The sequence below is a fragment of the Hemitrygon akajei genome, chromosome 9 (genome assembly GCF_048418815.1).
Source record: "Hemitrygon akajei chromosome 9, sHemAka1.3, whole genome shotgun sequence".
Taxonomy (NCBI): domain Eukaryota; kingdom Metazoa; phylum Chordata; class Chondrichthyes; order Myliobatiformes; family Dasyatidae; genus Hemitrygon; species Hemitrygon akajei.
This window is the reverse complement of record NC_133132.1, coordinates 45,110,063-45,254,241: the sequence shown is the minus strand read 5'-3', so window position 1 is coordinate 45,254,241 and position 144,179 is coordinate 45,110,063. Positions and strand designations below refer to the sequence as shown.

Below are 144,179 nucleotides of genomic sequence, written 5' to 3'. Positions count from 1 at the left end.
TTTCACATCATATAAGACAGAGGTAATAAACCTGATTCTGATATTCAAGGTGGAGTTGTTTCAGCCATTGGTGAGGTAAAATTCCCATGTGGGAGAAGAGTATGGAAATTAAAGCCAGAGCTCACTGGATGACAGAAAATAGAGTAAAATATCACAGAAAGCAAAAGCACATGATAGATCCAGATTGTTAACACGTGTGAGAACCAGGTTGATCAAAGCAAGTTAAAACAAATATAAAAACAAAGAAAAAGCACAAGAAAAGACTACCAGCAAATGTGAACAGTCAAAAAAGAATCCATGGTTATGCCAAAAGGAAAAGGCTTTAAAGAAGAAGATGGATAATCAGAGGCCAAAAGGTAAACTTACTCATGGGGCAGACTCATGACTGAGGTGTTAAATGAGTACTTTACATTCGTCTTCACCAATGAAGAAGATGTTATTGGAGTCTCAGCACAGGAAGATATAGTTGATCTTCTGGATAGGCTAAAAATTGATTAATACCAGAAAAATCTGCTGCATATCAAATGGATCACCCGGTCCAGATGGAATATGTTCTGGGTTGATGAATCTAGTAAGGGAGGAAATTGCAGTGGCCTGTCATAATCTTTCAAATATCTATAGACTTGTGTATGGTGTTTGAGATCTAGAAAATTGCAAATGTTTATACCTTTGTTTGAAAAAAAGGTGCAGTGATAAATCCAGTGACTACAAACAAGTCGGTTTAACCCGGAGAATAAGGAATGGATTAAAAGTCATTTGGAAAAGAGATGTAGAACATCTAGTCAAGAGGAAGAAGGAAGCATGCTTGAGGTTTAGAAAGCAAGGATCAGACAGGCCTCTGAGAGTTACAATGTAGCCAGGAAGGAGCTGAAGAATGGACTTAGAAGAGCTGGAAGGGAACATGAGATGGCCTTGATAAGTAGGATTAAAGAAAACCCCAAGGCATTCTACAAGTAAAATTACTACAAAAAAGTTAACAAGTAGTAAGTTTGATATACATTAAAAAGTAAACAGTATGCCGGTGGTGCTTCATACATGATGAGACCTGGGTGGTGGTGGGGAGCTCTGTAGTCTCACAGCCTGGGGGAAGAAGCTGTTTCCCATCACAATAGTTCTTGGCCTTCCTGCCTGATGGTAGGGAGTCAAAGAGATTGTTGGACAGATGGAAAGGATCACTGACAATGCTAAAAACACTCTGTACTCCTGATAAATATCTCTAGTGGCTAGAAGAGAGACCCTGATGATCCTCCCAGCTGTCCTCACAATCCTTTGTAAGGACTTGTGGAATTGCCTTGCAATTCCCATACCAGACAGTGATGCAGCTGGTCAGGACACTCTCAATGGTGTTCCTGTAAAAACTGGTCAACATGGCATTTGGGGGGAGGGAGCCTCACGCACCTCAATCTCCAGCAGAAGTGGAGACGCTGTTGTGCTTTCTTGAGCAAAGAGGTGATATCGAAGGACCAGGTGAGATCATCCATTATGTGCACTCCCAGAAACTTGGTGTGTCATGGTCCGGATTGGTTCCCCTTTAAATTTAGTTAGGTTGTGATCTGGACCATTGACGCCGTGTTTCCTTCTAATTCCGTTTCACACGTCCCTTGAGCTTGGCAATCTAGGTAATCTACCCTCGACCTGAACCGGCAGCTTATAAGCCCCTGGCTTTAGCCGTTCGGGGCGAGAGTGTTAAAGAAGCCTTCACAAGTCGCTGCCGCTACGACAAGCCAGAGTGACCCAGCCCGCATCGGAGTCCCAGCAATTCACCTTCCGTCACCAGAGTGATCCAGCCCACATCGGAGTCCCAGCAATTCACCTTCCGTCACCAGAGTGACCCAGCCCGCATCGGAGTACCAGCAATTCACCTTCCGTCACCAGAGTGATCCAGCCCGCATCGGAGTACCAGCAATTCACCTTCCGTCACCAGAGTGATCCAGCCCGCATCGGAGTACCAGCAATTCACCTTCCATCACCAGAGTGACCCAGCCCACATCGGAGTACCAGCAATTCAGCTTCCGTCACCGGAGTGACCCAGCCCGCATCGGAGTACCAACAATTCACCTTCCTTCGCCAGAGTGACCCAGCCCGCATCGGAGTCCCAGCAATTCACCTTCCGTCTCCAGAGTGACCCAGCCCGCATCGGAGTACCAGCAATTCACCTTCCGTCGCCAGAGTGATCCAGCCCGCATCGGAGTACCAGCATTTCACCTTCCGTCGCCAGAGTGATCCAGCCCGCATCGGAGTACCAGCAATTCACCTTCCGTCGCCAGAGTGATCCAGCCCGCATCGGAGTACCAGCAATTCACCTTCCGTCGCCAGAGTGATCCAGCCCGCGTCGGAGTCCCAGCAATTCACCTTCCGTCACCAGAGTGACCCAGCCCGCATCGGAGTCCCAGCAATTCACCTTCCGTCACCAGAGTGACCCAGCCCGCATCGGAGTCCCAGCAATTCACCTTCCGTCACCAGAGTGATCCAGCCCGCATCGGAGTACCAGCAATTCACCTTCCGTCGCCAGAGTGACCCAGCCCGCATCGGAGTACCAGCAATTCACCTTCCGTCACCAGAGTGATCCAGCCCGCATCGGAGTCCCAGCAATTCACCTTCCGTCACCAGAGTGATCCAGCCCGCATCGGAGTCCCAGCAATTCACCTTCCGTCACCAGAGTGATCCAGCCCGCATCGGAGTACCAGCAATTCACCTTCCGTCACCAGAGTGATCCAGCCCGCATCGGAGTCCCAGCAATTCACCTTCCGTCACCAGAGTGATCCAGCCCGCATCGGAGTCCCAGCAATTCACCTTCCGTCACCAGAGTGATCCAGCCCGCATCGGAGTCCCAGCAATTCACCTTCCGTCGCCAGAGTGATCCAGCCCGCATCGGAGTCCCAGCAATTCACCTTCCGTCGCCAGAGTGATCCAGCCCGCATCGGAGTACCAGCAATTCGCCTTCCATCGCCAGAGTGGGTCCGGGCAAGGTCAATCTACCAGGGGTGAGTGGAAGGCGGAGTCCTGACTCGACGTTTATACCCCTTGTCCATGTCTACCCCTCGAAGAGTCCCGGCTCGGTGCCCGAGTGGAAGGTGGAGTCCTGACTCAATGTTCATAACCATTGTCGGTGTCTACCCCCTGAAGAAGAGTCCCGGCTCGATGTCTGATCTGAAGGAGGAGTCCTGACTCGATGTTTATGCCCCTTGTTCGTGTCTACCCCTGGAAGAGTCCCGGCTCGATGTCTGATCTGAAGGCGGAGTCCTGGTTCCAGATTCCTTGTCCTGTGTTTTGGTGTCCACATTTCTGGCTGCAGCGATCCATGGTATCCAAGTGTCTGGCGGCGGTGAATCAAGGTCCCAGGGTCCAAGTCCAAGGTCCGCAGCTGTCCATGCTCCCCCTGTCCAAGTCCAAGGTTCGCGGCTGTCCATGATCTCCCTGTCCAAGTCCAAGGTTCACGGCTGTCCATGCTCCCCCTGTCCAAGTCCAAGGTTCACGGCTGTCCCAGTTCCCTGTTTCCAAGTCCCAGGTCCGTGGCGATCCAAGTCCCTAGTCGCCTAGTCCGAGGTTCGTGTTCCTCTTTGTCCTCGATTTCCCGATCTTCTGTGTAGCAAGTAATAAATGCTATTTTATTGTACCTAAGAAAGGCGTGTTTGTGTCCTGCGTGTGGGTCCTCTCCCAGCACCCTTGTCCCCACCTTGTGACATGGTGTTGCTAACTATCTCCACGGAGGAGCTGCGTATGTGCAGTGAGGAGTAGTCCTAAAGTCCACGTTGAGACTCAAGTTGTTGTGCTTGCACCACTCTACCAGCCACTCCACCTCTTCTCTGTACGCTGCCTCGTCATCATTGTTGGCAAGGCCAACCACTGTTGTGTCATCAGCGAACTTGATGAATACTTTGCTTTAGTATTCACCAATAAGAGGGACCTCAACGAATGTGAAGTCAGCATAGAACAGTCTGAAATGTCAAGGTTAAAATGAAGATGTGCTGGAACTTTTGAAAAACGTTTAGACAGTTAAGTCCCCAGGACTGGGATATACCCCAACTTACCACAGGAAGTGAGGGAAGAGACTGCTGTGCCTTTGGCAATGATCTTTGCGTCCTCACTAGCCACAGGAGTAATACCAAAAGATGGTGATAGCTGAGTTTACAATAGTAGCAGATAGTGGAGTGGTTGAGGGGGAAACATAATGTTAATGCTACATACAAAGACAGGAACCTAAAGGTTAGCATGGTGAGAAGAATGTTCTGAGTTGTGTCTATTTCAATTCAAGGCATATTGTAGGGTAAGGTGGATGAGCTTAAAGCATGGACCAACATGATATATAGCTATTAGCAAGACCTGGTTGCAGAAGTGATAGGACTAGTAGCTCAGTGCTCTGAGGTTCTGTTGTTTCAGACATTATAGAGAGGGAGGTATAAAATGGGGGAGGAATAGCATTACTAATTAGGGAAAATGACACAGTAGTGCTCAGACAGGACAGACTGGAAGGCTTATCTACTAAGGCTATATAGGTGGAACTGAAGAATAAGAAAAGGATGACCATGTTAAAGGAGTAATATTATAGACCACCCAATAGTCAGTGGGATCTAGTGGAGCAAATCTGTAGAGAGACAGCAGAGGGTTGCAAGAAAATTAAGGTTGTAGTAGATTTTAATTTTCCACATATTGACTAGGACTCCCATACTATAAGAGGACTGAATGGGATAGAGTTTGTCAAATATGTTCAGGAAAGTTTTCTTAATCAATATATAGAGGTCCAACTAGAGAGAGTGTGGTACCAGATATCCTATTAGGGAATGAGACAGGGCAGGTAACAGAAGTGTGTGTAGGAGAACATTCTGGATCTATCGATCATAATTCAATAGTTTCAAGATAGCTTGTATCTATGTATATAAGCTATCTTATATATTTATACGTATTGAGTTTTTTATTTGTTTTCTTCATTGTGATTTTTTTGGCTGCATCATATGCGGAATGAGAATCATTTTCATTCTCATTTACACTTGTGTATCTGGAAATGACATTAAACACTTATAAACAACCTTAAATTTAACAATATTAATAATGGTCGTTGGACTGAGATTATAAATTTGTGAAAGGCCAATCTTGATGGCGTTAGAACAGATCTGGCAAGTGTTGGGTCATTTGTTGTATGTCATCTATATCAACGATCCGGCTAATAGTGTGGTAAACTGGATCAGTAAGTTTGTGGATGACACCTAGATTGGCAGTGTATTGGAGAGGGATCTGGACTAGATGGGAAAATGAGCTGAAAAATGGCAGATAGAATTTAATGCATATAGGTGGCGTGAGGTGTGAGGTGCCGCACTTTGAGTGATCAAACCAGGGAAGGACTTACATGGTGAATGCTAGGACACCAAGGAGTACTGTAGTTCAGAGGGATATGGGAGTACAGATCCATAATTTCTTGGAAGTGATGTCACAGTTAGATGGGATCATAAAGAGAGCTTTTGGCACATTGGCCTTCATAAATCAAAGTACAAGAGTTGGGAAGTTATGTTGAAGTTGTATAAGACGTTGGTGAAAGCAAATTTGGAGTTCTGGTCACCAACCTCAGGAAAGATATCAACAAGATTGAAAGAATCCAAAGGAAATTCACAAAGATGTTTTTGGAACTTGAGGACCTAAGTTATCGGGAAAGGTTGAATAATTGACTTTATTCCCTGGAACGTAGGAGAATGAAGGGAGTTTTGACAGAAGCATACAAAATTATGAGGGGTATAGATAGGGTAAATACAAACAGGCTTTTCCCACTGAGATTGGCTGAAATAGAACTAGAGGTCATAGGTTAAGGAGGAAAGGTGAAATATTTAAGGGGAACTCGAGGGGGATCTTCTCCACTCAGAGGATGGGGTGAGAGTGTGGAAAGAGCTGCCAGACACACAGCGATGGCTGCAGGCTCGATTTCAAGCCTTAAGAAAAGTTTGAATAAGCACGTGGATGGGATGCGTATTGAGGGACTATGGTCCAGTTGTGGATCATTGGGCCTAGGCAGAATAACAGTTCAGCATGGTCTAGATAGACCAAATGGCCTGTTTCTGTGGGGTAATGCTCTGTAATTCCATGACTCTATTGGAGGGTGACAAATGTGATTACTCTGTTCAAGAAAGGTAACAGGGATAACCCTGGGCATTATAGAACAATGAGTCTTATGTCAGTGGTGGGCAAACTATTGGAGAGGGTTCTTAGATACAGGATTTACAAACATCTGGAGAAACATAGTCTGATTACGGACAGTCAACATGTCTTTGTGAAGGACTGCTCATGAGCCTGAATTCTCTGAGGAAGTGGCGAAACTTATTGATGAAGGCAGAGTAGTGGGTATGGTGCATATAGATTTTAGTAAGGCATTTGACAAGGTTCCCATGGTAGCCTTATTCAGAAAGACAGGAGGCATGTGACCCAGGGAACCTTGTCTGTGTGGATGAGAATTGCCTTGCCCGCAGAAGGCAGAGTATGGTAGCTGATGGAACGTACTCTGCCTGGAGGTTGGTGGCCAGTGGTGTTCCACAGCGAGCTATTCTGGAACCCTTGCTCATTCTGGTTTATATAAATGACTTGGATGAGGAAGTGGAAGGGTAGGTTAGTAAGTCTGCAGATGACATGGAGGCTGCGGATAGCGTTGAAATTTGCTGTGGGATGTAGAGCTGACCGGAAAGTGACAGATTGAGTTCAATCCGGAAAAGTGTGAAGCGATTTACTATGAAAGGTCAAAAGAAGACAGAATACAGGGTTAATGGTAGAATTCTTGAAAATGCGGAGGAACAGAGGAATCTTGGAGACTATGTCAAAGTTGCAGCATTAGTTGATAGGCTGGTTAAGAAGGTGCTTTGTTGGCCTTTATTGGTTGGGGGATTGAGAAAGGTAACGTTGGAGCTCTATGAAGCTGGTTATACCACACTTGGAATATTGTGTTCAGTTCTGGTTGCTTCATTATGAGAGGGATGTGGAAGCTTTAGGGAGGGTGCAGGAGAGATTTACCAGATGCTGCCTGGATTAGAGAGCAAGACTCATGAGGATAGGCTGAGCAAAGTAGGGGTTTTCTCTTTGGAGAGAAGGAGGATGAAAGGTGACTTGATAGAGGTGTATAAGATGATCAGAGGCATAGTTAGAGAGAGTGGACAGTGCCTTTTCCCAAAATGGCAATAACTAATATTGGAGGACATTGGAGGACAATATTGGGGGGATGTTAAAGATATGTTTTTTTTTGCACAAAGAATGGTAGGTGCATGCAACAAGCTACAAGAGATAGTAGAGGCAGTTACATTAGGGACATTTAAGAGACTTAGATAGGCACACGGATGAAAGAAAAATGGAGGGTTATGTGGGAGGGAAGGGTTAGATTGACATTAGAGTAAATTAAATGGCACAATATCATGGCCTAAAGTGTTGGTACATTCTACAGTATGTTCTATGTTCTGTGTGTGTGTTCATTATAGAAAGCCAGCATGAATTTGTTGAAAGAGCTCATATCTAACCTTGATACAATTTTCTGATGAAGGTAACAAATAGGATTGATAAGGAATATGCATTTGATTGATTTTTTGTTAGCCATTTTTGGAATAGAGGCATCACTGGCAAGGCATGCATTTGTACCGACCTCCAAATGCCCCTGAGTAATGGTGAACTGTCATGTTGAACATTCTACAGTTTATCTGGTGAAGATACTCCCACAGTGCAGTTGGAAGGGAGTTCCAGGATTTATACTCAGCAATAATGAAGGACCATTGAAATATTTGAAATTCATAATAGAGTGCAACTTGGGTAGGAAAGTTGCAGGTATTAATGTTATGAGGCCTTTGGTACTTTGTCGGGCTGGTACTTTGTGTGAATGGGATGAGTACCTGCAAGATACTTTGTGCACGGTACTCACTGCAGCCACTGCAATGGTGGAAGGAATGAATGTTTAGAACAGGGGTTCCCCACCTGGGGTCCACAGACTGCTCGGATAATGGTAGGGGTCCATGGCATAAAAAAAAGGTTGAGAGCTCCTGATTTAGAATCTAAATAGGATTCCAATCAAGCAGGCTATTTTGTCCTAGGTGGTGTCAAGCTTTTTGAGAGTGGGTGTAATTGCAATGGTCAAGACAAGTAGAAATAATTCCATCAGGCTTAAATGTCTTGCAGATGATAAAAAGCCTTCGAGCTATCAGTATGTTAGTCACTGGCCACAAGATACTCAGCCTCTGATCTGCTCTCCCAGCACAGATTTTAAATGGCTTTCTGTTAATGGAAACAACTTAAAACACTGATGTAAGGTGAGATAGGGCCAATGAATACCTTGGTGTGGGCGGTTAGACTCTCTTGATGCGGGTCATTATCTGGCTTCTTTTGCATTGTGAATGTTCTTTGCCACTCATTAGCATATGTCTGAATACTCTCTAGATCTTGCTGCATGAAGGCTTGAAGTACTTAATTTGCTGTGAAACTGGAAATGACATTGATCAGTGATGATTGCACAAGCATTATCAATGACTTTCAAGATGCCAGTGCATAGGACATTGCCCAGGTGTCCTGGAGCTGGGACAATTGACCTCTCATGACCACAAACAACTTCGTTGATGCACTCAAAGTGCAATGGAATGAAGAATTATTATTTTTTTTGTAATTTATTTTTTTATTGAAGTTCATCATCAAACAAACATTTCCATGAGATGTGTTTCAGACATTGTACACATATATCATATAATCATATATATCACAAATCTCCACAAAGTATTTATCTGAGGTATACACTTATAGAAAAGAGTGAAAAGAAAAAACAAGCAAAAGGAAAGAACTATGTACAAGTAGGGAGTGATCTTTTGTTTTTACAACAGATTTGTTGATTTGTGAGAATAAAATCAGGCTTATGAGGCATTATTTAGTTAAACCATTTTTCCCAGTATGAATCAAATTGTTCCAAATTGGATAAAATTCTCTTACATTTGATTGGATTTAATAGCCCATTGACATTAAAAGAAATGAATTTTACCTTGTCCTTAAGCCATCTGTATTTATCTGTCAATGTACCATTGAAATTAGAATAAAACTTAATCGACCTACTCCCTGAACAAATACGAACCAGGAAACGTAGATAATAACAAAAATGGCAACGAACGTGTGATTCCCAGGCTGAGGTCTCTAGTAGATGACCCTGCGTTGAGCTAGAGGAAATGTCTAGCTGTGGGGGATAGCCCCTCCTACTTGTGAGTTGAGGGCCCTCAATGCAGTATTCATAAAAGTCAGTGAACAAATCCATTACACAGAAAAGATTTCCCTGTGTACTCCTATATATACACACACACATAAACATACACACACATTACATACGTATATATATATATATATTCTCATTTTGGTGGGGAAAAAGGAGTAAGTGAGCAAATAAAGAATAACAACTAATTAACATAAAATCCACGTTATAATAAGTATTTCTCGAGATAGGTATATCACCGTGTACTTTTGCTTTCATTTAGCTTCTCAACATTTTTAAAGTTACCTACACTTTATGGCTCTTCTGAAGGTGGTGAGGACTGTTTTTGGGAAACTCCCGGTCTCTTCCTGATATATTTCTCTCGGCCTCCTCCCGCCTCCTGCCTTCTCGATTCTCACACTATTTCCCAAGCGGAGCAGGACACTTCCTCAGTCAGGCTTTTCCTCGTTTTGGTGACACTGACGGGCAAACCTCTGGCCTTCATGTCTGTAGTCACCTCTTCCACCGTCTGGTACAACCGTGTCCCATTGTCATAAAACACTCAAAGTTTAGCAGTGTACGGAGTTTGAAATCTAATCGTATTTTGCTTTAGTACTCTCTTTACTTCAGAGTATTCTTTGCGTTTCTGCAGGACGCGGTGGGGGGTAATCTTGGTCGAAATATATTAATTTATCATCGAAAAACACTCTCTTCTTACCCCAGGCCCTTTGTAGAATCTACGTCTTGGTGCTGTACCAAAGGAATTTAATTATTATAGAGCGTGGCTTTCTGTCCTGGGTAGGTTTCGGAACCAGCGCGCGGTGCGTCCTCTCGATTTCCAGCTTCATAGCCAAGGGAATATCCAACGCGTCCCACAGTAACTTTTCGACAAACTCCGTCATAGACGAGTCCTCCGCTCCTTCGGAAACGTTGTAGATTCTGATATTTTTCCACCGTGATCTTCCCTCCAGATCAAGCAGTTTACCTTTTTGGTGATGTATTATTTTTATTGTCTTGCTCAGTATCTGTTCCACGTTTTGAACGCGATCTTCCACCTTCTTGATTCGAGTCTCTGCCACCGCTATTTTTTTATTAACGCTGGCGAGCTCTGCTTTAATATCCCAGAGCTGCTGCTTTATTTCTTTCTGGACCTCCATTATCTCTTTCAGGATTTCGAACATATTCGCCGCTTCGACTGAGAGAGGCCCAGCAGCCGCCTCGCTCGCACGCGGTCGGGTTAGAGAGCCGCTTGCTGCACTCCTCTCGGACCCAGGCTCTGCAGTGTCACTTTTTAAATTTCTGTTCCTTTTCCCCATTCTTGCCCCTCTTTTCAGTTCAAATATTTTTCGAAAAATATTATATTTGATGGAATAACGGGGCTTAATATGCGCTTTTCCGGAGGAGCTAGTGACTTAAGCTGCCATTCTTGACGATTATGACACCGGAACTGGAATGAAGAATTTAATGTGAGAGGGAACTGGAAGAGAACAAAGGGAAGGTCTGTGATAGGGTGGAGGCTAAGATCATCCACTAATCTTGTTTGTGGTGTCTAAGAGACTGATGAATGCTTTATTAATTTTGACTGATTTATCTGCAAAAAGAGGGAAATAAGTTGGGGCTAGAGTAGAAAGAAAACAATGCTGGAACTGAGAGATGCAGAACACCACAGTTGCAGAAGATCTGAAATGAAAGAGTATGCTGAAAACAGTCAACAGATCAGTAGTCTCAACTGGAGAGAAATGAGTTAATGTTACAGATTCATAACCTTGCATGAGAATAGCCAGTTCTCACAAAAAGAGAAAAGCTGCTTCTCTGAAACTGTTAGATTCAATATTGAAACCTGAGAGCTGCCACTCGATTCGACAGCAGATGAGGTGCTAATTCTCATACTTACATTGAGCTTCATTGGAGGAGTGTTGGATACTAAAAATAGAGAAGTCATAGAGGGAGTTAGAGAAGAATTAAAATGACAGGCAATTGGAATTTCAGGATCAGCATTGTGTATTGAATAAGGACATGCTGCAGAGCTGTTAACTCACCTGCATTAGGTTTCTCCGCAGGAGGGGAGACCACTAGTGAGCACCCAAGGTGGAAGAACAGTGAGTGAATTATCACTAAACCGAGGTGGTCTATTTGGGTCTGTTGTTTGTGGGAAGAGATGAGATAAAAAGATAGGTATTGCGTCTGCTGCAATTGTTCATTTAGCAGCAAACCAATCTATTTTACTAACCACACCTTGATTCCACATGTTGCACTTGTTGTCGGTAGTCCATTATAAGGGTTCCTTTTCAATTATTTTCAGAAATGTTAATATTTTACCTGCACTTTATTACTCTCTACAAAGAATTCATTGCTTGCTAGGTATGATTTCCTGTTAGAAATCCATACTGACTGAATTTTAATGTATTGTTAGTAAACACTCTTCTATAAAGATACCTTTCTTGCAACAGATTTTGCTAGTTTGTCTAGAGTTCACTAAAAATGTTCTGCCTTCTTCTTTAAAGACTTCGATAACCCGTTTGGAAGTCCTCAGAAAAAGATAAGTTTCTCATGAATGAAAAATACTGCCTCTGCTGTTCCTTTACTCATTTTACTTCAAGGGTCCCCCAACCTTTTTCATGTCATGGACCCTCTACCATTAACTGAAGGGACAACGGACCCAAGGTTGGGAATGATTTGGGATGCAAGCTTCTCCCTAAATTTGATTAAAAAATTATTAATTAAATTTCCCCTCCACTTTTTATCTTAAATGTCTTCATATATTTTGAAACTTTTCCCTAATGTATTAATTCCATTAATTACTTATGCAAAAACATTATTACATTTCTACCAAACTCAGTGATGTCTTGCACATCTCTTGATAGTCATATCACAAAACTAATTTTCTCTGTTACTTATTTTTCAGTGAGGCACGCCTTAATATTATGTCATTAAAACCCCATTAGGAGAGTGATATCAGATCCATTTTGAAACAATATATACCTACATTTAGGACCATGGATGCTGATGGTGCCAAAAACACTGCTTCCAATTAAAATATAACATTATACTGAAAGTAGTTCTGTTTTATATATATATATATAAAAATTCAGACAAAACCTCAGGGAGCGATATCTGTTTGTTGTGACGTAACTGTAAGATGAAAAATGCAGTACTTAGCTTTGTAACTCATCTTCTTCAAATTATAAGCTAACAGCAATTTTGAATCGGAAATTACCAAGGTATTATTTCTGCTCCTAGTATGCTGACCTTCATGGTGGATGACGAGCAATGCACTTAAGATTAAAAAAATATGTATACATGGATTCTCTAGCATAGAACAATTATCAGGGAGCCCAAGTAAAGAACTGTGCAAAATTCTCAGGCACATACATATATATGTATAACTAGGGTGATATGACTTTTGCACTGTACTGCTGCCAAAAAACACCCCACAAATTTCATGATATAAGGGAGTGATAATAAACCTGATTCTGATAGAGGTCTTTATTGTGGATTGAGAATCTGAAGGGGGCAGGGAGAGGGGAATCATGGTTGGAGAAACAGAAAGGGAGAAGAGAGAGCGTGGGGAGCACCAGAGAGACATTCTGTAATGATCAATAGTGCAATTGTTTGGAATCAAATGTGAATCAAATGTGTCAATTGGTGTCTCAGGGCTGGGTGTGTTTGCACCAGCATCACCAGTGCCACTGGCACTCCTTCTCTGCCACCTGTCCCATACCCCTCCCCACCGCGGCGCTCCACCCTTGCCATTCCCACGTTTCTTTGCTCACACCAGATTTACAAACTTGCTCTCGACTCCATGTTGGCAAATACAATACTGTGCAAAAGCCTTGGACACCCTAGGTGCCTCAGAGTTTTTCATAGTACCGTCAGCATTATACTTGAGAAATATATCCAAATAAAATTTACAGAATAGCTTGGCACCTGATGAAACCCAGCATTTTGAATGACTTTCCCATTTTGTGTTGCTTCTTGTGCTGAAATTGCGAATGTGGTGGAGTGATAAACCAAATTGTTGCTGTTAGCTCTGTGACAGTTATTACTGATGTAGAAGACCCCTACGTGTAGTGCTTAGCAAATTCTGCAAAGAAAATGCATAATGCGATCATATTCCAAAATCTGTGAACCCATTCAGTACCCAGACATCTTACATGATTATTGTTCAATTATCACAAATGAAAATTTATTCCGACCATACCGTGGATTCAAATCATATGTTTCTAACCACCAAAGTCAATACAATAAATAGTGGAAGTTGATTTCTCATTTGCACATTGTGCACATTGATATTTTATTCAGTATTATAAAAAAACAAGAACACAAAATCCTCAAAGCATCTTTAAATAAATATTACCTTATTGATTATTACTCAGCTGTTAGCATGGGGCTAATGTTGCTAACACTTACAAGAGTGGTGTGAATGACGATTTCTCATCATCTGTGAACTGATTCAAACTGTTCACAACTCCAGAGCCACTTCATGACAGATTGAGCAAGATGCACGTAACATCATGCTAGTTAGAATACGGACGAGGAAGTCATGGAGAGAATGATCCCTGCAGAAAGCCGAAGGGGTGAGGGGAAAATGTGCCTCGTGGTGGGATCCTTTTGGAGCTGACAGAAGCTGATATTTTGAACACATGGGCTCATCGGAAAACTAGGGATCACTATCCCTGTTATTTTGGGGGTGGGGTTGAGGCAAGGGAAGACGTATAGGAAATTTAAGAGGTACAGGTGAGGGATGCATCCACAGCAGAAAGGGGTAGACCTGTTTTCTGAAAAAGGAGTAAGTGGCTTGTGTTGTCATTTCCTTGTTTTGTTTTGCTGTTGTTGCTGTTTGTGTTGTTCTGCCGAACACGGTGAGCACGCTATGTTGGTGCCAGAATATGTGGCGACATTAGCGGGCTGCTCCCAGCTCATCATTGGGTGCGTTGGTTGTTAACACAAATGACACATTTCATTGTATGTTTCAATGCACACGTGATAAATAAATCTGATTCTGAACCTTGGATGGCTTGGGAAGGAAAGCCTCTTAACAAGAACAGATGTGGTGGAGACAGAGGAAGTGAGAAAAGGAAATTGCATCCTTGCAAGTGATCGGATGGGAAAAGGTGCAGCGGAGGTAATTGTGGGAATCAGTGGGTTCTTAGAATACATCAGTGGATAATCTATCCCCTGAGATTGAGACAGTGATTTCAAGAATGGGAAGAGAGCTGGCCGACATGGACCAAGTGAATTTGAGGGCAGGGTAGAAGTTGATGGTGAAATTGACAAGCTCTGCATGGGTGCAACACCTACGCAGTCATCAATGTAGTAGGAGCGTTTCTGGTCTAGGCTTGGAAAATGGATAGCCAATGAAATGATAGGCATAACTGAAGCCCATATGAGTGCCCATTACTACACCATTGCCCGGGAGAAAACGGGAGGAGCTGAAAGAGAAGTTCAGTTTTGAGGTTCAGTACCAGTTCTGCCAGTTGGAGAAGGGTGGTGGTGAAGGGGAGCTGGTTGGGTTTATTACCCAGAAAGAAACGGAGAGCCCGAGGCCATCCTGATGGGGGTCAAAAGTATACAGGGACATACATGGATAAAATGAAGAGGTTTGGGCCAGGGAACTATAAGGCATTAAACTGGTGGACAGCATGCGAGACATCATGGATATAGGTGGAATGGGCCAAGTTGGAGCTGCAAAACAAGGATACGAGTTTGATTAGATTGTTACAATATGCACCTTTGAAACTCACCAATCATCTTATTCATTTTCATGTAAGTTCTTCGAATGATCACCCTGGATTTCCAGGTTAAAATAGATTAAAAAAATTTTAATTTGCAGAGTGGAGATTTAATTAGCCATGACTGCCATCCTATTTTAAGAGAATGAGTAACTTAGCTGGGTCTAGAGCAAGGATTTCCAACCTTTTTTATGCCATGGATCAATACCATTAAGCAAGTGGCCATGGACCCCAGATTGGTAAACCATGGTCTAGAGAAACAAAGTTGCTTATGGGCCCACAGGACTACCCTGGAGCATTACCAACATCTACCTGTGCTTGCCCCACTCAAGTTTAGCTCCAACCTGTTCCCTCATCAGGTCCATCCAACATGGGGTTGATTTTGGCCTTCTAAGGAGATGGAAATAATTGTAACCCATAGTTTTGTCAGGTAGTGTCAATTGAGATGTGAGTGACAATGAATCAGGTCTTTTGTTAGTGACTTTTGTTGAGTACTGGATCAAATTTTAAGAAGTAACACTCTGTTTCTTTGTTCCCTCTGTTTATTCTTTGTCTTTCTTGTTTGACAATTGTGGTATGGTTTGAATGCTATTGCACCTCTTATAAAATAGAACCAAGGGACATAGGTGACAACAGGGCTTTGCTTTCAGATGAGCTCAATGCCTTCTAAGCTCACTTTGACCATTAAAGCATGGAGGAATCATAATGAACCCCTGATGATCCTGTGATTCTAGTCTTGAGAATAACACGTGAGCATCCTTCAAGAGAATGAACCCACAAAAAACATCCAGCCCAGATGGGGTAGCTGGCCAAGTACAAAAGACCTGTCTGGACAACTGGCTGAAGTGTGAGATTTTTAAACTCTCACTTCAGCAATCTGAGAAACCCACCTGCTTCAAGGAGACTTCACTTATACCAATGCCTAGGAAGAATGTGGTAACCTGCCTCAATGACAATCGTTCAGTAGCACTTATATCCATAGTGATGAAACGTTTTGAGAGATTGGTGATGAAACATGTCAACTCCTGCCCGAAAGAATCGCCTTGGATCTGCTCCTATTTGCCTACTAGAGCAACAAATCCACAGGAGATGCCACCTCAATGGCTCTTCATACAACCTGGTAATATCTGGACACCAAAGATGCATATATCAGGAAGTTCTTTATCGATTACAGCTCAGCATTCAATATCATCCTCCCCTAAAACTAATTAATAAGCTTCAAGACCTTGGCCTCAATTCCTCTTTGTGCAATTGGATCCTCTATTTCCTCACTTGCAGACCCCAGTCAGTTCGGATTGGCAACATTTCTTCCACGATCTCCAGCAGCACAGTTGCACCACAGGGCTGAGTGCTTAGTCCCCTGCTCTGCTCACTTTGTACTTAATGACTGTGTGGCTAAGCACAACTCCAATGCCATATTCAAGTTTACTGATGACACCACTGTTGTTGGATAAATCAAGGGTGATGTCAAATCAGCACATTGAAGGGAGATCGAAAATCTGGCTGAGTGGTGTCATAACAACAACCTCAATGTCAACAAGACCATGGAACTGATTATTGACTTCAGGAGAAGGAAAACAGAGGTCCATGAGCCAGTACTCTTTGAAGGATCAGAGGTGGAGAGGGTCAGCAATTTTAAATTGCTCGCTGTTATCATTTAGGAGGACATGTGCTGGACCCAATGTTTAAGTACAATTATGAAAAAAGCACTACAGTGCCTTAACTTCCTTAGGAGTTTGCGAAGATTTGGCATGAAATCTAGAACATTGACAAGTTGCTATAGATGTGTAGTGGAGAGTATATTGACTGGCTGCATCACAAACTGATATGGAAACACCAATGCCCTACAAATATACTACACAAAGTAGTAAATAATGGGTAAACCCCTCTCACCCACTGAGAACATCTGCATTAAACGCTGTCACAGAAAAGCAACATCTATCATCAGGGACCCCCTCCATCTAGGTCTTGTTCTCTTCTCACTGCTGCCATCAGAAAGAAGGTACAGGAGCCTTAGGACTCACACCAGCAGGTTCAGGAACAGTTATTACCTCTCAATCATCAGGCTCTTGAACCAAAGGGGATAACTTCACTCAGCTTCACCTGTCCCATCATTGAAATGTTCCACCACCCTATGGACTCATTTTCAAGGACTCTACATCTCATGTTCTCAATATTTACTGCTAATTATTTATCATTCTTTCTTTCTTTTTTTATTTGCTCTGTTTGTTGTCCTTTGCACTCTGGTTGAATGTCCAAGTTGGTGCAGTCTTTCATTGATTCCATTGTGGTCATTATTCTATTATGGATTTATTGTGTTTGCCTGCAAGAAAATGAATCTCAGGGTTGTATATGGTGACATATATGTACTTTGACAATAAATTTACTTTGAATTCTGAGGCTTGAATAGGCTCATAGTTTTTTTTATTTGAGCTAATTCCAATCTAACTGGGATAGTTATCTTTGATCTATGATGTTAATTGTATAAATGTAAGTATCTACACTTTGTTTCCTCTAAACACTTGAGTTCATACCTTATTTTCACTACTGAGTTACCCATCTAAGCAGCTCAAGATTAATGGAAGAGCATGCAGTATACACTCAGTGGCCACTTTATTAGGTACCTCCTGTACCTAATAAAATGGCTACTGAGTTTATGTTTGTTGTATTTGGCTGCTGTGGGCCATCCACTTCAAGGTTTGATGCATTCAGAGATGCTCTTTTGAACACCACTGTTGTAATGTGTGGTTATTTACGTTACCGTCACCTTCCTGTTCGCTTGAAACAGTCTGCCCATTCTCCTCTGGCCTCTCGTTAACAAGGTGTTTTCGCCCACAGAACTGCTGCATACCAGATTTTTTAGTTTCTCGCACCATTCTCTGTTAACTCTAGAAACTTGTGTGTGAAAATCCCAAGAAATCAGCAGTTTCTGAGATACTCAACCACCCTGTCCAGCACGAACAATCATTCCACAGTCAGAGTCACTTAGATCACATTTCTTCCCCATTCAAATGTTTGGTTTGAACAACAAATGAACCCCTTGACCATGTCTGAATGTTTTTATGCATTAAGCTGCTGTCACATGATTGGCTAATTAGATATTTGCATTAACAATCAGGTGTAGTGGCCTGAGTGTAAATTTATTTTAACTCTCAGGTGTCAAAATGAATGAATTCAAAATATGTGCTAAAGAGAAGTCTGAGACGAAATTACAACTGGAAACTATGGGGTCTAAGCGTCCGGCACGGACTAGAAGGGCCGAGATGGCCTGTTTCCATGCTGTAATTGTTATATGGTTATACGGTTATATGGTCTGAAGGGCCCATTTTCCTATTCAAATTCACTTGTGTTTGACTCTCTGATCTACGGGCTGTTCCCTGGGACACACACGGAGACCAACATCCAGAGCTGCTGGCAGATCATCAACTCGGTGAAAGACGCTCTTTGGTCGGCCCGAAACTTGATGGTCTACCAGCACATGGAGATGTCCGTGGGGGAATGCTGCCGACTGGCACATTCTCGGCTGCAGGAGTACGTGCTGAGGGACGCACTCAAACTTGGTGCAGCCACCGCAAGGGCCCGGTGGGGAAGGACCACAGTCTAGGGTTCTTCCCCCGTGGGAGTTGAGGGGTAGGGGGGGCGGGGTGTATACCCCTGAACAAGTGTATGTAAATATGAAGTAACAGAGTGCCACCTGGGTGGCTAAAGTGTGGGAATGTAAAGACTGTAATGGAAACATTTGTAAAGGACTGAGTGTCATTGAATGGTTTATTGTGAATAATTTTATTTTTGAATAAAGTATATTTTGATTTAAAATATTCACTTGTGTTTCTTTTCTCCTAATTTCCAGTGTGAACAAAATAATTTGCACATGGACATTATAGCAAATGCCTTTGAGGGGGACCTTGCCAGTTTGGGGGAGAGACTAAGGAACAGAAAATGAAGTTATGAGTCACCCTAAGGGCTATCATTTTAGCTGCTGAAAACATGATGGTTGCAACCAAGCACTCTTGATAACGAACACTGAAATACTATCCAGTGAATGGTTTGTGCTGTTAGAATCATAGAGCCATACAGCACAGAAACAGGCATTCTAACTGGCTGCGTCATCCTTTAGTATGGGGGTGGGGTGCTACGGCACAGGATTGAAGTAAGCCGCAGAGTTGTAAAATTAGTCAGCTCCATCACAGTTACTAGCATCTGTAGTATCCAGGACATCTTCAAGGAGTGGTGCCTCAGAAAGGCAGTATCCATCATTAAGGACCCCCCATAACCCAGGACATGTCCTCTTCTCATTGCTACCATCAGGTAGGAGGTACAGAAGCCTGAAGGCACACACTCAGAGATTCAGGAACAGCTTCTTCCCCTCTGCCATCCAGTGTCTTGGTGGACATTGAACACATGAACATTACCACTTTACTTTCTAATTTCTATTTTTGCACTACTTAATTTAACTATTATATATACACACTGTAATTCAGTCTTTTTTTCTCTATTATTATGTATTGCAATGTGCTGCTGCCGCAAGGTTAAAAGATTTCATGACATATGTCAGTGATATTAAACTTGATTCTGATTCCTTTTGACCTGCCTTAGCCCTCTATGCCTTTCGTATTCAAGTACCAGTCAAAACCTTTTTAAACATTGTTAACTGTATGTGCCTCTACCACCTCCTCTGGCAGATCTCCTTTACATTTCTCCCCTCCCATCCGTCTGTGCTCTCTACTCCTAGCCTCCCCTGCACTGGCTTTTCTTACCCATCACTGCTGCTCTCAAATGACGTGAAACATGGAAGGGTACTGATTCATCATTCAGAAAGGGTGTTAGACAGTAATTAGCAGGACATTTCCTTGACTATATTTGGGCTTTAACCCATTAGATTTCATGCAGTCTGCAAACAACTTTGAGGTGTGCTGGAGCTAGCCCTGACTATATACCAGAGCTGCTGCTTTCAGTGGGTCTGTTCTTCTGGTAGGGCAGGTCAAAGCCAGAGGTAGTAGAGATTTGAAATGCGATGCAGAATGGAAACTGCACCAACCATCAAACACCCAACTGTGCTAATCCCATTTTTCTTCCACACATCCTTATTTCTCTTGTAACCCACCGATATAAGGGGGAATTTACAGGAGCTAATCAACAAGCACGTTGCTGATATACAAGATGAATCTGAAGCACTTGTAAAGAGGCCGTGGGAAAATTGATAATGATGGGATAGGATGAATGAAAAAAAGGCCTATAGAGACTTGTATAAAGATGCTTCTATTAGGGTCACTCCATCTTCATACAGATTCGTAGTTTAGGAATATGCTATTCTCTGCGGGAGCTCTATACTGATTATTTCCCCCTTATCCTTGCAGCATCCTCACCTAATAACTTGTGGAATGCCACAAATTCTTATACATCAACCAGGGGCAATTTGGCAGAAGAAGAAACAGGATGATACTATTTGAGAAAGCAGAAGTATTTATAAATTACAAGTCACATCCTGAAAGTTGCTGAGAATTTTTTTTGGGAATATTCTAAAAATGATTCTGCTTTTTCTTTGCCCATTTCAATTCATTCTTTATATATAACTAAACCAGAGTTGAGACACATGGAAAAAGCATTAGGAATGAACCAACAAAACTGCAGAGTTAATTCTGTGACCCACGTTCTCACTGAGCGCAGCTTATTGCTAGCAGCAATGAAGCACAGAATTATTTTCATTGTTCCTTTGTTAAAATACAAAACAGACCTCCTCTCAGTATTTACTGTAGTTCTGGTTTTGCTGTTGTCGATCAAACATCAGGAGATCAGAATCTAATTTTGAGTAAGGTCACTAACCTTAAATATTAACTCCGTTTACCCATTGCTACATGACTTGGTGAGTGTTTCCAGCATTTTTAGCTTTTAGTCCAATATTCCATGTGACTTAATCAAACTTTATTTGAGAATGTGTTGGTGAAATGCACTGCATTGTTAAGGCTGAGGACGAATAGCAAAGTCAACCAAAGCATATGCAAGAACACAAGATGAAAGAGAAGAAATAGGGCCATTTGGCCTCTCAATCTTGATCCATGTTCCTCAGACTTGCCATCTAAGCAACCAGTCCAGTGAGTCTTCCCGTGCTTCCTTGGAAGTGAGTATAACCCCGTTCAGGTACGGAGACCAAAAAGTTTACAATATTCCAATTGTGGGCTCATCTAGTTCTCGTAATGCATTTTTACTTGTGCAATCAAATCCTCTATTAGTAAAATCCAACATGCTATTTACCTTCCTAACTGTCTGTTGGCTGTTTCAAGTGATTTGTATACCAATCGGGGAAAGGCTACCTTAGATAGGGTGTTGTGTCATAACCCAGATCTAATTTGTCAGCTTAATGTAAAGGAAACCTTAGGAGGCAGCGATCATAATATGACTGAATTCATATTGCAATTTGAAAGGGAGAAACTTAAGTCAGATATAAAGGGTATTACAGAGGCATGAGAGAAGAACTTGCCCAGGTGCACTGGAGGGGGATACTGGTGGGGATGATGGCAGAACATAGGTGGCTGAAGTTTCTGGTAATGGTTCACAAGGCGTAGGACAGATATATCCCCACAGAAGTTGTTCGCAAATGGCAGGGGTAGGCAAACCGTGACTGACAAGGGAAGTTAAGGACTGCATAAAAGCCATGGAAAGGGGCATATAAGGTAGCAAAAGTGAGTGGGAAGTTGGATGATTGGGAAGCTTTTAAAATCCAACAAAAGGCAACTAAATAAGCTATAAGAATGGAAAAGGTGAAATATGAGGGCAGACTATCCAACAATATAAAGCAAGATACCAGAAGATTTTTTTCATTTATTAAAAGAATAATAGGGAGGTGAGAGTTAATATTGGATCAGTGGAAAGTGATGCTGGTGAGGTAGTAATGGGGGTAAAGAAATGGCAGATGAATTTAATAAGTACTTTGCTTCAGTCATTACAGTGGAAGACCCTAGCTGCGTGCCAGAGGTCTGAGATTGTCGGGGAGCAGGAGTGAGTGCCATTGCTATTACCAAGGAAACAGTGCTAGGCAAACTGAAAGGTCTTAAGGTGGATAAGTCACCTGGACCAGATGGACTACATCCCAGGGTCCTGAGAGAGGTTGCTGATGCACTGGTCGTGATCTTTCAAGAATCACTTGACTCTGGAATGGTCCTGGAGGACTGGAAAATTGCAAATGTTACTCCACTCTTTAAGAAGGGAGGAGGACAACAGAGAGGGAATTATAGGTTGGTTAGCCTAGCCTCAGTGGTTGGGAAAGTGTTGGAGTCCATTATTAAGGATGAGGTTTCAGGGTACTTAGAGATCAATGATAAAATTAGTCAAAGTCAGCATAGTTTCTATGAAGGGAAATCTTGCCTGACAAATCTGTTAGAATTCTTCGAGGAAGTAACAAGCAGGGTGGACAAAGGAGAAACTGTGGATGTTATTTACTTAGATTTTTCAGAAAGCATTTGATAAGGTGCCACACATGAGGCTGCTTAACAAGATAAAATCCTATGGTGTTACAGGAAAGATACTAGCTTGGATAGAGGAATGGCTGACAGGCAGGAGGCAGTGAATAAAGGGGGCTTTTCTGGTTGGCTGTCAGTGACTAGTGGTGTTCCTTCAGGAGTCAGTATTGGATCCACTACTTTTCACATTGTTTGTGTGGTAAACTATGTATACCTGCCTGGACACGCCCCTGATGACTGCTCCTGTGGCTCCTCCCACAGACCCCTGTATAAAGGTGATTGGAGGCACTGCTCCTCCCTCAGTCTCTGAGATGCCGTGCTCCCTTTTGCTGCTAATAAAAGCCTATCGTTCACCTCCCATCTCCGAGAGTTATTGATGGTGCATCAGTTTGTCAATGATTTAGACAGTGGAATTGATGGCTTTGTGGCAAAGTTTGCAGATGATATAAAGGTAGTTGGAGGGGTAGGTAGTGCTGAGGAAGCAATGTGAGTACAGCAGGACTTAGATAAATCGGAAGAATGGGCAAAAAGGTGGCAGATGGAATACAGTGTTGGGAAATGTATGATAATACATTTTGGCAAAAGGAACAATACTGTAGACTGTTATCTAAATGGAGAGAAAGTTGAAACATCAGAGGTGCAGAGGACTTAGGAGCCCTCGTGTAAGACTCCCAGAAGGTTAATTTACAGGTTGAGACTGTGGTAAAGAAGGCAAATGCAATGTTGGCATTTATTTCAAGGGGAACAGAATATAAAAACAAGGAGGTAATGCTGCACGGAGTATTGCCAACAGTTTTGGGCCCCTTATCTAGAAAGGATGTGTTGTTAATGGAGAGAGTCAAGAGGAGGTTCACAAGGATGATTCTGGGAATGAAGGGGTTAATATATGAGGAACATCTGGCGACTTTGGGCCTGTACTCTGTGGAATGGATGCATGGGGATCAGAATGAAACCTACCAAATGGTGAAAGGACTAGATAAGGTGGATGTGGAGAGGATGTTTCCATTGGTGGGGGTTATCCAGAACTAGAGGGCACAGCCTCAAAATTGAGGTGCGACCTTTTAGAACAGAATTAAGGAGGAATTATTTTAGCCAAAGAGTGGTGAATCTGTGGAATGCTCCGAAACAGACTGCAGTGGAGGCCAAGTCTGTGGGTATATTTAAAGTGGAAGTTGATAGATTCCTGATTGTTCGGGGCATCGAGGGGTATGGTGAAAGGGCAGGTGTATGGGGTTGAATGGGATCTGGGATCAGCCATGATGAAATGGCAGAGCAGACACGATGGGCTGAATGGCCTATTTCTGCTCCTATGGTCTAAAGACATCAGGTGCCTTCCAATATCAACACTTTGCAGTCTCTCACATATTTCTTAGTTTTTTTCTGTCCATGCTCTTCCAAATTGCACTCCATCCATTTTGTGGTTGCAGAAAATCCAAATACACCACAATCAATCTACCAGATATATCTCCTCAAAGAAATCCAATAGAAATCAAACATGACTTCTCTTTCATAAACCTATGTTGAATCTACTTAGTCATATTATTATTTTTCAAATGTCTTGCCATCATGTCTCTAATAATAGATTCCAGCATTTCCCCAATTGAAACACCAGGCTAACAGTTTGGAAGTTCACTATTAAAGATAAAGATTGCCTTGCCTTGCCTTGCGCCCTTAACTCCTGGTGGAGTCATTGGGGCACAGTCATGACAAGCTTTGCATCAGTCTGTTCCATCTGTCGCGGTTGTGTGTCAGAGCCTGGGTCTCTGTCCATTCTTTAATGTTGTCTGTCCATCTTTTCCTCTGTCTGCCTCTCCTTCTTTTCCCCTCCACAGTTCCTTGTAGAATGGTCTTTGCAAGGCCATTGGATCTTGTTACGTGGCCGTACCATCTCAGCTTTCTTTTCTTCATCATTGCGAGAAGGTCTTCACAAGGGCCATTGTGGTGCTGGATGGTCTTGCAGACCTGCTCGCTTGTGATGTGGTCCAAGTATGAGATGCCCAAGATGTTGCGATAGCATCTCATTTCCAATGCCTGTATCTTCCTTTGTAGCTCTGTTGTGAGGGTCCATGTCTCGCATGTGTACAGGAAGATGGAGAATACCAATGCACGCAGGAGTCTTTATCCTGGTAAAGATAAAGATTAGCTTTATTTATAATGTGAACATCAAAACACAGTGAAATGCATCATTTGCATCAATGACCAAAATAGTTCAAAGATTGTGCTGGGAGCATCTATGCTTCTAGCTCTAATGTAGCATGCTCACAATTCATTATCCCTAAACTATACATCTTTGGAATGTGGGAGGAAACTGGGGCACCCACACAGTCACGGGGAGTACGTGCAAACTCCGTACAAACAGCAGCAGGAACTGAACACGATCACCAGTGTTGTAAAGCATTGTGATAACCAGTATGCTACTGTGTTGTCCCTAGTAAAGCTTCTTCTTAAATCATGTGGTCATATTTGCCACCCACAAATCTTTAGGAATAACTCCTGAGTAATTTGATTTTTTGAAGGTGATGACCAGAGCTTTCATAATCCCATCACCACCTCTTTCAAAACTCTAGATTTTCAGGTCCTTGAGATTTATTACTTTATACTTTTATTGACTTCGCCACTAACATTTATTTTAGTAAAATTAATTTAGTTTAATCCATTTTTTGCATTAAGTGTGTGACTAACCAGTATTTCTAGGAGCTTTTGTTTGTTATAGACAGACATAGAATATTGTTTAATTCCATTAAGAAATAGTATGCCACTTCCTTTCTCTGCATTATAAATAGGCAAATACATCCTCTGGGAATCTTCCAAAAACTTTTTATGAGGCATTAATTTCATTGGTTCCTAAAAAAGGAAAAGATTTATTGGAATGTGCATCCTATAGACCTACCTCTTTACTGAATGTAGATTTTAAAATTCTCTCTAAGATTCTAGCCAATAGACTTGAGAATTTTTTCCTGACTGTTATCTCAAATGATGAAAATGGATTTATTAAAAATAGGTACTCATATTTTAATATTTGAAGACTGTTAAATATCATTTATTCCCCCTCAGTTAAAGAATCTGAATGTATTGTGTCTCTGGATGCAGAGAAAGCTTTTGATAGGGTGGAGTGGCCTTATCTGTTTCAGGTTTTGAAGAGGTTTAATTTTGGTCCGGGATTTATTTCCTGGATTAAACTGATTTATCAAGCCCCGGTGGCTGCGATTATAACTAATAATCAAAAGTCTCCTTATTTTAGATTATATAGAGGAACTCGTCAGGGTTATCCTCTCAGTCCTTTATTATTTAATTTGGTTTTAGAACCACTTTCTATCGCTCTTAGGGATTCTAATTCTGTGCAGGGTATTAAGAGAGGGGATAAATTACATAAGGTTTCGTTATATGCAGATGATTTATTAGTTTACATTTCAGATGCTAGCGAATCTATTCCTTTTATGTTATCTATACTTACGGAGTTTAGTATTTTCTCTGGATATAAACTCAATTTACATAAAAGTGAACTATTTCCTATTAATAATTATTCTGATATGATCAAATACCTTTTAATATTGCTAAAACCTATTTTACTTACCTTGGTATTAAAATTAATAAAAATTTTAAAGACCTATATAATTTTTCCCCTCTGATTGAATATACTCAACAAGCGCTTTCTAAATGGTCGCCTATGTAGATGTCATTAATTGGTCGAATAAATGCCATAAAAATGGTTATTTTACCAAAATTTTTATATACATTTCAAGCAGTTCCATCTTTTGTTCTGAAAATATTTTTTGATAAAATAGATTCCATGATCTTGTCTTACATTTGGAATAATTCAAGCTCCAGAGTGAATAAATTTTTATTGCAAAAATCAAAAAAAGATGGAGGACTGGTGCTACCAAACTTTAGATTTTATTATTGGGCAATTAATATACATTATATCACCTTCTGGATTCATGATATAGATAACCAGGACTGCCCTTCATGGTTACATTTGGAGGAGAATTTGGTAAGGGGGTTTTCTTTAGCTTCTTTATTGGGAGCGCCTCTTCCTTTTTCGTTCTCCAGGATAAGTAGACTAGGTCTTAGTCCTATTGTTAAACATACTTTAAAAAATGGTTTCAGTTTCGTAGATTTTTTGAATTAAATAACTTTGTACTCTCTAGTAATATCCATTTTAACTTTTTCTTTAAACCATCAACTCTGGATAAGGCTTTTTTAATATGGAAAACTAAGGGAATAAAAACTTTTTTAGATTTGTTTTCAGAGGATTGTTTAATGTCTTTTTCGCAGTTAGTGGATAAATATGATATATCTAACGCACATTTTTTTAGATATTTACAAGTTAGGAATTTTTTACGTGATTTTTAACCGAGTTATCCATTGGCCTATTCACCAAATTTGATTTATGCTATTTTTCAGCTTAAACCATTTCAAAAACGATTAACAGCTATTATATATAAACAGTTAATGAATGCACGTATGACACCTAATGATAAGGTTAAACGTACTTGGGAAATAGAACTTCAGCATTCACTTTCGGACGATCAATGGAGTAAAATTTATTACCTAGTTAATAATTCATCTATCTGCGCACGTCACTCCCTAATTCAGTTTAAGATAGTACACAGGGCCCATATGTCAAAAGATAAACTAGCGCATATTTTTTCTAATATAAGCCCCACTGTGACAGATGCAACTCTGAGGTGGCTACTCTAACTTATATGTTTTGGTCCTTTGTGAAGTTAAATACTTTTTGGAGGGATGTGTTTAGAATATTATCAAAAGTCATAGGTGTGGATTTACAACCCAATTCACTTACGGCAATCTTTGGGATTATTCCAGAGGAAACAGGAAGAGTTCCTGCTTCCGCTCAACATGTGATAGCTTTTTCAACTTTACTGGCTAGGAGAGCTATCTTGTTATACTGCAAAGATTCTAATCCACCTAATGTTTTTAACTGGCCCTCCTCCATTATGTCCTGTTTAAGTTTGGAGAAAATTAGAAGTCGGACATTTGACACATCTTTTAACTTTGAGCAAGTCTGGCGACCCTTTATTCAATATTTTCATATGATTTAATTTTTTCTTTCTTTTTTTAAGGAAATTTTTTTTCTTCCTTTTTTTTTGTTCCTCCTTATCTGCAAAGGTTTGGAGATGACTAGAAGGATGTTTTCTTTCCTCTTTTTTTCTAATTTTATCCTCAAACGGACTGCCCAATCTTTCTCCTTTTTTTGCTTTAGGTTAGTTTAGTGGGTTTTTTCCCTCCTTATTAATAAAATTTCCAATCTTTTTTTTCTCTTTACGATTTGCCAAGAGGAGTTGTGGGTTTTTGTTTATATACTATATACAATAGCTTAATATTATATTTAATTGACCTTGACAGTATATATTCTTTTGTTGTTTCTATGTTTTTTTGTATTATGTGTTTGCTAAAACTTCTCCTCTGATTTGTATCTTTTTCTCTGTTGAAAAATTAATAAAAAGATTGAAAATGAAAATGAAAAATGAAACAGTCGAATAGTACACAGAACAGAATAGCATAGGAACAGAACCTTTGGCCCACAATATTGTGCAGGATTAATTAAGGTACTGGCACCTTATCCCTTCTGGCTGCAAATGGTCCATATCCTACATTCTCTGCATTTTCATGTGCCTATCTAAGAGCTAGATAATGTGGTGGAAATATTTCTCTTCCAAAGAAGGTGGAAGGTACTCCTTCCCTTCGCTAGCCTGCAGGTCATCCTTGGGCATGGTATAGCACCTCCTTAAGAGCCATATGAAGCCATGGGAGCAGGTGGTGGATGATCGTATGAGCAGCTGGTGCATGTCACAAGTCCTGGGTATGTGACCACTGATGCCAGGCAGACAATCTTTCGCGTATTGATAATGACTGGAGTCTCCCGTCTTATAAAGATACTACCCTGAAGAAGGCAATGGTAAACCACTTCTGTAATGCTCTGCCTCTGAGTAGGTGGGTTTTGAGACGATGAAAATTGTTTAAAATCTATGTTATGCCATTAAACAGCTGTGTAAGTGAACACCCCAAGTGGCTGGGTAGAGATACGTCTCTGCCAAAGGAGGTGTTCGGTGCTCCCTCCCTCCACGATCCTGCAAGTCTCTCTTGGGCAAGGTGTAGCACCTACTTATCCCCTCAGTCAGGGTCACGTGAAGCCAAGAAAGCAGGTGGTGGATGGTTGTATGAGCAGCTGGTGCATATCAGAAGTCACAAGTTCTGGTTACATGACCACCGAAGCCAGGCAGACAATCTCTGAAGAGTACTGATAGTGGCTGGGGTCACTCATCTTGTAAAGACACTGCCCAGAAGAAGGCAATGGCAAGCCACTTCTGTAGAAAAATATGCCAAGAACAATCATGTTTATTTAGACCATGATCACCCACACCATACAACACAGCACATAATAATGATGATATCCAAGAGCCTTAATCATATCTACCTCCAACATTATCCCTGGCAATGTATTCCAGGTACCCACGATTCAGTGTAAAAATGGCCCCAAATGACTCCTTTGAACTCCCTCACCTCCACCACCTTAAATGCATGCCTTCCAGTGTTAGACATTTTGACCCTGGAAGAAACCTGAAAGTTTACAGGTAGTCCGCGAGTTACAAACTTCCGATTTACGGACAACTCATACTTACGAACCGAGGAAGGAGAACGCCGTCCACCACTTTAAGTTGGATCATGACACCATCCATTTTAAGTCCTTGCACTTGACACTGTGTTGAGTGTGTAACTTTGCATTTTGCTTAAAATTTTCTTAGCAAGATTCACCCTGACTCTGCCCCACCCCCCCACCATTCCGGTCAGCTGGTGGCGCAGTGAGATCAGCGCCGGGCTAGAGAACGGAGGTTCCTGAGTTTGATCCAGTGACAGACCGCTCCCGTGCCGGGTTGATGTCAATCCAGTGACTCCCGTACCATCCGTGCCGGGTTGATGTTGAGCTCCCAACTCGACATCGTAAAAAAATCACTGCCGCCTCCACTTTAAATTCCCAGATGGAATATTGTGGAGGAACAAATACCCAAACCCAGCACAGCTCCAACTTGACCCATTTAACCTGTCTCACTGCAATGGACTTTAGGACCCAAGGAATTCAGTGTGGTGGTCCTTATGACCCAGCGGACCTCGGGAGCCGGTGCAGCTCGGGACCCGCCACCCGCAGTGTTTCTATTCCGTTAATGGGAAGCGATCGCGATTGAAAATAAGTGGAAATAATAAAGCGATCAGAAAGAGGTGAAACGCCATTGGTCATTAGAAAAGCGTTAGGATACAGTCCGTCAACGATCGGAACAATTTTAAAGGATAAAGTGAGAATAATGGAGCATATGAAATGCCCTGCCCTGATGAAAGCTACAATTATTACTAAGCAATGCAGTGGTTTAATTATTGGAATACAAACATTTCTTAAGTGCATAGAAAGGTAAAATATATACTATATATTAAGACAAACGTTTGACTGACGCTAAATAATACAGGATGTACTTGTTCCGACTTACGTACAAATCCAACTTAAAGACGGACTCAGGAACGGAACTCGTTTGTAACCTGGGGACTGCCTGTATTCATAATTTTACAACCTTTTATTGGGGCTCCACCCAGCCTCTACTACTCCATAGAAAACAGAATCAGAATCAGGTTTATTATCAACTGACATGTGTTGTGAAATTATTTTTTTGTGGCAGTAGAACAGTGTAATATACAAAGTACACTGTAAGCTATAATAAAAGTATGTGTATTTAAATAAATTAGTAGTGCAAAATTATAGCAAAAAATGGTGAGGTAGTGTTCAAGGGTTCATTGTCTATTTAGAAATCTGTTGGCGGAGGTGGAGGAAGCTTTTCCTAAAATGCCAAGTGTATGTATTCAAGCTTCTGTACCTCCTCTCTGATGATAGCAATGAGAAGAGGGCATGACCCTTAATGATGCATGCTGCCTTTTTGAGGCATCGGCTTTTGAAGGTGCCCTCGATGCTGGGTAGGCTAGTGCCATCAAGGAGCTGGCTGAGTTTGCAACCCTCTGCAGCTTTTTCTGATCCTGTGCAGTCATCCCTCCATACCAGATGGTGATAAAACCAGTCAGAAGCTCTCCACAGTACATCGGTAGAAATTTGCTATTGTGTTTGTTGAGATACCAAATCTCCTCAAACTCCTAATGAAATATGGCTGCAGGCCTGCCCTCTTTGTAATTGCATTAATATGTTGGGCCCAGGGTAGATCTTCTGAGATGTTGACACCCAAGAACTTGAAACTGCTGACGTGATCCACTGCTGATCAGTCGATAAGGTCCTGGTGCCTGTTCCATCAACTTCCCCTTCCTGAAGTCCACAATCAATTTCTTGGTCTTACTGATAATTAGTGCAAGGTTGTGTTGACACCACTCAGCCAGTGATCTTCCTCATTCCTATACACCTCCTTGTCACCATCTGGGCTTCTGCCAACAACAGCTGTGGTATTGGCAAACTTACTGATGACATTTGTGCTGTGTCTAGCCACACAGTCATGGGTGTAGAAAGAGTACAACAGCAGGCTAAACACATATCCTGGAGGTGTGCTAGTGTTGATTGTCAGCAAGGAGATGTTATCTCTGATCCTCACTGAGGATCAATTTTTTTCCGATGAGGAAGCCAAGGACCCAGTTACAGAGGAATCAATTTAATTTGTCCTTATAGCACCCGAATCCAGTCAGCCCCCTGGCAAACATTTACTGAACCGCCCCCCCACATCTTTCCTAAAATAGAATTACCAAAACCGAATGCACTTTATTTATTTATTTATTTATTTATTGAGATACAGCACAGAAAAGGCCCTTCTGCCCCTTCACGCCACTCCGCCCAGCAACCTTAGCCTAATCACGGGACAATTTACAATGACTAATTAACCTAGCAACTGGTATATCTTCGGACTGAGGGAGGAAATTAGAGCACCCGGAGGAAACCCACGCAGTCACGTACAAACTCCTTACAGACAGCGGGGGGTGGGGGGTGGGAATTGAACTCAGGTCGCTGGTACTGTAAGGCATTGTGCTAAGCACTATGCTACTATGCTGTCCATAATGCCTCGAATGGACACTTGTCCTCACTAATCATTTTCTGCTTATCTGCCCACAGAGCTTTCAGTTTATTCCTCCTTTTGCCCTTAATCGATTTATTTGTTATCCTTTACTTAATTCTGAAACATTCTGAACCCTCAGGCTTATTGCCTTTCCTGGCAAATTTATAAGTGCTCTCTTTTGATATAATGCTATTGTTTTTTTATATATATAATCCACGCTTAAAATTCCTTTTTCTAATTGTGTGTTTGTGTTTTAAGGGCATGCATACTTGTTCCAATTTGTGTATTAAATATTTAACAGTACAGCAAAGGAACAGGCTGTACAACCCATGGCCAGTATACTAAGCATGATGCCAAATTAAATTAATCCCTGCTGCCTACAAATGATCTATATTCCTCCATCTCCTTCACAGTCATGTGCGGAACTAAAAGCCACCATCCAATATGCTTCCGCTATCACATTTGGCAGAACGTTCTAGGTACCTTCCATCCTCTGTGTGAAAAGACATTGCTCCACACACCCCTTTACACTTCCTTCCTCTCACTTTAAAACTATGACCTCCACTATTCAACATTTCTACCCTAAAAAAATATTTTGGCTGTCTACCCTATTTATGGCTCATAATTTTATAAACTCCTACAGGCCTCCCCTTGGCCTCTGACATTCCAGCGAAAACAATCCAAGTTTATCCGACCTCTCTTTATAGGTAGTACCCTCTAATCCAGGCAACATCCTGGCAAACGTCTTCTGAAACCTCTCCATAGCATCCACACCTTTCCTATAACAGGGCAAACAGAATTGCATGCAATACTCCCAAACTGTAATATGACATCCTAACTCTTACATTCCATGCCCTAGTGATGAAGGCAAGCATGCCATATGCCAGGAATTCCCCAAATTTTTTATGGCCATGGACCCTATCATTAACCAAAGGGTCCGTGGACTCCTGCAATATGCCTTCTTTGCTATTGTATCTACTTGTATTGCCAATTTTAAGAAGATATGGACTTGGATGCCAAGATCCCTTTGTAAGGGTCCAGCCATTAACTGTGTGTTCCCCTTACATATAACCTCTCAAAGTGCAACACCTCACAGATACCCTGACTAAACTCAGCCTGACATTTCTTTGCCATATTCTTTTTCCTTCAAATGTCCACCATCAAGAAATTATTTTACAATCTGCCCCAGTCGAACTTACCCCGCACCTTCAGAAATGAATGAGCGAATGTATAGATAACAATAGATAATAGACAGACATAACAGATAACTCTAGACTCTGGGAGTCAATGCTTCCCTTTGTAACTGGACCCTTCACTTCCTAACCAACAGACAGCAATCAGTAAGGATAGGCAATACCTCCATTGTGATTATTCTAAACAATGGTGCTCCACCAGGTTGCTTCCTCAGCTCCCTACTCTACTCCCTGTACACGTGACTGCTTAGCCAGATTCTCCTCGAATTCCATCTACAAGTTTACAGATGATACCACCATAGTAACTGCATCTGAAATAACTATAAGTCAGAGTGTAGGAAGGAGACAGAGTGCTTAGGAACATGGTGTCATGACAACAACCTTTCCCTCAATGTCAACGAAAGAGCTGGACATTGACTTCAGAAAAGGGGATGGTGCACATGCTCCTGCCTACATGAATGGTGTTGAAGTTGAAAGGGTTGAGAGCTTCAAGTTTCTGGTGAGGAACATTATCAGCAGCTCGTCCTGGTCCAACCACATGGATGTCATGGCCAAGAGAGCTCACCAACAATGCTACTTCCTCTGAAGGCTAAAGAAGTTTGGCACATTCTCATCAACCCTTACCAATCTGTGTCGATGCATCACAGAAAGCATTCCATCTGTATGCACAATGGCTTGGAATGGAAATGGCCCTCCATGTTACCGCAAAAACTGCAGAGAGTTAGTCATAGAAAACTACAGCACAAACAGACCCTTTGGCCCATCTAGTCCATGCTGAACCATTTAAACTGCCTAGTCCCATTGACCTGTACCCGGACCATAGCACTCCCTATCTCCACTATCTATGTACCTATCCAAACTTCTCTTAAACATTGAAATCAAAATTGCATCTACCACTTGTGCTGGTAGCTCATTCCACACTCTCACCATCCTCTGAGTGAAGGAGTTTCCCCTTATACATTTCACCTTTCACCCTTTACCCATGACCTCTGGTTGTAGTCTCACCCAACCTCAGTGGAAGAAGCCTGCTTGCATTTACTCTATATCCCTCATAATTTTGCATACCTCTATCAAATCTTTCTTCACTCCCAGTTGTGGACACAGTTCAGCACATCATGGAAAATAGCCTCTATGACTCTTGTTTATATTTCTCACTGCCTCAGTAAAGCAGCCAGCATAATGAAAGACACCACCCATCCTGGACATTCTCTCTTCTCCTCTTTCCCATTGGGCAGAAGATCAAAAGAGTCAAAGCATGTAGCACTAGGCTCAACGACAACCTCTATCTCACTGCTATCAGGTTATTGAACTAACCTCTTATACCATAAGATGGACTTCTGACCTTACATTTTATCCCATTATAATCCTGCATTTTACTGTTTACCTGCACGGTACTCTCTGTTGTCTTTACACTTTAGTCTGCATTGTTATTGCTTAAACTTGTTCTACTTCAATGCACCGTGTAATGGTTTGATCTATACATGACACAAGGTCTTCACGGTATCCTGGTACATATGACAATATTAAACCAATACCATTTTTAATGATATTGTGACGGTTTCCACAGTCCTGAAAAATAGAAAAATCAGAACAAGAGTAGGTCCTCCCAGGTTCCTACACCATTCAATATGATCATGGCTGATCATCATCCACCTCAATACTGTATTTCTGCCCCTTTTCCATTCCTCTTGATGCCTTTGTCATCTAGAAATTTAGCAATCTCCTTAAAATATATTTAGTGACTTGGCTTCTGCTGCCCCCCGTGGTATCGAATTTCCCAGGTTATTTGCCTCTGAGTGGAGAAATTCCTAAATGTCTTCTTACACCAAATCGTGAGCCAGCGACTTTTCTTTCTAGACACCTTGCTCAGAAGTGTACCTGATTTGCACTTTGTAGAATCTCCAGGACCGTAATGCAACGTGTAGTTTCCCCCCCCCCCCAATTCAGCGTGTTTCCTAATAAAGCAAGTCTTCGATTTGTGCCCTCTTCCAGTATTTGATTGATCTTTTCTTTTTTTAAAAAAAAATCTCGTTAGCTTGCGGGACAACGCGATTCCAGAATAGCCGAGGCGACCCACTCCACACCGGCGGCGCCCAAGCGCGCGCCGGCCTACAGGGCGCGAAGACGCGCGGGGACGCGCCCGAGCCAACCTCACCCCCTCCAACCCCGCCCCTCCTTTTCCAGCGCGTGTCGCGAGCAGGCGCTGACGTCCACTGGTGCGCACGCGCAGTGCCACGTCCGTGTTGTGAGAGCGGAGCGGAGGCCCGAAGGAACGGCGGCGTGAGTGAGATTAGATAGCGGGAGCGGATTGTGAGTGCGGGAAGCCTGTGATGGCTGGGCAGCAGTTCCAGTACGACGACAGCGGCAACACCTCCTTTTATTTTCTCACGTCGTTCGTGGGACTTCTCGTCATCCCGGCCACTTTCTACCTCTGGCCCAAAGACCAGAACGACGGTGAGTGAGTGCCCCCCGGAAGGCTGGGGGCTGAGGGGATACTTGTTCTTGAAATGTCCAACAAAATGAAAACTGCTTCCAAACAATTTCAGTGGCGAGAGTACCCCCATATCCCCGTTCACTTCCACCCCTCCCCCTTCACACTACCGCGGAGGCCCCTGCAAACATGGACTATTGCCGCTCGACCCGAACATGCCGAGAGAGCGAATTCCCAGCACCGAGTCTTTACTACGGGGCCTACTCCACTCCTGCAACGAGTGTAGAGGCAGGGCGGCTGGTTAAGTGGAGGATCTTACACTGCGCCTGTTCCCTTTTTCTTTTCGCACACGGAGAAACCAAGGTAACAGATCCCATGGCGAAGCGCTGTCCAAAAGTTTTTGAGCAGATTATCTGAGCAGTTCAGACTGTCCCCTTTTGGCTATTCTGTTTTTTTTTAACGTAGTTTAGACCACACTTCAGTCACTTATTGATTTAAGCAGAGATTTGTGCAGATTTGTTGTCTCTTGCATCTAAAACAGCTGCGAAGCGAGTCCTGATGAAGGGTCTCGGCCCGAAACGTCGACTGTTTATTCATTTCCATAGATGATGCCTGATCCTGGTTCCTCCAGCATTTTGTGTGTGTTGTCTTTCCAGCATCTGCAAATTTTCTCGTGTATGCGAAGTGTTAATTTTTCTTTGTAATATCGAGGTGTTCCAGAAACTTCCCAACATCTTTCTTCATTTTTTCATTATGCCTATGTTTGGGAACTTTAATTCTTTTGAGCCTCTCAGAATTGCACTGCCCTTTCTTGTAACAGTTGTTTAGTAATCTAGTATCTATCTAAGTAAACAATTCAAACACTAGACATTTGAAAAATGTTGTACAGCTGGTAAATCAGCATTTGTAAAGCAAGAAGTTGAGTTATCCAGCTGGTTGAAAACTGCACCTGAAACAGTAAATATTTTAACTTTACAGACGCCAATGGAGCTTCAATGTTACCATATGTTCGCTGTAATTGAATCTAATGAACTGTGATGGCATTTGAAACTGTGAAGTGTTTGGTGCAATAAGCTGGTAGACCAATGGGAATCAAAGCTGGTTATTAACAGAAGCTATTTAGCTTTGCATTTGGAACTTTATAGAAAATGTCTTAATGGGAATATCAGATTTGTTTCATAGTTATACATACATACAAACAACTGGCTGAACTAAATTTTAGATGAGTGTGAAATCAATTGGGTTATTACGACGTAAATGATGCAGATCTAAGATATTTGTTAACATTTATCTTTTTATTGGATTGCTACATATATTTTAATGTGCTTGACTGAATTGGATTTGATATTTTTTCTAAAGAAATACTGATTTTCCCCATCCTAGCATACAGTATGTGTGGGCTGTTTCTGGAGAAACACTTCATGAACTTTGAAGAATTAACTTAATGTATATTTTAATTTAACCTAGGGATTCTAGATTTACACAGAGAAGGAATTAATGCAGTGTTTTGTGACTTGAAGTCACGCATCCCTTGGTGAATATCTTGGACTATGTTGTGATGTGGTTTAAGAATATAAATATGCTTTTGGCATGTTTATCTCTCCATGACTGGAATGGTTTCCCTTTGTAGAAACTTTAAATTTTTATCCTTAATGTCAACATGGCTGAATTTATTAAGAGCTCAAATGTTATAAACAATTCATTCAGGCTTCTTTACACTGTTAATTTGTTTTTCTGCTACTTAATTACGGTACTGTATATTCACACAAATATAGGGATTGGACCTGCACATTCTTATCTTTAATGGTGCTATTTGTAATGTCATTTGAATATTGGGACAGAACTGAAGCTATAGTTTTTTTTTGAGATACAGTGTTGAAAATTTTAATTTTGAGCAATTCCAAATATTTATTAGTTTTTAAGTGAGTAAGTTTCTTCTTCTCTCAGTATTAAGTGACCAGCTTTCTATTTTGAGACTGTGACTCCTTCTGGACACACTGTCACACTGAGTTTATTTTGTCAAACCATGTTAGAATTTTGTGTACTTCAGTAAATCCTCATTCATCTAAATGTGGGAGTACAACCTAGTTTGCATAAGCTTTCCTTTTGTGACAAATGCACTATCCCAAGAATCAGTATGGTAAGCCTAAAATCACTCTGTTTTTCAAGAATATACTTCCTTTGGTGGGGAAACCAATGTTTCTATGTAAGGGGTCTATGTAATTGGAGCAAGATGCCTTACTGTTGAACCTACATATCTTCTAGTGATTAGTATTAAGAACACCAAGGCTTCTCTGAACACATCCCCCCCCCACCCCCATCTTTCACTATTTAAATAATCTATCATTCTTCTCTTCTCTACCCTGATTGCTGGTTCCCTGGTACCTATCTCAGAATACAGCCTCCCAACCTGGAAAAAGATTGAAATAAACCTGTTTACATAACCTTTATCAGCACCTATAATAATATGGACTCTAATATGGTATCTTATCAGGGACCTTCTGGAAGGTCAAATGCACCAAATGAACTGATATGCCTGTATTAATTTTCCTGTTACGGACCCACAGTGGCCTACCAAATTCTTTTTAAGGGCCTTGGCATCATGTCCTTTATTATGAGAGTCCAGCAATTTCCCCCTTAGCCCACTGTGCATCCTCCTTGCAGCCCATATTGCCATCCAGCATCACATCTTCGGCTAACTTGGATATGTTGTAATTGATTCCCTCACCCTATCGTTAAAATAGATTGTGAACAGCTGGGGATTTAGTATTTATCCCCGTGGTCTTCACTATCCATGGCCTCCTGCTCTAAAGTGATACTGTCTATTCTTGTTCTGAATTGGAGGGAAATGAATGCAGAATAGTAGATATAGATTACATAGACTTTTAGCATAGCTTTTGATAGATCCTGTACGATAGACTTTGCCAGAGGGTTAAATCGTATTGGTTCTGAGGTGCATCGAAAAACTGGATACAAAATTGGCTTGATAACACGAGGAAGCTGATGATAGTGGTTTGATTTTCTGATTGGAAGCCTGCAACTTGAGGTGTACAGTTGGGATCAATGCTGGGATCTTTCTTTGTCATTTTTAAATGACTTGGATGAAAATTTAAGGATCATGATTAGGTTCGCTTGCAATTCAAGAATTATTGGAGTTGTGAAATGTGTTTAAAGATGCAGAACGAGGTAGATCAGATGTAAGTTGGGTGAAGTGGTGGCAAATGAAATTTAATCCAGATGTGAGTACTGCGCTTTTGGAAGTCAAATTCTGATAAAGTATATGGACTAAATGGCAGAAATCTTAGGAGTGTGGATGTAGAGGGACCAATCCATAGCTTGCTGAAAGTAGTGGATATGGCCCAGTCCATCACTGGTAAAGTTCTCCCCTCCATTGAGCAATCTACACAGAGCGCTGTCACAGAACAGCATCCATCATCAGGGACCCCCAGCACCCAAGGTCGTGCTCTTTTCTTGTTGCTGCCACCAGGAAGAAGGTACAAGATCTCAGCACTCACACCAGCAGGTTCAGGAGCAGTTATTACCCCTTGACCATCAGGCTCTTGAACCAGTGGGGATAACTACTCAATTTCACTTGCCCCATCACTGAACGGTTCCCACAACCTATGGACTACCTTTAAGGATTCTTCATGACATGTTCTGGATATTTCTTATGTACATTATTATTTTTCTTTTGTATTTGCGCAGTTTTTCTTGCATATTGGTTGTTTGCCCATCCTATTGGGAGTGATCTTTCATTGATTCTTTTATGTCTTGGATTTACTTAGTATGCTCACAAGATAATAAATCTCAGGATTGTATATGGTGACGTATGTACTTTGATAATTTACTTTGTACTTTGAAGTGACGACATTGGTGGATAGGATAGTGAAGCGGGTGTTTGGTATGCTTTCCTTTACAGGTTGAAACACTCAATGTAAGAGTTATGACATGTTCCAAACATTGGTAAGGCTTCTGGAAAGACATGTAGAAGCGAATCACCAGGATGTTGCCTGATATGAAGGGCCTTAGTAACAAGGCAAGATTGCATCGACTGTTTTTATCACTAAACATTAAAGGCTGAAGAATATCCTTACAAAGGTTTATAAGATTGTAAGTAGGGTAGTCAATCATTTTCCCAGGATTGGGTTTAAGGTGGGTTGGGAGGGAATTTGAAGGCGATCTGAGTAGAAGGGTGGTGGGTTTATAGAATGAACTGTCAGTAGAGGTGATTTTCGGAATCATTTACAACTGGACAACCGGGTGACCCGTGGGGGCACCCTTTGAGAGAAAGGTAGTGCAGTCTGATGTGATGTGCTTTGGAAATTAAAGAAGAACTCAGTTTATTAAAGAAGAAATACACATAGCAAGGCAAATATAGCTCCTCATTTAACAAAGGACACTTTTGATGGCAACATTTCTGGTTGATCTGCCACCCTTGTGCCCTTCGTTGTCATTGTGGAGACTTGCAGTCCTTTCATCCGCCGTCTCTTCATCTCTTCTGTTTGTTTTTTTTCTCTCTGATCCTGGAGACGTGCATTTCTCTGCTCCTTTGTCTCTTCCTCTCTCCTCCTCCTGTGCCTCCTTTTGTCATTTTGGAGACGTGCAGCCTTTTCATCCGCCGTCTCTTCATCTCTTCTGCTGTTTGTTCTTTGTCTCGGATCCTGGAGTTGTGCGGCCCTGGCCACATCTGATTCTTGTTCTCTCCCTCTCCTTGCTGCTTCCTGACGACGTTTGGTGTCATCTCTTGACTATAATGTCTCCCTTTCCACACAGCATAATTAGGCTGACCTTTTTTTTTTAACCTTAATGCTGGATAGGAGATGGGAACCAGTAACACCAAAGCCTCCAGGATGCTGATATTTTTGATGATGTGGATGGCGCTCTCCTAAATGGACGTGATATAGTCACCGCTGTCTTTTGACTGCAGCAAAGGGTTTGATGGGTGTTTCCAAGTACATCATTACAATAAGATTTAATTATCTCTTATTGATGGGTGGCTGTTCAGTCTGTCCCAATGTTGCACATGCTGATGGTGATGAGAAGAATGTGACTGCCTGAAATAGAGCTGCCCTGCCCTTGTGCTCCGCTTGGTGTTGCTGCTGTGAGCATCAAGAGGCACTGCTGAGGCTGTCCGTGTGCATGGCTCACGTCGCGGTTTCCATTAAAGGTGGAATCGGCTCGGGTTGTGGAAACCGGGGCCTGCTGATTGACGAGTGAACAGTTTTGTATGAATTTATAACCCTGAACTTTGCATGCATTCTGTTAGCGCGTTTTAAGTCAATTTAGTCAAAAAAAAGTGCCGCTGTAATGCACCGTTTGGGCTAATTGGAGGTCACAGACAAGCAGAGCATGAGAATTTTAGTAGTATATAGATGTTTAAAATGCATTTGGACAAAGTATTGGGAGGAAGTAGAGCAATGCATGCCTAATAAAGGCAAATGGGATTAACATAGCCATCGCAGTTGACGTAGACATTTGGGCTGAAGAACTGGTGTCTATGCCATGTATCTCTGTGACTTTTTGTCCACTAACATAGGTTATTTATTATCCGAATACCATGTTTAATAATCTCTTGCATGGCTCCTGAAAGTCTGCATTGACTGATTCGCTCTTAAGTATTCTGCTAGTTACCTCGATAAAAACTCTTAACAGATTTTTCAAACGCTGCTCCTTTCTCATACATCACTTAGAGACATTGATCAAGATGGGAATAATGACCACCTGGAGGAAAGTGGATTAATTAAGAGAAAGTTGTTGAAGACAAATTTCATTTAACTAAATTGCTTTATTTTTGATTAGGGTAATGCAGTAAATGTGTAGATGGACTTTCAGAAAGCTTTTGATAAGGTGCTGCATAAGAGTTAACAGTAATGTTGAAGCAGGTGAAATAAAAAGGGGCACAAATAGCATAGCCATGAAACTGGCTAAATAACAGATGGAGGTGAATAAGGCCATAAGACATAGGAGCAGAATTAGGACTGGACGAAGGTGAGTAGTGGCATTCTCCAGGTATTTGTCACAGTGCCATTGTTAAAAATAATCTACATTAATAATCTTGAGTTGGAATACAAGCCACATTTTTGTTTTAAATTTGTGGATGACAAAACTTGCCATTAGAGACTTTTCCCAGAATATCCATTTAAATGGACACCTATACATATGACATTGAATTCAAATGAGAACCAGTATTGGGGGAGGGGGAGGAGGTCTACTTGCATCTTCTCACAGTATTCAGACACCTTTGGAAACTGACGATGGCTTCTATTGATATTTGTGCAATGATACATCCATTGATATTTAGTTTGGATATCCTGATTCTGTATCTTGTATTTAGGCAGGAAAAGACAATAAATAACATTCATGTTAATTGACCCTTATTGGCCCATTCAGTGAGATAACGTAGAGTAATTTTGTGCATCTTCTGACATGGACAAAATCAGCTCATGGCCATTTGTTAAGATGGAAGCTGTTCATAACCTGGGGATTGCCCATATTATGAAGTGCAGAGGTTATAAATAGGCTGGTGAAAAGGGCTGATATGTGGTGAAATTTAGTGGGATTTGTAGATATGGATGCTCTTTAATGACAGTGGCATTGCAGGCTGAGAAAGTTGCTGGTAAGGCAAATACGATTTTGGATTTTAACGGAGGGATAGAGTAAAAAAGAAGGGAAGTCATTTTGAATTTTATAAAATGCTGAACTGGCCTCAACTGGAGTATTGTTTTCATTTCTGACTGCATCATAAGGACAAGAACGAACCGAGGAAGGTCCGGAAAAGATTTGAGAATAGTACCTGCAGCAGGGAACTATGGTTACATGGACAGAGGAATATAAAAATAATGAGTACAGCTAGAATTAATGCTCAGTCTTTCTCCTAGGAAGTAGAAGGCAAGGGTTTGGGGTGAGGAAAGAGAATCATTACAAAACTGAGGGGCAATTTTTCCATATGGGGTGACATACCAGAGGAAGTGGTTGCATGGGTATATTAGGAACATTTGAAAGACATTGAAAAGCTACATTGATAGGGAAGCTTACAGGGATATGGGACAAGCCTAGTTAGCCGTTTTGGTTGTCCTGGACCAGTGGGGCTGAAAGACTTCCTGTTTTCAGGCTGTATAACTGATAGTTTAGTAGGCTGGGGCAGGTCTAGATAAATATGACAGGAAATTTAATAGGTTTGAAAAATGAAGGGTCTAAAATGAGTGAATAGTGGGAACCTGTTCCTGGTGGTGGAGGAATTGAGGACTAGAGGCCGTGGGTATAAAATAAAAGCAGCAAATTCAGAGCGATGCAGCTTATGGTTGGAATGTGTAATCCACTGCCTGCTGACAGAACAGAGGCAGGTTCCATTATGGCCTTAACGGGGGAATTGGTTAAATATAGAGGGGAAATAATTCGCAAGGATATGGAGAAGGGAAAAGCGGCCACTACAGTATTAAGCTAGCTAGTTCTCCATGTGTTCTGTTCCTTGCATGAGAGAGACACTTAAACTCTTTTTACACCGCAATTTTTAGTATCAATCTGGTTCAGTAATGTGTTTAATGCAAAGAATTCAGCTGTCACACCATATCTGGACTGTTTGTGACTTGATACTTCCCATATCAAAGTTGGTAATTTATTATCAAAGTACATGTACATCATGGTATGCTACCCTGAGATTAAATTTCTTGCAGGCATTCACAGTAGGACAAAGAAGTAGAATAGAATCAATGAAAAGCTACACAAAGACTGACGACCGATGTGTAAAAGAGGACAAAGTTTGCAAATACAATAAAAATTCAAGTAAATAATACTCAGAACATGAGTTGTAGAGTCCTTGAAAGTGAGTCCTTGAAGTTACCCATGCTGGTTCAGGAGTCTGATGGTCGAAAGGTAGTATCTGTTCCTGAATTTGGTGGTGTGGAACCTAAGGCTTCTGTACCTCCTTCCCAATGGTAGCAGTGAGAAGACAGCATGACCTGGGCGGTGGGGTCCTTGATGGATGCTGATTTTTTTGTTGGTGTGCAGAATGATGGGGAGTGCTTTTCCTGTGATGGACTTGGCTGTATCCACCATTTATTTGTAGGCTTTTCCATTCATGGGCATTGGTTTTTCCATACCTGGCTGTGATGTAAGGTATCACTCCAATATGCATCTATGGAAGTTTGTCAGAGTTTTAGATGACATAACAAAATCTTCACTAACTTCTAAGAAAGTAGAGGTGCCTCTGTGCCATTCGTTTTAATGGCACTTGCATGCTGGTCCCAGGATGAATCCTCTGAAATGATAATGCCAAGGAATTTAAAGTATTGACCCTCTCCACCTCTGATCCATTGATGAGGACTGGCTCATGGACCTCTGGTTTCCTCTTCCTGTAGTCAATAATCAGCTCTTTGGTTTTTTGATGTTGAGTGAGAGGTGGTTGTTGTGACACCATTCAACTATTTTTAATTTTTCTCCCAACTTTAGGTTTAACGTGGCACTGGTGAAGCACAGCGATGACTTCTGGGTAGCAAACTAAACAAACAAATCCTGTATTAAGGATTTATAAGCGATCACAGCAATCATAGCCTGTAACTTCCCTTTTGGAGTTGAACTGTTAAGCCGTTAGTCTGACCTGGCATTTTTGCTGTATGAACTGAAGTGTTGAAGGTGTGGGACCTTTGTGGAGTGGTGTATACAATCTGAATTTAGGCAGCTTGATAAGGGCATGAGAGCGGGGAAACGAGCCAATGTTTGGTCATCGTCGGACTGGATTTTGAGGCAATTCAGTGTGGCGGAATTGAAGCAAATGGAGGCAATACAGAGTCGAGGTGGTGGGACTTGGGTCTGAGAACAAAGAAACACACAAGGTTTGATTGATTTAAGTGCTGGGCTGTATTGGAAAGGTCAGGGTGTTGGGGTTGAAGGCAAATTTTGGGCCAATTCAGCTTGCTGCTCTGTGCCGAATTGAGGCTCTGGTCTGCATCTAATGGGTTTCTGAATTGGCTGCAGTGATGTAGCCAATTTGTGGCTGTAGATTCACTTTTTGAACTTCAGTTCTGAATGTTATTTGCTTACTTTTATTGTTTGTATGATTTTTACACTTCACATTGTTTGATGCTTTTTTCCCCCTTTTTTAAATATGGGTTCTATAGGTTTCTTTGTTTTGTGGCTGCTTGTTGGAGACAAACCTCAAGGTTGTATATAGTGTATATACTTTGATAATAAATGTACTTTGAACATTATACTACATGCTGATTCTCCTGCAACCTTAAATACGGCATTGCAGCTTTAATTGGTCTCACAGTCATGGTCATTGTGGAGACTTGGTTCTGCAAGAGATGAAATTGAGGATCCAATTGTACCAGGAAGTATTGAGGCCTAGGTCTTGGAGTTTATTGATTAATTTTGAGTAGATGATGGTGTAGAATGCTGAGCTGTAGTTATTTAAGAGCATCTTCACTGTCCAGATGTTGCAGGACTGAGTGAAGAGCCTATAAGATGGCATCTGTGGTTGATCTTTTGTGACAGTAGGCAAATTGAAGTGATCCATGTCACTCCTCAGGTGGGAGTTATGTTTCATGACCAATCCCTCAAAGCACTTTAATACAGTGGCTGTAAGTGCTACTGCATGATAGTCAGAGGCAGGTTACCTCATTCTTCTTGGGTGCCAGTATGATTGAAGGCTCAGACTACCAAAGCGCAAGATTAAGGGTGAAAATAAACATATTAGCTACTTGATCAGCACATGTCTTCAGTACTTAGCCAGATATACCATCTGGGCTGGATGCTTTCCGCAGGTTCGCCCTCTTGAAGGATGCTTTCATGTCAGCCTCAGAGACTGAAATCACAGCGTTGTCAGGGGTTCTGGGAGTTTGTGAATGTGATTCCATGTTACATCAGTGAAAGTGAGATAAAAGACCGTGAGCTCATCTGGAAGCAAGACCTTGTCACGTATGTCTCTTGGTTTAGGGGATAGGCAGGAGAGGTGAAGAAGGAATCTAAGGGGAAAGCACTATGGGTAGTAGAAGAAAGCAGAGTCATGAGAGGTGATAGGCAGCTAGAAGAGGAGACAGAGTGAAGGTGGGATGGGGAAAGGGAGAGGGAGGGAATTACCAGAATTCCATCCCTGCTTCCCCTCCCCCACCCCTTGATCTTTCCTCTGATTGGTTTTCCACCCTCCCTCCACCTTCTTTATAGGGCCTCTGCCCCCTCCTTTCTTAGTCCTGACAAAGGGTCTTGACCCAAAATGTTGACGACTTCTTTCAACGGGCCAAAATGTTGACGACTTCTTTCAACGGATGCTGCCCAACCTGCTGAGTTCATCATTTGACCACAGCATCTGCAGTGTACTTTGTGTATACTTTCTAATCAGAATAGTGTTACTGAACCCAATGGGGTTTTATGACTATCTTGTGGTTTTATGGTTATTCTAACTTGGTCTAGAATTGTTGATTCAAGATTTAATTACTTAGATTGAAATCCCCAAGTTGCCATATGAACTTGTGCCTGCAGGCTTCCTGGGTTTTAATATAACCAATCCATTATCATACTTGTTTTTCGAAAACGCCCACATTCTGGAAGTATTTTTTTGGGAAGATGGAGTTGCTGGTGGGTGCTAATGTTATTAATGAGGCTATGTTAATGTTGTTTATTCACTTTTACTTTATTTTCATTCTTTGATCCAGTTACTCAAAAGACTTGAATCTCTTCACTGGGCTGCCTTGTTATCATTATGATTTACTTCATTATTATTCACAAAGTCAATTTAAAACTGAACGGAAATCCAGACAGGCTCTACTGTTTAAGTTTTCCATTTCTCATGAAAAGTAATGGCTCTTGCTACCTGGAACACACACAAAATGAGTGTTGAATGAGCAATGAACAAAGATAATTTTGAGGTTAACTTAGAAACGAAACTTCAATTTGAAGTTTAAATGGTTTTGGCTTGGGCTAGATGGGCGTTGGGCCTGCTTCTGTGCTGTAATTCTCTATGACACTATAATTCACTCTAATTTCATTAAGACTTTTAGTAATATTTCATATTTGGTTTACTTGGTAGATGGAAAGATTTGATGGGGTGAAAGCTGCAACTCCATGCACCCAGCCAGCATCTGGGGAGGTGGGATTGGAAGAAATGATTAAATTTATTTGTTTATCTGTTAATTTGTATATGGAACAGTTTAAGTCTCAAATACACAAAAATTGTTTTTTTTTAATGACAGTCGCATCTCTGATGTTTATGAAGAACAGAGCTGATTTGATGCACGTACAAAATGCCTTTGAATTCTCTTTACTTGTACTCAGGAAGCACTTTTCATAGCTCCTGTGCCTCCACTAATTGCCCCCCTTTTTAAGCATTTTTATAATCCACATGGACTTGGTTTAGTTTTAGCTTCATATATCTACAGTTTCTACAATACCTACAGTTTTGCTAAAGAAACCCAGTCAGCTCTAAAATGATTCTTTATCTCAATTTGACTGCTACCTTCAACAAAATTTAGAAAGCCAAATCTGGTCATCCTGGACTTTGCCTGTGGCTTAAACTCATACCGATAGTGTCCATCTATCTTGAAGTACTTTTTCAGAATGCTCTTGCAGGGGTGTACTTGGATAAGGTTGGATGGTCTCTATATTCCAATCGTGACGCTGGCAGTGTATTCTGCGACCCAGCCCCCACCAATGACTTTTTGTCATTACTGAAGGCTTTTTGATTGGCAAAGACACCAAGAAAGGAATCAAATATACTGAAATGATAAAATAAATATCTTGAAATACAAACAAATAATTAAAAACAATAACAGTAAAGTAATCAAGTACTTCCACAGGGTCAGCTGTCCCACTCAATGAAGAGGGTTGCCATTCCTTATGTAAAGCTAAAGTGGTAAATACAAAGGACATCAAGTTCCTTTCTCTAGCCCACTGCTGTCCTGCCAAGAATCTCAATGAAAAGTTCAGCAATCCAGCTCTAATAAAGCATGCAAAGAAACTCGAGACATCTTCTGTTAGCTTAATTCAACCATCATAATCATTCACTTTTCTTTTCTACCCAATACTCAAATTAATTTGGACACTCCTCGCCTTTATCTATTCAGAAAATAGTTTCTCAGCTGACCCCGACTTAGATGCCCATCCCCCCAATTCCATCCTTAACTCCTGTTTCTTAACTATGTGGTGATCCTATTCTATCCCTGACCTGAACTGTCAGAGTAATAAAATGGCAACTCCTAAACCCAACTCAAAACTTCTAACTTTTCCACTGTTTCTATTGTGAGAGAGCTCCAATATCAGTTTGTCCTGATTTTGCAATTAATTAGCTGTACCTTTAATGAACAATCCAAGATAAACCCTGTTCCATCACCAGCCATTCTATCCCATTTCCTGACCATCATTCCACAAAGCTAAAATTTACAACACTGATCCTGAGCTCAGATTTATACCACTTATTTTTGCCATAAGGCTATTAAAAATAGAAATGCTGTTGATTTCAGCTCTGGTTTATGGTTACGGTCGCAGATCCCACAACCTGCCTGGGCCATAGGTGCTGTACAGATGAGTGCTGTACCAGTTGCCTCCATCTCTTATGGTTGTGGGTGAGTGCCTGGGTTGTGGCAAAGGTCTCTTTGGTCTACCCTGCAATGTTGTCTGCCGATTTCTTCCTCCCTCTGCCCCTTTTTCTTTTCTCCTGCACTGTTCCCTGAAGAATGGTCTTTGAGAGTCCACTTGATCTTATGTGGCCGTACTGTCTCACTTTCCTCTTCTTTACTGTAGACAGTAGATCTTCATAGGCCCTGGGTAAGTACTGGGTGATTGTTCTTTCTACTTTGTTGCTTGAGACATGGTCTGTATAGGAGGTGACTAGGAGCCTTCTGAAGCATCTCATTTCTACTGTGTAGGTACTCTTTTGCACTTCTGTCAAAGTTTATGATCCGCATGCATGCAAAAATATGGAGAACACAAGTACATGCAGGGGTTTAAATTTGGATTGGAGAGTGATGTTATAGCCTTTTTGGGTTGGTTTTAGTTTAGCCAATGTTACTGTTAGGGCTGTTCTTGCAAGGACTTCAGGCTTTGATCCTCTTGGTTGATGATCCCTCCAAGATACTTCAACCATTTGACAGTCTCTAGTGCTTGTCAGCTGACTGTGACTTTTGTTGTGATTGACTCCTCTCCGTTTCTCATCAGCTTGTTCTTTGCACTTATCTCCATGCCATATCTGGTAGATATATTGTCCAGAAGGTTCATGAGATTGGCCAATTCATCCTCACTTCCTGCCAGCCTATTAATATCATTGGCGAACCTGAGGATGATTATGATCTGTCCACCAATGCTGACTGTGCTGATATGGTCTTCCAGGGCATCTGTCATTGTTTGCTCCAGGAAAATGTTGAACAGCGTAGCTGAAAGGAGGCAGCCGTGTAGGACTCCAACTGTGCCTTGAACAATTACCGCACTGCTCACTTTGGTATAGAGCTCCTCATTGTGGCCCAGGGTGCATTAAGCCATACCCAACCCCAACAGTGGTTTACAATACTTAAATTCCACCCTACTTTTAAAATAAACAAATTATTACAAAATTACTTGATAGCCTGCAAAATAAATTGTGGTCAGTGTGACTGATATATAATTCTGGTCAATATTTCCCATCCATTTAGTGGAAAAATATAACTAGCAATATTACCTGCAACTCCAAATCACAAAATGTAATATACATCAACAGACGTAGAATTTAGGAGAGTGTTAGAGATGCTGAGAAAATTTAGAAGAAAAACATTTGGCCACCAGCTTTGTGCTTGGTAATACATTTGTTGAAGAGCACCACAGTATTGATACGCGTATTAATAAGTTTTAAGTTCCAAGCCAGTGCTTTAAAATGCAGAAGAGCCATAGCTTACTTAAAATCCTTTAGAAATTGCCTTACATTTCTCTTTTAACAGAGCCTGATAAACACTAATTCAATGGAACAAATCTCTTATTGCAGCGTAACTTCTAAGACAAATGGAATTGGTGTTTATGGTGTGCAAACCATGTCTTAATGTACCTTTATGAATATGTTGCTGTTAATATCAACAGTCATATGTTCCTCATAATATCAGATAACTTAGGATTCGCAGAAGTAACAATCTTAACCAAAAAAAGAGACCTGCTGTCAAATTTGCCTTGGTACTTACTGTTTTCAGTCTCTGGAAAAATGTTACTGCATTGAACATTGGCAAAACAGAAACAAATGAAAATGTTAACTTTATTTTTCACATCCATGGATACTGCCCAACTGAGTCCAGTACCTAGCAAGCATGTAACAGGAGCAAATGAGATCAGGCCAAGCAAGTTAAGATTAGGGATCACAGAGCTGACAGAAAATGTCTTAAATTTCTTTGTACGCTTTATTATAGATATCTAAAATGACGTGCAAATTAAACCGTCTTTGTGTATTATAAAGATGCTTTCTAAAACAAACTTGAAGGGAATTAGGAGAACCATAAAGGGCTGTGAAAAGTCCTTTTTGAGTACAATGTAAAAATTCCAAGGCGTTTCATACATGCATCAAGAGCAAGAAGGGTAACCAGGGAGAGAGTAGGATCACTCGGGTAAAGAAAGATATGTGCTTGGAAGTGGAGGATATGTAAATGAATACTTTGAAGGTGCTGTTTAGTCTGATGCTCACTGGGTTATAACCACTGTACTCTTCCCTTGGAGCTGCAGAAGATACCACACCAGTTCTACTTTTTTCCTTCCTGTTTTCCACTAAACGTTGCTTCCAGATGAAGCAGCAGTGAGCTTATACTGACTCCAATTCGGTGTATTTCGTTTTATTTTAATAATGTGCTTTCCTCTACATTGGAGAACCTATATGCACATTTGCAGCACAGCACTATTGTACTTGAATGAAGTTCCAGTTGACTTTCACTTTAATTCTGAATCCCTTTTGCTCCTGTCTGGTTGTGGCTTCTGACATTTTTCTAACAAAACCCAACCTAGTTCAAGAAACATTGATCTCCTGTCTGGACAAGCCATCAGGACTTGTACATCATTTGCAATAATTTCATTTAAGCATTCTTCCCTGTATGTTCTGATGAAATGTCATCCTGTAATTTAGTTCTCTTTAGCATTACTTCCTGAACTATTGAATCATTGTAGCATTCTGCTTTATTTCATATGTGTGGCGTCTTTCAAATCCACATGTTTTCTATTTCCCCATAAGTATCTCTGATCTTGGTATCTCTATTTTTCACATCCTGCTTAACAAGTTAGTTATCTTTGAAACAATGCAGAAGCGTGACCAGCTTGGTCAGAATCAGGTTTATTATCAATCTTCTATAGTGTGGAATTTGTTTTGTGGCAGTAGTACAGTCAAACACGTGATTTTATTATTAATTTCAAAATAAATAGTGCAATAAAATAAGTAATGAGGTAGTGTGTTCATGCATCATTAAATCTAATGGTAGCTGTGAAGAAGCTGTTTCTGAATAATTTGGTGTAATCAGGTTCCTGTACCTCTGCTGTAGAGTAGTAAATAGAAGAGGGCATGTCCTGGTTGCTGAGTGTCCTTAATGGTGGATGCCACCTTCTGCATGGATAAAGGTTCTTTGTATTGAAAATGGACACTTGTCTTGATGTGAATAAATTTGGTGTTTGAACTTCAGGCACTTATTTTTCCTTTATCATTAAAATTGTATGCATTTTGGTACTAATTACAGTTGAAGGTTGCAATGCTAAGTTGAGGAACTTAATGGAGAACTTGAGCTGTTGAGGATTGTGTAATGAGTTTGAGATTTACATTGTTGGAATGCAATATTGGATTTTGGTATTTTTTGCAATCCAAGGTTCTAAAGAAGTCAAGAATGAGGTATAAAACTTGTTTATGATTTTATAATTAAACATTACAAGAAGGAAATGAGGGAAAAAGGAAGAGAAAAAGATCAAAAGGCAAAGAGCCTAGTGGCAGGGAGAACAAAAGACAAAAGAGCAAAGAGAAAGAACCAACGTGATTTGGTCCTCTTGTACTAGTTGTATTCAAATTCCATTGCTTAAATTGACCAATAGGATTGCCCTATTCAAGTGATGTGATACCTACCACTGAAATTAGGAAGTTCCCAGAAAGAGGCAACTGCAATCACTAAAAACACACTGAACAATTACATGCATATAGGTAATTATATAAAAATACAAACAAAGGCAAGTAAGAAAGTTAAGTGACAAGGAAAATAACAATATTCTCCCTTTGATTCTAAATCACACATTTAGAATCATTACATCTGCAATTCAAAGGCAGAAAAGCCTGTCATACCTGTGGTATGTATAAAATAATCAAAAATTCACCCATGTCAATGCTACACAGATTGTCTTTGTAGGTAGGTTCACTTACGTAAGTTTGGACTGCTCTGTTAATGATTACCCTTGTACAGTTAAAAAGTAAATTATGATGAGGTATATCAGGGCAAATATTATGACTCATAATATTGAGTAACCCCAGCTTCCTAGACTTAATTAAATCTAGTCAAGAAATCCCATCCACCAGATTGATGGTATATTTTTACAAACATGATCATTTTTGATTTATACAAATCTCTTGAGTGCTGTTTCTTTACGATATGATAAGGCAAATCAGTTATGAATTCAGACTCATCAGGTATGTAAATACAACACTCCTTGCCTATAACTGCACATATAACTCCCCCTAAACTGCTAAGAGAAGATTTACTGCCATGTGATTCTGAAGTATCATCTTGCGCATGCCGACTATTTATGTTGTTACTTTCTCTAAGGCACCAGCAATATCATTACTTTTTTTTTAAAGCTGTAGCGACATTTTTAATCTCTTGTACTACTTGCAACACCATGACATGGGAATAAAATTGATGCAAAACAATCTCTTGAAATGTCTCATTTAATTCTAGACTCGGGATCTAACGATGAAGTCTGTGTACGTATGTCTCATAGCAGCAAAGACATAACCTAAATTACAAGATCCTAACCAATTACGTGGGAGAGAGATATAGGCTCCATCTTCGCACATAAAGTACGTATTATTCCATGAACTTAGCTAATTTCTTATTGCTTGACAAGTACATTGCTGAACTTAATATTTTTCTGATGGACATCTTCAACGAAAATTCCGGCATCATTATCCCATTTAAGGCAATGTATAATGGCATAGACTTTGCTATATTTGAATGGTACCTTTTGAACTCAAAACAAAAGGTAATTTTTGCAGTAAACATGTGAAAAGAATTGATAGCTTTGTCATGAAACTTGGGTCCAGGTATAGCAATATCCCAGGTAAAATCTGGAAATTAGTAGGATCAGATATGATATGATTTGGTAAATCATGTTGATTATATTTACATGGTCTAGTTCAAGATGGTATGTGGGAGGAATTATTATTGTATATTTGTCTCACTTGAGAATAATAATTCATGGGCACAATGTCAATATCACCATTAATGGATGGTGATAGTGAACTTTGGTTAAGAAAAAGGGTGAGTGTACTGAGTTTGTAGGAATGCCTAACATGAGTGAATATTTTGAAGCGTATGGAATATATTGGCATTAAGTATCAGCAAATTCATGTGATACTTGTAAGTACAGATTTTAAGTCATCTCAATTGGCGCATTGCGACTGGAAAATTTGTAGAAATATAACAGCAGCAAAATAAGCATCATGTCCACAAACACAAAATCTGTAGCTGCTGGAACTCCAAAGCATGCACACAAATGCTAGAACTCAACAGGCCAGGCAACATCTATGAAAGAAGAGTAAACAGTCGCATTTTGGTCTGAGACCCTTCATCATAATGTCTAGTAGTTCAAAGTCTTCTGGCTGGCTAGCAATTTGCTCACTGTACCCCAGGAGTCTGGACTGAGTCAGGGTGCTAACACATTAACCTCAGTGCTTGTCTTCATTTGCTTAGCCCGCTTGCAGTGGCTAGCTGACACGTATCCATACTTAGCTTGTACTTTTACAGCAGAATTACCGTAGATTCCGGACTACAGAGCGCACCTGATTAAAAGCCGCTGGCTCTAATTTTAGAAAGAAAATCAATTTTGTACTTGTACAGGCCGCACCGGATTTTCGGCCGCAGGTGTCCCACGTTGTAATATGAGATATTTACACAGAAAGATATTACACGTGAGGATTTTTTAACTTTTAATTAAATCCATATGGTAACATAAACAAATACATATTGCAAATGCTTTTTTTCGAACCGTGCCTGTAACGCGGCTACTTTTAAATATACGTTGCGTATACTTTTTTACTGAACAACATTCCAATATCTCCTAACGACTGGTAAAAAATATATATACTGCAGCCTACCAGGAAAAGTTATTGATCGCCTTTAACTTAAAAGCAGCGTTTTCGCTCCGCCGCTCGCCCCCCGCCTTCCCGTTTATCGCAAACCGGCATTTTTCCCACAAGACGCGGCGAAACCGGGTGTGACGTCATAGCATCCCGGGATGTAGTACAGAAAACAAATATAGTTAAAACAGTTCTAACTTTAACTAACAAATGAATTACTAAGCGAAAATATTATAAACTAAATAACTGCCATAAAGGCAGCACAATGCTTTTCTTCGAGTGTTTTCCATGTTGATGAGGGTGAGTACAAATGACTGATTTACAATAATTTAATTGTGAAAGTGCGCTTGATTTATCGTACAATTTCATTGGACCTCTGTGAACTACTCATCAATTTTATTGGTCTACTGTTACGAGGCAAAATGTTTTTGGCGGCATGAAAAAAAACCATGCATTAGCCGCACCGTAGTAAAGGCCGCAGTGTTCAAAGCTGTTCAAAATGTGGGAAAAAAGTAGCGGCTTATAATCCGACATCTACGGTAGTAATTACCAGGGCTTGATAAAGACCATCCCATTGAGTTTTCCGTGGCTTCTAATGTGGTTTCTTTTAATCAGGACCCATTCACCGGCAATAAGGGTGTGTCCTCCTGATGGGGTAGTCCAAGTGGTAGAAACCTGTTGAGTAGCAGACTGTACAGCTTGAGTTAACTTTACATATACTTAACTAAATTGACTGCCATAATTATATTCCAGCCGCTCTGGGATCAGTGACTCACCTCAGTCACATGAGTTTTCTATTGTTCAGGAGTGATGAAAGGTCTCTCCCTGAAACGTCGACTGTTTACCCTTTTCCACAGATGCTGCCTGGCCTGCTGAGTTCCTCCAGCATTTTGTGTGTTGATTCCACTTTTCCTGATTATTCTGGATGATGTGGACAATGGAAATGTTCCTCAGTTGACATAATTTTTGGAAAAACACTCTCAGTGGAATGTGTTACTTGGTCAGAGTCAAAGTGACGTAGCATTTCCCATCTGGGAGTTTAGCCTTTGATCAGAGTTTTTGCTGTGTTACAATGACGTGCTTTGCTGCAATAACTTCCACCCGTCTTGGAAACTGTTCCTGGCATGTCTGAGTATCCTTGACACTTTGGTAAAGTAATGTATTCTACTTGTAGATGTAAAAATGGGCCATGTGGGCCAGGAGCACATAATTGTGGTAGCTTTTCCGCTGCTCCTGGATTTGTTTTCTGGCATGTCATGCATATTTCAAACATTTGTCAAGCTTGTGCCCTGACCTTTGGATTCCACCACCATTGGGAAAATCTTTTAATCATCATTTCCACTCCAATGTGTCCTAAGGGTGTATCTGCTGTGCTAGATAAGGAAGCAACATAATTGGAACTGTTCGTCTATGGCTACTGTCCTATCTCTATGCTCCACCATTGTCATTCTCCATCCAGAACCACCTTTCTTGGTTAGAGGATTGAGTTTGCATCTCTTAAGTATCTTGTATGTTTGTCTGTGATAGAGTTCAGCTTGGTTTCCATAATTTCATTTGTCGGGCTTGCTGCCTATGTTTCTGGTACTTTTAATATATGATCCTTTCACTTCTTTTGCTGCTTTTATTTCTTTTACCCCTTGCCTTTTTTTGCAATGACATCTCTGAGTGCACTTCCATGGCTTTCCATTGTAGTCATTTTGGTGTGGCTTTTACATTTTAATACGGTCACTTCTGACAGCTATTATGTAACATTTGTGAGTTCCTGTACTAGTTGGCCATTCTTGATCGGGGTTCCTACAGCCATAAGAAATCTCTTTTGCCTCCACAAGTTTCCAAAGTTGGTGAACAATTCCAAAAGTGTGTCGAGAATCTGTGTAGATAGTAGCTGATCTTCTGCCATCTCCCAGGTTTCAATCAGAGCTTTCAGTTCTGCCTGCTATGCAGAGGTACCAGGAGCATGCTTCCTGATACCAGTACTTGAGTTTCAGAAAGAATGGACAAACCAGCCATTCAAATACCTCCCTCGACTGTTGAGCTGTTGATCTACAGAATCAACTTTGGATTTAAGAGGTTCTTCTTTGTAATCATTTGTATCTTAGAGGCATGTTATTATTTTTGCACAGTCATGGTAATAGATTTCAGCATATTCATTCCCAATCAATAAATCAACATACAGAGCTGTTTGGATTTTGCTCTATTAAGGCAAGGTCTGGAGGGAAGAGCTTAATCATTTCTTGAATTCAACAATACATAGATTACATTTAAAATTGCTTGTTGAAACTCTGTCACAAGATCAGGATCTCCTGACATTTATGGGGCAGTGGATTGAACTTAAAGAGCTTGTTTCTGTTGTCCATCTCGTTTCAAATGTCAACAACTTCTAGCCCAAAGTCCTCTTTTACCACAAAATTGACATTTTTGTTCAGACCAAGATTGGTTTAAAGCCATCCATAAATGTTGACTTCAGGGACCCTAGGTAGAGTCCTCTGTTAAGTTCATTTACTCCGGGTACTCCTGAGTAACTTAATCAAGCTGTCCTATAGTATATGACGTATATAGAAGTATCCTCAATCTTTTTCTTGCAATTGATTACTTTCCTCTAATCAGTCTGCAATAGGGTTTGTTTTTCCAACCACCTCTTTATAGCATCCTAACCTCCTTGTATATTTTGTTTTATCATCATCTATGTTGTCGTCAACTCTACAAGTCAACTGTCTTATTATCTGAGAAGACGCATAGTAGCCAGAATTTGGATGCCATCGTGTGGGTCTATTTTGTACATATTCTTAATACATCAAAGTTCAGCCTATGTCTTAAACTTCCTTTGATAGGATGTGGAATTTCTTTGGACCATTTATGAATCTTTTCCAGTTGAGGTAGTTGATTTAAAAAAAAATGTCTCCTTTCATCTTTAGTCCTGTGTGTCTTCAGTTCTTTGGTCTTTATTGGGGCAAGCTGTGACTTGGCTGCCAATCCTGTTGTTTCGTTATTGTTATTTTCACTTGAACCACTAAAGGTCGTGGTAGAGTCCAAGCATACCATGCCCGCAATTCCTCGCATGATGGTGCTGCCTCAGAGGACTCTGCAATGTAGCTGGTGTTTCCCAAGGAGGATTGTCTCTGGTAAGATTGCTTACTTGAGGTCCCTGCTGGCTTTTCAAAGATTTCAAAGGTACATTCAATGTCAGAGAAATGTATGCAATATACATCCTAAAATTCTTTTTCTTCGCAAACATCCATGAAAATAGAGACAATGCCCTTAAGAATGAATGACAGTTAAATGTTAGAAACACAAAGCCTCCCCCAAGCTCCCCCTCCCACACGTAAGCATCAGCAAGGCAACAACCCCCTCCCCCACCAGCAAAAAGGCATCGTTGCCCCCTGCTGAGCACTCAAGCGTGCAGCAAAACATCAATAAAGACTGACTTGCAGTACCCCAAAGACTACTCGTTTACCCGGCAATTTGACATACCACAAGATCTCTGTCTCTCTCCCTCCTCCCCCAAATAAGGTAAATTGAGGTGTCCCTGTTTCACAGCAAGAGGGGAGTCATAACAAACAACTTGCTGATTTGCGATGTTAAGTCTGTTGTGTTGCTTCTTCCAAGCTCTGTGCCCAAAGTACTTGGGTCTCTGGGCATGCAGTCAGCTTGCTGCTTTCAATCTTTACCAGTTTCCTGCAGTGGCACCGACTTTGAGTCGGCCGGCCTCCAGAGCCACAAAATCCCAGAACCCGGAAGGCACACTAGTCTTCCAGGCCGCGTCCTTGGCATATCGAATAGCGACTAGTCATGGTTCTGATACTGCATTAATTTACTTCAAAGCTCCATACAGTGCACTTTGATTTGATTGCACTGATCATGTTTTTTTAGCTCTTCTTTTCCTTTTCCACATGTTCAGTTAACTTTTTTACTTGTTTCATTAACTCATATATATTCGACTCCCCAATGGAAAAATGTGTTTGTCTCTTTAACTGCAACAAGACATCTAAATTCCATCCAACTTTTTTCATTTCCCACAGGCATTCTCTGAATCTTATCCCATGCCTTCTGAATAGACTCCGCATTGGTGGTATATTTCATCTGGAATTTTTCATTAACCTTATCAAATTAAAGTATTTTATTTGGGGAAGAACTCAAACCCCACAGACATCTGTTTGTATGTAACAAGAGATTCAGCTCCGCCTTTTACTGTAGTAGGTTTGACAACTTTGACCATTGTCTTAATTTAGTCTTGCATAATACTCAGTTTGTACGTACTTGTTATCACTTGGTTTTTCTCACTGGATTGCAATCTAAAGGTGTTATTTTTTTTAAGCAGTAGATTTCAATAGGAAAGTTTCTTGGGTACTTCACCAGTTAGTACAGATTTAATTTCAGTGCAGATCTGACTTTCCAGAATAGCAAAGTACAACAGTTTTCTTTCACTCTTAAATTTTCAACAGATGGTGCACGAAGCAAGAACTGCATAATTTCTTGATTTGGAAAATAAGGAGGAAGATCTTGCCTCCTAATAAATATGCATGTTAAAACTTTCCACTTTGTTTGGAACTCTTCCAAGCCCTCAAATTTTCAGTCATCCTGCTGACGACTCCAAAAATTGTTGTCTGCTGATGTTATTACAATCAGAAATCAAGAATGAGGCATAAAACTTATTGCTTACAATCGTCTTTTATTAAGTGTTACAAGAATGAAGCGAGGGGAAAGGAAAAGAGAAAGAATGACCTAGACGAGGAAGTAGAAGTCTGGGTTAGTAAGTTTGTTGATGACACAAAATTTGGGGGTATTGTGGATAGTCTGGAGGGTTGTTAGAGATTACAGTACGACAATAGGATGCAGAACTGGGCTGAGAAGTGGCAGATGGAGTTCAACCCAGGTTAAGTGTGAAGTGGTTCATTTTGGTAGGTCAAATTTGAAGACAGAATATAATATTAATGGTAAGACTCTTGACACTGTGGAGGATCAGTGAGATTTTGTGGTTTTTGTCCTTAGGACATTCAAAGCTGCTCCGCAGGTTGACAGTATTGTTAAGAAGGCATATGGTGTGTTGGCCTTCATCAACTGTGGAGTTGAGTTCAAGAGCTGTGAGGTAATGTTACAGCTATGTAAGCCCATAGTTAGACCCCACTTGGAGTACTGTTTTCGGTTCTGGTCACCTCACTTCAGGAAGGATGTGGATACTATAGAAGAATTACAGAGGAGAATAAACAAGGATGTTGCCTGGATTGGAGAGCATGCCTTATGAGAATAGGTTGAGTGAACTTGGCCTTTTCTTTTTGGAGCGATGGAGGATGAGAGGTGACCTGATAGAGGTGTATAAGATGATGAGAGACATTGATCATGTGGATATCCAGAGGCCCTTTCCCAGGGTTGAATTGGCTAACACAAGAGGGCATAGTTTTAAGGTATTTGTAAGTAGATGCAAGGGAAATGTCAGAGGTGAGTTTTTCAGAGTGGTGGGTGCGTGGAATGCACTGCGAACAATGGTGGTAGAGGCAGATACAGTAGGGTCTTTAAGAGACTCTTAGGTAGGTACATGGAACTTAGAAAATTCGAGGGCTATGCAGTAGGGCAATTCCAGGCAGCTCCTAGAATAGGTTACATGGTTGACACAATATTGTGAGCCGAAGGGCCTGCAATATGCTGTAGATTTCAATGTTCTAGATAAAAGGCTAAGATCCTAGTGCTGGGGGAGGGGGGAACAAAAGACGAAAGAGCACAAACCAGTGTGATTTGGTCCTCTTGTACCCGTTTTCTGATAACATACACACTCCATTCATATTCCATTGCTTAAATGAACCATTGAGGTAGCCGCAATTCAAGTAATATGAATCGTGCCACTGAAAGTAGGAAGTTTCCAGAAAGATACAAGGACAACTGCAACCACTGAAAAACATTTGGAACGCCTACATATATAGTTATAAAGTACAAAACAAGCTTACGAAAATTAAACTACAAGGAAAATAATTATACAGTCCAATCCAACAGCAGTTAAATGTTCGCCTTATTACACTTGTGTTCTTGAATGCCGTTTGAATTCCCCTTGCAATAAGCACTGATTGAAAATCGAGGATGCAGGGATTCCTTATTTGCTGAAAATTAGATAGCTGTCAGACAATAAGATTAGGAGCAGAATTGGGCCATTTGGCCCATCAAATCTGCTCTGCCATTTCATCATGGCTGATCCATTTTCCCCTCAGCCCAAATCTCCTGCCCCCCCCCATATCCCTTCATGCCCTGACCAATCAACAATCTGTCAACATCTGTCTTAAATATACATAAAAATTTGGCCTCCACAGCTGCCTGTGGCAAAAAATTTTTGCAGATTCACCACTCTGGCTAAAGAAATTCCTCCTCATTTCAGTTGTAAAAGGACGCCCCTCTGTCCTGAGACTGTGCCCTCTGGTCGTAGGCACTCCCACCATAGGAAACATCCCCTCCACATCCACTGTATCAAGGCCTTTCACCATTCAATAGGCTTCAATTAGGTCACTCCTCATTTTTCTGAATTCCAGTGAATACAAGTCCAGAGCCATCAAATGTTGTTTATATAACAAGCTGTTTAATCGTGGAATCATTTTTGTGAACTTTCTTTGAAGCTCTGAGTTTCAGCACATCCCATAAGGGGCCCAAAACTGCTCATTATACTCCAAGTGAGGCCTCACCAGTGCTCTATAAAGTCTTATTATTACAATCTTGCTTTTATATTCTAGTCCTCTTGAAATTAATGCTAACATCACATTTGCCTTCCTCGCCACAGACTCAACCTGCAAATTTACCTTTGAGGAATCCTGCACAAGGATTCCCATGTCCCAAGTCAGGTTTTTTGTATTTTCTCTCCATTTAGAAAATAGTAAACCCTTTCATTTTTTTCTACCTAAATGCATGACCATGCTCTTCCTGACACTGTATTCCATCTGCCACTTCTTTACCCATTCTCTTAATCTGTTTTAAGTCCTTCTGTAGCCTCTCTATTTCCTCAAAACTACCTGCCCCTCCACCTATCTTCATATATCTACAAACTTTGCAACAAAGACATCAATTCCATCATCCAGTGATTGACATATAATATAAAAAGAATTAGTCTCAACACCACTAGTCACCAGCAACCAACCAGAAAAAGCTCCCTTTATTCCCACTCTTCGCCAATCAGCTACTGCTTTATCCATGTGAGAATATTTCCTGTAATACCATGGGCTCATAACTTATTGACTTATGTGGCACCTTGTCAATGGCCTTCTCAAAATCCAAATTTGCAACATTAACTGATTCTCGTTTGACTATCCTGCTTGTTATTTGTCAGGCAAGATTTTGCCTTGAGGAAACCAATATGCCTCCAATGCGGCCTATATGCCTCCAAGTACCCCAAAACTACATCCTCAGCGATCAACTCTCAACATCTTCCCAACCACTGAGGTCAGACTAATTGGCCTACAATTTGCTTTTCTTCTGCCTCCCTCCCTTCTTGAAAAGTGGACTGACATGTGCAATTTTCCAGTCTTCTAGAACCATTCCAGAATCTAGTGATTCTTGGAGGATCATTAATGCTTCCACAATCTCTTCAGCCACTTCTTCCCAGAACCCTGGGATATACACCATCTAATCAGTCCATAGATGTGCTTCAGAATTAAATGTTGTAGTTTTACCCCCACAATGGCAGATCCTGTATCAAGAGAATAATGAAAGATTTTCTGTTTTGTTTATGGAAGCTGTGAAATCTTTTCTATGATATAATAGACTTTGAAGATTAATTTTCAGTGAAAAGTGTGTACAAAGGCGCAAGTCTTTTTTCAGGTTGTCATTCCTAGGATATAGATGCTAGTGGCATTTCACCAATTATGTTTTTCCATTGATAGGATCATGCTATGGTGAATTTTGGAGCAGCTACAGTCCAAGATAATGCATTCATCTGAAGAGGAGTTATACTATACAAAAGGGGTTCCCAACCTTGTGTTCTTGATTAATGGTTGCGGTCCATAGCATAATGAAGGTTGGGAACCTCTGCTTAACTTTCTGATATGTTTCAATTTGAAACCAGATATAATTGCAGTAGTATTCTTATTTAAGAAAAATATTTACAGTTGAGTCGGGTTGAATTATTTTATTTTCTAATTATTCTCATAAAGTGGCTTACTTTGAGAAAGTATAAAAATGGTTAATAGTCCCATCTCATTCTTTTATTAAATTGTTGGGGTAAAATCTGGGTTGTTTTAACACAAGTGATTGAAAGTATTGGAAGAGTGAAATGGCTGAGCTGCAGATATCTTGCATAGAGATCACTTTTGGCTTTGACTACAAATGGGTAATTAGTGCTAATATGAAGAAAATCTTTGAAATGTTGGAATTAATGTGTATGGAAAAATGTTAAATTTATTTTTTGTAAAGTCATCTTAGATGTTTTCGTGTTGTTGATCACGTTATCAATAAGGATGCAAAATTGAATGAACTTGATATTTTCACAATAGCCATTTGGAGTGTGCTATTTTACCTATTTATGACACCGAAGGGATAACAGCTAAAACTAATTCACAGAGGAAACTTTAATGATTTGCTTAAAGAAGCAAAACATTGCCATTCCAGTTTATGACTATGAAAGTTATGTTACAGGACTTTCCTTTAGCAGGTCCTGTGATGTTTTAAACTTAACTATTGGTTTGTTGCATAGTTTTCCACTTGCAGATTTTGGAATGCAAGTGTGTAATGAAAACAACAACCTGTATGTGCTCTTCAAAGTTTACCTTTCATTTGTATCAGCATTGATGCAGTGGTAGTATCAGTGCCTCCTCTGGAGATAGTTGTGGCCTGTAGCTTTGTTCCAGAGATGTGAACACATAATCTGTCTGGCTGCAGTATGAGGGCACTTGGGAACAGGATTTCATCTACAAACTTAACTGTGCAATTAAACAAAACTAATACCATTTGTGAATAAGCATTGGAAGTTTCCTTGGCAATATTTATCCCTCATCCAACATCCCTTCTTTAAAAAATGTGTGGCTTGTCTTTACAGCCAGCTCTGTACTTCTGAAAAGTGGTCAGTATTGTAAGGATCTGGGTATCTGAGGTTATGGGAAATGCAACAAAAATAGAATTTTTATTTAAAAATAGAAGCATTAATATCTAGTATGAGTTTATTAGCTATTCCAGAAACACTTGTGTGTTATACCAGTGAGCCATGAGATACATCTTTGCACATGATTCACAAGAAGCTTTCCTTAGGCATTCCAATGTACAGCTTCAAGAAAAAAATTGTGAACCCTTTGCAATCATCTGGTTTTCTGCATTAATTACTCATTAAATGTCTGATCTTCATCTGCCACAATAAATAGACACAATCTGCCTAAACTAATAACATACAAACAATTGTACTTGTCAAATCTGAGTACACAAATTAAATAATCACAGTCTAGGTTCAAAGAAGTATGTGAACCTCTGGGGTGATGCCTTCTACAAAAAGCCATTTGGAGTCAGGTGTTCCAGTCAATGAGATGAGACTGGAGGTGTGGGTTGTAGTGGTGCCCTGCCGTATAGCATCTCCAAAGACCTGAGTGCTCATTAGCCTTTAGTAAGAGAAATTGCCTACGAATAGAGGAAATTCCGTACTATTGCCACTCTCCCTATAGGAGTGGGTGTCCTGTGAAGATCACACCAAGAGCACAACGTACAATGGTGAAGGAGGTTAAAATGAACCCAAGGGTAATAACAAAAGACCTGCAGAAATCTCTAGAACTTGCTAAAGTTGTCTGTTCATGTGTCCACTATAAGAATAAAACACTGAATAAGAATGGTGTTCATGGAAGGATGCCACAGAGGAAGCCACTGCTCACCACAAAAAAACCCAATGCTGCATGTCTCTAGTTTGTAAAAGAGCACCCAGATGTTCCACAACGTCTCTGAGGGTGTTCTGTGGATAACTGAAATAATAGTTGAACTTTTTTGGCAGAAATGCACACTATGTTTGGAGGAAAAAGGTCACTGTAGACCAACACCAAAACCTCATTCCCGCTGTGAAGCACGGTGGAAGGAGCATTGTGGTTTGGGACTGGTTTGCTGCTTCAGGGCCTGGACAGCTTGCAATGGATGAGGGAACAAAGAATTCAAAATTGTATCAAGACATTTTACAGGAGAATGTCAGGGTAGAGGTCCGTCACCTGAAGCTCAATAGAAGTTGGGTGAGGCTTCAAGACGGTGATACGAAATACAAGAGTAAAACAACAACAGAATGGTTTGAAAGGAAGAAAATTTGTATTTTCTAATGGCTGAGTCAGAGTTCAGACCTTAACTCAATTGAGATGCTGTGGCATAACCTGAAGAAAGCTGTTCATGCAAGATTTCCCAGAAACATTGATGAAGCGAAACAGTTTTATATGGAGGAGTGGTCTAAATTTCCTCCTCAATTTGTGTAAATCTGGTCAGCAGTTACAGGAAATGTTTGGTGGAAGTTATTACTGCTAAAAGAGGTTCTACCAGTTTTTAAATACAAGAGTTCATGTACTTTTCCCAGCCTGGACCGTGAATGATTAAGCGATATGTTCAATAAACATGTGTCACAAAGGTTGGGGGTGTTGTGGATAGTGTGGAGGGCTGTCAGAGGTTACAATGGGACATTGATAGGATGCAAAGCTGGGCTGAGAAGTGGCAGATGGAGTTCAACCCAGATAAATGTGAGGTGGTTTATTTTGGTAGGTCAAATATGATGGCAGAGTATAGTATTAATAGTAAGACTCTTGGCAGTGTGGAGGATCAGAGGGATCTTGGGGTCCAAGTCCATAGGGCACTCAAAGCAGCTGCGCAGGTTGACTCTGTGGTTAAGAAGGCATACAGTGCATTGGCCTGTTATTGAGTTTAAGAGCCGAGAGGTTATGTTGTGGCTATGTAGGACCCTGGTCAGACCCCTCTTGGAGTACTGTGCTCAGTTTTGGTCACCTCACTTCAGGAAGGATGTGGAAAGTATAGAAAGGGTGCAGATGAGATTTACAAGGATATTGCCTGGATTGGGGAGCATGCCTTATGAGAATAGGTTGAGTGAACTCAGCCTTTTTTCCTTGGAGTGACAGGATGAGAGGTGACCTGGTAAAGGTGTATAAGATGATGACAGGCATTGGTCGTGTGGATAATCAGAGGCTTTTCCCCAGGGTTAAAATGGCTAGCACGAGAGGGCACAATTTTAAGGTGCTTGGAGGTAGGTACAGAGGAGATGTCGGGGTAAGTTTTTTTTACACAGAGTGAGTGCGTGGAATAGGCTGCCAGCAATGGGGATGGTGGTGGAGACGGATACGATAGGGTCTTTTAAGGGACTCCTGGACAGGTACATGGAACACAGAAAAGTAAAGGGCTATGGGTAACCCTAGGTTAATTTCTAAGGTAAGGACATGTGCAGCACAGCTTTGTGGGCTGAAGGGCCTGTATTGTGCTGTAGGTTTTCTGTGTTTCTACGAAAGCACAGTTGTTTGTGTATTATTAATTCAGGCAGATTGTGCTTGTCTATTATTGTGACCATATTTTGAATAATTCAGAAAACTAGTTGAGGCTTCACTAACATTTTCTTGCAACTATATAGGAATTAAGTGTAAAAATTAATCTTGAAGCCTTAAATACCCATGGTTGGGCAGATATAAATGTTGATTTGATTTATCCTCTCTTGCTGTAGATCTTGGATATTTTGAACATGAAGGATATAAAAATCTCTAGTATTTAAAATAAGTAAACAGTGCAGATGGGATGAATTATTCTTATTTAAAGTCAAGAAACCTTAAGAGGCAAAGAAGAACATTTGATATTTTCCAGATTAAATATTCCATAATAAATTTAAGAGTTTGGGACTCTGTCTATTTGCTACACTATTTGAAGAGTTGGGATTTGAAGAGAGAGAACTATTTCTTATGTGTATGTTTAATCAAATCTTTCATCTTTGCATTTAAACAGAGGAACGCAGGATAAAAACATTAGGAAAAGTACATAGAAGATGCTTATGGTACCAGTTACGGTCAGGAAAATCAAGTCACAGTTCAGTACCCACATTGAAGTGAGTATTTCTTTTCAGTTCTTCATAAAAATAAAATCAGCGGTTGTTTATATTAATTACTTAACCTTTCTTTGACTCAAAGTTGTCCAGTGACAACAATTAGTCAAATATTCATTTGGAGCAGTGGGGTGAATTTTTTTTTGTTTCAACCAGAGGTCCACTGCACAGCATCACTTTGTTCAGAAAATAAATCAACTTAAAAAATAAAGAAACTTGACTATACAATAAAAGGGTCACAATTTAACTATAAGAATGCATTGTGCACACCGACAAAGAAAATCAATTTGAATCCCTTATTAGCAGTGAGGCTACCTGTTTGATTCACATACATATATCAACCAGTATTTGGTATGAGCATGGTCACACATACATCTTAAAGGTAATATTTAAATTATAAGCATTTCATAAGTACAGTAAACAAAACTGCAGTTAAAGAATTTTGCTATGTAAAATTATGTAGCTCCAGACTGAATTTAGAAAGATTAAATACGTTAAAACTTCTAATGATCAGTTGTGTGGCTGTATAAGTACATTGGAATATTTGGTTCCTTCAACGATTGTGATGTTCCAGAATAGCAATGTAAACGCAAGGTAGTCAAAGCAAACTTGTCTTTTTTAAAAAAAAATTATAATTGTATTGATTTCTGGAAGAGATGGGGAAAGAAATGTGTAAAAGAAATGGTAAATATAAAAGTTCAAGGAAGCAACAAGTTCACAAGCCAGTGATGAAAGCTTACGATTTGAGATTAGCTGCATTTTTGAACGTTCTGCAATATTTGCAAAACACACTTTGGAGGATCTAATTTTCCTAATCAAGTCTTGTTGCAGCTACAGAATGCAAAATGGACGGGGATTGGTATAATGTTAGGAGGACTCACTAGAAGTTGTAAATCAATTAGATGTTTCATTTAGTGCTATCTACAAACACCATGTTTCATCATGAAAACTGCTTTTACAATATGTGAAAAGTGTTTATTGTGCCCTTACTAATTTATTGGCTAATGATAGTTGGCATAGCTAATATTGATTACTTGAATATTTAGCTACATTCTTTCATTCATTTCATGAAGGCTTCATCAAAGCCAGAATTTATTGCCCATTCAAAATCGTATGATGCTCGGAGTGAGTAACCACCTTGAGCTCGCCAGTGAGGTTTGATACAGATCTGAGCCTATTTAGAGGATATCAAGGAGTTAAGCCTATGGCTGTGAATTTAGAGTCTAGGTTGGTCTGGATTTCTTTTACCAATTAATCTGAACGATGCACCTTACAACATTTCAGCAGTTCTGTCATTATTGCTGAACCTATTTTTTTGGAGGTGTGAGCGATTTAATAGGTATTAGGGAAATTCTGCAGCTTTGTTTGACAGCAATCTTCACTGAGATTAGATTGTTAACGTGTTGTTATGGAACAGATATACAATAGACTATTTTCTGTTTGCTGCCAATCAAGATGCATTATTCTGACTGACAATCAATTTATGTGAGGTTGAAAAAGGCCACATAGTCAATGGTGCTGCTCTTAGCATTTCCCTTGGAGTTGTATAATGAAGATCCTTGGCATTTCAGGAATAAATCTATAGTACAATTTGTGCATCAGTTGTTTTGCTCTTGACTTGGTGGGAGATGATTGAGGAGAACCTTTGTTATGACCTGCATTAAAGCACATAACAGGGATACAAATCTGCAGTCAGAGTTATCTTTATTTAAAATGGTCACGATTGTGTCAACATCCTTCTCGTCAAGTGCAGATAATCAGTTTGTTCAGTGGTGCACATGAGGAGAAGAAGCTTGTACTCAACGTCTGTTTAAAAAAAAAACCAAAACATTTATCAACCAGACTTTACCTCACACTAACGATTCATTGCAATACTCTATAAAACATGGACCACTTCCCTAACTAGGGGAGCCAACTATCACCAAAGGCAGATGTTATGTTAAAATTTATCATTGCTATCAGTATGTAGCTTTCTGCTTCTGAGGGAAGATCAATCCCTAAATTTGATCTACCAAGCAGTGATCCATTTTCTGTATGCTTCTATATGCCCAGCAGGCAGTTCAAGCAACTGGAGAAATATCACCAACCTTCCACAAAATTCTCCAAGTTTGCTGGCAGGATAAGTTAACAAATATCTGTGCTGTCTTCTATCCTAGCATCGCCAACATTGGTGCTCAATGAGCAATGTTGAGGTTAAGGTATTTAAATCTTATCCTCTTAGTAAGAACTGGGGCAAAATAGTTGATGCTTCTGCCATCTTTGTTATTTGTGAATTTAGCTGGTTTCTCCGTGTTTCCTTTTATCTGTATTATGGTGATTTTTTTTCTTTTGCCCTTGTAAACATCTAATTCCTTATTTATTTGTTTTTTATATTCAAGCAATTTTACCTTTCTAAACTTGTTTCTCTTTTTGTTACTGAATCATGCTGTGTCCATAACTAGCCATAAGGCTTTAATTTTAATGGAATCTACTGAATTTGAACCATATTGCCCTTTAAAAGATGCCCATAATGTTTCTGTTCTTTTCAAGTTTTCACCCAGTTTATCTTTAGTTTTGTAATATTTCTTAACAATTTGTTCTTAGAAAATTCTAATTTAATCATGGTGTTCAAAAGCAATCTGGTTAAATATTTGGATAGCATACAAAAAAAATGCCAGTGTGTTTACCCAAGCATAGAGTTAGCATGGATTTGATGGTCCAAATACTTTCTTTTATATGGTAACCTTTGATTCTGATTTACTGAATGAAAAAGTTGTCCTGTACACAATGAAAGCATTCTATTCCATTTTCTCCATTCAATATTTACCCTGTTTAATTTGGGGCCATTTAAAATTTCCAGTGATTACTTCGCCTGCTGCTTACCTTGTAGTTTTGTTAACAAACCTTTCTCCTTTCCTCTTCCACCAATTACTGGTTTCTGTTCTATCCTATTAGTTTATCCACTCAATTCCATTTCAAATACAACAAAAATTGTCCCATTATGTTTGCAAATCATATAACTACAGCAGCCTCTCTTGTCCTAGTGAGCATGATATAAGCTACAATGCTTAGTTTTAGTTTTTTTCACTAGTGATCTTTCCCTCATCTCTGATTACAAATTGTTTCCAGCTCATTCCCTCTTGAATACTGATTGTTGCTGTGCCAACAATAACCACTTGTGTAACTCTCCTGTTGTAGCAAAGATATCCAAATGGATTTCATGAAAGTCATCAAACAAAAGATTGATGCAAACACATACAAGGAAACTTGAGGGTAATAATCAAAATCCGATCAAACAGTTGTTTTGTGAGTAACTCAAAATGAGAGAATGAAATTAATTTCAGGGAGAGAATTCTGGAACTTTGTGCAGTGGAAGCTAATAGCACTGATGGTGCAGAGATTAAATTACACCCAAGTATTACTATTGAAGAGTTTGAAATTTGATTACAGATATTGTGGATGGTAGTAGGGTTGAAAAAAATTTATATGATGGGAAGAGTGAAACCATGAGTATTTTGAAAACATGGATAAAAGTCTTTAAGTTGGCAGTGCTCAACTTGATATGTCGACAATAATCCCCCTCTCATTTTCTTTTCCATTCCCCTTATTGTTCATTCTTTTGGTTTTAATTTTCCTTCTGAGGATGGCTTTGGTCCAAGCCAGGTGTTGCATGAACCCCGAACACAGCAGCTTCCCCTGATAGTGGTTATTGGTGCAGTGACCATTGAGAGAGAATCTTCCTTTCCACAATACTTATCAGTCATGTTTTGACTTAGTTTGCCCCATGCTAATTTGCATTTTAGTCAGATAAGTTGTAAATTATTAGCAATAAGGTCCTGCTTTATGGAATTATGCTCATTCAATAAGAGTGCATTGATTAGTTGATCAATAAATTCTTTAATATTTCTTGTCATTGGTTCACTACAGCTGGACCTTCCCCTCTTAAGATTCCTTTCCTTAAGGCAATATACCTTTGGGACACTCAATTCTGACTGCATGAATATGATCCATTTCTAGAACTTTGCAATATCAGCTTCTTTTGCTCTCTCTAGATGTGTTCCTTTTCCAGCTTTCATTCTGGGAAAGGGATTTCCCAGGGTTAGGCTTCAGTTTAAAGCAACTTTTTCTTGCTGTCTTCCTACACCAATTTATTTTTCATTCTAGGTCTTTCATCAAAAGATCCATTTCATAAGGCATACATAAGAGTAAATGAAGGGCTGAGAGTTACTGTGTGATGTATCCTGTTTACTGTGATTTTACCTAAATACATCTTGTGCTGCATTGGTTCCAAGATATAAAAACTGGAAAAATCACTGATGTGCATTAATTTCTAAGTGCCTTTGTTCTGTCAGAAGAGAAACTGGACTAATAGGTACTGTTAATTTGAAATTGCTTATTTGAAACTATTGGACAATTTAACTTTTGTGTGATGAAATAGTTTTTGAATTATGTGAGCATTATAGTGAAGATGGAGAAAATTTTGCCCATTAAGTCTGTTAAATGAGATGGTTATAAATCTCAGCTGCTTGTTTGAGAGGATATTAAGTCTTTACAATCTTATGATTCATAAAAACTTTTTTTTAAAAAACCAAGGATAAGTATTAGATCCAATTGCTATTTAATACGATCATGGCTGATATAACCGACAGGCTTGACTTCATTTTCTTGCCTAATTCATATAAATCCTTGATTTCTCTAGTTTAAAGTTATCTGTTATGTTTTGACTACCGTATATTCAGTGATTTCATGTGCATTGACAGATGTTCACAGACTTCAGGAGAGATTGCTCCTCATCTCCTCACTCTTGGGTAAGATGTCCCTATTGCTGGAATTCCCAAGGAAATATCCTCACAGTATCAACCTTTCAAACCCCCCTCTGAACTATATATTTCACCTTTCTACCTGTAGACATTATAGTTACAATCTTCTTGCTCTAACTGGGACACACTGCCTGAGGAGACAGTGGAGGAAGAGATCCTTACAATATTTAAGAAACATCAGGATGAGCCCTTGAATCACCCGGGCAACCATAATAATTGAATAGAAGGCTAATGACCAAATGCTGGAAGATGGGATTAGTATTGATGGATACTTGATGGATGGCATAGACATGGTGACCTAAGAGTCTGCTTGTGTGCTGTATGGCTCTAGATAACCCCCCGCAGTAACAAGTAGAATCAAGCCACAACGATGGTTGAAGTGAAGAGCCCAGCAGTATCTAATGGGCAGCAAGAGTTGAAATGTGAATGCTAACGAAGTCATATGTGTTTGAATCAAGAGCTTTATTAATGGCTTTTTAAAATATTTGAAATTAATGTCTGCAAATACCATAACTTTATTTTCTCTTTAACAGAAAAATTGGACTGGTTTCTGGATGGATATTACTTTGCTGTCTTTTATACAAAGTCTCTATAATAGAGAACAGAGAAAAAGAATACAACCCTTATGAGGTGCTTGGGGTAGATCCTGTAAGTAACCATAACTACCATGATTTCAGTCCAGCAACAGTTATGTTTTTATACAGAACTGATTCTTGAGACTTTGGCAAAAGCATGTCCTGCAAAGAAAAGTGCTAATTCTGTTGAAAATGAATAACATTTTCTTATTTAAAATAATCAGGGTTGATCATATGAGGGTCTCGTGCACAATTTTTCATATGTTTGTTTTTAATTTTATAAATTATATTATTATGATAGCCCAGTACCCACAAAATCAGTTGTCCTCAGACAAGAGATTATTATTTGTTTGATAAAAGAAGTGTGAAAAAATCATTTATAATGTATAATATATATGCCAGATGAAAGAGTAGATTGAAAAACCTCTTTAAAACTAAAAGTAGTGAATTTTCGACAATATTTTCTCTTATTTTGTGGTTGCTCAAAATGTGTCCCAAGTTTTTGTCAACACCATCGGATATTAATAAAAAAGCAATAACATCAGGCAACCACATGGTCAACTATATTCCTGAGGACCCCCTTTCCACCCTTCACACCTGCTAAGTGCAACAAGGTCAAACAAGCTCCTGTAAGTTTGCTATTATTGCAATTTTTACATATTTATTGATGTTGCTACTGTCACAACCATGACGTGTCAACACTCTCTTTTGTATAGAAAGAATTATTTTGAATTATGACATAAATTTATGCTTTTTAAGCAGAGACCAGAGGCAGCTAGCAACAGAGAGAGAACAAAATGGCTCATGCATATCATGTAAAAAAAAGTGTGTTTTTGTCAACACCATCAGATGTCGACACTGTCAGGTTTTCTGTCTGACGGAGGTGACACATAGTTTGATGGTGTTGACAAAAACATCCAATCATCCTCAATGGAGGCTTGAATATAATTTATGATCGCAATAAATAGTAATATGGCTTGTAATGTTTCATTAACCTCTTTATTTGTAATATACATAATTTTCTCCTTATTTCTTCCACACACAGGCCTACAATATTTCCTTACTATATGTATCCCCAATGACTAAAACCATAAATGAATTTAGTTGCACCATTTCATAATCATTTTATAAAATTTCATCAAAATAATTAAATTCATAGTAATTTTGCACAATTTCATAGTAATTCCATTAAATTCTGACCCTTTATGTATTTTAGGAAGTTATGGCTAGGCAGCAGCTTTCAGTGGAGGAGTGAAGGAGAAGAAACAGGGAATACCAAAAGAAAAATATATAGTGAGCCAGAGTTAGAGGAGGAATACCTGACAAAGGAAAAGTAAAGATGGAAGAAGAAAGTAGAGGATGGGAAGATGAAAACCATCAGTGATTTGAATGAAAGGGAAAAGAGGAGTAAGAGAAAGGTGTGGAAATGTAGTCAGCAAGAGTCAAGAGAGCGTAAGAGAAAGGGCCCAGAAACTCCCCCAGATAGTCCATGGGATCAGACTATACAGTAGCCAGCTTGCAGTAGGCAGTTTATAGCAGGGGAAAGGGAAAGAGATGAAAACTTTGAAAAATAAACCTCAAGAGATAATAAAATATAGGAACAAACTGAAGAAGTGTAGGCAACGAGAACAAACTAGAAATAAAAAAACACAAGAATCACCAAGAAAAAAAACAGCAAATGCTACAGGGAAGCAAAATCTTCCATGAGATGGTTGGGAGAAGCCTTTGCAGTACTCAGCTCTATTATATTGCTGAAGGTGACATGTAGACATATGCACTCCTTTCTCAACCACTAAAACCTGTACCAGCAACGAGGAAAATCCATCAGGTCATACCTTACAGAAACAGCATCCATTGCAGATCAGTGTCATGTTTCTGCAGTGAGCCACTGATGTACCAGTGTTTCAGCCCAACAACATTTTAGTTGACTGAAATTGCATATGCCAGGGTGCAGGCTGAGGAGAATGGTGGCCATACCACAATGGGAAAGATCAGAGGGCCTTTGTCAATGCTGATGGAGGAAATGGAGCAGGAACCCCAGCGTGGTCCTGATGGGACTACGACAGATATATCTGCTGGTGTCATTAATTGCAGAGATTGGCTTGCAGTCATTTATGACCAAAGTTGGTGGTTAGCAAAGGCTGTCACTGTGGATACTCATCATCAAGATGTTCAAGTGGGGTTTTTCCACCCTCAGGTGGAAAGGATGTGTGCTTCGTAACAGTTGAAGATATTCTGGTCAAACTGATGGAGCCATCATCACTGGGTCATGCAAGCAGGATGAGGGAGATCTACCGCCTGTCTGCTGAAGTCATGGACTTCATAGAGGAGGAGCATATGAATCGTCTACTTCCTGATAAAGCTGACTGAACGTTTTCGAAGATTTTCAAGCCCAGAAATGGATGGAGTTTTTTTTTAAAGTTCCTGGTTTGTTTTCGGATGTTTATGCTTAAACATTGCAGTTGTACTGTCGTTTTTATTTTGCTGTTTACCATTGTTGTTAATATTTACAGAAGGGTAAAATGTACATTACACATTGTTATTTGTTGTACCAAATTGTTAAATAAAGTTGATAAGCAAGGAAGCATTGACTTGAGCGGTGAAAAAGTTAGAATTGTTTGTTGTAATTCGGCCACTGCCACCACCATTAGGTCTCAGTCACCACCGTCAGATGGAACTTCCTTTGTTTTAAATTAATATGCTTACAATCTGTTCCCCCAAAACTGTTGATTTATTAAAGTAATTGTCTCTTTAAAATTAAAAATGTTTTTATGTCCAAAATTGTTATTTTGTATATTTAATGCTAATGATAAAAGTTGCATGATGTGAGAGTTTTTAAAGGAGTACACGTGAAATAATATAAAAAATGAACAAAAGTGAATATTCAACATTTAACAAATATGTGTACCTATGGTGTAGACACAATGATTTAAAAGCTCTAAGTCTATATAAGACTAAATAAATAGGAATAATTAGCTTTTTATTGTGTCTGACTGTGTTGACAAAAACTTAAGTAATGACAGGAAAAACACATTTTATGAAAAAGTTACAAAATCAGGAGGTTGCACCAAAATATTGCTTGATTGCTGAGACCTTGTTCTATAAACATAGTTTAGATTTCTTAACATTTAAAAATATTCTTTTCAAAATTAAAACCTGTTTTATCCAAATTCTCAAGAATCAGTGGTTTTACTTGAACGTACTGTTCCCCTCAATTCCAGTTCTGTATTCTTGCTTCATTCTGTGATTGATCTATATTTATTTATTGAGGATTGTGAGGGCAGCTTTGATTCAGGATTCTCTTTCTACATAATGAGTACTCCATCTCAGGCTCCCTAGACTGGTAGACCATGCCAGGATGCCTAAATGGAATTGCATAAAACCTCATTTATCACCGCCCATGTTTTTTTAGTGGGAATTGTATACACTTTCCTTTTGATAATGGTACCAATCTGAAGTTATCTTTCAAAATGGGGTAATATTTGTTCATTAACAAATGTGAAGACAATGATATTTTGTAATCTAAGATTTCAGCAGGTCTTCTGAGGTTAAAGTTGAACAAATCATGGTTGCAGGTTCCACTGTTGAGTTTTGCTTTTGCATGTCGAGATAAATGCTTCAAGTCCTCTATATTTAGGTCTACAATTAGTATCAACTGCTTTAATTTGTACATCTAATCATTTGCTGAATGAAAATACATGAAAGTATACATCCTTGAAATTAAAAAATTTCAAATTGGTAGGCAGTCTAAAGGGCTGTAGCAGAATGTGAGAAAGTGGGGTTGGTTTTAGTATCATTTCAGTACTTGGTATTAATTTACATGGCACACCATTGAGCACAATGGGAAGATTGACCAAATTTGGTTTAGGATCAAGTACTCTATATTTTAGTGCTGAGCATTCAAGCACTAAATTAAAATTCTCTCAGTGAACTAGAAACTGTCTCTAAAATATTTATTTTGGATTTAACATTGGGTTTTAATTGGTAGTATGAAACATTAGCAGGAGCAGGAAATCCAGCCCTTGGAGCCCATTCCACTATTTGTAAAAATTATGGCTGAGAAATATTGCTGCTGTTTCTCAGTGCACTCATTGATGTCCAGTGTAGTCGAAGTGTAACAGACAAATTTAAATAGGTAAAGCATTTTACCTTAAATCTTTTATCTTAATCTTTTTATAAAGACAATTTTTAAAAAAAGCATTTTATTTGTGGTGGTTATAGAATCAAAAGTGCAGCACTGCATGCTAACATAATTTTGAGTGTAGCATTTTGGGCATATGTGCCATAAATTTGCCATCCCTGGCTTATATTTTTACTGTCAAACTGTGATCCTAAGTCCTGGACTTTGTTAATCCTGCTTTCATCTAACATGTTATGCTCTTGAACAATTTTATAAGATTCAGAGAAATCTTTCATTCTGTTAAACTCTGGAGAATACAGTCTGAGTGTTTAATCTTTCATATGGTCACCAATGTAATGAATCTACCTTTTTCAAATGCATTTGTTATTTGGCATTAATACGAAAGGTGTACATAATACTCCATTTGTTCTGTCAGCAAAGCTTTGTGCAGTTGCAATCAGAGTTCTTAATTATGTAATCAAACCGTCTGGTTATAAAGGATAGTTCTGTTTGTATTAGTAATTGCTGCATTTGCATGTAGGCCTTCACAGACTTGGATGCATACACAAATCTCTGAACATCAGTATTCAATCTCTTGCCATATTTAGAAAAGCAGAATTTGTGTTAAAATGCTCTAAAATGGACAACCTCATTGTTTTACCCCACTGTATATTGCATCCATGCAGATCTCACCCACTTACTCAGTTTGTATATATCCCTTTGGAGTCTCTTTGCATCCTGCCGTTTACTCACAATCTGGCTAATGCTAGAAAACCTGTCTACTCAGCCAGATCTTTGGCATAGACTATAAATAGCTGGGGCACAAGCACTGATCCCTATGTTACCCCACAAGTCACAGCCAGATAGCATGAGAAGGATCTTTTTTAATCCCGTTCATAGTTTTTTTGAATGATAACCAATTTTCTATCCATGTTAGTATATAAATGCGAATGGCATGTTCTCCTACCATATTGGCCAACCTCCTGTGTGGGACATTACTAAAAACCTTCCCAAAATCCAAGTGTACCACAATCATTTGTTCCTTATTTATTCTACAAGTCAGATAATCAAGAACTGCAGTAGATTAGTCACATATGGTTTTTTAAAATCTATTTTGACCTTGCACATTCCTATATTCTTTTGAGGCGTGCTATTACATCTTATAGATTCCTAATTTTCTATACCACTGAGAGCCTAGTAGCTCAGTGGTTATTTTTCTTAAATTCCTTTCTTCAATAATAACATATAATTTGTGTCCCACAATCTCAGGAATATTTCCAGAACTCTGATTAATGGCAGCTAGAGCATATACTATCTCTTTACGTCTCTGGGATATGGAAAATCCACAGGATTTTCCACTTTCAAGCTCATTGACTTCCCTTGTAATAATTTATTCAATAGTAGTTTCCTCTCTTTGTCATTCTCCGTAAGGCACAGCAAGTCCGTCTTTCATTCCATTCTCATTAAACTCTTGATTCTCTAATATGCTCATTAAGTTTAAGGCATCTGCTGTGGATACAGCTGCAAAGTAATTCCTGTGCCATTCCGCATTATAAATTTGTTAGCCCCTGTCTTGTCAGAGCCCCACATTTGTGCTCACTAGTCTTTTTTTCTCCCCTACTTTTACAATTTTTTTGTTTCCCAGCAGTCCACTCTCATATTCTAATGTACCATATTTATCAATATATTGGTTCTCCTTTAAGTTCCAAAATGCTGCAAGTTCTCAGGCTTCCTGTTTTTTTCCAACAATTTTCTGAGTCTTTTTTGATTTAATTCGATCTTTATTTCTCTAGTTCAGATAAATTGTTTTTTTTCTTGAGTTTTTTCCTGCCATGAGTGAATACTTTGTAATTTATTCATTATTTCTATAAAAATGCTGACATTATCTACCCAGCAAGTTACCTTTCAATGTGTTCTCCCAATCAGATAAAACTTATTTTAATGGTGGTAGGAGCTGGGATTGAGAGTTGTAATGTGGCAATAGCTGGGGTGTGAGGGAATGAGTAAAAAGGAATGAGATGTTTAACTAAGTGGGGTACTAAATGGACATAAAGAACGAACACAGGAATTAAATTACTTTGCATCTATCTTCATAGAAGAAAGCAAAATAATTGGTCAGTTTGGCATTTACCTCTAGTGTTTTACCAGATTTTGTCGTGCACAAATTGGCTTTCATATTTGCCTACATAATATCAATATAACTTCCAAAACCATACTTTCATGAAGCATAACAATTTCTAAAATGTGATAGAGCACCATGAAAATTAAAGTTGCATTTAAAAAAATACTCTAACTCTCTGAAATATTCCAATAGAACAATGGTTATTCCATGACAACCAGCAATGACATACAGTAACACACACAAAATGCTGGAGGAACTCAGCAGGTCAGGCTTTGGATTTCCAGCATCTGCACTGCAGATTTTCTCATTTTTATGACAGTTTTTATCTTCAACAATTGGTGTGTGGAATTTGAAAGTTTACATGAGCAGATTATTTTAACTGCTCATAGCAGAGTGGACTTTTACAGTTTTGGCCACAGGGAGGTGCATGCTGTAATATAAAAATAGTGATACATTGTAAGTGTACAAAAAATATATGCATAACATTTAACATCTTTGAAGCTTGAATCAAAACCCTTGATGAAAAAGAATGATTTCATTAACTCTGAAATGTACAACTCAAACTCCTGAATTATATATCCAGAAGTTCATAATTATTCAGTTAAGAAAGTGTTATATAATTAGATATTTCAATAAATAAATAATGCCCCTTTTTTTGTAACTTAGGGAGCCTCTGTGGCAGAAATCAAAAAACAGTACCGTCAGTTGTCACTTAAACATCACCCAGATAAAGGAGGCGATGAAGTCCTATTCATGAGGATTGCAAAAGCTTATGCTGCGTAAGTAGTGCATCTTCAATTACAAAAGCAGGGAATGAAATGCTGATATTGTGGCTATTACCCAGACCTGTTGTTATGCTTTGTAATTCAGTTTGTGATGCCAGGCAGACTGTACTTAACTGTTGATTCCTATTATCCTTATGAAAATGCTAGTAGCCTTTGTAAATCACTTGTAGGTCAGGCCAAAAAAACCATGTAGGCCAATGTTTGGATGATTTTTTGGTCAGTTGCAGAATTATTTAACTCTGATTCCATCTAGAATTTGTGATTGCTCTTGGAGTTGGTAAATCAGTATAAAGAGCACTCCACTTGAATTATTGATTGGTTCTATGTACTTTGCCCTTTTCTTGCTGAATAGAAGTACAGTTATGTTTTGACTGTTGGGCAATCCTAAATGTTGATTTTGCTGGTCAACGGTTATAGTATTTTGCTGACTATTACATAGAACTATTATTTTATATAATTGTATATAGTACTGTTGTTACCTGTGACATTATTAGATGATTCAACTCTTGTAGAAGCAGTATTATAATGCAACCAAAGAAGAAGTCACAGAATTTTTACTAGTGTTTCAGAATTTGCTTTCCAAAATCCGTGTTTTCTGAAAGTTTGTGATTTGGATCTTAATACTTTATTCATTATGCATTGTCAAAAATGCTTTGAATAAATGTATTTCCTACCAGCGAAGATTCTAAGTTTAATAATAAATTAGATATTTTTTTAAGTAATTGAGATATTAAAGCTTTTGCTTGTGAAGAGGTTTTTTGATAAACTTCATTTTGAGCTTCATTATCCATGACTGTATAGTTTCATTTTATTGTAGTTATTCAGTCATTTAAAAAAAAAGATATTTTAGCTAGATCTATCTTCTGTTAATGTGCTGATTAGTCTGTACACAAGTTACCAGCTATGCTAAGTTAACAATGAAGTCTGATCATCGTGTCAAAGGTTAAAACCTAAATTTCATTGCAATCATACTAATTGTAGCCAAACTTATAACTGCTTTTCTTTTACCTTTAGGAGTGTTAATAAGTTTATTGCTTAGTATTAATCTAATTTTCTTTCAGTTTAACAGATGAAGAATCTCGTAAAAATTGGGAAGAATATGGCAATCCAGATGGGCCACAAGGTATTTTACCACTTTGTTTCATTATATCTGCAAATGTATATTTGGAAAATTAATTTCATTTTTCTTAAAAAAATTTCTTCTAGTTCTGTCTAGAATTATGAATTTCCCGGTAGATGGCTGTACGAGATAATACAATACGGGAAGCAACAGGCCATTTGGCCCATTGAGTCTGCTCCACCAATCAATCATGGTTGATTTTTATCCCTCTCAATCCCATTCTCCTGTTATGTTTGACACTTTTGATCAAGAACCTATCAAGCTCCACTTTAAGTATTCCCAATGACGTGGCCTCCACAGATGTCGGTGGCAATGAATTCCACAGAATCACCATTTTCTGGCTAAAGAAATTCCTCATCTCTGTCCTGACGGGACCTCTGTGCTCTCTGGCCCTAGACTTATCCACTATTTGAATTACCCTCTCCATGTCCACTCTATTTAGGCCTTTCAATAGTTAGTAGGTTTCAGTGAGATTCTCCTCATTCATCCAAACTCCAGCAAGTAAAGGCCTAGAGTCATCAAATGCTCCTCATACATTAACCCTTTCATTCCTGGGTTCACTCTTATAAGCCTCCTCCGACCCCTCTCCAATGCCAGCATATCCTTGCTGCTCACATTACTCTAAATGTGGTATGACCAACACCTTATAAAGTCCCAGCTTTGTATTGTCAGAGAGTAATACAACACTAAAACAGACCCTTCAGCCCAACTTGTCAACCAAGATGTCAAGCTCATCCCATTTGCTTGCATTTGGATCATATCCTGAAGAACCTTTCTTATCCATGTACCTGTCCAACTGTCTATTAACTATTGTTATTGAACCTTCCTCAACCACTTCCTCGGGCAGTTCATTCCATATATGCACTACCTACTGTGTGAAGATGTTGCCCTCGAGTTGCTTTTAAATCTTTCTCCTCTTACTTAAAGATGTGTCACTCATTTCTGATTCCCTTTCCCTGGATTAAATTCTCTGTTATTGAATCATGGATGAAGGTGTATGAACAAGACGCTCACCAATTTGGCATTAAAAATGAATTTTATGCTCTTTGAAACATGGGATATTATCAGTGGAAAAAGGGCTCTAGAATACTTGGTACCAGGTTCAGATACAGGATGTGTGGAACCGTCTTGATATTTTCTCCACTGTACCCCAAAAATGTTCTGAATCTCTAAGCTGTGAAGAACATTAGCTTTTCAAATGAGTGTCTTGATTTGGATTGTTCAATTTTGAACTATTTTCACCTTGTTTGAACTGAAATTGTTAATTAATTGAGATGTGAACTTGCTCTCTGAACTGGAGGGCAAAGAAACATGTAATCTTGTGTCTCATCTGATCTTGAGACCTTCCAAAAGGCTTCAGCTACAAACTTAGTTATTGCAGTATGTTTAGTACAGTTGTGTATGTGTGATTTAAATAGACTTTTTGATTCTCTTGAGGTGCCATGATTAATGTGAATAGAAATTAGCTTCTTTGGGACAAAATGATGATTGCAGTGGTATTTTGCCAAGAGTTGATTAATGATTGTTCACCTGCAGCGAGCATTCTCTTCTGTGATGCAGGAAAGCATGCCAATGCAGGAGGCTAAAGAGATTTGACATTCCTCCATTGGCCCACAACACAAACTGCAGTTTTGTGGACACAACTCAGCACATCTCAGAAACAAGTCTCACTTCCATTAACCCTGTCTACATTTATCACTGTTGGAAAAGCAGCCAGTATAATCCAGGACTCCCTCCCGTCCTGGAATTTCTCCTCCCTTCTCTCCCAACCTCCCCCCCCCATCCAGTCCAGTCCCCCAATTTGGCAGAAGATACAAAAGCCTTAAAGCATATACCACCTAGCTTGGACAGCTTTTATCCCTGTTATAAGACTGAAACCAACCTCTTAGATTATGAGATCAATAGCCCGTCTTATCATCTATCTTGTCTTGGTCTTTCACCCCTTTATCGCTAACTCTATATTCTGCATTCTGTTACTGCTTGTATTACTGCAATATATTGATGTGGTGAACTCTGCATTATCCGTATGCAAAAGTTTTTCATTGTACCTAAGTACAATTTGTCATCGTTGAGAAGCCTGTGGACTTGGAAAAAGTCTGTAGTCAAAGCATCCTCCAATACGTCTAGCAGGAGATTATGGTAAACTATAACTGAGCTTTCTGTTAACGTATGGCATATTTGCTGAAAGTACATTAGCTCACCTTTCATAGGCAGGACCTCTATATTGTCTTGGTCATTTGCCTTATGCTTGGCTATGCAGCAGTGTTATTGCTAATTGTTTTATTGCTGCAAGAGTATTAGCGTTAGCTGAGGACTTGATCAGGTTCCTGGTACAGCTGTGAGAGGGCACTGTTTTCCAGGCACATCAGTCTGTAAGTAAAGTGTCTCTATACATTTAATTGGTGCTGATATTGTTATTTCTGCAGATGCATCCTAAGTGTTAAATGAGGTGCCATTGTACGCCCGCGCACTGCCACGATCACATTTCATAGGATTGTTTTGCATAACTAAATAAATGGCAATAACTTTTTTGTTTCAGCTACAACTTTTGGTATAGCCCTTCCTTCATGGATCGTAGATCAGAAGAACTCCATGTTGGTACGTAGAATTGAATAGTTAATAATTCATGCATCTATTTGCAAAGATGGATTTGAATGAATAATAAATATGTGCAGCATTTAACTCCACATGATTATGTCACTAGACATTTATTCCCCTCTTCTTCCCTTTTGTGTTTCAAAGAGATCATTCCCCTTGTGACAGCCAGGTTCACTCTTCTGTCCTCGTGTACGTAGCTCTCCTTTGTTATGGCCTTTCCCATGCAATGCCTGTACATTTACCTCTTCCTGCCAACAGTCCTTCCAGGTGAAACAACAGTTTGCTTGCACTTTGTCTTGAGAACTGCATGCGATGTTCACTGTGGATTCTCTGGAGAAAACAAATGTGGTTTGTGTCAGTACTTCAAAGGGATGGTGTTCGGTCTGCAGCAATCATCCTAATCGTCAGTTGTCTACTATTTTCACTTATCATCCCATTCCCTTTGAAATTTCCTGTAATCTCCTTCCTTTTTATACATTGACCTCAAAGCAAGTGTTAGTAACGGCACTTAATTTTCTGTTTGTGCATATTGCAGTGCTCAGGATTTAGTTTTCCAAGTTCTGGTACCTTTTTTTCATGTCTGTATTGAGCCATTTCAGTCGGTCATCATTTGGGCAGCATAGATCAAGAAACATCTAAAGTTAAATGCTACATAGAAACAGAAAACCTACAGCACAGTACAGGCCCTTTGTTGTGCCGAACATATCTCTACTTCAGAAATTACTAGGCTTGCCTATAGCCCTCTATTTTACTAAGCTCCATGTACCTATCTAAAAGTGTCTTAAAAGACCCTATTGTATTCGCCTCCACCACAGTTGCTGACAGCCCATTCCACACACTCACCACTCTCTGAGTAAAAAACTTGCCCCTGACATCTCCTCTGTACCTACTCCTCAGCACCTTAAACCTGTGTCCTCTTGTGGCAACCATTTCAGCCCTGGGAAAAAGCCTCTGACTATCCACACGATCAATGCCTGTCAACATCATATACACCTCTATCAGGTCACCTCTCATCCTTCGTCGCTCCAAGGAGAAAAGGCCGAGTTCACTCAACCTATTCTCATAAGGCATGCTCCTCAATCCAGGCAACATCCTTGTAAATCTCCTCTGCACCCTTTCTGTGGCTTCCACATCCTTTCTGTAGTGAGGCGACCAGAACTGAGCACAGTACTCCAAGTGGGGTCTGACCAGGGTCCTAGATAGCTGCAACATTACCTCTCGACTCCTAAATTCAACTCCACGATTGATGAAGGCCAATACACCATACGCCGCCTTAACCACAGAGTCAACCTGCGCAGCTGCTTTGAGTGTCCTATGGACTCAGACCCCAAGATCCCTCTGATCCTCCACACTGCCAAGAGTCTTACCATCAATACTATATTCTGCCATCATATTTGACCTACCAAAATGAACCACTTCACATTTATCTGGGCTGAACTCCATCTGCCACTTCTCAGCCAAGTTTGCATCAATACTGGGGAGGTCAGTGCACAGGATGGAGCTGGCTGAGTTTACAACTTTTTGCAGCCATTTTTGATCCTGTGCATCGGTCCCTTCATACCAGACAGTGATGTAACAGAATGCTCTCCGTGATACATTTGTATAAATTTGGGAGTGTTGTTGGTGATATACTAGGTCTCCTCAATCTCCTAATAAAATACAGCCACTGTTGTGCTTCTTTGTAATTGCATCAATATGTTGAGCCCAGGATAGATCTTTAGAGATGTTGACACCCATGAGTTAAGGATCCATTTGCAGAGTGAAGTACAGAGGCCCATATTTTGGAGCTTGTTGATTAGAACCATGCATATGATGGTGTTGAATGCTGAGCTGTAATCAATCAATAGCAACCCAATGTAGGTATTGCAATTGTCCAGGTCGTCCAAAGCCAAGTAGAGAGCCAGTGAGATTGCATCTGCTGTAGACCTATTGCTGCGATAGGCAAATTGTAGCAGGTTGAGATCCATGCTTGAGCAGGAGTTGATTCTGGCCATGACCAACCTCTCAGCACTTCTTCATAGTAGATCTGAGTGCAAATGGGCAATAGTCGTTGAAGCAGGTGGGAACTTTTGACTGCTGCAGTGAGAGATTGAAGATGTTCTTGAACATTCCTGCCTGTTGGTTGGCACAGGTTTTCAGTGCCCTATCAGGGTCTGATGCCTTGCGAAAGTTCACCCTCTTGAAAAATATTCTGATGTCAGCTTCCGAGACAAAGATCACAGGAACACCAGATGCTGTAGGGAGTTGCTGAGATGTAGATTAATTCTCCTTTCAAAGCATGCATAAAAAGGCATTGGGAGTGAAGCATCACAGCTTTTCATGATATTAGGTTTTACCTTGTAGGAAGTAGTGGCATGTAAACCCTCCCAAAGCTGACATTTATCAATTCAGTCTCTAACTTCAATCAGAATTGTTTTTTCGGTCTTAATATAGCCTTCTGTAAGTTGTATCTGGATCTCATGTACAGTGTTGGATCACCAGTATTGAATGGTACAGATCTAGCCCTTGGCAGACTACAAATATTTTGATTCATCCACTGCTTTTGGTTTGGGTATGCCTAGTTTATTCTTGAAGGCACACACTCATTCACATAGATCATGATGAAGTCTGCGATAACTGTGGTATATTCATTCAGATTTTAAGACTAATCCCTGAATATTGTGCAGTCTACTGACTCAAAGCAGCCTTGTAAGGGAGGCAAGGGACCACTTGACCATACAGTATTCACCATTGGTGCTGCTTCTGAAATAGAGGGGGTGAGCTATGTTTCCATTAAGGAAAGTATACACACAGCTGTCCTTGATCTTACTCTGGAACTGTAATCTTGCTCTGAGGTCCTCAGTTGTATTTTCCAGTGACTCTACATTTGCTAGCAGGATAGTTGGGAGTGTAGGTCTAAGGCCTTTGAATTTCAATCCTGCAGCCTAGTGCGCCTTCCCTGCTTCTATTTTCTTAAAGGGGAACTGCACTTGCATCCTGAGTCTGCTGTCCAGGGTCTGCTAATTTTGAAGATCAATAGATTTTTAAAAAAATCATCTTGAACCGATATGGCTTACTTTAACACGGAGACTGTGACTGAATTTCAGCTGTAGGAGTCCTAAACGGGATTATTTGATGATTCTTAATGGAGCTGCACAGTTGCCACTTACCAGTGCTATCTTGTAAGAAGCTCAGAACTTTCTAGTTAAGATCAAGTAGATATTTGTTTTAAAATTTAAATACTTTTAAATGTAATTTGAGGTTAACGCAGACTTAATATTTTGCTGAATATTTTAAAAAATTAATACAAAATCTTTAACTTTTGTAGGTTTTGGCTGTGTATGGATTTGCATTTATGGTGATTCTTCCAGTGGTTGTGGTAAGTCTTTAGTTTCAGTTTGAAAGTCATTCTGCTCTTGTGTGCTTAATACCTATTGATCTGAGGCCAGACTACCTCAACACCATTTTTATTTTTTCTAGTCTACACTAGGTCTGTGTGCAACACTAAACTTATTTCCTGTTTCTTCATGTATAAAGGGAACATGGTGGTATCGTTCTGTTCGATATAGTGGTGACCAGATTCTTATTCACACAACACAGCTGTACATGCATTTTTTGAATAGAACCCCCAATATGAATATGAAACGTGAGTAACGAAGTTTGATTGCTTTAACTTGATTTATTTGATTGCTGGTTACATCATTAGGAATAGGAAATAATTGTAGAGCCAAGTTTTCTTGAAGTTTAGATGTTAAGTATGAATTTTATCATCACTTTATTACCTACTAATCACTGCTCTTGTAAGGTAGCGCTGAGTTGCTACCTTTTTGTCTAACTGTGCTCTTAGATAGATAGATAGATACTTTATTCATCCCCATGGGGAAATTCAACTATTTTTTCAATGTCCCATACACTTGTTGTAGCAAAACTAATTACATACAATACTTAACTCAGTAAAAAAATATGATATGCATCTAAATCACTATCTCAAAAAGCATTAATAATAGCTTTTAAAAAGTTCTTAAGTCCTGGCGGTAGAATTGTAAAGCCTAATGGCATTGGGGAGTATTGACCTCTTCATCCTGTCTGAGGAGCATTGCATCGATAGTAACCTGTCGCTGAAACTGCTTCTCTGTCTCTGGATGGTGCTATGTAGAGGATGTTCAGAGTTATCCATAATTGACCGTAGCCTACTCAGCGCCCTTCGCTCAGCTATCGATGTTAAACTCTCCAGTACTTTGCCCACGACAGAGCCCGCCTTCCTTACCAGCTTATTAAGACGTGAGGCGTCCCTCTTCTTAATGCTTCCTCCCCAACACGCCACCACAAAGAAGAGGGCGCTCTCCACAACTGACCTATAGAACATCTTCAGCATCTCACTACAGACATTGAATGACGCCAACCTTCTAAGGAAGTACAGTCGACTCTGTGCCTTCCTGCACAAGGCATCTGTGTTGGCAGTCCAGTCTAGCTTCTCGTCTAACTGTACTCCCAGATACTTGTAGGTCTTAACCTGCTTCACACATTCTCCATTAATGATCACTGGCTCCATATGAGGCCTAGATCTCCTAAAGTCCACCACCATCTCCTTGGTCTTGGTGATATTGAGACGCAGGTAGTTTGAGTTGCACCATATCACAAAGTCCTGTATCAGTTTCCTATACTCCTCCTCCTGTCCATTCCTGACACACCCCACTATGGTTAGGTAGGTAGGTACTTAGGTAGGGTTCCTTGGTTTTGTCCTAGTGGAACTGAAGAAATGGCACTGTACATTGGGTTGATGTGTACTTTTTTGAAATGTTTGCCTCTTCCTCACAATTTGAAGTTAAATTTCTCTCTTTTTGAATCTGTGGGTATATTCTGCAGTGCACACTGACAGGAAGTTGTTTTCATGTGGCTTTTTATTTGCACTTTCTATTGATTGCAGTTGCACTGATTTTTTTTTCCCCCTGTCAAAACCCATCACTGAGGTATTATTGGTAATTTCTCTCCTAAGCTTATGCATATAACTATTCTTTAATGTGAGGATATGCCCATTCTTGGTGGCTTTTTCTTCAGTGAAAGGAAAGCTACTTTCTCCTTTGAAGCTTGGTGAGGACTGCAGGCCAAACCGTGATGGCATCAACTGAAGTGGTTAAGATCTGAAATTGCATTGATGTGATTCATGGCATGAATATTCACAGCCATTTTGGTTTTCCCAGACTTGTGGTTTAATTATGAATGTTGGTAGCAAGGATGTACTTAAAAAATGTAGAGCAATTCTGTCAATTACATTGATTGATTAACTGACTACCTTACAAGCAATTATCAACTGGAGACACTGACACTTTTACCATCCATAATTCAAAATGGAATTAGCTAGCATTTTGAATTCTGTGGAATAATCAAGAACAGTTGGTCTGAATGTTAAAAGCTTACTGTGTTGATTTAATACAACAGATTTCAGTTAATTGGGCCATCAGTTAATTGGGGTAGCCATTTATGGGTCATCTCTTAAAGACCAAAAACTAAATTGAGAAAATAAATAGCCAGATTCACTTTATTTGGGACATATAACTGCTTAATTGGGGCAAGATACTATTGCCAAACAGTTTCCAAACTGGTATCAGTTTTGTGCACTTGCATGGAGATCAGTTTTTACATAGCAGCTTTTGCGTGTGTTTGTGTTGTTTCGTATAAAAATACTTAAGTGATTTTTGTCACTGATAGTTGACAAGAAGTAAGCAACAAAATCAGTTTGTATTGGTCACCGCAGTTTCAAGCATTCAGGCTTGGAGTTGCCAAAAAAAGGTTGGCAGTGGAAGTGAAACACTTTCACTACATCAACGAGTAAATCTCTTGAATGTTGCAATGAAAATGAAGATTTGGAGGATGCAGTCGTTGAAAGTATTGTATGAAGGCAGTCCATTGTCTGCACTGAATTTGTTCATTACAGTCAATCAAAAGAACATGGCAGGTGAATTCCTCCAATAACTATTGGGAATTAATAGTTTTATAGTGCTGTAGTGTTATCAGTAATTTTCTAATGTGTTCTGTATTTCATTTAACTACATTGTTACTCATTAAACGAGTTTGTCTCTTTTATACCTTTTAACTATTTCCATGAAACTTCAGCCCTTGATTAGGTCAAAATGTGCTGGTCCGGATGTATCCTAACTAACCAGAATCCACTGTATTGATAGCAAGAACTTACAGAGCTGTTAAAACAAGATGACTGTTTTGCAGCCAGTTGAATTTTTGGGGAGGTAAACAAACATATTTGGGGAAAGGGTTTGATAAAACAAGGAGAACAGAAGAAGTGCAAGAAAATAAGAAAAAAATTTTTGTTCTAAAAATCTGAAATTAAAATGACAAAAGTGGATGTTCGTCAGTATTTGTGTATGCATAAATTTTTATGAAATTCTATTGTATTTTCCCTGTAAATGCCTGCATGAAAATGAAACTTGAAGTAGTATATGGTAACGTGTACTTAATATTAAATTTACTTTGAGCCTTGAACTTTCGGATTAACAAAACAAATAGAGGGGGGCAAATATTTCATGTGCATAATTCTGAATGCATTTTTGGGAAGCAAAATAGACATACTCATGAGTACAGTATATAGGATTGAAAAATAATTGAGGTAAAATTTAAAATGTATGGTTCGTATTTGAGCAGTGAAGCCTGAGAAGAGTTTCTGAAGGGGTAAGGCAGACTAGAAAGTGAAAATGAAAAGAATAGGTTTTTTTTATCTTGACGGAGATGTGACGGATACACAATTTAAAAACTCTTACTAAGAATGTAGAGAGGGCTTTGGAAAGCCATACATGCATAGAATATGAAACGTTTTATCTTGGAGTGGTAGAGACGGTGATCATGGCACCATTTGAAGGAGGATTACTTAAATTTTTTATAAACTAATTTTTTTGAAGTAGAAGATGGTGCAGAACACAATTAGGAACTACTTTATCTGAGACCGGTACGGAGTTCTTTAATTTAGGATGTTGTATACACATTGAGAATGTTCATTCTATTCAACCTGACTTAAGTTTAATTTTGTCTGCCACTCTGCTCTTGTGACATGGATCTAAACAATACTGAGGTGTGTCACTTCTTTTGTTTTCAGGCCTAATAATGGTATTAACAGCTGCTTTTGAGTTCGATCCACGCAGTAACAAAGAAGCAGTCATGAGACCAACAGACAATGTTGAAATACCTCAGGTAGCGACATATTATGTTTGTGCTTGGTTTTCCTTTTCATTTCCAAGTGAGTGATACTGGACTGAGTGGTGGGAGAACCAAGTGATAAATGGAAAATTAGGTTATCTCTTAAGGGGAAGAAGGGAATCATTTAAAGCGGAAGTTTTCTCAAGTGCGGATAAGACATAATTTTTATTGTTCTAAAAAGCCTAAATTGGCTTTGATATTTTTCTTTCTTTCTACAGTTAATTGTGGCTGTAGTACTACTGGAAGGGAGTGCTTCATTTCCATTCGGGCTTATAGGAATATGAATATGAAAGTCTAGGTAGTTCATAATAGTTCAATTAGCTTGGACTAGCAGGCTCAAGTCCTAGTGTGAAAACTATGTTATTACAACCCTCATTTAATGTTAATTTTCAAATGCCAATGTTTGTATTTGGCAAGCTATTACAAGTTTACATCTAGATTGCACATTTTTCCTTGTTCCATTAAAAGTTATTAAGTTTTTTACTCTTAAATTGCAGCTCATTCGGGAACTTGGTAATGTTAATGAAAAGAAGAAAGAACTTCCATTTTGTTTACCGTACAGTGTAAAGTCCAGGGTTTTGCTCCTTGCACATCTTTCCAGGCTGGAAATCTGTCAAACTCTGGAAGAAGGTGAAACATATGTAGAAAACTGAATAAGATGGGGTGGTAATGAGGGAGTGAATTACATTTACATTTTAATAGAAATGAAAACATTGATGACAATCATACTATTCATCTTCAATTCACAATGTGATGGCCTTAATTTTGCAGGCTTTTGTATTGTGAATTGACAGGTCTGTACAAATGGATCCTCAACATCAGTTCTGCATAACGCTGAGCGTTGTCACATTGATGCAGGAGATTATGAAAACCGGGGAATGTTTCTGCTTGTGGTGCTACTGGAGAATTTTCAATAGCTCTATAGCGTGAGAGGATATCATATGGCCCATCACGTCCATGCCAGAGTTATTCTCTCTGCTACGATTTTTCCCTGCATTCTATTTTCCTTAATTCACCAAGATTCTACCTCAAGGGCCAGTTAACAATGGTCATTTGCCTGCCTACCTACCCACAAATCTTCAGATGAGGGAGAAAATCACTGCACTCACAAGAAGATCATGCTGACTTGACATAGACAATTCCTGTGGTCAAGATTGTACTTGGATCACTAATGCTGTGAGACAGCATCTTTAATGGCTGCGGCACTGTACCAATAAAATGGTGTTATTTAGGTTGCTGATCAATTCACAGCTAAATTTTGTTATTAATCACAAAGATAATGTTCCATGAATTAGTGTGATAAAGTGTATTTCCCTTGCATTAAAGTATAGTTCTTGATATATCCGGTACAGTTTTATTGGTAAAATTGAAGATGAGTGATATTAAACCTGATTCTAATTTGGAGTTTATCAGCAGAAGTAAACTCATTTAATTACATCTATCATGCACACTTTAATAATCTTTTAAAAATTTGCCAAAAAACTACTTGAGAGCTGTAGACTGTCCACTGCCCTCATTACCTGCTAACTTGCTAACCCTGGATCCACAGTGGTGCTGACCCCAGAATAAACAATTACGTCCATAGAACCATTGAACATTTACAGCACAGAAACAGGCCTTTTGGCCCTTATTGGCTGTGCCGAACCATTTTTCTGCCTAGTCCCACTGACCTTCACCTGGACCATATCCCTCCATGCACCTCTCATCCATGTACCTGTCCAAGTTTTTCTTAAATGTTAAAAGTGAGCCTGCATTTACCACTTCATCTGGCAGCTCATTCTACACTCCCACCACTCCCTGTGTGAAGAAGCTCCCCCTAATGTTCCCTTTAAACTTTTCCCTTTTCACCCTTAACCCATGTCCTCTGGTTTCTTTCTTCCCTAGCCTCAGTGGAAAAAGCCTGCTTGCATTCACTTTATCTATACCCATCATAATTTTATAAACCTCTATCAAATCTCCCCTCATTCTTGTACACTCCAGGGAATAAAGTCCTAACCTATTCAACCTTTCTCTGTAACTCAGTTTCTCAAGTCCCGGCAACATCCTTGTAAACCTTCTCTGCACTCTTTCAACCTTATTAATATCCTTCCTGTAATTTGGTGACCAAAATTGCACACAATACTCCAAATGCAGCCTCACCAATGCCTTATACAACCTTACCATAACATTCCAACTCTTATACTCAATACTTTGATTTATAAAGACCAATGTACCAAAAGCTCTCTTTACGACCCTATCTACCTGTGACGCCACTTTTAGGGAATTTTGTATCTGTATTCGCAGATCCCGCTGTTCTACTGCACTCAGTGCCCTACCATTTACCTTGTACGTTCTACCTTGTATCCTTCCAAAGTGCAATACCTCACACTTGTCTGTATTAGACTCCATCTGCCATTTTTCAGCCCATTTTTCCAGCTGGTCCAAATCCCTCTTCAAGCTTTGAAAATCTTCCTCACTGTCCACTACACCTCCAATCTTTGTATCATCAGCAAATTTGCTGATCCAATTTACATTATCATCCAGATCATTGATATAAATGACAAATAACAATGGACCCAGCACTGATCCCTGTGGCACCTCACTAGTCACAGGTCTGCACTCAGAGGAGCAATCCTCCACTACCACTCTCTGGCTTCTCCCATTGAGTCCATGTACTTGAAATAAAAATAAAACTTTTTTTTCAATGCAGAAACTATTGTTATTATAGAGCTATTTTTTTTCATTGTTAAACTTAATTCCTTGCCCAGTGTATCAAAACTGTGGTCCTGATTCTTAGATTGTCCTTGGAGGGTAAATGGTATTGAAAACAGATGCAGCAGAAGGGGAGTTGAATTTATAAATTATTGACATACAGTATAACAATATTCTCTGCATTGAAAATTTCAGTATTTTTAAATATTAGTGGAAAGGGGATATTTGCATTTTATTTTGCTGTACATGTTATGAGTTGCTTTTGTAAGTCATTTTAACTGTTTTAGCATTAAATATTCTCCTCAGCACTATACTTACCTGCAACTCATTTGTTTCTTTCTAAAAGATTATTGGTTTGTAATACGGAAATGTCCTGTTCTCCTCCAAGAAATGATTAATGTTGGATGCCAGCTGACTATGATGGCCAATACTCGAGGTGGTGAGTGATCCAATTATGCTAATGAATAATAAATGTGTTTCCTCCAACTTTATTTAGGATGCAGAATGTTCATGAAGAACATTAGAAGTTTATGATTTTAATGGGAGTTCTTAATTTTTTTCTCTCACTTTTAAACTTGACTCTGGTTAGGAATCCATGCTCCCCGTTTGGAGTCCATTGAGAACTGTATGAAGCTATCGCAGATGTTGGTGCAGAGCCTTTGGGAATCTAAATCCCCTCTTTTTCAGCTTCCATTTTTTGAAGAGGAAGCCCTTAAATACTGTTTGAATAAAAAGGTAATAAATTATATAGATATTATTTACTCTAAACTATTATAGTTTATATAAACTATTAAAGCATATAAATTTTCATTGGATGTTCTTGAGCCCTTCTTTGAATGGAGAGGACTGCTGCAAGAAATCTTTCATGTTGAATAAGTGGGGTGTTCTGGAAGGCCAAATATGATTGGTCTTGATGTACTTTTTTTGGTATAATTTTTAAATGCACGTTTGCATTTCTACTTGCTGCTCTTTAGGCTTGTACTGCTACACAAGATAATTTGGTTTCAATACAAGCATTAATGTAAGTTTTTGGATGTAATACTTGTTCAGTGCATTAGTGTCATGAATTTGCTATAAATTGTTTTTAATTGTTTTAACTACTCAAAAAAGCACTCCACAAAATTGAAATGTGCACAGTAACTTCAGAGCATTTTTTTAAAACTTTATGCAATGCAATTTGTTTTTAATTAAAAACTTTTAAAGCACCTACATGTCAGTCTGTAAAACTTTTTAAGTTTATGGTTGCAAATAAATGCCTGATATATTTAGTGGGATATTGTGTTAAGAGTAGAAGAGTGTTAATTTTGTTGGACCATTTCATTAAATATTTGTTCCCTTTATGTAACATTCTTTCACCATTTGGCTAATATTTTATGCAAAAAGATGTGTTGTGAAGGATTGGTGTTTTTTTGCCATAAATTCTAAATAATCAATGGTGTTGTTATTGACAAATCTGTAATTTAGTACATATTGCTAATTGTCTTTGAGAAGGTTATAGTGAGCTATCTTGTAGTTATTGTTTGGAAGTAGAAAGTTGATGGATTTTAATATCCTATCATTTATGGATTGGCGTTGTTATCTCAGCATGATGGGGTGTGAGTGTGAGCAAAGCTTGCAGATGCAGTAGCATGGTTGTCTTGCTGTCTTGTCCTCTGGTAACGGTCACAAGTTTGGGAGGTATTGTGCAAGAAGCCTTTGTGAGCTGTTGCTTCTGGATTGTAATGACTGGAGCCATGGTGCATTTTGTGATGCAGTAAGTAAATATTTGCAATGATGAATGCAGTGTCAGTGAACCAAGTTGTTTTTTTCCCCTGAATGGAATGAGCTGCTGCAATGTCAATGGAGTATTTATTTAGGCTACTGAGAAAGGAATTTGTCAAATACTTCATGTGCCCTGTTGCTAATGTTAAGATTGTAGGGATACTGTTCTTGTGGCCATGTTTTATATAGCTTTTCCGATTAAGTTTGTAATACTATACCCCAGAATTGAGAGATTTGCAATGTTGATGCCATTGAGTGTCAAGGGATAAGATTCTCTTGCAGATGTTATTGCCTGTTAACTATCATGTTTGAGCACAAGATAAAATGTGGAACATTTTTGCTGCATTTGGTCATTGAGTGATTCATAACTTAAGGACTAGTGAGTGGAATTAAATATTGCAATCATCTTTAAGCATTCTTCTGCAATGGAAGGATGGTTATTGATCCTTATTGATGGTTATTGATAACTCCACCTCCGTTATCAAGAATCTCTCTGACTTAAATGTATTCAAAGGCACCATTTTCACTCAAGAAAGTTTTAAAGTCTAGTAATTCTTTGAGGGATGTGGGAAGAAAGATCTCATTCTCTTGTGAATAATTCCTTTTTTTAAATGGTAACATGACCCCTCAGGATTATTTTATCATTGTTTAACACCGCAGCAAATATAAGTCAAGCCTAACCATTTCTCATAAGACAAGCTACCTATTCATGAACTCCTTTCAAGGCACTTGCATCCTTGTGTAAACCTGAGGCTCAGCCGGCACGTGTTCATCAAGGGGACAGCAACTTCGGGCCCCACCAAACTGAGAAATCTCATTTGCGTTGATGCTACGTGATGTGTTGCCTGGTTTCAAATCTGCAACGCAAAATATTCGACAGTACACCATATGCAATAAATCTTATCTGGATATAGGGTCAGTAAAGAAAATAAAAGGGCCCATTTTATGGTGTTACAGATTCAGACAACAATAAATATATGAGTTAGGCAGGGGTTTATATAACAAATAACACGTTTATTAAACACTGAAAACAAACCCCCCCAAAAGTAAACAAATCACTGACGTAACTGGAAGTCAGCTGCTGTGCGGCAGCTTGAACAATTCTTCAAAGTAGTATTGCCAAAAGTTCAAAATGTTCACAGTCCATTTAAGGGAGAGACTTTTTAAGACGATTTAAATTCTCTTTTCTGTCGTGTTGCTTCGGTTCCCAAGATCGAATTTTTTCCCACGAAGAATTTACGAAACGAAACGGCTTAAAGGCACTGACCTTTCCTTTACAGAACTATTCCCAATCCTTTCTGCTATTTCACAGGGATTAACACGAGAACAGTCAACGACTTCCTTCCGAATAAGGATCAAACAAGGTCGAACCTGTTTCACCGTCGAAATCGATTCTCCTCGATCTTTAACTCCCGAACTCCGATCTTCACTCTCCACTGATTCTCAACTAGCAGTATTGTAGAGAAACTGCTGGCAATGACCTTTTAAACTTTAGGCATTAGATAAAACTTCATCTTTCAACTAAACTGCGTCATAACATTAAATCACGCAGTGGCATCAAGTCAACATGGCAAATCCAGCCACGAACTGCCCCTCCTCACAGGGAGGGCTCCTCCTTTTATACCCTGTAAAAAAAAAAACCTGTGACATGACCTCTACTGGCGGGAAAATGATGTCACTCCACCATCACAAGACCATTACCTCAAGTCCAGTATAGCTTCAATCCCAGTCACGTGACAAGGGTACCACTGTCACGTGTCACGAGTACGTAACAATGGAAAAAGTCAAAAGTGCACGTTGGAGGAGCTCATTGCTACGGCTATGCATCAACCTTCAACCTCCTCCAAGCAGCGCTGAACTTCGGACCCTTGCTCCCAGTCTACTCCGTCCAGCGGTGTGCCAATCTCTCCACAGGCGTCTTCCTTCTCTTGCTGACAAAAGACTGCGAACATCTCTCTTCCAGACTCTCAAGAAAGAACAACATTTCTCCCATTGGATAACATACATTCCAAAGCCCTGTTATCTCTTGTCATAAGCCAAACATTGCTGCTACAGAGAAACCATCATTAGCAGTGAAACATTACAGCGTGTTACACTTGAATAAGTAGACCAATTCTGAATGCAGCAGTTCAATATATAATCTCACTGATATCCTAAATAACTGATACTTTGTCACCTATTTCAATATTAATTTTCCTAATTACTTGCTGTGCACCTTGGTCATTTACAAATCGTGCCTCAGGCACCCTGATCTCTCTGTATCTCGGAGGTCTCTAGTTTTTCACTAGTTAATGAGCTTTTCTGTTTTACCTGCTAAGTACTATTTACCACACATACACTTTGTTAGATCTTTGCCTTTTCATTACATTCCTTTGTAGCCTTGTACTTTATTCTCCAATGTGTCATTAGCAAATTTAGCAGGCATATCTTTGGTGTTTTCATCCAAGTCATTTATATAAATAAATTGAGGCTCAGTACTGAATTCTATGGCATACCACTCATTGCATCTTTACAACCAGAAAAAAACATTTATCTACTCTCCATTTCATGATAGTTGCATATATTTTATCCATATCAATATCTCTCACCTGGTTTCACCTATCACCTGCCAGCTAGTGCTACTTCCCCTTTCATTTTCCAGTCCTGATGAAGGATCTCGTCCTGAAATGATGACTGTTTATTCATTTCCATAGATGCTGCCTGACATGTTGAGTTCCTCCAGCTTTTATGTGTGTTGCTCTGGATTTCCAGCATCTTCATAATCTCTTGTGTTTTAACAGTCAGATTTGGTTTGTCATTTTCATGGACATAAATTGAATATCAGAACAATATCTATATTGCAGTTGTACAGAAACAATTTGGCTAGAGGCACAGCTCGCACTGAAACATAAGTTAACAGCACTTTAGTTGGAGTTTGTTAAAACCTATAGCCTTTACTGTATTCAGTGTATCTTGCCCATTCTAGATACTATGTTGTCTTTTTAATTATTTGAGTGTATTGCAACTTCCAGTGTAGATTTTATTGAATACAACATAAAAGTAATACAATAGAAAAACTTTTTATTCTCTATGACTTTTCTTTTAATATATCAATTGGAACAATATCCAGGTGGTGTATTAGTTGAATTTGCAACTCTTTAATGAGTACTGCTGTTGCAAATCTACAATTGAAACAGAGTTCTGTTTCCTTTATTTACACAACAGTACAAAGTCCGAACAATTCAAGACTTGGTTAGCATGAAAGATACTGATCGGCGTAATATGTTGCGATTTTTGAGTGAGGAGAAGTATGAAGAGGTCATGGCAGTACTTGGAAGCTTCCCGCATGTTAACATGGAAATAAAGCTGCAAGGTATGAATCGATATTTCAAGAATTGACTTTCAGTGTACATTTTTATGACCAGGATAATTGTAATTTGCTGTTACCTTTGCATGCTATTAAGTCATGTAATATTGATTATTTGTCCTTAGCATTTTAGAGTTGTTAAAATACTAGGAAAGTCCAATGATGTATGATGGAGCAAGCTGATTGATGCTTTACAGTGTTGGAAAGCCTCATACAAAACTGATCTTGTTTTGAGCTTATAGGTTTCCCCTGCTATCCAAAGGTAGAGCGTTCCTATGAAACCGTTTGTAAGCCGAAATGTCGTAAAGTGAAGAAGCAATTACCATTAATCTATATGGGAAGATTTTTTGAGTGTTCCCAGACCCAAAAAAAATCTAGCAAATCATACCAAATAACACACAAAACCTAAAATAACACAAACATATAGTAAAAGCAGGAATGATATGATAAATACACAGCCTATATAAATTAGAAATATTGTATGTACAGTGTAGTTTCTCTTACCAGATTCGGGAAGACAGCGAGCCAAAACCGATTTGTAGGCAAAAATCAGCCTTGCGCACACATCTGCCTGCTCAAGGCTTCACCGGTCATGGTAATCTTTCTCAGGGTAAACACACGTTTAAAGCGGGTGTCTTTTTTCATAACAGCGAAAATCCTCTTTCAGTCAGCAAAGACAGGTACTAATGTAGGTCTTTCAAAACAACAAGATGTCATAAAGCGAACGTTCGAAAAACGGGGGCCACCTGTATATGGTTTCTAATGTGAATTTTTATACTGAACAATGAATTTGTGTTTCTGCCATAATTTTCCAGGTCAAATATCCTTAAGTTCCAACACTGACCAACAAATCTTGATCCAATTTAAGAGCATTTCTTCCAATATCACTTCAACTTTCTCCTAAAGTGGGCTCTGATTAATGCTGTTGGCAGTTTTTAATTGATTGTGATAGGCAGATGGGTGCAAAGTTCCAGGTAGTGCCAGAATCTTGCTCCCAGAGTCAAAATGTCTAATACTAGATGAAGTGTATTTAAGGGGAGGGGAGGAAAGTTCAAAGGAGATGTGCTATGTGGGTGGCATGGTAGTGTACTGGTTGGTGTAACACAATTACAGTGCCAGAACTCGGGTTCATTCCCTGCTGCTGTCTATAAGGAGTTTTTCCATTCTCCCCATCACTGCGTGTTTTCTCTGGGTGCACCAGTTTCCTCCCGCATTTCAAGGACCTACAGATTAGTGAGCTAATTGGTCATATGGGTGTCATTGTGTGGTGCGGCCTCTTTGAGCTAGAAGGGCCTGTTAACTGTGCTGTACCTTTAAATTGAGGTTGACTATGCAGGGAATGTAAGAATTGGTGGTCATTAGCAAATCAGTTCCGCACAACATCCTGTGTTGTACTAGTCCATGTGTGGAACCTTTTGAGTAGGTTGCCCAGTTGTATTTTTATGTGGAATTGCTATGCATACTGTGAGCAGACCTTATCGCAGTCTTTGCAAGCACAGCTGTGTCATGGCAGAATTGAACATAATGGGAATCCTCATTCTATATTAGTATGCCCTTAAACACTGCATTGTAGCAATTAGAATGAATGTCATTTCAAACCATTGGATTTAATGAATGTCATTATGAAAAGTTGTTCTCGCATTCATTCAATTTGTAATCTCTGATATAATCAGTGAGTAGAGATCTAGTGAACATTTAATCTTTCCCCAAGATCTGCTAATTTGAGCATTTTGTGAATCATGTTGCACAGAGAATCAGTTTAGAGATGGAGTGTTAAAGGAATAAATCAGAAATCACCCTTTATTTTGTTCCTCCTCAGTTTTGGATGATGAAGATAGCAGCAACATTACTGCTGGATCAATTGTCACTGTCACCGTGACACTCAACAGAGAGAATATGGCTGTAAGTACCAGTATTTGTGAGAACAGATTGCACTCTTCCCCAGCTCTTTCTGCAGAACTGCTCCGTGATTCCCTAGTTCGCTCATCCCTACTCACCCGTTCTTCCCCTGCAAATGTTGTACTTTGAGTCTTGCGTTTTATGCTTTGTTTCAACTCTTTTTTTAAAATGTATTTTTTTCAAAGGCAATCTTTGAAAAGGAACAAGAACATGGTGCATGTATAAATGAAGAACAGGATGCTGATGACACAGTAAGTTTAAGTGGTAAAATAAACTCAGTCGAATGTTTAGTAGGTGAAAACTAAAGTATTTACATTCATTATCTTTCAACTTTTTACATGTAATTTTAATTCATCTCCTGTTTTCCTTTATTCTAACCTACACTATTCTTTGGTGAATGCTTATTTTATGAAAATGGAAAGTTAAATCAAAACAGTGCATTTGTAATTTGTGCTTCCACTCTCTTGAGCGAATAATAATTTAACTATTTGCCCCATAGTCGCTCAGTACACTTTGAAATGTATGAGATTCTGAATAGCAGAACTTCATTTACAGGTATACGCTAGTAATATTGCGACCAGTTCTAATTTAACTGGCTTTGATTGCAGCTTTTGTAACTTTCCCGTCCTGCTAATTCCGTGCCATCTGAAACTTAAATTCTTTTGAAATGAGTTATCTGTTTAAGTGCAGTATATGCATTTGTATGGCCCAAATCCTTTCTTTTTACCCCCTATCCACCCCCTCAACAGTTCTTTCTACTGATATCAGCTAATATCAGAGTTCTCTGTGAATAAAAGTTGTACATCTATTTTGCATTTTTCATATCCAGATATATTTATTGTAGTCTTAACAGAGTGCTGTTATGCTTCCATGTAATATCTGTGCAGTGTCAAGTATTCTAGTAATGCTTAGGGCTTTTCATGCTCATTTTTATGCTGAAGACTGCTTAAATTTGCCACAAAGTCACATCCATGCATCAGTAATCTGACTGTAATGCCTCCACGAAGTAGGTATACTAATAAGTAACAAGATTACAAATTACCATTTTTTAAAAAAGGTACAAAAATTTATAATGTTGCCAGTATAAGATTTCTATTACAATTGACTACTCTGTTAAAATGATTTTTTTTTTAAAAAAAAGAGACTGCCACACATAAGTTGCTGGAGGAACTTGGCAGGTCAGTTAGCATTTGTGTGTGGAGAGTCAACTTTTTGAGCTGAGAAGCTTCTTCAGAACTGGAAAGGGAGAGGGCAGAAGCCATACTAAGAAGATGGTGGGGGGGGGGGAGGGAGGAGAAACGGAGCTGGCAGATGACAGGTGAAACTAGGTTAGGGGGAAAGATGGTATTGGAGAAGGGGGATTGAAGTAAGAAGTTGGGAGGTGATAGATGGAATCTGATAGAAGAGGACAGTGGGTCATGGGAGAAAGGAGAGGCACCAAGAGGGAGGTGAGAAGGGGTAAGAGAGTAGTCAGAATGAGGAATAGAGAAAGGGGGTGGGGAGGAAGGACAGTTAACGAAAGTTAGAGTAATCAAGGTTCATGCCATCAGGTTGGAGGCTACCCAGATAGAATATGAGGTGTTGCTCCTCCAGCCTGGGTGTGGCTTCTTTGTACTAGTAGAGGAGGCCACTGATCAACATGTTGAAATGGGTAACCACCAGCAAATCCGGTCTTTTATGGCGAATGGAGTGAAGGTGCTTGGTGAAGTGGGCGCCGATCTACTTCAGATCTCACTGATGTAAGGAGGCCACACTGGGTATAGTGGATGACTGTGGCGGACTCTCAGGTGAAGTGTTGCCTCATCTGGAAGGACTGTTTTGGTTTCTGAATAGAGCTTTGGCCCCGATAAGGCTACACCTCATACTCTGTCTGGGTAGCCTCCAACCAGATCGCATGAACACTGATTTCTCTAACTTCAGTTAACTTTCCTTCCTCTCTCTCCCCTCCCACCCCCCCTTCTCTATATTCCCTTAGCACCATTCAGTGTAAGGGCCAGTGTTGCACTTCTTCCCCTTGAAGGAGGGAGACCAGTGGGGAGGGATGAGTGGACAAGCATCTCAGCTTCTCGACCTATGGAAAGAAAAAGTACTTAACTATTTTATTCCCATTATAACAACTGCTTTACAAACCCAGACATACCCACGTTAAATGTCCTAGGGGATGTTCTTACTTTATTCTCACATTTCTTTGCTTTGTTTTTATACTTTAAGATTGATTTGATAGGCTATTCCGAATGCATAAATATTCAGTGTTTTGAGGTATTCTTTTGCCCTTTTACAAAATAAATAAACAAACGGGGAAGTTATACATGTTTTATGACTGAAGAATTTTAAGCACACCGTTCAAATGTAATGTCTGCGTCTTTAGATGATAAGATCAACTTAACAATACTCGGATTATGTTTGATTTTAGGGAAACACTGCCATGCACTTAAAATTAATACATAATGTATTTAGCTCGTTTAGTGTGATTTAATACCATTTCGCATTTGTTTTACAACAGGGAACTGGTGGTGCAAAAAATAAAAAGAAAGTCTGGCAGAAGAATAAAGGAACCAAGAAACCACCTAAATCCAAGAAAAAGAAACCAATCAAAAAGAAAGGAGCCCCACAACCAGCACAACAGCAGCCAGCAGAGCAACAAAAGCAGAAGCAGAAGCACAGTCAAGCCAATGGCTCAGTTGTAGCTGGCAATGTATGACACATGTTGTTTCTTCAAATCTTTTAAGACACCTGATCTGCTTGGTGATTTGAAGAGATTTAAATTTGAATGAATCCAGGTGCAGCACCTGGGCAATGGGGCCCTGACCATAGATTAGATCAGATTCCGTAATATCAGTGACTTCAGCACTGATTGCTGTGACGTCCCACTGATTGGAGGCTCTCACTGTGTGTCTTTATTTACTTCAGTAATCCCTCGAGTGGCACCTTATCTGAAACCTGTAAGTCTAAATGTGTTATGTCACCTTGCTGACTCTTATGTGTTCTGCTACTTACAAGTAAATTTCAGTAGGTTTGTCAAGCATGGATTCCGTGTTATAAATCCCACTGACCCTGCCCAATCCTAGTATTTTCTAAACCCCTGTTAACATTCATGTGAATACTGGTTTCTGGGTAATTGATGTTAATTTTTGTCTAGTTAAATCATTTATATGAACATTGGGACGTTGGGTGATTTAAAAAAAATATTTTATTTGTACCATTTGGTGTAAAGGAAATAATAGGATGTTGGAGTTTAAGAATATAGATACAATCTTGTCAGAAAATGATAATTCTTGCTTTTTATTGCTTCTTAATGAGTTATCATTTAACATTTCTATATCAGTGGATTAGAGGATTCTTCAGGATTTGACAACATTGAAGACATTTCACAAATGTTTCAAGCATAACAAGTTTTTATATTTACATATTTAAAACCACTGAAAAATATTTTGAGTGCAGGTTAGATCTGATCCCATATAATGGAATAGTTTGAGAATTGGGAGTTGTAACTCAAAATATTAGAGGTTCTGTTTCCCCTTATGGTCTGTGTCAGTACCTGCTATCTAGCTTAAGAATTCAGTTTGTATAGATTGAATTCTATCCCATATATGGTACAAATTTTTTAGAAACTTGTGATCTCATTAATGTTAGGGAATTATGGTTGCAAAAAAAAAGTTGCTGGGGAATTCATGGTCAGGCTGCATCTCGAGGTGAAGGGGGGGTAGTCAGTGTTTTGGGTTGAGTGTGTTCAAGAAGATAGCCAATATAATGAGGTGTGAGGGCAGGATGATGCAGGAGTTGCCAAGTGATAGGTAAATCCAGGTGAGGAGAGGTTTCAGAGCAGAGATCAATGGATTTTTAGATCTTAAAGTGAAATGAAGGATATGGGGATAGTGCAGGAAAATGGTTTTAAGGTAGATCCACTGTGATTCTGATAAATGGCAGAGCAGGCTTAATGGACCACATGATTGGCCTATTGCTATTCTATTCTTATGCATGTTATGTTAGAAAAGTGATGTTCTTTGAACTTTGAGCAGAAGGACCTCCAGGTGGCAGCATTGAGGTATTTCCAGAAGAACTTGGGCACTCCTTCGGGATCAAGGATGTCTAAATTTTAAGAGCTCCAGGAGAGAAAGAAAACACTGGAGCATTGACTAGTCCCTCCTTGCCACCTCTGCTTGCAAAGGGTTGTCTTTCCTTACTTAGGCAAGTTTAACACCATATTGCCCTGATTTATTTATTTACTTAGTGATAAAGTACAGAGTAAGCCTTTTCAGCCCTTCAAGCCACGCCACCCCAGTAGCCCCCAACAGCTCCGATTAATTCTAACCTAATCACAGGACAATTTACGGTGATCAATTGAACTACTTGGTACATCTTTGGATTGTGGGAGGAAACCAGAGCACCTAGGGGAAAACCCACACATTCCATGGGAAGGGCAATAGACTGTCTCAGGATTTATCAGCAATCCTTACAGATGGTGCTCTGAACTCCTGCACCCCAAGCTGTAGTTTTTTTCTCCCAGAGTCTGAGTAGATGTCCTTGACATCTATGTGATTGCTGGGGTTGAGGCATATTAACCAAAGGGTGTTCTAACTCCATGGGGGATGGTGCTGAGATAGCAGACTTAATGCTAAAGGAGAGCCTAATGGGTTAGTAAGTTTGTAGCTAATACAAAGATTAGTGTTGTGGATAGTGTAGAAGGCTGGCAAAGAAGACTACAATGGAGTATAGATCAATTACAGATATAAGTGTAGAAATGGCAGGTGGAGTTTAACCCGGCCAAATGTTAAGTGTTGCACCTTGACAGGTCAAATGTAAGGAGACAGTGCACTGTTATTGGCAAGAGCCTTGAGTGTTGCTGAGCTGAAGGATCTTGGAGTCCAAGTTCATAGCTCTATAAGTGGCTACTCATGTTGATAGGTGGTTAAGAAGGCATATAACCCTTTGGCCTTTATTTGTTGAGCCATTGAATTCAAAAGTCAAAGTTGCAGCTTTATAAGACTCTAATTGGGTCACATCTGAAGTATTGCATATTGATTTGGTCGCCCCATTACAGAATGGATGTTGAGGCTTTGGAGATGGTGCAGAAGAGGTGTACCAGATGTTGCCTTGATTAGAAGGCATGTGCTATAACAAGATATTGGACAAACTTCAGTTGTTTTCTCTGGAACAGCGGAGACTGAAGGGAGCTCTGATAGAAGCTTAAGATTATGAGAGGCATAGATAGAGACAATGTTTTTCTAAGGGTTGAAGTGTCTAATACCAGAAGGCATGCAGTTAAGGTGAGAGCTGGCAATTTCTAAGGAGATATGAGGTACAAGTTTTATTTTACACAGTGGTCGTTGCCTGGAATACACTGCCTGGGGTGGTGATAGAGGCAGAAATATTGGAAACTTTTAAGAGTTATTTAGATGGGCATTGAACATGAGGAAAAGGAACGATAAAGACAATTGTGTAGTCAGATGAGATTAGTTCAGTTAGCCACTATATTACTAATTGAATTAGTTTGGCACAACAATGTGGGCTGTACTGTTCTGTGCAAACAGGAGGAAATCTGCAGATGCTGGAAATTCAAACAACAACAACACACAAAATGCTGGTGGAACACAGCAGGCCAGGCAACATCTATAGGAGAAGTACTGTCATAGCTTCTCCTATAGATGCTGCCTGGCCTGCTGTGTTCCACCAGCATTTTGTGTGTGTTGTTGTACTGTTCTGTGTTCCATTTTCCACTATGTAGAGACGGTGTTCCTCTTCAATTTTGTCCTTCTAGAAGGTGGTGTATCACCTCCTTGTTTTTTCAGCTGCTGTATCTCATTCAGAGCAGCAATGTCAGTGGCAAAAGAGGTTCCCAAGCTGACAAAGTGATGCTTGGGTCTGCTGCTAATGAGACTAACTTAAGTCCTTAAGTCCTAGTGTTCCAGCTCTTGAAAGTAAAATGATGGAATGGTAGTTGGCTGTGTGCACTTTCTTTAAACATGGGGAAGCTCATGCATACCAGCTACCCACGTGTACTTGTATGTGCAAGGCATTGTTCCAGTGGCAAGAGATACTGAGATGAGGAGAAACCAAACTCTGCTGCTTCCATGTTAATGCTCAAATGTTGTAGCACAATGAAAAGGAAGCATTTGGCACAAATACGCTGTCACTCTTTTCTCATTTAGGTGTGTACTTGCACTCTTCTTCATGCACATGCACATAATCGACAGAGAATGTCAGATACAGATACATCTCCTTCACTTCTCCACCTCATCCACTCAGCCATTTCATCCTTGGTCCTCCCTGATCTTTAAGTAGGGCCATTGCCCTACTTAATCCTTCCAATTTCCCTTCAGTCCCGACTGTCTTACCCCTCCAGGCACTCCTTATCCACAGCTATGCCTTGGACACATCTAGAATCTAGCTTGTGGACACACATCAGCCTAGGCTCCTGGCTGCATTATGGTTCCCAGCTCCCATTTCTGATCAAGTTATAAACATGGCTTTATTTCACACTCCTCCAGCCATACAACTAGCTTTGCTGCCAGCCCTGCATGCTGTCTTGATTTATTATTGCTTTTGCATCATAAATTTTTAAAAGGTGAGAGGTCAAAAATTTCCAATTTTAATCTATCCTTGGAAGGACAGAGTTACTGTGAGCTAAAGGGTCTCTTACTCCAGTACTTGATTGAAAATTCCTGAAGTAATAATGCACTTCTGATAAATCCTGAGGCAGTTTGTCAAAGTTAAAGTCCTATATGTCATGCTGTCATTTTAGGCAGTTTTCTAATATCACAGATGTCTTTTTTGCTTTTCTAGCTGTGTGGGTTTTGAGTGGCTGATGAGGACTGTGGGTTCTGCAGACTGACACAAATGAGACAGTGAGTGCCTGATGATTCTGGTGTCTGCATGATTTGGGAGGTGCTGCTCCTCTGCTATTGCCCTACAACAAATTCTTTTGGTTTGCTTATGATGCAAGTGAATTAAGATTTATCATCAGTGTCTGGGAGGTATATTCTAAGGTACATGAAATGATATGTTACCTGGGATCTCATTGTGGATGTTTGTTGGGAGAGCTATGTTATCCAGTGAGGGCAGGTTGGTAGAAGACCTTTGTATTGAGAATGTTAAGTGTGAAGCATATACGTCACTGAATTAATGGTGAAGCTTAGCTTCAAAATGTGCTGCTGAGCAAATGTCTGTAGGTTGTAGTGTGCTTCTGGATTAGAGATATTGATGTTTGAAAGATTTCTTATTGTATGGATGAAGAATGTATGGTAGCAAAAAAAAGAGGCAACATGTTGAGATGATTGCACAGCTGCCATTGGGACTATTGTACTCGAAAAATTGAGTCTGTTGTATATCCACAGTTTAAGATTGCAGCTTGTATGCCATCAGATAACAAACATAAGATAGAGATGAATTTCTGTGCGTAGCCAAATTGAAAAGCATATCCTCTGAAGTTAACACTTTGATGAGGTTTTTTAAAAAAGAGAAACTGCACATTGGCGTAGATAATCATGCCAGTTGTGAATCTGGATGAATGGAATCTACAGTGTGATTTGGGCCACTGTAACTAAGGCCTTCATCGCAAAATCCTGTAAGACTTAAGTTATATATTATCCTTCAGAACTAGTACATAGTCAAAAAGGATGATTAAACAGTGTTACCTAAATTGCAAGTATATTGATATGGACAGAAATATAAGGAGTGGGTAAAAAGAGCCAAATGGTCATCTCAGTCCCGTTTATTTAGCTGGACTGAGATGACCAGATGCATAAATTGTTTACTTGATTGAAAAATTGAATATTTTAAACTTTCACCTTTCAGGTCAGGTGGTGTCAGCTGATTTTGTTTAGTTTTTCTTTCCATATTATAAATTTGATTCTGCAAGGAATGGAAAGAATTAAGCATTTGCTTTGTCCAATATCACTTAGGATCCATCAAACCGAGAAGAGGATGAGGATGATTTATCAGATAAAGGGAGTGATTCTGAAGAAGAAACAACTAACAAAGATTCCCAGAGTGAAAAGGAAGATGACAGTGACAAAGAAGCAGAACACGAAGAAAAGGATGATGAAGCTGTAAGTCTATTTTTCTTTAATAAGTAAAACCCAAGTATCTTAATTCTGCAATGGGGGGGAAAAAGGCTTTCATTTAGCATGAGAATGGTCAATCAAATTGAAATGGGTAGCTATGCCCATGCTGGCATTTGTCTATTGCCACGATGAGGCCAAATTGAGGTTGAAGGAACAACACTTCATATTCTATCTGGATAGCCTCGAAGTCTAACCTGATAGCATGAACATAGATTTCTCTGATTTGTGGTAATCTCCCCCCTTCTCTTTCTCTCTTTCTATTCCACTTTCTGATTACTGTCTCAGTCTCTTTCTTCTCCTCATCTGCCTATCACCTCCATCTGGTTCCCTTCCTCCTTTTCCTTCCACGGTCCACTGTCCTCTTCTATCAGATTCCTCCTTCATACTTTTATCTCTTCCATCTATGCCCTCCCAGTTTTTTCCTTCATACTCCCCCCACCCCCCCATCCACCCATGTTAAACCTCACATGGTCTCAGCTATCTGCTAGCTTGTACTCCTTCCCCTCCCCCCATTTTATTCTTTGTTCTGCCCCTTTCATTTCTAGTCCTGATGAAAGATCTTGGCTTGAAGCGTCAACAGTTAATTTTCCTCCTGGATGCTCCCTGAGTTAATAAGTTTCTGTAGCATTGTGTGTTGCTCAAGATTTCCAGTAACTGCAGAATCTTTTGTTAATGAATAAACTCTACTATTATTTCATTGGTTTATTATAATTTGGTTTGCATTGCCTCAATTGTGACTGGTGCCTTAATGGCATTAAATAATGTCGGGTGTCACAGTAGCATAGCGGTTAGTGTAACACTATTGCAGCTCGGGGTGTTCTGCAGCTTGGAGTTCAATTCTGGTGTCGTCTGTAAGGAACTTGTACGCTCTCCAGTGACTGCGTGGGTTTCCTCTGGGTGCTGTGGTTTCCTCCCTCATCCCAAAGACGTACCGGTTCGTAGGTTAATTGGTCATTATAAATTGTCCTGCTATTAAGCTAGTGTTAAGTAGGTGGTTTGGCTCGTTGGGCCAGAAGGGGTTGTTCCACGCAGTATCTCTAAACTAAAAAAAAATAGATTTGTATGAAATTAGTTAAAAGGCAATAACCTGAATTGTTCTATCTCTTATTGAAAATCTTCCCAGATGCATTTGGAAATATTATCTTATTCTGATGTTACAGGAGACCATTCAGTCTATTTATTAGCATTCCCATCTCACTTCTTTATACAGTATACTCCAATGTATCCATCTACCTCAGCCCAACACCTGCCACCTTCATACACTAGGGATAAATCACAGTAGCTAATGAATCTACCATGGATTTAGAGACTGATCTAATTGGATTTCCTAAAAAGATTAAATAATTTGACAGAAGAACTGTATATTATGAATACAAATACATGGTTCAGGGGGACAGTGTAAGGACAGCTTTTAGCATGGTCTTCATAAATTAGAACATTGAGTATAGAAATTGGGATGTTATGTTGCAGCTGTATGAGATCTTGGTGAGGCTGCATTTGAAATAAGTGTCCAGTCTGGTCATCTTGTTATACAAGAGATGCCATTTAAGCTGGAAAGAGTGCATAGCAGATTTTCAAAGATGTTGCCAGGATTCAAGGGACTAAGTTTTGAAGAGAGGTTGAGCAGACTGGGTCTTTTTTTAATTGAAGAGTAGGAGATTGAGGACTGGGATCTTGTGGAGTTGGATAAAATTATCAGAGGCATATAATGCAGTTTTTTCCCCCCCAGGGTTGAGGAATCAGGAATGAGAGAGCGTTCAATGTCAGATGGAGTGCAATATAATAGGAACCTGATGGGTAATTTTTTTTCTGCTGAGTGGTCAGTATATTGAAGTATTTGAGATAATTACATTAACACAAAATATATTTGAACAGGTAAATGAATATGAAAGTAGGAATATGGGGCAAATACAGACAAATAGGACAGGCTGGGCCAACGGACCTGTTTGCATGCTGTATGACACCACTTTCTCAAAGCCAAATGGATGAATTAGTTTCTGGCTGTTATTCGCTTTCTAAGTTGTTAGAGTATAACTGAACATCCCCAAGCGTATTTATATGGTAATGTACTCATTGCCATTTGAAATCTTTCCCCCATTCCTCCAAAATGCATTAGACTAATCATGCTTTAACATAACCAAAAATTACATAACATATTTAAATACAAATAGCAACAAAATTAAAGATATATGAATAGATATACAAGTTAATGCCTGTAAAAAGAAAAAATATGGATAACAAAAGTAGTCCCTTTTCAAAGTATAGCCAGTTTGTAACTAGGAACTTAACAATTTGAAGAGATTTTATCAGTAAAGTTCTGAAAGATTATTGTGAGTCAGTCCTTTTTCATTGCTCTTATTAACAGTTTTCTTGCCAAAATTTCCATCATTTTTTTTTAAACTTCAGAAGTTTAGCAGAGCATAATAGGCAGCTCTAATCTTGCAATTTCTAGCCCATTTTAGAGATTATTCAACATAGAGAAGTGATTGAACTTTTTCAGTAATCTGAGCTGGCATAAGCACTGTTTGAGCTGGTGGTTGGGAAGAAGTTTTATTTAAGCAGTGAAAATAATGTAGCATGTAATTTTCAAAAGCCAGTTTTACTTGACAACTTGATCTGAAATTCTGTCAAGTATTTTTATACCTGAAGTAACTTTGCACAGCCTTCCTTAGTCTGAAGATTTCTCACTAATAATGAAGCTAAGTTTGCAAAAGACTTAAGGTCCACAGACAACTACAGTTACCCATTTCAGGATGTCATCTTTGAGCTTCAATTTCATTTTCAAATTAGTCCATTTACACAATAACTCCTGCAAAGTTTGACAGAACTTCCATGTACTTTTAAGACCATAAGACACAGGAGCAGAAAGAATCAGGCCATTCAGCCCATCGAGTCTGTTCTGCCATTTATTTTCCGCCTCAACCCAATTTTCCTGCCTTTTCTCTGTAACCTTTGACACTCTGACTAATCACAAACCTATCAACCTCTGCTTTAAATATATTCAATGACTTGGCCTCCACAGCCTTCTGTGGCAGTGAATTCCAGAGATCCACCACCTAAAAAAATTCCTCCTCACCTCTGTTCTAAATGGAAGTTCCTCTATTCTGAGTCTGTGCTCTCTGGTGCTAGACTTGCCCACTATAGGAAGCATAATAGGCTCCACATCCACTATCTAGGTGTTTCAAGTCGTGAAACGTTTGCCATACATTAACCCTTTCATTCCTGAGATTCTCATGAATCTCCTCTGGACCCTCTCCACTGCCAGCATATCTTTTAGATAAGGGGCCCAAAACTGCTCTCAATACTCCAGTCTGATCAATGCCTTATAAAGCCTCAGCATCACATTTGCTCTTGTATTCTAGTCCTCTTGAAATGAATGCTAACATTGCATTTGACCTCCTTATTACCAACTCAACCTGCAAGCTAACCTTTAGGGAATACTGCACAAGGACTCCCAAGTCTCTTTTGCACCTCTGATTTTGGGATTTTCTCTCCATTTAGAGAGTAGTTTAAACCTTTATTCCTTCTACCATTGTGCATGACCATACATACACTTTCCTACATTTTCTTGCATCTGTCACTTTGCCCATTCTTCCAGTTTGTCAAAATCCTTCTGCAGACTCCCCGCTTCCTCAACACTACCTGCCCCTCCACTTATCTTCATATCATCCACAAACTTAGCCACAATACCATCAATTCCATTAGTGGCATGCAAAAGTTTGAGCACCCCGTCAAAATTTCTGTTACTGTGAATAGTTAAGAGAGTAGAAGATGAACTGATCTCTAAAAGTCATAAAGTTAAAGATGAAACATTCTTTTCAACATTTTAAGCAAGATGAGTATTATTTTTGTCTTGTACAATTTTAGAGTGGGGGGAAAAAAGGAAAGGAGCACCATGCAAAAGTTTGGGCACCCCAAGAGATTTGAGCTCTCAGATAACTTTTACCAAGGTCTCAGACCTTAATTAGCTTGTTAGGGCTATGGCTTGTTCACAGTCATTGTTAGGAAAGGCCAGGTGATGCAAATTTCAAAGCTTTATAAATACCCTGACTCCTCAAATTTTGTCCCAACAATCAGCAGCCATGGGCTCCTCTAAGCAGATGCCTAGCACTCTGAAAATTAAAATAAATGATTCCCACAAAACAGGAGAAGGCTAGCAAAGCAGGAGAAGATAGCAAAACATTTTCAGGTAGCGGTTTCCTCAGTTCGTAATGTAATTAAGAACTGGCAGTTAACAGGAACGGTGGAGGTCAATATGAGGTCTGGAAGACCAAGAAAACTTTCCGAGAGAACTGCTTGTAGGATTGCTAGAAAGGCAAATCAAAACCCCCATTTGACTGCAAAAAACCTTCGGGAAGATTTAGCAGATTCTGGAGTCGACACCTGCCCAATTATGACCTTCATGGAAGAGTCATCAGAAGAAAACCTTTCCTGCATCCTCACCACAAAATTCAGCATCAGAAGTTTGCAAAGGAACATCTAAACAAGCCTGATGCATTTTAGAAACAAGTCCTGTGGACCGATGAAGTTAAAATAGAACTTTTTGTCCTCAATGAGCAAAGGTATGTTTGGAGAAAAAAGGGTGCAGAATTTCATGAAAAGAACACCTCTCCAACTGTTAAGCACGGGGGTGGATCAATCATGCTTTGGGCTTGTGTTGCAGCCAGTGGCACGGGGAACATTTCGCTGTTAGAGGGAAGAGTGAATTAAATTAAATACCAGCAAATTCTGGAAACAAACATCACACCATCTGTTTAAAAAAAAAAGCTGAAGATGAAAAGAGGATGGCTTCTACAACAGGATAATGATCCTAAACACACCTCCAAATCCACAATGGACTACCTCAAGAGGCGCAAGCTGAAGGTTTTGCCATGGCCCTCACAGTCCCCGGACCTAAACATCATCGATAATCTGTGGATAGACCTCAAAAGAGCAGTGCATGTGATACAGTCCAAGAATCTCTCAGAACCAGAAGCCTTTTGCAAGGAAGAATGGGTGAAAATCCCCCAAACAAGAATTGAAAGACTCTTGGCTGGCTACAGAAAGTATTTACAAGCTGTGATACTTGTCAAAGAGGGTGTTACTAAGTACTGACCATGCAGTGTTCCCAAACTTTTGCTTTGTGCCCTTTTCCTTTTTTGTTATTTTGAAACCGTAAAAGGTGGAAATAAAAAAAAAGTAATCTTGCTTAAAATATTAAAGAAATGTGTCATCTTTAACTTTATGCTTTATGATCAGCCATGATCATACTGAATGGCGGTGCAGGCTCGAAGGGCCGAATGGCCTACTCCTGCACCTATTTTCTATGTTTCTATGCCTTTTGGAAATTAGGTCATCTTTTACTCACTTAGCTATTCACAGTAACAGAAATTTTGACCAGGGTTGCCCAAACTTTTTCATGCCACTGTGTAATGTAAAACTAAGTGGTCCCAATACCGACCCCTGCTGAATACCACTAGTCACTGGCAGCCAACCGAAAAAGGCTCTCTGTATTTCTATTTTGTATTGAAACAATTCATTTGTTATGCAAGTTATTTGGGTGACCATTGAAATTAAAGAAAATACTTTAATGAGGTAATTGGGTTAAGAAATTGTAGTAAGCATATTATTTGCAGAAAGTACTAAATGGGGCATTTACTATTTGTCTTTATGGTCTTCTGTAATTTTAAAGATTTGATTAAATCTTAAGTCAGAAATGTGCTGCAGTCTTATGATGGATCACCTGGTAAAACAACAGAAAGCTATAGACACTAGAATGATCTCTGGTTTATGATGACATAGTAGAAATGTACAATGTGATGAGATTCATAGATCAAGTGGATAGTTGGAGACTTTTCCCAAGGGCATAAATTGTAATATGAGGGGCATAGTTTTACGGTGTTTGGAAGAAAGTATGGGGGAGGGGTTGATATCAGAAGTATGGTTTTTTTTTACATTGAGAGTGATGAGTATGTGGATTGCCCTGCTTGGGGTGGTGGTAGAAGTAGACACATTAGGGCCATTTAAGAAACCTTAAGCACATGGATGATAAAAATGGAGGGCGATGTATGAGGGAAGGGTTAGATTGATCTTAGAGTAGGTTAAAAGGTCAGCACAACATCGCGAACAAAATAATTAATACAATTTTATAAAATCTTTACTGTGTAACCTGTTTGAATTATATTAATTTAATTGTGTTGTATCCTTTCAAACAGGAATGGGAAGCACTACAACAAAGCATCCAAAGAAGAGAGCGAGCCCTACTTGAAACCAAATCAAAGATCACCCACCCAGTACATACGCTATATTTCCCTGAGGTTAGTGCAGGCCACGTTAAGGAACTTAATTAAACGATCATCCAGAAGCAAAACAATATTACAGAGTAATCTGTTTCTCTCTGCACTGATGCTACTTGTCCTGCTTAGCCCAGGAATTTAGTCTTCTGTTATTAATCTAACATAATACATGTTGCTTATGAAGCAATAAATGTCTGTATCGGACAAACTGTTAGAATGTGATCAGCTTTAGAATTTGAATACATTTGCACTAAGTCATCTTACTGCTAACTACAGGCTTATCTTTCTATGCAAAACTTCGGATATTTCTATTCAAACTTCAGTAAACTAATTGAAAGATGAAAGTGTAAGGTTGTCCATGCTTGAGGAGAATGGAGTGCAAGGAAAGAGGGCTGCATCGAATGACATTCGAATAACTAAAATAGCAAGAACAGTAATTTGCAAATAGTGACACAGTATTAGTGCTGCTGCTTTGTAGTTCTGGGGATCCAGGTTCAAACCTGACTGTTCTGTCCAGAGTTGTGTACCCACCACAACCTAAGTATGTGCTGTTAACTTCCATGCCTTAAACAAAAATTGATATCAAATTTAATTTGGAATGAGCAAAAGTTTGGTTAAAATAGAACTTAAGGAAAAACCCTAAATGTGAGAGACACAAAGAACTAGAGGGATTTCAGGAATGAATGTGTGTATGATGCTAATGGTTTAAAACTTTAGTTAACAGTCATGATGGATGTACAGGAACTGGAGCTGAATGAAAGAGATTCTCCTCAAACATAGTTTACCTTTCAGCAAGAGCATGACTGATGGAAGAAGACAAAAGGGAAAAAGATTTTTAGTCCAGTTAACTTGACATCTTTCAATAGCAAAATTCCAGAGGCTATAACCAAACTGTGGAATAAAAGTTTGGTGAATGAAATAAGAGTACGTAGTATTGTGGGTAATGTGTTAACATGAACTGAAGACCGGTTATATTAAAAAGGGTAGAAATTTGAAAAATATGGGTCTTATTCATGTTGGAAGGAGGTAACTAATGAACTAATCCTAAGGTCAGTTTTTGAACTGAATCTTATTACTAGTGGAATTACAAAAGATGGATTTTGAGGATGTGTAATTAGGAAAAGGCCTCGTACATCTGGCAGTAAAAGACGATGTATCATTTGCTTTCCTAGTTGCTTATATGCACTTGCATTGTAATGTCATTGTTTTTTGTATTAGATAACACAACACCAACATTAACAAGCTTCTTGTATCTTAAAAAAAACTTCGATTCATACTTCTATTTTATATTTTTCTATCATCAATGATCAATCTTTATCCAAGTTATACTCCATCTATCAGAATCTCATCCATTCAGTTAAGCTATCTGTATCTTTGTATACATTTCTATCGTAGCTCATTCTTCGACCATGTTGTCTGATTAGGAAATGTGCTGTAATGTATGTGGTTGGTATAAATGCTAAATACCCAAGGGCTTGGTACTGATCAGGGATTCTTCACTCCCTGATGTGTTGGAACACCTTTTATGCACAATTTGAAAGAGAATAAAATTAAACCTGTGTGAATCCCTACAGTGTCTACTGACCTTATGTTAACTGTCTCAGAGGCCAATGTCAGAACATCTTTAAAGAGGATGAGCCTTCACAGGATGTCAGGCCCTGATGGTGTACCTTGCAGGCACTGAAAACCTATGCCAACCAACTGGCTTGTGTTCAAGGCCATTGTCAATCTTACACTGCTACAGTGGGAGGTTCCTGCCTTCTTCAAAAGAGTATCAATCATACAAGTGCCGAAGAAGAGCAGGGTGAGCTACTTCAATGACTATTGTCCAGTAGCACTTGTATCTACTGTGATGGAGTGCTTTGAGGTTGGTCGTGGCTAGAATTAACTTTTGTCTAATCAAAGACCTGGACACTCAATTTACCAGTTGTCACAATATATCTACTATGTATGCAATCTCACTAACTTTCCATTTGGCCTTGGACTACCTGGACAACAGCAGTACCTATGTTATGCTGCTATTTATTGATTACATCTCAGCATTGAACACCATTACCTTCTCAGTACTAATCAACAAGCTTCAAAACCTGGGTTTCTGCAACTGGATCCTTGACTTCTTCACTGGAAGACCATGGTCAGTGCAGATCAGAAATAACATCTTGCTGATATTCAACACAGGCAAGCTTCGAGAATATGTCTTTTGCGCACTGCTCTACTCTCTACACTCGTGAATGTGTAGCTACATGCAGATCAAAAGCCATTGTATAAATTTGCCGATGATACAATTGTTGGCAGAATCTCAGGTGGTGATGAAAAGGCGTACAGGAGTGAGATGAATCAGCTGGTTGAGTGGTGCCTCAGCAACAACCTTATGCTCAATGCCAGTTAAACCAAGATTTCAGGGAGGGTAATCAAGAGAACACACTATTTTTCATCGAGGAGTCAGCAGTGTAAAGAGTGAGCAGCTTCAAGTTCCTGGGTAGAGGTATCTCTGAAGATCTATTCTGGGCCCAATATATTGATGCAATTATGAAGAAGGCAAGTCGGCAGCTAACTTCCATTAGGAGTTTGAGGAGATTTAATATGTCACCATAGTCTCTAGAAAATATCTACAGGTGTACCGTGGAGAGCATTCTAACTGATTACATCACCATCTGGTATGGAGGTGCCAAAGCACAGTTCTGGGAAAAGCTGCAAAGGGTTGTATACTTGTCCAGCTTCATCATAGGCACTACCCTCCCCACCATCGAAGACATCTTCAAAAACCGATGCCCCAAAAAGAGCAACATTCATCATTAAGGGCTCCCACCATCCTGGACCTCTTCTCATTGCTACCATCAGGGAGGAGGTTATAGGAATTTGAAGACAAACTTACATTTTCAGAACAGTTTTTTCTCCTCCATGACAAGATAACTGAATGGACCATGAATTACGGGCATGGCCTCACTTTGCTCTCTTTTTGCACCACCAATTTTTAATATTTCTTATTGTAATTTTTTTGTGTTTTTATGTATTGTACCGTACTGTTGCTACAAAACAAATTTCACAACATATAGTGATAATGAATACGATTCTTATCTTCCTAACACTTGTAAAAGCTGGCTAAACTGAAAAATGGGCCACTTAATGTTTTCTGTTCTTGAGACAATCCTTTAACCATGTTAATTATTATTTCCAACCTGTGGTACCTCATCAGATGCCCTTTGGTAATTCAGATATATTATCTACTAGTTCCTTTCTCAAAGCCAAAATCATTTTCCTTTTTGTAGAACCGTATTTACTTTTATTTTTCGCACTTTGATCTGCTCAGAAGAGGTGCTAGTATTTTATAAATTAATGGAAGTAACTTGTTCCTCATTTTCCCTCCAGTCAGAATTCAAATGATCTGGTGGACAAATCCCTTAAATTCTGTTGAAGCAGTAATCACTTCCCTTAAGAAATTTTATTTATAATGCTAAAATGGAGCACATAATATACATACATGTTCTATTCTACGCAGCTTTTCCCTGCTATGACTCTGGCTTGTACTGATCTCTGAATCTTGTGCCCAATTTGTCCCTCTCCCATGCTCTCTGCAGCTTATAACCAACTTGTTTTCTCTTTTCCAATTCTGATAGTCTTCAACCTAAAATGTGAACTGTTTCTTTGTCTAAAGCTACTGACTGACCTGATGTTTTCAGCATTTTATGTTTGTTTAACTTCTGCAACATCTGTGGATTTTTAATCTTTTTTTAACCTATGGTTGTCACATTTGTACTGGATGGAAGTTTGGAAGATTCTAAGCTGTTAGGATGTAGTTTTTTTTGAACAATGTAATTGTCTAATGCATTTCTTTCCAGACTTGCTACATGACCATACCTGCAGAATCCCAGTGTGGGTATTCTCATTCTCATGTCCCCTTGTATTTTGTTGCTTTGCCTATATATGGAAACTGACTAGAAATACTAGCACTACTGCCTTAGCATGACGCCACAATAATCTTTTTTGCCAAATTGTTTTATATCAAATTGTAGCCATGCCATAAATATCTATAATTAGAGACTTCAAGAACTGAAACTCTGTTCGTAGTAAAAATTGTGTTCACACTCCTGATGCCATCCTCTCTTGAGCTGCATTCTTAGGTTTACAGCATACTGGTTATTTTGCTGCTTTGCTCAACCATGAGCTGAACTTAAAAGTACAGCTCCACTTCTGCCCAGTCATTATTCTCATTACAGCTGAAATCCTTTGTTGTGCCATTAAGATACGGCCCATCACCATACTCAAATAAGCTTAGTTTATCAGGTTCTGGTATCCTGTTTTGTCTTACGATCCCTATCCTCACAATAGATATAGGAATAAATCAGCTGACCCTGCATTATGTTGATCTGTGCTCTGACTTTCCCAGTAAGTAGTAATAGTTTCTTTCTGCCTAATGTTTTCTTCAGTATTTTGATTATTCGATTCCTGATCTAAATTCCACAATATACAACCCTTGTGGAAGCATGGGGACCAGAGAGTGGGTAGGGAGTGTGGGGACCGGGGCCATGCTGAGTTTCAGGGCAAATAACAGCTGCAATTTTTAAATAGTTGGATAGTGGATTATTACAGTATAATACAAACTTTGTCTTCTGATTGCAAATAAGATGAAATTAAATACAAACAATTTATTCTACACGGAGTCTTGTGATATTATCAATCCAGCCCTCCAGGAACACTCACAGTGAACTTTTTTTTCCAGGAGAAACAAGAGTGGTGGTGGCTTTATATTGCAGACAGGAAAGAACACATGTTAATATCAATGCCATATCATGTATGCACTCTTAAAGAGCAGGAGGAGGTAAGTTCTGATTACTTTTAAAACCTTGAACGCTTCTCTAAAAATCAAAATGTGTTGCTGTGAATGGATTCATTGGGTAAAATAAATATCCTGCATCTCACAGCTTGTTTTCCTTGTCTTCTACTGTTTACTTTTCTAGTTATCTTGCAGCTTGAAATGTATAAAAGTGACATGTTTAGGACAAAGTTAAAAGGATCTTAAATTCAGGGGTAGTTTTTTTTTAAACTTTAAAGCAATACTATTTGTTCTAATTTCATGACAAGGTAGAAATGGTTCTCACGATGCTCAATATGTTTTGAAAGACGACTACTGTGCTGTGTGTATGAACGAAAAGACTGTACTTGTATATAAGTTTTAAACCTGTAGTAAGGCTGATTGTAACCATCTGTTTATTGCAAAATATTTCTACCCAGCATTTTGTTGGATTGGGTTATCTTCCAAATGGATTTATGTTCCATATAAGACATGGGAACAGGAACAGGCCGTTTGACCCATCCAGTCTGCTCCACCATTTCATCTTGGTTGATCCATTTTTCCCATCAGCCCCAGTCTCCCACCTTCTCCCCTACTCCCTTCATGCCCTGACCAATCAAGAATCTACCAACCTCTATCTGAAGTATACATAAAGACTTGGCCTCCACAGCTGCCTGTGTCAGAGAATTCCATAGATTCACTACTTTCTGGCTAAAAAAAATTCCTCCTCATCTCCATACTAAAAGAAAGCCCCTGTATTCTGAGGCTGTGTCCTCTGGTCTTACTCTCCCACCATAGGAAACATCCTCTTCACATCCAGTCTATCAAGACCATTCACCATTCAATATGTTTCAATGAGGTCACCCCTCATTCTTCTGAATTCCAGTGAATACAGGCCCATAGCTATCAAACACTCTTCATATGACAAGCTGCTCAAACTTGGAATCATTTTTGTGACCTGGTTTGAACCCTCTCAGTTTCAGCACATCATTTCGAAGATAAAAGGGCCCAAAACTATTCACAATACTTCGAGAGGCCTCACTAGTGCTTTATAGTCTCAACATTACATCCTTGCTTTTATATTCCAGTTCTCTTGAAATGAATGCTAACATCACATTTGTGTTCCTCACCCTAGACTCAACCTGCAAATTAACCTTTTAAGGAATCCTGCATAAGGACTCCCAAGTCCCTATGTACCTCAGGTTTTCGTATTTTCTCTCCATTTAGAAAATAGTCAACCCTTTCATTTCTTCTACCAAAGTGTATGACCATACACTTCCTGAAATTCTTCTTCTTATCTATCCAAGTCGCTCTGCAGTCTCCCTGCTTCCTCAACACTACCTGCCCCTCCACCAACCTTCGTATCATCTGCAGACGTTGCAATAAAGACATCAATTCCATCATCCAAATCATTGACATATAATGTAATAAGAATCAGCCACAACACAGACCCAGTTGAACACCACTTGTCATTGGCAGTCAACCAGCAAAGGCTCCCTTTATTCTCACTCTTTGCTAACTACCAGTCAGCCACAGCTTTATCCCTGCTAGAATGTTTACTGTAATACCATGGTCTCATAGCTAGTTAAGTAGCCTCAAGTGTGGCACCTTGTCAGAGGCCTTCTGAAAATCCAAATACACAATATCAATTGCTTCCCCTTTGTCTATCCTGCTTGTTATTTCTTCAAAGATTTCTAACAGATTTGTCAGGCAAGATTTTCCCTTGAGGAAACTATACTGACTACGGCCTAGTTTATCATGTGCCTCTAATACCCCAAAATTACTCCTTTAACAATTAACACCAACATCTTCTCAACCACTGAGGTCAGACTAACTGGCCTAAAATTTCCTTTCTTCTGCCTCTCTCCCTTGAAGAGTGGAGTGGCATTTGCAATTTTTCAGTCTTCTGGGGCCATTTCAGAATCTAGTGATTCTTGTGAAAATCACTTACTAATGCCTCCACAATCTCTTCAGCCTCATCTTGCAGATCCCTGGGGTTGAACACCATCTGGTCCAGGTGACTGATCTACCTTCAGCCCTTTCAGTTTCCCAAGAATCTTCTCTCTAATAACGGTAACTTCACACACTTCATGACCCCTGACACCTGGAACTTCCACAGTGAAGACTGATGCAAAATGCTTATTCCGTTTGTCCGCTATTTCCTTGTCCCAGCATCGTTTTCCAGCGATCTGATATCCACTCTCACCTCTCTTATACACCTTATGTATCTTAAGAAACATTTGGTATCTTTTTTAATATTAGCTAGCTTTTGTATTCCATCTGTACCTTAATGACTTTTTTACTTGCCTTCTGTTGGTATTTGAAAGCTTCCCAATCCCCTAACTTCCCACTAATTTTTGCTCCATTATATGTCCTCTATTCAGCTTTTATGTTGGCTTTGATTTCTTGTTAGCTGTAGTTATGTCAACTTTTCTTGCATCATACACCAGGGTTCTCTCTTCAGGTACCTGATGAGGTAACTGGAGCCTTTGGCCTGAAGCAGGTATCGTCAGGTGGTTGCCAGCCTTCATGGTGTTTCAACCTTTAACTACTACACTCTCCAGTTGGCAGGTCAGCAGTGGGGGCCTAATCACTGCCCATCTGTTCCTGACTTCCAGCTCAACTCCGCTCACCTGTTCCATATCCAGAAAGAGGCTCTTTCTGCTTCCTCCCCCATCCTTGTGAAAAAAGCCTTGCTCTTTTCATTAAGGCCCAACGCAGACTGCAACCACCATGCTGACCTTGCTGGGAATCCTCTACAGCCGATCTCCATGTGGAATAGCTATGTCTGCCATCCTCTGTCCCTGTGCTCCTGGGCTAAGGACTGGTACTTCAGGGCCTTCCTCTCATGAGCCTCCTCGCATCCTCCTCCCACGGTACTGTCAGCTCCACCAGGATGATTTTCTTGTCTTCGGTGGACCACAGTGTGATGTCTGGTCAAAGTGTGGTTTGCACCACCCCTGGGAACTGCAACTTGCTCCCCACATCAATCCTCATCTCTCATGATTTGGCAGTTTGCAGAAGATTGGATTTGGACTTCTTTGATATGACTGGTGTGGTCCTCTCCTTGATGAAAAGATTTCTTCCTGTTTGGGATGTATATATTCTGTGCCTTCTAAATTGCTTCTGGAATTTCCAGCTATTGTTGCTCTGCTGTCATCCCTGCCATTGTTCTTTCCCAATCAATTCTGGCCAACTCTTCTGTCATGCCTCTGTAATTCCCTTTACTCCACTGTAATAGTGATACATCTGACTTAGCTTCTCCTTCTCAAAATTTAGGATGAATTTGACCATATTATGATCATTCGCCCCTAAGGATTTTTTTTTACCTTAAGCTCTCTAATCAATTCCGGATCATTTCACAACACTCAGTCCAGAATAGCTGATCCCCAGTGGGCTCAACCACAATTTGCTCTTAAAAAGGGCATTCTAGAAATTGCTGCTCTTGGGATCCAGAACTACCCTGATTTGTCAAATTTACCTGCATATTGAAATCCCCCATGACTATTGTAATATTGCTGTTTCAGCATGCATTCTCTATCTCCCTTTGTAACATCCTTACTACTGGTTGGGGGTCTGTATATAACTCCCATCAGGGTCTTTTTACCCCTGAAATTCCTGAGCTCTTTCCACAATGATTCAACACCTTCCAACCCTATGTCAGCGCTTTGTAATGATTCAATTTTATTTTTTTTTACTGAGCAGCACCATCCGCTCTGCCTTCCTTTCAATACAATGTGTTTCCTTGGACATTAAACTAGCTATAATCTTCTTTTAGCCATGATTCAGTGATGCCTACAGCATCATACCTGCCAATCTGCAACTGTGCTACAAGTTTATCTACTTTATTCCATATACTGCGTGCGTTCATATATAACACCTTCAGTCCTGTATTCACTGTTTTTGATTTTGTTCACCCTTCAAATTGCAACTCATCCTGTTGACTGCAATTTTGCCCTATCGTCAGCCTCCCTTTGCCAGGAGTCTCACTCCACATTTGCTCTGTAAACCAACTACCTCATCTCCAGCACTATCACTCCGGTTCCCATCCCCCTGCCAAATTAGTTTAAACCCTCCCAAACAACTCTAGCCAACCTGCCCACAATGATATTGGCCCCCCCCCCCCAGGTTCAGGTGTAACCCGTCACTTTGTACAGGTCATATCTTCTGCAGAAGAGATCACAATGATTCATAAATCTGAACCACTGCCTCCTGCACCAGTTCCTTAGCTCTGCATTCACCTGCCAAATCATTCTATTCTTGCCCTCACAGGCAGCAATCCAGAAGTCGCTACCCTGGAGGTCCTGTTTCTCAGCTTTCTACCTAGCTCACTAAAATTTCTCTTCAGGATCTCCTCACCTGGTCTACTTATGTCATTAGTGCCACTATGTTCAAAGACTTGAGCTGAACATAATTTTTTAGGGTTTGGATGATCAGAGTCCAGGCATATCTTGGTTGGTGGTACTCCTGAGTAAAATCTTATTAAGATGACATTTCCGGGGATATGAGCATGCACATCCAGGCTGACATTCTGTAGGTATATCTCACTACCATGGATGATGTGTTGCAGATTGAGCAGCCAACAGAGCTTCCATATTTTCTCTTGGGCTGTTTTTTTTTAAAAAGTTTCCATAACATTAGTTTAAAGAACAGGTGAATTGCATCTACTGTCTGGAATAATAGCTATTCTTCAGCCAATATTGGTTTCTGACCTTTATTCCACAGCTTGCTGTGATGCTCTCTACACTCAACTACCACTTTATTAGGTACAGGAGTGGAACCCTGTGTAGACTTTTGCTACTGTAATCCATCCATTTTATGATTCAACATGTTGTACTTTCAGAAATGCTCTTCTGCACACCACTGCTGTAACGCGTAGTTATTTGAGTTAGTTGCCTTCCTGTGTCGACTTGAACCAGTCCGGACATTCTCTGACCTCTCATTAACAAGTCGTTTTTGCCCACTATACTGCCACTCACTGGATACTGTATTGTTTCTCGCACCGTTATCTGTAAACTCTAGACACTATTGTGTGAAAATCCCAGGAGATCAGCAGTTTCTGAGATACTCAAACCCTCCTGTCCGGCACCAAACAATTATTCCATTTAGATCACTTTTCTTCCCCATTCTGATGTTTGGTCTGAACAACAATGGAACTTCATGAACATGTCTGCATGTTCTTATGTGTTTAATTGCTGCCACATGATTGGCTGATTAAATGTTTTGCATTAAAGACCCAGTATATCTAATAAAGTGACCACTGAGTGTACATTGTAGTAGTCTTGCACATGAAATTATTTTGTGGGCTCTAGAATATTTTGAGGCAACCAAAATTGGTAAAGAATGTGGTCTAAATTGCAAATTCTTTTCACAACCAGTTTAGATATAAAATACAACTTTATGCAAATGTGGAACAAAATTACATTTTTAGGAACTATTTAGTTAATTTAATCTTTAACATTTCATTTCCTTCTGTTTCAGATTGAATTGAAATTCTCTGCACCATATAAACCCGGCAATTATCAATACTCTGTAATTCTGAGGTCTGATTCTTATATGGGTTTAGATCTAATCAGGCCATTAAAGGTAAATTGTTTTAATGTTATATTTGAAGTCATAGAATCAGACTTTTGTCTTTCTGACTTTTGATTTCTTTCCTGTACTTTTGTAAACATTTTGTGTGGCTTCCAGTGCCTGTATCACATGGTGATTTGAATTAAGCAGTCAAGATGAAATGGACCGTATAGATCACATTTTGTGATCTCGACCTTGCCTCTGCTCAATTTGTCACTATATAGGAAGGGTGAGATGCCACTTGAGATGTTTGCTGCAAGAATATTTCTTTATTGCGTCTAACAACCCTTTAAATGTTATCCTTTTGTTACAAGTGTTCCCACTATATAGTAATTCATGTACCCAAAGCGTTGTAAGTTGGTGCTAGAAACGTTAACTGTTTGGATGGAATGAAATTCTGAACATTAATGTTGCAGGGGAAAATTGAGTGGATTTTGATAGCAGGATTGGAGGGCTGGTAGTGGGCTGAAAATAAAAAGATACTGGAGTCTTAATTGTAATTGGAACAATCTTTTACTGTAATCTAGAGTGTGAGTGGAAGAGAGGTAGAGATCTTCCTAGGCAAGGCAGCAGTATTATTTGGAACAAATCTGTATTTCGTTCAGGTGAAACATGTATACCATTCAAGAGCCAGCTTTAATATTAGAGAATGACCGTATGAAGTTGGCAAAGTTAAAGCTAATAGGTGAAGGATCTTGGTGATGTTATCAGAGATTAAGGAGCGTTCATTTGCCTTGAATGGTAGACTGGCTGATATCCAAACCAAAAGAATTTGACTTCCCTCATTTAATATACTTGGTCATAATTTCTGAGACTTTGATGTAACATTGAAACATCATTTAACTGACTCAATTTTAAATGGCACCATATTCTTCCCCATTACCTGTGTCAGGAAAGGATATTTCAGTTATTAATGTTTAGAAAATGATATTGTGCTTATCCTCCTTTGGTGTGGTGGTGAAAATTGTCCAGTCATTTTGGAATATCATACAGTTAATTAGTAGCTAATAAGTTAGGGAGTACAATACTGCACATGAATATGAACTGACATTGTAATATGACAGAAATGCTGCAAGGCATTTTATGACATTTATTTTAAAAATGCCTCCTTGGAGTTGCAATGGTGAAAGTGGTTCAAGAGTTACCATTCTTAATTTTTAATCCAAAATTCTTCTGGAGTATTGAAGGCAATCTTGCAACAAATCTACTGAAACCTCACTGGTGGAATATGGCTAATTGTTAAACAATCATAATTGCCCCCCAGGAATAGTTTCTGTTTCTCTGTAATATTGTCCTCTGATCCATGGTCCAGCCATTGTCCTGGGCCTTTTTATCGTGGCTGCTTTTCATCTTTCTGGATCCAACTGTCTTGGAATCCTCACTACCTCAGCCAGCTTGCAGAATAGGGAGAATTGTCCAGTCCTGAGACCTTGCACTGGTAGATCAGAAACGTAATAGCTAAAGATGAATTTAGAGTAAGTGCTTGGAATTAATTAAAAATATAGAAAAGTCACCTTGCTTATCCGAACTTTTCCATCAATGTTCATTACCCATTTTGAATGAGGAAATCACATTACATCCAATCAGTATTCTGTAGCATGAAGGTGAGGTGGTCAGACATGCATCAGGCCTTTCATCATCTAACCCTGCACTGTGATGTCAGAGTTAGACCAAAAACACTCCCACCTGATACCAGCATGAATGTGACTTTTCCATTGCATTGTGCTGATGTAGAAGTCAGAAACAAGTTGACCTACACACAAGTCGGCTGGATGTCCTTGTTCAAACAGCCAGCTGAAGATCAGAATGTGATGACCTTGCATTTAATAAGTACTTATCGCATGATTTTTAAAAATTTTTTTTAATTCAGTTTGAAGTCCAAGAGGCAAAGCAAGTACCAGAAACTCATCCACAGTGGGATATTCCAGAGACGGAAGAGGAGGAAGAAGATCAGGAAGACAGTGAAGGAATTGAGGATAGTGAAGAAGAGGAAGAAGATAATGATTAAGCTGATTAATCTACTTTCTCAACAACAACCACACAAAATGTTGCACACAGTTCCAACAACTGCTATTCTGATTAATGTAATCAAGGTCAAGGAATTTTTTTAAAAAGGGGAATGAAAATGAACATGGTATCCAGTCCATGTTAGTAATCTCAGCAACAGGCTGTGCAGTTTTTGAAAATGTGTTCGACACTTACTCTAAAGCACAGGGGTTCCGTTGTCTGACACAACGCCATGACACCTTTTATGAGAGTGCCCTTAATGCCGCTTAAACCGTGTGTGGACAGTGGGGAAATTATTGCTTTCATAATCAATTTGTTTTTTTTTCCTCCTCTGCAAAAGATTGGAATAGATTTTTCACTATAGAAAAAGAACTGCACCTGAGAGCCAAGTTGTATTCTATACTAAACTCTGGATCTGCTTCGGGACCATGTTTGAAGTTTTTAATTCAGTGTCCAGGATAAACTGATGGATGATTGACTTTACTGCAAGTGTTAACAGATCAGAGAGTTTGAGCTTTAGTTAGTATGGATTAGCACGGACTTTTAATCAATAATACACAAAAACTACCATTCAATTGACTGGTCAGATTAGAAAACAAAAACTGTTGTATACATTTCTGCTACTTTTGTTTACATAATATTATAAATGGGGAAATATATCCATCTATATTCTTTGTATTTAAAATAGTTGCAAATAAAATGGCAAATGTTTTTAAAATGTAATATATTATTTTGTAGTTTTTGTCCAGCAGCAACAAATCCAGAATCAAGTGCAGATGCAGAAGAGACTAATGATATCCAAGAACTGCTATTCCAATAAACAAGTTTGGAAATGATATAATTTTATTGCATTTTGAATACTTACATAGCTTTTTCCCCAGGGTTTTATTTATAGTGATCTATATTTATTGATTCTGATTATCTTTCATGAAGTATTTTTGACATGAGTTGGTCTGTTTCAAATTTTTATTGTCTATCAGTTGCTGGAAATAATGCAAATGAAACATAATTTACAGTAGTAGAAAATACTTAAATTTGTCAGAATTCATCTGTAGGAAGTACAGATTTCAAATCACCTTTTATCATCAGAACTGGAAAGGTAGATGTGTTCAATGATAAATGCACATTAGAGTACTGTAGATTGTGGAATGAAAGGCAAAAGGATAGGTAAAGTAGGGCAAAGGAAATGTCAAATAGATATTATTTGTGTGATTAACAGGATTAGATAAGGAAGTTTAAGGTAAAGGAACCCTCAAGAGATAGTGATCATAATGTGATAGATTTTATCCTGCAATTTCAGAGGGAGAAGCTGAAATCAAATGTATCAGTATTATAGTGGAGTAAAGAATTACAGAAGTATGAGAGAAGAGCTGGCCGAAGTTGATTACGGGATAGATACATCCCAAAGAGGCAGTAGTATTTGTGATATGGTGCAACTCAAACTACCTGCGTCTCAATGTCACCAAGACCAAGGAGATGGTGGTGGACTTTAGGAGATCTAGGCCTCATATGGAGCCAGTGATCATTAATGGAGAATGTGTGGAGCAGGTTAAGACCTACAAGTATCTGGGAGTACAGTTGGACGAGAAGCTAGACTGGACTGCCAACACAGATGCCTTGTGCAGGAAGGCACAGAGTCGACTGTACTTCCTTAGAAGGTTGGCGTCATTCAATGTCTGCAGTGAGATGCTGAAGATGTTCTATAGGTCAGTTGTTGAGAGCGCCCTCTTCTTTGTGGTGGCGTGTTGGGGAGGAAGCATTAAGAAGAAGGACGCCTCACGTCTTAATAAGCTGATAAGGAAGGCGGGCTCTGTCGTGGGCAAAGTACTGGAGAGTTTAACATCGGTAGCTGAGCGAAGGGCGCTGAGTAGGCTACGGTCAATTATGGAAAACCCTGAACATCCTCTACATAGCACCATCCAGAGACAGAGAAGCAGTTTCAGCGACAGGTTACTGTCGATGCAATGCTCCTCAGACAGGATGAAGAGGTCAATACTCCCCAATGCCATTAGGCTTTACAATTCAACTGCCAGGACTTAAGAACTTTTTTTAAAGCTATTATTAATGCTTTTTGAGTTAGTGATTTAGATGCATATCATATTATTACTGAGTTAAGTATTGTATGTAATGAGTTTTTGCTACAACAAGTGTATGGGACATTGGAAAAAATGTTGAATTTCCCCATGGGGATGAATAAAGTATCTATCTATCTATCTATTCTGAAGACAGGATGGTGTAACTGTGGCTGACAAGGGAAGTCAAAGCCAACATAAAAGCAAAAGAAGCATATAGTAGAGCAAAAATCAGTGGGAGGTGAGAGGATTGGGAAACTTTAAAGACCAGCAGAAGGCAACTAAAAAGCCATAACAGAGGAAAAGACTAAAGGTGAAAAAAGATAATGGACCACTGGAAAATGAGACTGAAGAGGTAGTAATGGGGGACAAGGAAATGGTGGATGAACTGAGTAAGTATTTGCATTAGTCTTCGCTGTGAAAGACCGTATACTGGAAGTTTGAGAGCATCAGGATCAGAAATGAGTGCAATTGCAATTAGAGAGAAGGTGCATGAAAAACCAAAAGGTTAAAAAGTAGATAAGTCACCTGGACCAAATGGTCTACACCCACCCCAGGGTTTTGAAAGAGGTAGATGAAGAGATTACAGATATATTAGTAATGATCTTTCAAGAATCACGAGATTCTGGAATGGTTCCAGAGAACTGGAAAATAGCAAATTTCACACCACTGTCTAAGAAGGGAGAAAGGCAGAAGAAAGGAAATTATAGGCTAGTTAGCCTGATTTCAGTGGTTGAGACGATGTTGGAGTGGAATGTTAAGGATATAGTTTCACAGTACCTGGAGGCACATAACAAAATAGGCTGAAATCAGCATGGTTTCCTCAAGGAAAAGTCTTTCCAGACACATCTGTTGGAATTCTTTGAGGAAACAAGTAGGATAGATACAGGAGAATCAGTTGATGTTGTGCACTTGAATTTTCAGAAGGCCTTTAACAAGGTGCTGCACATGAGGCTCCTTAACAAGATGAGAGCCCGTGGTATTACAGGAAATATAGTAGCACAGGTAGAGCATTGGCTGATTGGCAGGAGGCAAAGAGTGGAGTATAAAGGGAGCCTTTCCTGATTGGTTGTTGGTGAATAGTGCTGTTTGGCAGGGATCAGCGTTGGGATCGCTTCTTTTTACATTATGCTGTATGTTAATGATTTGCATGACAGAATTGATGGCTTTATCACCATGTTTGTGGATGATGCAAAGATGGGGTGGAGGGTCAAATAGTATTGAGGAAGCAGGGAGGCTGCAAGATGATTTGGAAGATTACGAGAATGGTTTAAGAAGTGGCAAAAGGAATGCGGTGTTGGGAAGTGTTTAGGCATGCACTCTGGAACAAATGAAAGCATAAGCAATTTTCTAAATAGGGAGAGAATTCAAAAATCTGAGGTTCAAAGAACTTGGGAGACCTCGTGCAGGATTCCCTAAAGGTTAATTTGCAGGTTGTGTCAGTGATGCGCAAGACAAATGCAGTGTTAGCATTCTTTTCAAGAGGACTAGAATATGAAAGCAAGGATATAATGCTGAGGTTTTGTAAGGCACTGGTGAGGCCTCACTTTAGGAGTATTGTGAGTAGTTTTGAGCCCCTTATTTAAGAAAGGATGTGCTGACATTTGAGGGTTCAGAGGAGGTTCATTGGAATGATTCCAGGAATGAATAGTTTATGTTATGAGGAGCACTTGACAGCTTTGGGCTTTACTCACTGAAATTTAGAAGAATGAGGTGGGGATCTCATTGAAACCTATCGAATGTTGGAAGTCTTAGATTGAGTGGATGTGGAGAGGATGATTCTTATAGCAGAAGAGTCTTGGACCAGAGGGCACAGCCTTGGAATAGAGGCACATCTATTTAATGGAGATGAGGAATTACTTCAGCAAGAGGGTGGTCAGTCTGTGGAATTTGTTACACAGGCAGCTGTGGAAGCCAGATCATTGGGTGTATTTAAGGTGCAGGTTGTTGGGTTCTTGATTAGTCAGGGCATGAAAATTTATGGGGAGAAGGCAAGAGAATGGGGTTGAGAGGGAAATGGATCAGCTATAATGAAATGGCAGAGCAAACTCGATGACCAAAGTCCTAATTCTGCTTCTATGTCTTATGGTCTTATCTGTGCAAGGCAAAAGGCGATAATGGTAATTGGGTATAATGAAACAAAAGGGGAATTGTCACTAGGAGCAGGTGGCAGGAAATATTTAGGAGTATAGAGGGTGTTCGGTGATTGGGAAGTGGATAAGTTCAGGAGTCATGTAAAGGGAAAAATGTTTAGTAAAATGTAGTTAGCATATTAATTCCAGAACATGAGATTATATGTCCAAAGGGTTGCTTTGTTCATTCCTAACTTCTAGATTTGTATTGCATAATTTTGGAAATACTTCTCATCCTGGTGATAGTAACTTTATCTTATTTGGTTTTCAATGATGGCTGTATTTTCAGTTTCTTACATAAAACCATGATACATTTCAGTTCCTCCTGTTTATGGGTGCTTAGGCCAGGCTTTCTGGTAACAGTTTGCAGGTATTGGATATAATTTCAGGGTCTAATTTGGTAACTGCATGCTGAGGTCTCTGAGCCATCAAGGCAGAGTAATTAACAAAATGGATTGAAGGGTGAGTTTCCACCTTTAGTGATTAACTAGAGGATCATTTATACTTGTGATTGACAACAAACTCAGTGGCCACTTTATCTGATAACTTTAAAGGGTGGGGGAGAGATGGATTGAGTGGTTTACAGCAATTTGAGTTAAACAAGCAAATGGATTAGTTTAGATGGGCATCTTGGTTGGTATGGCCAAGTTTAGCCCAAGTGTTGTACAGCTATGCAATGAAAAGAAACCTAACAACATTTGCATTGTCTGACAGTTAATATAAGAAAGTTTCAGTGCTGCCTTAACCAATTTCCTTGTCCTATCATCAGATATTTGTTCCATTGTCTGTTCTGCACTTGCATCCTGTGTTGTCTATTTCCTTGGCTAATTTCCACTCACCAGTATCCCACTTGCTGTCAACATAGACTTGCTTCTCTAGTTTAATGTCCATGTGGGATTTTGTACTCTCTTGATCAGTCCTACTGTTAATATCATAAGCTAGGGCTTCTGCCACATATGCAGTATTGTTCTTCTGCAAGCTTAATTGTAATCTGTCCTTTGTCTAAGTCATTGATATATATCACAGAAAAGAACAGCAGAAGATTTGGAACTGTGCCCTGCAATGCCACATTGGAATCAGCCTTCCATTCAGAATGAACATGATTGCTTCCTGTCAATGAGCCAGTTATGGATCAATTTTCTTTCAACAGAGCTGAACCACATGGACTTCTGTTTTACTGCCCAGTCTAGCAGCTGGATCCTTGTTAAAGATCTTAAAGTGAAAGAAGTCTACATTAAGCAACTCTACCTGCTCAAGTCTTTAGAACCCATTCAAGCTGAGATAGTAAATTGGATTAGGCATTGGCTTTGCAGAAGTCAGAGAGTGGGGGTAGATAGTTGCCTCTCTGATCAGAAGCCTGTGACTTGGTGTGCCTCAGGGATCGGTGCTGGATCCATTGTTTCTAATCTGTATTGATGATCTGGATGATAATAAGCTGGTAAGGAAGGCGGGCTCTGTCGTGGGCAAAGTACTGGAGAGTTTAACATTGGTAGCTGAGCGAAGGGCGCTGAGTAGGCTACGGTCAATTATGGATAACTCTGAACATCCTCTACATAGCACCATCCAGAGACAGAGAAGCAGTTTCAGCGACAGGTTACTATCGATACAATGCTCCTCAGACAGGATGAAGAGGTCAATACTCCCCAATGCCATTAGGCTTTACAATTCTACCGCCAGGACTTAAGAACTTTTTAAAAGCTATTATTAATGCTTTTTGAGATAGTGATTTAGATGCATATCATATTTTTTTTTTACTGAGTTAAGTATTGTATGTAATTAGTTTTGCTACAACAAGTGTATGGGACATTGGAAAAAAAGTTGAATTTCCCCATGGGGATGAATAAAGTATCTATCTATCTATCTATCTAATATGGTAAACTGGGTCAGCAAGTTTGCAAATGACACAAGGATTTGAGGTGTGGAAAATAAGGAAGACTATCAAAGTTTGCAGCAGGATCTGGACCAGCTGGAAAAACGGGCTGAAAAATGCAGATGGAATTTAATGCAGACAAGTGTAAGGTGTTGCATTTTGGAGGACAAACTAGGGTAGGACTTGGCACAGTGAGTGGTAGGGCACTGGGGAGTGTGGTCAAACAGGGATCTGGGAATACTGATCCATAATTCCTTGAAATTGGTGTCAGGTAGATAGTCATAAAGAAAGCTTTTAACACATTGACTTCCATAAATCAAAGTATTGTGTGTAGGAGATGAGATGTTATGATGAAGTTGTTTAAGATGTTGGTGAGGCCTAATTTGCCGAACTGTGTGCTGTTTTGGTCATCTACCTTCTGGAAAGATATTAGTAAGATTGAAAGAACACAGAGAAAATTTACAAGGATGTTGCCAGGACTTGAATACCTCAGTAATAGGAAAAGGATGAGTAGGTTAGGATTTTATTCCTGAGTGTAGAAGAATGAGGGGAGATTTGATAAAGGTATACAAAATTATGAGGGGTATAGACAGGATAAACGTATGCAGGCTTTTTCCACCAAGGTTGGATGACACTAAAAGTAGAGGTCATGGGTTAAGGGTGAAAGGTGAAGTATATAAGGGAAATCCAAGGGGAACTTTACCCAGAGTGCGAGTGTGGAAGTGGTGGATGTGGATTCAGTTTCAACATTAAGGAGAAATTTAGATAGATACATAGATGAGAAGGGGATGGAAGGCAATGTTCCAGGTGCAGTTCGATGGGTCCTGGCAGATTAATAGTTAGGCACAGACTAGATGGGCTGAAGAGACTTTCTGTGCTGTAGTCTTCTCTGACGCTATGATTCTATAACGAGTCCATGTTAGCTCCACATTGAAAAAGATTTATACCTTCTCTCTTTTTCAATTAATTGCCATTGAAATTAAACTGGCTGGCCTGTAACTACAGCTCGGGCTATTTGATTCCCCCCTTTTAAATGGTAGTACAATATTAGCAATCCACGAGAAAATGGCTACCTTCTCTGCTCTTTTTATTTCAATGCTTGTCACCACTTGGGATATTATTTATGAAATGAGATGCAGGATATAAATACAGGAAGGTTGGGACTATACACAATATTGCTGTGGCCACAGCTTGGTTTCTGGCTTCTACATTATGGAAAGATATGATTATACTAGAGAAGGTACAAAGGAGGCGTAAAAGACGGTCCCAAAACTTCAGCAATTAAAAGATGAGGTTGGTTTATTTTCTCCAGAAGGTTGAGTGCAGAACTAAGAGACTTGGATGAATAAAACAGGAAACATCTATTTCACCTACAGGAGGGGTGTAAAATCAGGTGAGTACATTTAAAATAAGATAGAAAGGGAGATGAAGATCATTTTCGCCTGAGTCAATAACTATATTGGATGGTAGAAGAGGAAACACTCGTGTTTGAAAAGTGCTTGGACACATACAGGAAGAGCTGTTGTCTATAGGGTTATAGACATTTTGATGGAAGGTGGGACTAGGTTGGGTAACTTTAAGTCGATAGGCTGAAAGGCTTTGTATTGTACATTTTCTCTAATGTACCCGAAACTTTAGCCTCTAAGGAGCAGCTACAGGATTGCTTCAAGTCGGTTGACTGAGCTGTGTTCAAGGATTAATCTGTAGATCCGAATGAATACACCATAGTTGTAATGGACTTTATTAAAGCAGCTGTTGACGAGTGTTTCCCGACAAAATCATTAAGTCTTCCCCAACCAGAAGCCCTGGATGAGCCATGAGATCTGGAATCCGCTGAGGTCTAGATCAGAGGCATTGAAGTCTGCTGACCAAAAAAATTACAAGAGGTCCACGTGAAATCTACAGGCAAAGTAGCAACTCTGGACTAAACTTGAATCAATGAAGGAAGCTCAAAAATTGTGACAGCGCTTGAATACTGCCTCTTATAAAGTTAAATCAAATGACATGGGCACATTAGGGCTTCACTTCCAGATGAGCTCAATGTCTTCTCTGCTCACTTTGACTGTCAAAACATGGAGGAACCATCGCAAACTCCCACAACCCCCAATGATCCTATGATTTCAGTCACTGAGGCCAACATGCAAGCAGCCTTCAGGAGAGTGAACCCATAGTGGAGTAACTGGCAAAGCACTAAAAACCTGTGCTGATCAACTGGCTGAAGTGTCCACTGAGATCTATAACCTCTTGCTTCGGCACTCTAAGGTACTGCACCTGCTTCAAGCAGGCTTCAATTATCTCTCAAGAAGTATGTAGTAAGCTGTCTCAATTATTATCGTATAGTAGCACATGCATCCAAGGTGCTGAAGTGTTTTTAGAGGCTCATGATGAAACAAATCAATTCCTGCTTGAAAGGTGTCTTGGATCCACTCCATTTTGCCTACTGGGCCAACAGGTCCACAGCAGATGCCATCCCATTGACTCTTCACTCAACCGTGGAACATCTGGAAAGCAAAGATGCATACGTCAGGATGCTCTTTATCGACTACAACTCAGCATTCAATGCCATCATCCCTTCAAAACTAATCAATAAGTTTCAAGACTGGCCTCAATACTTCCTTGTGCAATTGGATCCTCTGTTTCCTTACTTGCAGACCCCAGTCAGTTTTGGATTGGCAACAACGTCTCCATGATCTCCATCAGCACAAGTGCACCACAAGTCTGTGTGCTCAGCTCTCTGCTCTACTCATTTTACTCTTTGTGGATAAGTAGAGCTCCAATGTCCTGATAACACTACAGTCTTAGGCTGACAAAGCAGCCTATAGTCTGGTGATTGAAAATCTAGCTGAGTGATGCCATAACAACAACCTTTTACTCAATACCAGCAAGACCAAGGAGTTGATAATTTACTTGAGGAAACCAAAGGTCCATGAGCCAGTCCTCATTGGAGGATCAGAAGTGGAGAGGGTCAGCAACTTTAAATTCCTTGGTGTTATTATTTTGGAGGACCTGTCTTGGGCCCAGCACGTAAGTGTAATTATGAAGATAGCATGGCAGCACTTCTACTTCCTTAGAAGTTTGCAAAGATTCAGCATGATATCTAAAACTTTCTGTAGATGTATAGTGGAGAGTATACTGATAGGCTGCATCACTGTCTGGTATGGAAACACGAATGGCTTTGAATGGAAAATCCTTCCAAAAAGTAGTGGATATGGCCTAGTGCATCATATGTAAAGCCCTCGGCACTATTGATCACATATATATGAAGGATTGTTGCTGGAAAGCAGCATCCATCATCAAAGATCCCCCACCACACTGGGCATGCTCTATTCTCACTGCTGCCATCAGAAGAAAGATAACAGGAGCTTCAGGACTCTCACCACCAGGTTCAGGAACAGTTATTACACCTCAACCATCAAGTTCTTAAACCAAAGTGGATAACTTTATTTGCCCCATCATTGAAATGTTTCCACAATCTATGGACTCACTTTCAAGGACTCTTCATTTCATGTTCTTGATGAAATAACTGCTTAGTTATTATTCTTTATTTTTGCATTTGTACAATTTATTGTCTTTTGCACACTGGTTGAACAAAATAAAAATGGGCTTTCATTGATTTTATTATGGTTATTATGCAAGACAATGAATCTCAGGTGTAGAAGCTATGCATCTGTTTTCTATCTGCATTGTAATCTGTGTTGCATGTTTATTATGGTAACTAGTCACATGAGTGACGGTGTGGTAAAAGTGAAGGGAATAAACTACGTATTCATGCTTTGTTCTGGGCGGTTTAGTTCTGGAGACCGCCAGGTGTCAAATCTTTTGACTGCTTAGTTATGCTTAATTACATTTAATTGCATCATTTCAAGATTGTATGTTTTGTTAGTTGCTAATAAAAGGTCAAATGCAATTTTTGAACTTTTTGCAACATTATTATTGGCACATCAAACACAGTTAACAACCCGTGCTAGGTGGCCAACAACAGCAATTGGTTTGTTAGAATTGACCACCACATCAGGGGTATGGTGACACATATGTACTTTGGTAATAAATTTACTTGGAACTTTGAACAGATTTGTCAGGCATGATTTTCCCTTGAAGAAACTATGCTGACTTTAGCCTATTTTATCTTGTGCCTCTAAGTACCCCAAAACCGCATCTATAATAAGGGGCTCCATCTTCCGAACACTGAAGTCAGGCTAACTGGCCTGTAGTTTCCTTCCTCCTTAAAGAGTGAAGGGCCATTTGCTATTTTCTATTCTTCTGGAATCATTCCAGAATCTAGTGATTTCTTGAAAGATCATTACTAATGCTTCCACAATCTCTTAAACATAGAAATCTACAGCACATTACAGGTCCTTTGGCCCACAATGTTGTGCTAACCACATAACCCACTCTAGAAACTGCCTAGAATTACCCTACTGCATAGTCCTCTATTTTTCTAAGCTCCATGTACCTTATCTAAGAGTCTCTTAAAAGATTCTATTGTATCTGCCTCTACCACCATCACTGGCAGTGCATTTCATACACCCACCACCCTCTGTGTGGAAAAACTTACCTCTGACATCCCCCCCCCCCCCCCAACCACCTTAAAACTATGCCTATTTCAGCTCTGGGGAAAAAGCCTTTGGCTATCCACACAATCAATGCATCTCATCATCTTATACACCTCTAAAAGGCACTTCTCCTCTTCCATCGCTCCAAGGAGAAAAGGCCAAGGTCTTCTCATATCCAGACAGCATCTTTGTAAATCTTTGTAAGGTCTTGCATAGCTGTAACATTGCCTCACAGCTCTTGAACGCAATCCCATAGTTGATGAAGGCCAGTACAGCATATGCCCTCAACAACACTGTTAACCTGTGTAGCAGCTTTGAGTGTCCTATGGACACGGACCCCAAGATCCCTCTGATCCTCCAAACTGCCAAAAGTCTTACCATTAGTATTGTCTTCAAATTTGACCTACCAAAATGAACCACTTCACACTTATCTGGGTTGAACTCAATCTGCCACTGCTTAGTTCATTTCTGCCTCCTATTGATGTCCCACTGTAACTTCTGACAACCCTCCAGGCTATCCATAACACCCCAAACTTTGTTTCAGCAGCAAACTTACTAACCCACCCTTCTACTTCCTCAAGCAGGTCATTCATAAAATCACAAAGGGGTTCTAGAACAGATCCCTGCAGAACACCACTGATCACTGACCTCTATGCAGAATACAAACAATCTACATTACCCTTTGCCTTCTGTGAGCAAGCCATTCTGGTCTCCTTGGATCCCATGTCTCCTTATTTTCTGAATGAGCCTTGCATGGGGAACCTTATCAAATGCTTCACTGAAATCCATATTCAGTACATCCACTGCTCTACCTTCATCATTGTGCTTTGTTACATCCTCAAAAAAAATTCAATCAGGTTTGCAAGGCATGACCTACTTCTGTATTCAACTTCCCTGCTTCTCCTTTGCTGCATTCTGAAATGTTCCAATCTTCAGGCTTACTGCTTCTTCCTGTGACATATGTCTTATCACGTCTTTAAATTTTTCCTGTTTTTTTAGTCTTAAATTACATTTGTTTCATTCTGTGCAGTTAATTACCATCCATTCCAACATGTTTTCTTCATCCAGAAGAAAATACAACTCTTGTATTTGTTTGATCGCTAAGTACTTGGAAGTTAAAGTAAACTTGTGTTACAAAGTATGAACAACTCTGATGGGCAGAAGGGTACAAAATCGCCAATGCCCCCCCCCCCCCCCCCCTTTTGGAGAATCGCAAATCGCTACTATTTCTGTTATCAAGGAAGTAAGACAGACAAAAGGGACTCTGCCAGGGCAGATGTTATTGATAACAGCTCATGAAAGTTAATGAGAGAGGCACAGCTAAGGTGGAATGTCTCCTCCCAACAAACAAGGGACAGAACCAGTGATTACTGCTATTGTCTTTTGGAGAAGGATTGTGTACTTGGTACTGTTCTATTCATTGAAACCCCTCAGGGGGCAACCAGAGTGGGCTGGTTTGATGGGTTACATCATCTCAACCTGACTGACACCTGAGACCCCATGAGCAGGGATAAAAGTAAGGTCTGGGGAACACCCCTCAGATGCACCAGGAGAGACGCTACGAGACCGGTGGGGGGTTGTGTGTGTGTCCACCCTTGCCTGGGTGACGAGTCCACCACAGAAGAACGGTCTAGCTAAAGGATGGAGGGGTCATACGTGAATGGCCACAACAACAACGCATCGACGGATCAAGATTGTAAAGGAAAGTTGGCAAGTCAATAGCTGTTACTGTTCTCTCTCTCTCTCTCCAACAATTGAAACACCGTGACCAACGACTACCGCAGCCTGCATGAACTGAACTGAACTTTATATTTCCATCTGACAATTCATTATCCCCTAGACAATGATAGAGCTTATTTCTTATTATTATTATACCCGCACTTTTAGGTTTAGTATTGATGACGTATATTATCTGTATATTTGCATTGAGATTATTTTTGTGTATTTTTACTAATAAATACTGTCGAAAATAGTATTACCAGACTCCAACGGATACTTCTATCTTTGCTGGTAAGACACCTTAGTCATCAGGAAGGCTGTAATTCCTCTTTGGAAGTCAAAGACAGTGCTAATTACCAGTATCTACAAAGTTCAATTTGAATGAATTACACTTGGATGGGTAGATTACCCTCTAGTCCTCAGAGATAATGGGGAAATTCTTTAGTGAATCTGTGGAAATGATTGCCACAGATAGTTGTGGAGGCCAAGTCATTGGGTATATTTAAAATGGAGTTTGATAAGTTTTGATTCATAAAGGTGTCAAAGATTTAGGAGAAGGTTGGAGAATGGGGTTGAAAGGGATAATAAATCAGACAATTTTGAATGGCAGAGCAGATTTGATGACCTGAATGGGAAAATTCTGCTCCTTTGTCCTATGCCCGTATTTTATTCTTTCTTCAATAGTACCATTAATATTTTCTCATTGAGTCAATCCAGTCTCCTACTGTGCCTGCCTCCTTACCAGCCCATGCCAACCATTGATAAGAGCTGGGTGTCTAAAACAGGCTTTTCTGACATGTCTTTACAACTTACACTGCCTGTATTCTTCAGTTTTGCTGTGGCCAGGCAGCTGCAGAGTAAGAAGGCAAGCTGCAGCTACAGTACCAATGATGACAGTGTTCATCCAACAATAATCCATCTGCTTGCATCAGGGATTACTGATGAAAGATTAGCACCAGTCCAATATCTGATTTTATGCCCCTCTGAGGATAATTAATACCTCCAGGACTGTGATCAGTTTTGTTGGCACAGATCAGGAATCAGACCCGGAGATTCTCAGTCTGTGAGGTTGTGCAACAAGCTGTATAGTGGAAGGAGATTACCTGGAATTTTAAAGAAGGAATTGGGACAATAACTGAGCACTGTTGGTCGCAAAGCAGATATTTTCTTTGGTAACATTTAAATTTTAAGTAAGGTACTGAGTTTGGTCATCATCTCAAAAATTAATAGCCTATCTTCCCTTGATATCAGTCCATGATTCTTGTAAAAGCTGCTCTAAATGAATCCATTCCCTTCTGTAAAGAGGATGGACATAATGAAGTGCATGTCAGTTTTGTCTGTCTTCGTGGTAGTTAGTGTTTCTGAAGGCGTCCAGTTTGCTGTCTGTTAATCTCTGGAACTGGGGCTGGCAGAATTGCAAGCAGATTTCACTGAGTTTCGGGGTTAATCTGCATTTTAGTGATAAACTCCTGGAATGTTGCTGGAGGATATGTGCTTGCCTCGGTTTTCCATACTTCAGGATCACATGGCGCTCTGTGTGTATGTTATCTGAAAACACCCAATGCTCCCCAGTATTGCCTTATTCTTAGGATGGCACTGTGAAACATTGTCCTTTTTAATTTCAATGTCAAAACTGAATTAAAAAAACTTAATTTAAAATAGTCATGATAAATCTGATGTATTATCATAATCTGTAAATTTTGACATAATGAGACACTGAGTTGTGAGCATCTGCCTAATATTTCATTCCCAGGGCTTTTGAATAAGGGATGGCATTTTTTTGGTGCCTTTTTCAATTAAACTTCTGTGGCTGATGGTATAATTTTTCCAGTCTTAACACTTGTCACTGCAAGTTCACAAAGTCTGAATAAAGCTGTGCATTTTAAATACAGTAGAATTAATGATTTACTATTTCTAACCAAATCACACCTTTCATACGCTGAAGTAGTGGCCCAGTTGACATTAAGACCAAGTTTACAAATAACATTTCTAGGTTAGAATCTCTAGAGCATGTTTGTCATCTTTGGATGGATGTTAATGGATAGATGAGTCCCGATGAAGGGTCTCAGCCCAAAATGTGGACTGTTTATCCTTTTCCTCAGATGCTGCCTGACCTGCTGAGTTCCTCCAGCATTTTGTGTGTGTTGCTTTGGATCTACAGCATCTGCAGATTTTCTTGTGTTGGGATGGATGTTATTGACTGGAAAGGCAATCAAATTAAGTAAAAGATTAATCTTAAATTATGGCAGCCAAGGATAGACTGGAATGTGGTCACAAAAATGCTTTACAAGCAGGCTTGTGTAATGAGCATGGAATTTTATCACTGGTGTAGCCTGAATTTTCATGAGTTTTGCTATTGGTCGCTTCTATCTTAAATAAAAACAGGCTGAACGTTTCCTGTTTTTCATCCCATCTTCAAAGATACCAGAATCTGATAGTTTGGACTACCTTTGAGAAGGTGGATCAACTAAGGTGGTCTTTTTGAAGAAGAAGTGGCCTCTCAACCAAGTCCAGCCGATGATGTAGTGGCGTCTGCACCGGACTTTGAGGTGAGTGGTCACGTGTTCGAATCTGGCCAGCTTCTTGCAAGCCTTCCATCCGTGCTTGGCTGAGTGTCGAGCTAGCAACTCAACCTTGTTAAAAATTAAAGCAGATGAATGCTGAAGTAATAGCGAGATTGTCACTCGATGCACCACAAGACGCAGAGAGGAACAGAAACAGTGTATGATAGAGAAAACTCAAAAAATTGCAGCTGCTGGAAATAAGAAATAAAACATAAAATTCTGGAGACGCTCAGATGGCCAGGGAGCACGTGTGGAAAGAGAAACAGAGTCACTGTTCCAAGTCACAGGTTTTTCATTAGAATTTGGTTTATTTTTCCATATTCTTTCAAAGACCCTGGGCTGATTTTAATGTATAATCAGAATGAAAATGATATTTTAGACTGTGAAGGGACAGTCATATAAATTTTTACACACCTCATTTCTAGCTAACGTTTTATTAATGAACTTGTTTAGTTAAAGCAGGTCAGAGAACACAGCACCAAAGTTGGAGACATAGTCAGCAATAAATGCCATTTAAGGAACCTTTAGCCAGCATATGAAGAGGCAGGGAATTGAGACCATACAGTGAGCAGTGGGATTACTTGCATTGGCATCCTGGTTTGTCCGAACATAGTGACATCCTGTATTGTTCAGTTCTATGTTTTATGTACACCAAACCTGGAGACTCACCACAATAATTTTTTCTCTCATTTGATCAATCAATGACGTTACATTGGAACTTTTATGATGGGAATAACAAATTTGAAGAGTTATCAGTTTCTTTACAACTCTCTTTTATGATCAATAGGTGTTTGAAAGCCTTAACAGCCAAAATGTTGATAGTGAGGCGCAGTTACTATTGTACTGCCGAGGTTAGAGATTCTCAGTTTTACGGAAGATTAGTGAGGGGGAAGGATGTTCTGTGAGTTGGCATGGACTTGATAATCTGAACAGCCTCCTTGTATGTTGTAATGAAATGGAACAATCTGCACGAAGCACAAAATCCGGCAGTCAGATGATAATGGCAGAAGTAGTTTGGCAGTGCAGTGGTTAGAACATAGAACAGTACTGCACAGGAACAGGCCATTCAGCCCACTATGCTGTGCTGAACCAGCTAAACAGCAAATCAGAAACACCCAAACACTAATCCCTCCCACCTACACAATGTCCTTATCCCTCCATCTTCCTTACATCCATGTGCTTATCCAAGCATCTCTTGAACACCTCTAATGTAATTGAGGTGCAGACAGCACATCCCAGGCATCCATAACTGAGTAAAAAATGTATCGTCACATCCCCCTTAAACCTACCCCCTCTCACCTTCAATGCATGCCCTTTGGTATTACCCCTAATACTCCTAGTATTAAAATATACACACTTCAAACTATCTGACCCATCACACCTGTTATTTCAATTTTGCTTCTCAATACTTTCCCTGACAGCTACCTTTTGGTCCAATCCTTCCCTTGCTGACCGGGGCCTCTGGTTCCCAGTGCCCTGTAAAACTAGTTTAAACTCTCCATATAATGTGAATTACCACATTAGTAATCCCGAGATTGGGACTAGCTACCCGAAGAGCTTTGTTCAAATCCTTGCAAGGCAGGTGGAGTTTAAGTCCTATTGATAAGTTTGCATTTGGAAAAATGACTACTAGTCTTTGCACTGATGACAAAGATTATTGCAAAAGTGCAACTCGTTGATTCATGGTTAGAAGAATGCTATCATTGTCTTGCCTGCCACCCACCGGTGTGATTGACGCATAAGATCTCTGTAATAGCCAGTGAGCTACAATTCGAAGGCGTTAAGGGGTGAGCAATAAATGTTAGCTTTGCAGGTCCTGAGAGAGAAGTAAAATAAAACAATCTGATTTTCTGATGAGTCACAGGGCCTTGCAGGGTCTTTTGTAACTTCGATGAGTGTTACTGTGGTGCAGTGATGGAGCTGAAAGCAGGTTGGATTATGGGAAAATAATGGGCAGGAACTTGGGAGAAGCCAGCACAGTCAAGAATTTTGGAGGAAAAAAAATGGATGTTGTGGGTGGAGAAGTATTGGGTCAAGGAGGAGGGTGCAGAGAGACGAGAGAGAAAGTCAACAAAGATGTGAGCTCAGAGTCAATAAGGGTCCCCCAGTGCTCAAAGGTGATCTTTCCCCAAGTGCAGAATGTCTTTCTCCAGGCTTCCTCCAGCTCTCCATGCACATTTTCCAACACAATCGTTGTGTGTTTAGATAGATAGATAGATAGATACTTTATTCATCCCCATGGGGAAATTCAACTTTTTTTCCAATGTCCCATACACTTGTTGTAGCAAAACTAATTACATACAATACTTAACTCAGTAAAAAATATGATATGCATCTAAATCACTATCTCAAAAAGCATTAATAATAGCTTTTAAAAAGTTCTTAAGTCCTGGCGGTTGAATTGTAAAGCCTAATGGCATTGGGGAGTATTGACCTCTTCATCCTGTCTGAGGAGCATTGCATCGATAGTAACCTGTCGCTGAAACTGCTTCTCTGTCTCTGGATGGTGCTATGTAGAGGATGTTCAGAGTTTTCCATAATTGACTGTAGCCTACTCAGCGCTCAGATGCTGCTTCATGTCGGCAGCTACCCAACCCCTCACTGTGCTTTTGTCCCCACCTCCACTCTTGCTGAACGTGTTGGCGTTCTACAATTACCTCTTTCTCAGTCATTCAACAAATAGCTGCAGACCAGATGACCTCCTCTGTAAATCCGACCCCACTCTATATTTTTTATTGGGAAAAAATTCTAACGGGTGAAAATCTAATCTGAACAAGTCATAACTTTCTAATGTGACTCTAATACATTAGTAATGCATGATGTGAGCACACCATTTAATAAGGAGCTTATAACATTTTTATGAGTGTATAATGCACCAGAACATTTAATTAATCATTTTAATTAATCAGCGGGCTATTTGATTAAATGGTTAGTGGGGTGGAGATATGTCTCTACCAAAGGAGGTGTAAGGTGCTCCTTCCCTCTGCTAGTCTGCAGGACATCCTTGGGCAAGGTGTAGCACCTACTTAACCCCCCCACCCCCACCCAATCAAGGTCACATGAGGCCATGGGAGCAGGTGGTGGATGGTCATATGAGCAGCTGGTGCATATCACAAGTCCTGGTTATGTGACCACTGACACCAGGCAGACAATCTTGGAGAAGTACTGATAATGGCTGGGGCCACCCGTCTTGCAAAGAAGAAGAAGCAATGGCAAACCACTTCTGTTTAAATAAATAAATAAATAAAAATTGCCAAGAACAATCACGGTCAAGAGTATGATCACCCACGTAATACGACACGGCCCTTAATGGACGGGTGCCAGTGCGGATCGAGAATTGAGTAACTGATGGAAAACCAAGAGTACGATGAAACAGGTCTACAGTATCTCAGGCTGGGCAGGTCCACTGTTGCAGTAGCAGAACTTGGTGCCTGTGCCCAATTTCACACAACCTACAACAAATGATTGGTCAAAGGGAATTAATGGAGCATTCCTAATTTTGTTGACGACATGAAGCTAAAGGGGAATGTGAGCAGCAACGAGAAGAACAGGAAGTTTTCAAGCAGCCACAGGAAAGCTGAGTGAGCAGGTGACGATAAGACAGAAGGATCACAATGTGGAAAATGTGAGGTAACTGACTTCGGCTGGGAACCAACCACTGAGGACTGAAATCAGAAATGATATTCAACCAGCCCTTGGAGTCCCTGTAGCCACTGCAGGAAGCAAATGTGCAGCTGCAACTGGTAATTATGAAAACAAATGATAAGTTGGCCCTTATTACAAGAGAGAATGAATTTGAGAGTGCAGATGTCTTGCACTTAGGACCTTGGTAAGACTGGAGTATTGTCTGTTATTTTAATGTCTTTCACTTACCATTTTTTAAAATAAAGGATATTATTGCTATTTAGGGAGTGCAAAGTACATTTGCTTAATTCCCTGCATGGCAGGTCTGTCACATGAAGAGAGATTGAGCAGGCTGTGCCTCTGTTATCTCGAATGAGAGTTGATCACTGAGACGTCCAAATTTGTTCAAGGACTACAGCGCAGTCAGGCAGCAACTGTGGAAAGAGTGATTGAGTTAACATTTCAAATCAATGACTCTCCCTCATTTTTGTTTCTTAACAGGCATTAACTCTTAAGTTAGGATTGTTATGTACCCCGTAACTGGGTCACTTACCAGCAAAGATAGAGAGGTCCGTTGAAGTCTGATGGTACTATTTTTAACAGTATTT

At 39.7% G+C, this 144,179-nt stretch overlaps 1 protein-coding gene across 1 annotated transcript; it reads left to right on the top strand.

Moving 5' to 3' along the window:
* The first annotated feature begins 34,832 nt into the window (after positions 1–34,832).
* On the top strand, positions 34,833–125,760 carry sec63 (SEC63 homolog, protein translocation regulator). Its single transcript, XM_073055876.1, has 21 exons — positions 34,833–35,073; positions 65,229–65,328; positions 70,658–70,772; positions 77,608–77,720; positions 78,788–78,849; positions 81,386–81,444; positions 84,752–84,802; positions 84,961–85,069; positions 88,529–88,623; positions 89,127–89,259; positions 91,667–91,759; positions 91,910–92,055; positions 96,286–96,433; positions 98,247–98,329; positions 98,512–98,577; positions 100,830–101,021; positions 106,228–106,374; positions 112,584–112,685; positions 117,385–117,483; positions 122,938–123,042; positions 124,901–125,760. Exons 1-21 carry the CDS (start codon positions 34,950–34,952, stop codon positions 125,036–125,038), a joined length of 2,280 nt encoding a protein of 759 aa, XP_072911977.1. The 5' UTR covers positions 34,833–34,949; the 3' UTR covers positions 125,039–125,760.
* Positions 125,761–144,179: the final 18,419 nt, after the last annotated feature.

Bases quoted from the DNA above. Each gene is read 5' to 3' on its own strand.
- sec63 (XM_073055876.1), top strand. From the start codon at position 34,950: ATGGCTGGGCAGCAGTTCCAGTACGACGACAGCGGCAACACCTCCTTT. The intron at 91,760-91,909 runs GTGAGTGATCCA...GACTCTGGTTAG, and splicing joins GATGGCCAATACTCGAGGTG to GAATCCATGCTCCCCGTTTG. The intron at 101,022-106,227 runs GTATGACACATG...AATATCACTTAG, and splicing joins GCTCAGTTGTAGCTGGCAAT to GATCCATCAAACCGAGAAGA.